The 144,179-nt window shown below is 46.4% G+C and overlaps 1 protein-coding gene and 2 long non-coding RNA genes across 4 annotated transcripts in view; 1 reads left to right on the top strand and 2 right to left on the bottom strand.

Annotated features, from left to right (window-relative positions):
* The window catches only part of LOC122441333, an 85,502-nt gene extending 77,175 nt beyond the window's left edge, over nucleotides 1–8,327 (bottom strand). The window contains exon 1 of one of the 2 annotated variants that reach the window (XR_006269333.1): nucleotides 7,931–8,327. This is a non-coding gene — a long non-coding RNA (uncharacterized LOC122441333). Of the gene's footprint in view, nucleotides 1–4,887; nucleotides 5,700–7,930 lie in introns of those variants that run through there. The other variant, XR_006269334.1, reaches the window with a different exon arrangement.
* A 20,668-nt stretch (nucleotides 8,328–28,995) lies between these two features.
* LOC122441331 (eukaryotic translation initiation factor 3 subunit H-like) lies at nucleotides 28,996–30,210 on the top strand. Its single transcript, XM_043467720.1, is given in 2 exon segments — nucleotides 28,996–29,270; nucleotides 29,272–30,210. Coding segments are annotated over 2 exon segments (1,065 nt in total). The 5' UTR covers nucleotides 28,996–29,003; the 3' UTR covers nucleotides 30,070–30,210.
* A 31,755-nt stretch (nucleotides 30,211–61,965) lies between these two features.
* On the bottom strand, nucleotides 61,966–123,014 carry LOC122441332. Its single transcript, XR_006269332.1, has 2 exons — nucleotides 122,790–123,014; nucleotides 61,966–62,242 (listed from the first exon to the last, which is right to left on the bottom strand). It is a non-coding gene; the product is annotated as an uncharacterized LOC122441332 (long non-coding RNA).
* Between the last annotated feature and the right edge of the window lie 21,165 nt (nucleotides 123,015–144,179).

Below are 144,179 nucleotides of genomic sequence, written 5' to 3'. Positions count from 1 at the left end.
GGTTCTAAAACTTAGATTTTTTATTTTACTTATGGAAATTGGCCCCACATCATAAGCCAGCCATCACTTTCCCTATTATTTTCCTTTTGTGCAACTCTAAAAAATGAACATTTGCTTTTTAACAGATTATTCAGATATGTAAAGTCTTAAATAAAACTGTCTGGCAGCATAAAAAAAAAAAAAACATGACTGAGTGAGTGAACACACAGCACATAACTATGAGGTCCCACTGTCATCCCACTATAGAGATGGGAAGACTGAGGCTTGCCATCAGGATGATTTGCCCAAGACCACCCTGGCAGGAGGGAGTGAGGTGTTCCAAAGGAAGAAAGGTTGTTCCTCCTGTCTAAATATCCCTTGGGGTGAGGCCACAATTCAGAGAACTATAGGGCTCAGCAGCTAAGAGGTGAGGGGTCCTGGGCAGCTAATAAGTGGCTTAAGTGGATTGATACAGACATTGTGAGCCCAGATCGTAGGGGTTTTTTTTTGTTTATCTTCTGGCTGTGATGTGCAACATGTAGGATCTTAGTTCCCTGACCAGGGATTGAACCCACATCCTTTGCAGGGACACACGGACTCTTAACCACCAGACCACCAGGGAAGTTCAGTCCCCAGACCCTTTGGTTTGGGGAAAGAACCAGAAGTCAGTAGGGCTTCCCAGGTGGCGCTAGTGGTAAAGAATCCACTTGCCATTGCGGGAGACTTCGGAGATGGGAGTTATATCCCTGGGTGGGGAAGATCCCTAGGGTAGGAAATGGCAACCCAGTCCAGTATTGATGTCTGGAGAATCCCATGGACAGAGGAGCCTGGTGGGCTGCAGTTCATACAGCCACAAAGAATTGGACACGACTGAAGTGCTTCACATACAGAAGTCACTAGATTTCTACATGTTGGTTCAGGAATTGAAAACAAACCCCCCAAACGAGGCCCTGCTGTGATCTGCAACCCCCGCTGTGGGTCTTTGGGGCTTTCGGCAGAGGCTGCCTTGGCTTGGCTTGCTCACCAGGTGGGACTCCGGGGGTCTGTCTCTGGTGCAGAAGGCCTTGGTCATGGGCAATGTGCCCCAGCTCAGCGCCCTGGTCCCCGACTCTCTTCTAAAGCCTTTTCCTGCTTCTTCACTGGCGTTCTCATCTCGATTCCAGCACACTGAACGTACATTCGTTTATCAACATTCATCTAATAATTTATCTCTTAAAAAGTGACATCAGTCTATAAAATGCACCACAGGAAACCCAAGCAGTCACATGTATTCAGAAACACTCAGTCCAAATTGACATCTGACAACATTCCCCACCCTTGGCATCTCGCAGGGGCTGGGCCGTGATTGGTAAGCTTCTCATTCCTGCTGGATCCCATGCTGCGAAAAGGCACCTATTTCTGTTCCTTGAAAATCATTTTTTTATTTTAAATAAGCAGGTCATTGGGAAACAATTGTGAATGGCAGCTTCATTACATGAGGATTTTTAGAACAAAGAGAATATTGCTCACACCCTATGACCTGCTTGATGATACTGAATTTTAATTAAAAAAATGTTCTTGTGTTAAATTGACAAGGAAGGTTTGACACTAGGGCTATAAAATAAATCAGGGACATAAAATATGGTTGACAGATGGCCTCAATGAACTAGTCAATGTTACTTCATGTTTGTCTTCTCTCTCTCTCTCTCTCTCTCTTTTTTCATTTGAAATTTTCGGTTTTGAACTAGAAGGCACAGAGATGGGGAAGCTGCTAAAACCAGCAGAGGGTAAGAGAAAGGGAACCTTATTTGCCCTGTTTGCATGCATGCATGCTTAGTTGTGCCCAACTCTTTGCAACCCTATGGACTGTAGGCCCTCAAGCTCCTCTGTTCATGGGATTTCCCAGGCAAGAATACTGGGGTGGGTTGCCATTTCCTCCTCCAGGGGATCTTCCCAACCCAGGGATTCAACCTGTGTTTCCTGTGTCTCCTGCATTGCAGGAGGATTCTTTTACCTGCTGAGCCATTGGGGAAGCCTCTATGAGGGCCTCAAATAGCATCTTGCACAAAGGATCACTTGTTGTCTCAAAGAATCTCCTCCAGGTGGCTACTGTCCCAGGCCACCCTAGAGTAGCCCTTTGAAAGGGCCAGTTTTTCTGAGCAACAAATACAGGACTGCTTCCAGGTGACTGGTGGATCTCAGGAGCCTGATAACTGGGAATGAATTATTTTGAAGCAATAGGGTCAGGAAGATCCCCTGGAGAAGGAAATGGCAACCCGCTCCAGTATTCTTGCTCAGCAAATCCCATGTGCAGAGGAGCCTGGCGGGACTATGGCCCATGGGGTCACAAAGAGTTGGACACAACTTAACAACTGAACAATAACAATAGATCAAATGGTGTGTGGGCAGGAGCAGGATGGCCAAGCCAGCCCAAGCTTCACTAGTTATAAGGGAGCTGTCTTCTGAGATGATGCAATAATTGAATAGGAAAAGCCAAGTGCAGAAAGCATGTCAGTGTGCTGGGTTTAAGTAAGGCCATCTAATGCAGGTAGAGGTGGTTCGCTTCCCCTCTGGATAGACCTGGAGGACATATGTGTCAGTTCACGTCCTAAAGCTCCATGAACGAGGAGCTATTTCACCCTAATTGCAGAGCCTCAGTTCTGGCCAAGGGGCCCAAGGTGGAAGAATCACGTCCATCACAACCTATGCAAGAAGGAAGCAAGTGACTTGACCCTTGGGAGCCTGTCTCAGCCTGGGACAAAGGAGCGGGCTCCAGGCTTCTGGGGAAGGCCTGCGTCTTGGGGATGGAGGTACCAGCCTCACAGTGTGGGAGCCTGAATGCCTGCTTCCTGCCCAAGAGAACAGATGTGCAAGTGGGGGCTGGAGGGCTAACCACAAGGAGAACAGGGCCTCAGCCCTTGCCGGAAGGAGACAGACGTGTGCTCAGAGTCCAGGGTCCACGCCAGGGACACACAACAGCAGGCGCAAAGGCCCTGAGGCTGGCCTGCCTGAGTAGAGGGGATGAGCCGCAGCCAAGACCATGCACAGGGAGGAGACAGGATCCCCTTCTAAGGGCAACAGGGAGCCACTACTGGGCCCTAAGGAGGAGAAGGGTACAGCTCAGAGTCTTTCCCAAAGATCAAGCTGGTTTGTGTGGAGAATGAGTCCAGTGGGGCGAGAGGCTGGACTGGGGGCCAAGTGGGTGATGTCACAGGAGAACAAGGGCTGCATGTCACAGGGAGGACCAGCAAGACCATGGTGGGGAGCTGGGCAAGGAGGGTGGGGGAACAGTCCATGACAAGGCATCTAACCCCTGGTTTCCTCGATGGGAAAATGGACGCAATAGTTCCCACCTCTCAGAGGGGTTGTGGAGATCAGAAATGGACGTGGCGCCCCAGCCCAGAACATGTGCCCAAGAACTGAGAGTGTCACTGTGTCCCCACTGCTTCCTTGCCCCCTCGAGCACGGGCAGCAGACGCTGCCTTCAGAGGTGCCACTTCTGACCCCTTGTCCCCAGTAAAGTGGAAATTCGTGGCTGGGTCAGTATCGGAGACAGGACGGGCCTGGGCCGCTCCTTCTGAGAAATCACGTGCAGCTCCGAAAGCAAAACAGTGATGCAATGAACTTCCAGGTTCTTAAAAACATTCTGATGGTTACGAAAAGTTAACAGGGCGCTGATGGGGACTGGCCCAACAATCACCACCATGAAGCTCTCTCTCCGTGGCTCTTGTTCTTGTTCAGTCGCTAAGTCGTGTCCCACTCTGCAACCCCATGAACATCAACACGCCAGGCTTCCCTCTCTTTCACTATCTCCCAGAGTTTGCTCAAACTCATGTCCATTGAGTCAGTGATGCTATCTAACCATCTTGTCCTCTGTTATCTCCGTCTCCTCTTGCCCCCAATCCTTCTCAGCATCGGGTCTTTTCTAAATGAGATGGCTCCTTGCATCAGGTGGCCAAAGTATTGAAGCTTCAGCTTCAGCACCTGTCCTTCCAATAAGGTTGATTTCCTTTAGCACTGACTGGTTTGATCTCCATGCTGTCCAAGGGACTCTCAGGAGTCTTAGGGTGACAATACTGCCCAGAGCACAACCGAGGGGCTGGACCCAGGACGGTCCTTAGATTTCCATGGCTCCACTCCCTGCCACGATGTCCCCAGCCTTCACACCTGCAGAAGCAGAAGTGGGCATTGGGGAAGGCCAAGGAATTCCCACCATCAGGTCAAATATCCCCTCTGAGCTCTGAGCTCACAGCCAGCCTTGCACACAGCCCTCCACAAGACCCTCATGGTGCTCACGAGAGGGGGATGCCTGTGAATATTCACAAGAGAAGCTGGGCCTTCCCCTGCGGGGTCTCCCTATAAGCTGGAGGGCTCCCTGGAGGAGGAAGCAGGTGGTAGGGCTGTGGGAAGGATGGGGAGGGCGGGTGATGGGGCAGGGCTCCCAGCTCAGCGTGAAGCCTGGAGAAGGGCACATGATCAGTTTTCTCTGAGCCAGCACATTTTCCATTCTAAATATAGCCCAGGATGACCCAAGACATCTTCTCCTCGCAAGGAGACCTACGGTTCTGTATTTTGCAGCACTTCTGTGATGGCTGGAAGAAATAAACAGAGAAACAGGCTCTTCACTCCTGTGCCCTGATCTCACAGGGCCTTGGGGCCTTAGGAGTGACGTCCGCCCCCCTTGAGTGCGGCGCTGGGTGAGGCACTATCTCTGGCCACCACTCTTTCGTCAATACTAAGTATTCTGCCAGCCTGGTATCTCCCTCCAGCAAAGCGAAGCAAGGCTCCTGTTCACCCAGAAAAGGCCATCCATCCATCATCCCAGGCTACAATGCGTGCCCCTTTCTACCATCCTCAGGTTGGTGCACCTTGGGCATCTTACATGTGAGGCCCGGCCTGATGGGTTTTCACTGGACAGCAGATTCCCACCTTTCCTCAGAATCCTGCTAGCGCATCAGGCTTCTCCAATACAGTCCTGGAAGGTGCAGGCTTTTCTGCAAAGGGGGTAACCACCGCAGGCCTGGGCACAGTGGTGACTCTTGGCTCCAAGACCCTGGGCTGCTTGTTCATTTATAACCGAGGGGACTTTTTTCTGCATCTGAGTGGGGCTCTGCTAATTGCTGCACAAGCACTTCTGGGGAAGTTCAAGTTTCCAGAGGCCCGCTGTTAACTCTGACAGTGCCAGGGCTTCCCAGACAGGGCGCCTGGAGGCGTCTGCACAGCGGCTTATAGCAGACAGAGAGCGCACTGGTCCTCCCCAAAGGTTAGGGATCGAGACACACAACAGTCGTGTCGGGTTATATACAGCAGAGTGAGCAATGCAGGCAGGGAAAAAGGAAGATGGATAGGAAAAAAACAAGGACACAGGGACATGCTCCCCTCTCCCTCCGATAACCCTCCCCCTTGCCCCCCGCCCCTGCAACAACCGGACAGATAGACACAGATGCGGCAGAGTTAAATCTGGCGCACTGTGTCCACAGCAACGAAAGAAAACATATCGAGTTACTCGGAGCCAGCTCAGATCGGGGCCTGGGCCTCCCGCGCGCAAAGCTCTGTGGAGGGGAACAGGCCTCCTCGGCCTGTTGTCAGACCCACACCCCTGAGCTTTGCTGCCTGCCGGTGTTTGCCGGCCCGGCCCCCGGCCAGCAGGCTAATTCCCTGTCCGGCAGGTGGAGACAGGTAAAACAAACCAAAATGGTATTGCAGGCCGCCGGAAACCTTCCTTTAAAACCTGATCCACCTCCAGGGCGAAAACAGGCAGGAACTTGACTCTGGACAGTCCTCTGTTTTCTTAGGGCTGCTGGGAGAGGCCTGGCGGCCAGCGTAAATAAGGCAACGGGCTTCAGGCAAAGACCACTTCCTACCCTCTGTTCCCCGCCCAGAGTCAGCTTTCAATCTTGCAGGATGGAAGCGATTTGGTGGGAAAAGGCTGGTGGAGAGACAGGGGGACCCCGAGGGAGAAACCTTGGCCACAGGTGCGGCCGGCTCACCTGGCCAGAGCACAGCCCCCGAGTCTGTGCTGCTCAGAGCGCAGTGCCCGAGGAGAGCAGGCTGGGGCTCCTGAAATGCAACCCAGGGGGGTTTCAGCCTCTGCTTTGAGCAGCGGGTCAGGCAGGCAGGCTGCCAATGGGGACTGGCTGAGCCTCTTGCTGTGAGTGAAGCGGAGCCGGGGAAGGCCAGGTACATCTTAGTCATCAGTCAGGGTCCCTGCCAGCCGGCGCAGAGGATGCCCCGAGGAGGTGAGACAACCAGCTGGCACAGGGCATCCACGGTCAGTATGCTTCCTGGGTCACCAGCTGTGAGGTGTTCTCAAAGCCAGTCCATCTAGTTTTCCTATTGGGCTTGGCCTGACCCTAGGGCTTCCCTGGTGGCCCAGACAGTAAAGAAGCTGCCTGCAATGTGGCAGACCTGGGTTCAAACCCTGGGTTGGGAAGATCCCCTGGAGAAGAAAATGGCAACCCACTCCAGTATTCTTGCCTGAGAAATCCCATGAACAGAGGAGCCTGGTGGGCACCATGGGGTCTCAAAGAGTCAAGACACGACTGTGTGACTACCACTTTGACCCTAGGCGGGCGGGGCAGGGCGTCACATCACCCCGTTTCACAGGGGGAAGTGTGAGCCAGAATCACGAATCCTCCTCTGCCTGCTCTCCTCTGGGTGGGCCTGAGAGTCCCGGCCCAGTCCCGGCCCCCAGCAGGGGCACTGATGTCAGCTCACACCGCACTCTGCCGGGGACCTGAGCTCAGTCTATGTTGTGATGCAGCAGTGACGGGGCCCAGGGGAAGGGGGAAGCAGAGAGCATCCAGAACTGCTTCAAACACGAGGGACCCGCCCACCACATCCCTTTCCCTGCCTGTGACTTGATGGGCCCTCCAACTTGACTCCCTGTGTGGAAAGGATGCTGCGATGGGTTGATTTGTTGTTCAGTCACTAAGTCATGTCCGACTATTTGCTATACCATGGGCTGTAAGCCACCAGGCTCCTCTGTCCATGGGATTTCAGGCAAGACTATTGGAGTGGGTTGCCAGTTCCTCCTCCAGGGGATCTTCTCAACCCAGGGACTGAACTTGAGTCTCCTGCATTGGCAGATGGATTCTTTACCATTGAGCCACCAGGGAAGCTTTATGTCCCCCTAAATTTACATTTTAAAGGCCTAGCCCCCAGAAACTCAGAATGTGGTCTTATTTGGAAAGAGGCCAATGTAATTAGTTAAGATGGGGTCCTACTGAATTAGGTTGGGTTCCTAAGCCAACATAACTGATGTCCTTATAAAAATTAAAAGGGGAAATCTGGACACAGAGATGTGCACACAAGGAGAACATCATGGAACTTCCCTGGTGGTCTGTGGCTTACACTCCACACTCCCAATGCAGGGGCCCAGGAACTAGATCCCATAGTTCAGTTCAGTTCAGTTCAGTTCAGTCACTTAGTTGTGGGGTCTGACTCTTTGCCACCCCATGGACTGCAGCACTCGAGGCTTCCCTGTCCATCACCAACTCCCGGAGCTTGCTCAAACTCATGTCCGTCGAGTCAGTGATGCCATCCAACCATCTCATCCTCTATCGTCCCCTTCTCCTCCTGCCTTGGACTTTCCCAGCATCAGGGTCTTTTCTAGTGAGATCCCACATGCGGTAACTAAGACCCGGCACAGCCAAAAAAAAAAAACAAAGGGAACATCATGTGAAGATGAAGGCAGAAATGGGGGTGATGCAGCTACAAGGTAGGGACCACCCAGAACAGCCAGCCAATGTCCAGGAGCCTGCAGGGGCCTGGAGCAGGCTCCCCCTCAAGCCTCGGAAGGGGCCAGCCTGGCCGACCCCTTGGTCTCGGGTTTCCAGTCTGCAGAACTGGCACGGTCAGCTTCTGTTCTAAGCCCCCGGCTTTGATACTTGGTTATGCTGCTCCCAGCAAACTGATACAGATGCTACTAGAAAGGCAAAGATGAGGGACTCAGGTGCTGTGGGTGGTTTACCTTTAAAATGAACTGTGAAGGCCCCTTGAGCTCTGTCCTACAGGCACCGAGCCTACTTTAAGTTGGAACAAATGGTGAAACCTGCAAGGCAAGCGTAGTTCAGGGGTTCTCAGCTCAGACCACCTCAGCTCAGACTTCCTTCTTGGAATCCTTACCCTGCCTTGTTCTCAGCAGAAATTACACTGTTTATTTCTCCCACAAGGTCTCCAAAGCAATGAAGGCATCTGATTCCCCTTCTGGGCACAGGGGGAACTCTCTGGAAACCACGGTGTAGAACAATCCCTCTTGTCTAAACAACTTACAGACCTGGCCTCTTGCGAATTTTCCAGTTATCCCAATTTGTTTCCAGGAGGAGACCTGAAAACTCTTTCACATGATGGACATTATGAATGATGCTTCTAGTGTTAGCCTACCCAGGTGAGGAATTAGGTCCCAATGAGTATCAATAAGGCTTCCCTGGTGGCTCAGTCGTAGAGAATGCACCTGCCAAGCAGGAGACTCGGGTTTGATTCCTGGGCCAGGAAGACCCCTTGGAGGAGGAAATGGCAGCTCAGTATTCCTGCCTGGAAAATTCCATGGGCAGAGAAGCATGGCAGGGCTAGAGTCCACTGGGCCATGAAGAGCTGGACACAACTGAGCGCTCATGCATGAACGCAACTTGGATCCTACAGAGAGGAGGAGGAGATGTGGCCAATTTTCCATTCGTTCGGAAACAAACGACCTCAGAGACTTCTGAGCATTGGAAGAGTCTTTAGAAAATATTCAGTCCACTTCTTTGATAAGAGGTCATGGGACCCATTCGGGGTGGAACAGCTGGTTCAGTGGCAGAAGGGAGCGTGGCAACCTGGAGTTCTGGTTTGAAGGCAGGCTGTCTATCACATGGAGAGAGATGTCGTCGGTAGAATTGGTGTGGGTGAGGGGGGTCATGCATACCCTGTTCTGGAAGGTCCCCTCTATGGGCTCCTGGACATTTCAGTTTAAGCTTTACAGGCCTCCAAGAAAGTCCAGGCACCTTCATCCTATCTTCTCCAAAGCTGTGGGAACCCCACCCCAGTACAGCCAGCCACACAGACTCTGTTCCCAGCTGCAGAGAGCCCAGTCCCTGCTCCCTGTCACAACTCCACGGGTATGATTGAGGTGGGGGGGATGGGTCACCCATTTATGGTCTCCTGCAGATCTCAGGAGGGTCTGTTTCCAACCGCTGAGGAAGCAAAAAGCAAAACAGACCTGTCGGCTCAGCCACATGCCTTATTGTTGTCAATCTGAGCACGTGTTTTACATCAAGAGAAGGGCTGTGGTCAGGGTAGAGGGAGCCGAAGGGAGATTCAAAGGTTCTTCAGCTCTCAAAGATCTCAACCTCTTCAAAGTTTCAACCCTCAGAGCACTTGCAGGGTTTCATTCTACTCAGCAGGCGCGTTTCTGCCCACACGCTCAGGTGCCACGTGCATGTGTGGGGAATCGGCTGCGGTCCAAAAGGACAGCTAAAGGAAACCAGAGGGGTGCCTCTCTGCAGATACTTTCCCAAGAGGATGTAACTTTGCCTTTGGGATTTGATAAACTCCTTGAGGGCTTCCCAGATGGTGCAGTGGTAAATAATCTGCCTGCAATGCAGGAGATGTGGGTTTGATCCCTGGGTTGGGAAGATCCCCTGGAGGAGGGAATGGCCACCCACTCCAGTATTCTTGCCTGGAGAATCCCATGGACAGAGGAGCCTGGTGTGCTACAGTCTATGGGGTCACAAAGAGTCGGACATGACTGAGTGACTAACACTTTAACACTTTATTCAGATTTCCTTAGTTTTGTCTCCATCTCCATCTTCTGTTCTCATCATATTACATGAAGTGGTCCTGTCTTCTTAACCTCCTCTTCATTGAGACATTGTCTCAGACTGTCCTTGCTTTTGACCTGGACATTTTTCAGGAGCACTGGTCAGGTATTTTGCAGAGTGTTCCTCAATCAGGATTCGCCTGGCATTTTCTCACAATTAGGTTGGGATTATGGGTTTCTGGGAGGAAAACCCAGAAGTCAAATGCCATTCTCATCACATTACAGCAAGGGTGCATACATTCAAGACGCCTCATTACTCTTGATGTTGACCTTGATCTTCTGGCCAAGGTAGTGTTTGTTGGGTTTCTCTAAAGCTTATTTTATTTACTTGGCTACTTTGGGTCTTAGTTGTGGCACGCAGGGTCTTTGTTGAAGCTCATGGACTCTCTAGCTATGGCGCATGGGCCCAGTAGCTGTGGAGCATGGACTTAGTTGCTCCGTGCATGTGGGATCTTTGTTAACCAACCAGGGGTCGAACCTGCGTCCCCTGCATTGCAAGATGGATTCTGTACCACTGGGCCACCTGAGAAGTCCTTCAAGGCTCTTCTTCTCCCTTTCTACACTGTATTCTTGAAAGGAAGTTTCTGTGTGCAGGAATTCCGCTCCACCTCCTTGGGGCCAGAGTATCTACATTAATTATCTGAAATTCCACTGTGTGGGAGATTTACCTATTCTCCATCTATTTATTCATACTGTCAGTATGAAATTGTCCATATTTATTTTATATTTGGATTATTTATAATCCAAGACTATTTTATTGCTTACATTGTTTCAGCTTTGGCCAATGGGAGCTCTTTCTCGCAGCGGCTGTGTTCCTTGGACACGCTTCCATCATTGCCTGTTGCTGTCTGCTTTTCTGAGCACTTACTCTCTGACCTCAGAAGATACTTCAGGCTCATCCTGCACATCCTAGAAACAGCCATTTCTCCAAGAAGTCCTACTCCCTTTTACTGGAGGATGGTCGTAAAGCCTAAGACCTGGGTACTAGGTGTGCTTACTTGCTACAGGGATGTCATTTCTTTCAGGACTTCTTAGCTGACAGAGCAAGTAAATATGGGGATTGGGACTTGCTTGGTGGTTCAGGGGCTAAGACTCCATGATCCCAATGCAGGGGGCCTAAGTTCAATCCCAGGTCAGGGAACATGGATTCCACATGCCACAACTAAAGATTCTGAATGCCGCAACTAAGACTCAGCACAGTAAAATAAATAAAAATTAAAAAATTAAAAAAACTTAAACATGGGTATTTATACTAACCCATATCTATAAATGGGCTTCCCTAGTGGCTCAGATGGTAAAGAATCTGCCTGCAATGCAGATGAGAGTTCACCTCCTGGGTCGGGAAGATCCCCTGGAGACGGGAATGGCTACCCAATCCAGTATTCTTGCCTGGAGAATCCCATGGACAGAGGAGCAGGCTACAGTCCATGGGATAGCAAAGAGTCAGACATGACTGAGTGACTAACAATTTCACTTTTGTATCTATAGATATGTTGTGTGTGTCCATCTGTATCGATATTAAGCTAAACATGAGTCCCTATGGAGGTCTACATCGCTAATCCACTGCTCCGCAGATCATTTCAGCCACTCCCCCTGGCCTGTCTGTAACATCCCACTCCAGTGATGAGAAACTTGGCTCCCAGGATCTGCCATCCATGTGTCTAACTCTTCAGCTTCAGATTTCATGACTTGGGGCTTCATTTCCCATACTCCCACGTGTAACAACTTTCTTATCTCAGTATTCCATTATAGGGACACGTCACTGTTCATCTGTTTACTCATTGCTATATTTGGGGATTGTTTCTAGTCTTGAGCTATTAAAAGCAAAGCTGCTAGGGCTCCCCTGGCGGTCCAGTCAAGTTTAGGACTTGGCCTTCCAATGCAGGGGGTGCAGGTTCGATCCCTGGTTGGGGAACTCAGATCCCACACGCCTCCTGGCCAAAGAACCAAAACATAAAACAAACAACATTGACTTTACAGAAATGGAAACAATGAAGACTTTAAAAATGGTCCACATCAAAAATTAAATATTTTTAAAAAGTAAAGCCGCTGTTAACATTCAGGTGAGCAGACATGTGCTTTCATTTCTCTTGGGCAAATACTAAGACTAGAGTTGCTGGGTCACAGGGCAACTGTATGCTTATTTTCCTAAGAAACTGCCCATCTGTTTTCCACAGTGGATGTGCTATGTTGCGTGCCCACTGGCAGTGTATAAGGTGCCAGCTCCTCCACATTTCAATCAGTATTTGAAATTTCATACATTCTAATGGGTGTGGAGTGTTATCTTGTCTTGTTGTCTACACTTCATTTCCTAATCCCCAATGATATTGTGCTTATTTGGCCTTCATACATCTTTGATGAAGTGTATGTTCAATTCTTTTTTCCATTTATAAAATTAGGTTGTTCTCTTATTACTGATTTTGAATTCCTTTTTTAATATTCTGGATGCAAATCTGTTGTTAGATATGTGACTTGCAAATATGTTCTAGTCTATGGCTTATCTTTTCGTCTTCTTAACAGTGTCTCTCACAGAGTAGAAATCCTTAAATTTTATGAGGTCCAATGAATTCAACTTTTCACATGTCGTGCTTCTGTTGTCAGATATCTAAAACCATTTTGCCTAACCCAGAATTTCAGTTTCAGAGGCTCTCTGACTTTCTCTTCTGCCTAGAATTTCCTTCTGTGTTTTCCTGTAGAACTTGCACAGCTGTAGGATTTTTTTCTTTTTTTAAGTGGAGGATAATTACTTTACAACATTGTGATGGCTTTTGCCATACATCAACATGAATCGGCCATGGGTATGCATGTGTGCGTCCCATCCTGAGCCCCGCCCCTCCTCCTCCCCACCCCATCCCTCTGGGTTGTGCCGCAGCCTCGGCTTTGCGTGCCCTGCTTCACGCATCGAACTTGCACTGGTCGTCTATTTTACACACAGTAATGCACATGTTTCAGTGCTATTCTCTTAAATCATCCCACCCAGCTGTAGGTTTTAAAAGTTGACCTATGTATGATTCATTTTGAGTCAATTTTTGTGTACAGTGTGAGATATTCATCAAAGTTCAACCTTTTGTGCATGTGGATATTCGATTGTTCCAGCATCACTTCACTTGTTTAAAGAGTATCTTTTTTCTACTGAACTGCCTTTGCATCCTGGTTGAAAGTCAACTGATCTTCTTCTAAAACACAGATTCTGTTCTGTTGATCCATCTGTCCATCTGCATGTCAATACCACATTGTTTCATTCTTATAACTTTACAATAAGATCTAAAATCAGGTAGTGTTAGTCCTCCAAATTTGTTCTTTGTTTTCAAAAATCCTTTAGCTATCCCAGGTCTATTATGTTTTCTTTTAAATTTTAGGATCAGTTTATCAATTTCTAAAAAAACAAACAAACAAACAAACAAAAAAACAAAAAAAAGTCTTTGAGGATTTTTGACCAGGATTGCATTGAATTGATATATCAACTTAGAGAAAAATCACCATCTTAAAAATATTGAGTGTTCTGACCCAGATCATGTATATCTTTCTATTTACTTGGGTTTTATTTCATTCTTCTCAGCAATATTTTGTAGTTTTCAGCACGTGCTGAAAACACGCTCAGTCGTGTCCAACTCTTTGCAACCAATTACTGTAGCCCACCAGGCTCCTCTGTCCATGGGAATTGTCTAGGCAAGATTACTGGCGCGTGTTGCCATTCTTTTCTCCAGGGGATCGTCCCAATCCAGGGATTGAACCCAGGTCTCCTGCATTGCAGGCAGATTCTTTATCGTCTGAGCCACCAGGGAAGCCAAGAATACTGGAGTGGGTAGCCTATCCCTTCTCCAGGAGAACTTCCCGAACAAGGAATCAAACTGGGGTCTCCTGCATTGCAGGCAGATTCTTTACCAGCTGAGCTACCAGGGAAACCCAGTTTTCAGCATATTTTCAAATCTATTGTCAGATTTATTTCTAAATATTTCCTATTTTTTAGATTACTATCAGTGGTATTTTTAATTTCAATTTCTGATTGTCCATTCCTAGTACATAAAAATGCAAGCGATTTTCTTATACAGATCATAGATCCTGCCCTTTTTTGAACTCAATTCTAGTAAGTTTTTGTAGATTCATATAGTTTTGCCATTTTTGTTTGTTTCATGCAAGAGGATAAATCTGGTCCGTGTTACTCCATTTGACTGGTTTGGAGGTTTGGAGACTCTGCTTTCTGAAAAGTGTGTCTACTAACATGTGGCAGGGCATGGGGAGAGAGGTTGTTTGAAGTCAGGGCACAGTGTCAGCGAGACCCAGCACACATCAGAAATCATGAGTTTAGTCTGCTCTGGCTGAGGCCCACGGATGCGGAGGGTATTTCTCAGAACCTTCTGCCCCGGTGAGTAAGAGTAAGATATGTGAGGTCTTGGTTTGGGAGTCTCTGCAAATGAATGTGTTAAACTCAAAGATGATTTAGTGTCCATCATTAAAGGACACTCACCAAAGTATGGGGCATCCATGTAATAGAATACTCTGTAGCCACCAATACATGTCAAATAAGCTCACTGGCATGGAAAATACTTGTGGTCTATGACAGGATTGGTTTTTAATGCTGCATAACCATTTACCACAAACCTGGGCAGTGTAAAGCAACACCCATTTATTATCTCACAGTTCTGTAGGTGTGGAGTCTGGGTAGGCTCACTGGGGTGTCTGGGGTGTCTGGGGTCTCACAAGCTGAAATCAGGGTGTCAGCTAGCTTATGCTCTTATCTTGAGGTTCAAGGGAAAGATCTGCTTACAGATGCCTTAAAGTTGGCAGAATTCGGTTTTCTGTGACTCTGGAGCTGAGATTTCCATCTCCCTGCTGGCTGCCAGCTAGGGTCTTTCTCAGCAACCAAATGCCTCCCCTGTTTCTTTGGCTTGTGGCCCCATCTTCAAAGACACCAATGGACATCAAATCCCTCCTATGCTTTGAGTCTCTCTGACTTCTCCTTCTGCCTTTAAGGGCACATGGGAGTCCCCCTGGAATCTTCTAGACAATCCAGGATCAACTGCTTATATTAAACTCAACTAACTAATAACCTTCTCATACTGTTCATGGGGTTCTCAAGGCAAGAATACTGAAGTGGTTTGCCATTCCCTTCTCCAGTGGACCACATTCTGTCAGACCTCTCCACCATGACCCTACCGTCTTGGGTGACCCCACACGGAATGGCAAAGGCTAATAGAGTTTTGCCAAGAGAACGTACTGGTCATAGCAAACACCCTCTTCCAACAACATAAGAGAAGGCTCTACACATGGACATCACCAGGTGGTCAACACCGAAATCAGATTGATTATATTCTTTGGAACCAAAGATGGAGAAGCTCTATACAGTCAGCAAAAACAAGACCAGGAGCTGACTATGGCTCAGATCATGAACTCCTTACTGCCAAATTCAGACTTAAACTGAAGAAAGTAGGGAAAACCACTAGACCATTCAGGTATGACCTAAATCAAATCCCTTATAACTACACAGTGGAAATGAGAAATAGATTTAAGGGACTAGATCTGATAGAGAGCTCGATGAACTATGGACTGAGGTTCATGACACTGTACAAGAGACAGGGATCAAGACCATCTCCAAGGAAAAGAAATGCAAAAAGGCAAAATGGTTGTCTGAGGAGGCCTTACAAATAGCTGTGAAAAGAAGAGAAGTGAAAAGCAAAGGAGAAAAGGAAAGATATTCTCATTTGAATGCAGAGTTCCAAAGAATAGCAAGGAGAGATAAGAAAGCCTTCCTCAGCGATCAATGCAAAGAAATAGAGGAAAACAACAGAATGGGAAAGACTAGAGATCTCTTCAAGAAAATTAGAGATATCAAGGGAAAATTTCAGGCAAAGATGGGCTCAATAAAGGACAGAAATGGTATGGACCTAACAGAAGCAGAAGATATTAAGAAGAGGTGGCAAGAATACACAGAAGAACTGTAAAAAAAAGATCTTCATGACCCAGATAATCACAATGGTGTGATCACTGACCTAGACCCAGACATCTTGGAAGGTGAAGTCAAGTGGGCCTTAGAAAGCATCACTATGAACAAAGCTAGTAGATGTGATGGAATTCCAGTTGAGCTATTTCAAATCCTGAAAGGTGATGCTGTTAAAGTGCTGCACCCAATATGCCAGCAAATTTGGAAAACTCAGCAGTGGCCACAGGACTGGAAAAGGTCAGTTTTCATTCCAATCCCTAAGAAAGGCAATGTCAAAGAATGCTCAAACTACCGCACAATTGCACTCATCTCACACCCTAATAAAGTAACACTCAAAATTCTCCAAGCCAGGCTTTAGCAATACCTGAACCGAGGACTTCCAGATGTTCAAGCTGGTTTTAGAAAAGGCAGAGGAACCAGAGATCAAATTGCCAATATCCTCTGGATCATCGAAAAAGCAAGAGAGTTCCAGACAAAACATCTATTTCTGCTTTATTGACTATGCCAAAGCCTTCGACTGTGTGGATCACAATAAACTGTGGAAAATTCTGAAAGAGATGGGAATACCAGACCACCTGACCTGCCTCTTGAGAAACCTGTATGCAGGTCAGGAAGCAACAGTTAGAACTGGACATGGAACAACAGACTGGTTCCCAATAGGAAAAGGAGTACATCAAGGCTGTATATTGTCACCCTACTTATTTAACTTATATGCAGAGTACATCATGAGAAACGCTGGGCTGGAAGAAGCACAAGCTGGAATCAAGATTGCCGGGCGAAATATCAATAACCTCAGATACGCAGATGACACCACCCTTATGGCAGAGAGTGAAGAGGAACTAAAAAGCCTCTTGATGAAAGTGAAAGAGGAGAGTGAAAAAGTTGGCTTAAAGCTTAACATTCAGAAAACTAAGATCATGGCATCTGGTCCCATCACCTCATGGGAAATAGATGGGGAGACAGTGGAAACAGTGTCAGACTTCATTTTTGGGGGCTCCAAAATCACTGCAGATGGTAACTGCAGCCATGAAATTAAAAGATGCTTATTCCTTGGAAGGAAAGTTATGACCAACCTAGATAGCATATTAGAAAGCAGAGACATTACCTTGCCAACAAAGGTCCGTCTAGTCAAGGCTATGGTTTTTCCAGTGGTAATGTATGGATATGAGAATTGGACTGTGAAGAAAGCTGAGCACAGAAGAATTGATGCTTATGAACTGTGGTGTTGGAGAAGACTCTTGAGAGTCCCTTGGACTGTAAGGAGATCCCACCAGTCCATCCTAAAGGAGATCAGTCCTAGGTGTTCATTGGAGGGACTGATGCTGAAGCTGAAACTCCAGTACTTTGGCCACCTCATGTGAAGAGTTGACTCATTGGAAAAGACCCTGATGCTGGGATGGATTGGGGGCAGGAGGAGAAGGGGACAACAGAGGATGAGATGGTTGGATGGCATCACTGACTCGATGGGCATGAGTTTGAGTAAACTCCAGGAGTTGGTGATGGACAGGGAGGCCTGGCGTGCTGCAATTCATGGGGTCACAAAGAGTCGGACACGATTGAGCGACTGAACTGAACTGAACTAATAACCTTAAATCTACCAAGTTCTTTTGTGCCAAGTAAGGTAATCTTTTCATGGGCATGGCAGCTCATGGTATTCATAGGTTCTGGGGTTTAGGCATAGAATCTTGGGGGGCCAATTTTACAATTCTGCATTATACAGTTACCAACTAAGGCCAGATGTGATATAGTATGTGCGATATGATAATGTTTTTGTAAGAAAAAAATTCAATAAAAAAACCATGGGTTATATTTACTTTCTTTTTTATCCTGATGATTTTTTTTTTTTTTACAATAAACACATATTGCTGGATAATGTGAAGAGTTTACACAACATTCAAACCCATAAAAATTCATTGGCAAAATGGAACTCAAGGTATATTTTCCAACAGAAAAAATGTTTTGGGGTGACTAGAGTCCTATGACATTCCACAAAAGACATAATTCTAAAACTCCATGCTCCATGTATTGTTTCTAGCAGGCACTAAATTCCAAGTTCTAATCAGGATGCCAAGAATAAACGACTCTTACTTCCTCACCCCCAACCCCCAAGAGGCATCAGTGGGCAAGGGGGCTGGTGATCAGAAGCTATTAATATATGAAAAGATCATTCTCTGATGTTTGCAAGAACATCTGCCTTAAGAGAGGAGGAGGCAGAGCCCCTGACAACATGGCAGCACTGAGGCTGGCCTCATTGTTGTTCAGTTGCTCAGCTGTGTCCCGATTCTGCAACTCCATGGACTGTAGCCTGCAAGGCTCCTCTGTCCATGGGATTTCCCAGGCAAGAATACTGGAGTGGGTTGCCATTTCCACCTCCAGAGGATCTTCCTGACCCAGGGATCGAACCCGAGTCTCCTGTGTCTCCTGCATTGGCAGGTGGATTCTTTACCGCTGAGCAACCAGGAAGTCCAGAAAGGCCTTGGACTTGTGTGCATGTGTGCAAAAGCGTGTGCATGTTAGCAAACAAGGGAGTGTGCGCATGAAGGGCTGGGTGCAGCAGGTGACCCGCAGTGACTTGGGCTGCCTCTTCCCAAGAGAAGGAACGTCTGCTATGCAAGTTCTTATATGAGAATACTGGTTTTACTGAAAATAAGGAACCTGCAGGGGCATGAGAATTTATTTTACAACTTTCCACTCTCTGTAGTTCTCTCTTCATCCCGGGCGGGCCCTCCTGGAGCAGCCACTTCCACCACCCCCAACCCCCACCCCCCAACCTCACTCACTGCACGGGCTTGCTTATTCTCTCTCTAGCTCATTTGGTTGGTCAGTTGGTTTGGTTTGGTGGAGACTCTTTCTCCATCCTCTCTTGGACCATTTTCTCCCTGATCTCCCTGCCCACAAACGAGAAAGAGCCTTTGATGTCCTTTGGTGATGAGTGGTTGAACACTACAAATCAAGGTACATCTATCACGGAATAGCCCTCAGCAATCCAGAGGGACGTTGGGTATCCATACACCCAACAATATGGATGTATTTCCAGAGAGTTACGCTGAGAAGACATATGGACCATGACCCCATTTATAAAATATTCTTGGAATGGTAAAATTATAAAAAGAGATCAGACCACTGGTTGCCAGGGTTGAGGAACAGGAGAGGGCAGACTGAGAGATCCTTCTGGTGAAACGTACCTTGACTGTGGTGATGGATATGCAAAGGCACTCACGGGATACAATTGAACAGAACTAACTGCGTGCATGTGCACCTGTGTGTGCACTCACATACCAATGAATATACACAAAAGTGCAGCGATGTCAGTATTCTGGTTGTGATATCTTACTATGGGTCTGTAAGATGTTACTTTTGGGGAAGCGGCATTAAGGGCACACAGGATTTCTCTGATTTGTTTCCTACAACACATGGGAATTTCCAATTACCTCACAATGAAAATTTAATTGGAAAAAAAAGTGAAGGATAAAGAAAGATTTTTCTCAGACAAACAAAACCAGAGGGCATTCATTGCCAGGAGATGTACCCCGCAAGGGATGTTAAAAGGAGTTTTTCAGGCAGAAGGAAAGTGATGGAGGTCAGACACGTGGAGCAGCAAAAGGCAGAGATGAGTGTGGAAGAAGGAGGAAACGGAGCTAAAAGAACATCTTTCACGTTTCTTATTCTCTATTGGTCTGAATTCCTAGCTGTGGCTTTGCAGCTTTCTTCTTAAACTGGGAAGCTGATTCTTTGGGCCAGTGTCAAGCATGTTTCTTGAAAGCTTGCAGGCTTCAGGCAGACTCTGTGTGGAAGACACAAGGGTCTCCCAAGGGTGCCCCAGCTTCTCCCAGGCATGATCCTCATTCTCCCTGAGGAACCATGACTATTTATGGGAGGGGGCCCACTGAGCCCTCAGCACGTGGATGCTCTCCAAGGCCACTCACAGCGTCAGTTCTGCCTTTCAGTGCTGTGTGACCTTCGGCAAGTTACTTGCCCTCTCTGGTTCCAGGTTTCATGGTTTTTGTAGTTGTTGTGCTGGGTCTTCACTGCTTTGCAGGGGCTTTCTCCAGTTGCGATGAGGGAGGGCTGCTTTCTGTGGGTTGTGCGCAGGCCTCTCCTTATGGTGACTTCTCATTGCAGGGCACACGCCCTAGGGTGCGTGGGCTCAGCAGTTGCGGCATACAAGCTTAGCCGCTCTGTGGCAGGTGGGGTCTTCCCGGACCAGGGACCAAACTCGTGTCACCTGCCCTGGAAGGTGGATTCCTACCCACTCTACCACCAAGGAAGGCCCAGATCTCACATTTAACAGTGCTTTTCCGGGCAGTGGTGGCAGTTATAAGACTTAACACACGGGATACAGCCTGCCACATAGGTGCTAAAACATGTTCCTTTCTTATTAAGATGTGTATGACCATTCCTCCTACTGGGTAGACACCAGGCACTCATGTAGGAGACTCCATTCCTTGACAAAATTCACAGGTGGGGCTGCAGTGCTTTGTCCTCTCCTGAAAGCCTGTACTTGGCGGGGAGGCAAACATGACTATCACTTCTCAGTCGTCCTCAAAACTCAGGCTGGGGACAAGCTTCAGAGGAGGCCCTGAAGTCTAAGGAAACAGTTCTAGACCCAAACCACCTAAAGAAACAGCCACCCTGACGTCTCCCTCCTCCCCAAACCCCTTGAGAGTGGAAGACTCATGCTGCCTTCTCAGAGCTCCAAAAACTTGGCATCTTGGTTTTAATAGAATTCTACAGTCCATTCTCTAGAGACCCAGCAGTCAAAACAGCATCTTGAAAATGAAAATCATTTTTCTAGGTTCCATATACACGTGTATATATGGGTTAATATACAATATTGTTTTTCTCTTTCTGACTTCACTCTTTATGACAGGCTCTAGGTTCATCCATGCGTGCTCTGTCGCTAAGTCATGTCCGACCCACCTCTCTACAAATGACCCCCTTTTGTTTCTTTTTATGGCTAGAAAAATGTCACTGATGAACTTACTTGCAGCGCAGGAATACAGACGCAGACATAGAGAAGAGACGTGCGGACACAGAGAGAGAAGGGGAAGGTGGGATGAACTGGGAAAGCAATGTTGACATATACACACGACCAAGTATAAAATGGAGAAGGAAATGGCAACCCACTCTAGTATTCTTGCCTGGAGAACTCCAAGGACAGAGGAGCCTGGTGGGCTACAGTCCGTGGGGTTGCAGAGAGTCAGCTATGACTGAGCGACTTCACTAACACTGTGTGTGTAAAATAGATAGTTAGTGGGAAGCTGCTATGTACCACAAGGAGTTCAGCTTGGGGCTCCGTGATGACACAGGGGGATGGGGGGTTGGGTGTGGTGGCAGGCTCAAGAAGGAGAGGATATATGTGTATTTATAGTGGATTCACTTCATTGTACAGCAGAAACTATCACAACATTATAAAGTAATTATGTTGTTGTTCAATCACCAAGTTGTGTCCGACTCTTCATGACCCCATGGACTGCAGCACGCCAGGCTTCCCTGTACCTCACCATCTCCCAGAGTTTGCCCAAGAAAGCAATTATACTCCAATTTTAAAAAATTAATAAATAAAATGAAAGTCAGGTTGTGTCAGGCTTCCACTCCCTAAATCCACACAGTGGCTCATGCTGTACTTGAAACAAGAGCTCTTCATCAGGAAGGCTTGTTTACAAAGCCCCAGACCTGACCCTCCTCCTCTGCTCCTCTGGGGGCTCACAGCATTCCAGCCACCCTCACTCTCTCTCTGGCTTTCAAACCCACGACTGCCTCAGGGCCTTTGCACTTGCTGACTCTGCTTGAACTGCTCTGTCCTTGACCTGAGCTGGTCCCCAGTGTCAGCAGGAAGGCTTCCCTGACTGTGGTCTAGAGCAGATGCCCTCCCTCCCCTGCAGCAGCCTTCTCGCCCCTCTCTGTTTGTCCCACGCACTCCCCACAATCTGAAAATGTCACATCATTTACATATTTACTTGATTTTTTTGGGGGGGCTTCTAATTTTTGCCTGTTTCCTCCTTCAAGAACATCAGCCCCGTGGGACAAGGGACCGTGACCGTGAAGTCCCCAGTGCCCAGATCTGGGCCAGGCATGTGGTGTGGGTGGTTTCTAATACTGATTTGTAAGTGGAGAACTGTTCCTCCCCTCCTGGCACAAGTAACTCATGCCTGCATAGGCTCCTGATCCCTAGAGAACCGTCAGTGGATCCCAAACCATCCCCAGACCACACTCTGGGAAGCTTGCCCAAGGGAAACAGCCCACGACCCCAGACAGTCGTGTCTGGTGTTAGGGCCCAAAGACAAAGACTCTTCAGGCCAGGCTGGGGGGCCCAAGGCAAGAGATGCTGAATAAGGGGGTCACTGAGCATGTCCCCCCCTGGCGTGTGGTGCATGTGCAGTCACGTAGCCGGGTTGTTTGGGATTAGGGAGCAATGCCAATGCAGCTGACACTGAGGCAAGGGGATTGTACCTGGGAAAGCTTTATTTCTCCTGCTCCATGCCCCATGTCACCCTCATGGCCCCTCCCCCGTCCCCCGCTAGCTGAGCTGCACACCTCTCCCTCTGCGGTCATGATACTTCAGCCAAGACCAGAGCGACTCCCCACCACCCCCTGCTCCCCACCAATATGTACAGATGTCTGGGTATCCAGGGAGGAACATTTGTCAGGAGGCTCCAGGAGACAGATGACTATTCCATAAAGATTTCATTTTTGTTGGAGTCCATCCACGTCTCTGTATTGTCATAAAAAGTCAATAGGAAACTTCCATTTAGAAAAAAAAAAAAAAAAAGAGGCACAATTAAAAAGAAATAGGGACAGCTCCAGGAGAGGTTGAAGATTAAAGACTGAGAGGCCCAGGGCAGGCAGGGGAATTTTATGAGCTACCAAAGAAAGAAAAACACACCACATAGAAAATGTGCCCAGCAGAAACTTGTCTTGGCAGCCTTAGCGGAGTTGAGCCGGCCAGTCTGCAGTGCTGATCTCTGCAGACCCTATCGTGGGGGCAGGAGCTTGGGGTCTGCTCAGGGTGTGGCTGTGTGCCTGGCCTCTAGCTGGAGATGGGCTCGGACCCCCAAGAAACACCGCAGCTGCTGCTGTCAGGAGGCATTGGGGCTAGACCTCTGAGACAGTAGAGACACACCCACCTCGGAGCCACAGAGGTCAGCAGCCCCAAGCAGATTAAACCTTCGTAGGTTCAGAATCTAGGACTTCTGAGATGCTCTTGAATTAGCCCTGTAGAATTTTCCAGATTCCAAGAATATGGAGTTAGACTTCCTCAAGTTTGAGAGATTGAATGCACAAACGGACAATGACCAGGCCAAATATAAAAACAGAACTCTGGGATTTCCCTGGTGGTCCAGTGGTTAGGACTCTGAGATTCCACTTCAGGGGGCACAGGTTCAATGTCTGGTTGGGGAACTAAGATCCCGCATGCTGTGGGCATAGCCAATTTTTTTTTTAAATTAAATAAAAGCAGAATTCTGCCCCAGAACCTACAGCAACCTACCCAGGAAACCAAGCCTTTATCCACAGCCAACAGCCCAGGAAACCAATGTGTTCTAAGTCAGACTTACAGGAACCTAGATTGCTGTTTTGCTTGACAATTCAGGAAGATAAACAGTCATTGCTGTAACCATCAGCCAAAATGACCAGGACTTGATGAATCACTGACAGCTTCTCTAATTTTTATCCCCACATTCAACTTAGGGCCAACACGAGAAAGCCCTAATCAATTACACAGGATGTCCGGTCCTCTGTAGCCTGCCTCCAGATCCAGTATGCCAACAGCCTCCAGATAGATCCACTGTGCCAATAGCCCCCAGATCCACTGTGCCAACAGCCTCCAGATCCACTACGCCAACAGCCTCTGATCCCTTCTCACCCCTCCCTCACTATAAAGCTTTCCTATCCCCCTGTCTTTGAGTCTCTGCTACATGCAAGTGATGGTGGCTGACCCCCTCTCTCTAGCAAGGGGAGAATAAATTAGCTCTGAATAATTAGCTGTGAATAAATTAGTTGATCTTCGAGTCTTCCCACAGGTTAAATGTCCATTTCCCTCTTGTTAGTGGTGCTGCCTTATCAGATCACTCCCAGTCTCTGAGCCTCTGTCTGGGCATATTGGTAATGAGTCAATGGCAGTGGCTGTCTCCATAGCTGGTTGCAAAGGATTCATGAGGTAACTCATATACGGCTCCTGACAGAATACCTGGCATATAGTTACTGCTCAGTGAATACTGACCACCATTTTTATTATGATGTCATTGCTAACCACCCTTCAAGAACCTTAGAGATGATCTTCTCCTAGAATTGTTCTGATGACCTATCTGGGAGGTATGAAATCTAAGTCAGCTGAGAGTCATTGGTTTCAAGCCTTAAGTTAAAGTGGAAGCTTGGAGCTTGGTGAGCAGCCAGGGTGCTTTGGAGAGGAAGCTGATGGGACCTGGAAATTCAATATCTCCACTGAGGTGGGCGGAAGTAAGCCAAAGGGATTTCTATCTACAGGGCAGGACTTAATACTAGGCTCTTAACCAACTCTGTGGATTATGCAGGTATTATCAGGCCCATTTTACAAATAAAGAAACTGAGGCTTATAAGAGGTTAAGTGAATCTCTCAGTCCCATGGGTAGGTCTTGAATCCTAAGGTGCTTGGGATTAGAATAAGCTAGGGAGAGGGAGTCTTCCCATAGAGTGTGGAGACCACAGAATCAGAGGCAGTGCAGGACAGGGACAGTGTCAGTAGGTTCCAGCAAGGGTCCTGGCAGAGAAAGCCCAGTGACCCAGACAGACCAGGGGGACCAGACATGAGGAATGGGCTGCGGCTGCAATGGGCAGCCTTGGTCTCTTGTGTGGGCTTCTGGGCAGGACTGGAGAGGACAGGGTGAGCTCCTGAGCAAACTCTCAGGTCAAAGAGCCAGGCTCAAGGGAAGAGGTTGGAGGGGTTCACGAACCAGACCAAAGGGAGAGGATGGGTTTTAGAACCTAGCTGCAAGATCAGCCAATGACCTAGATGACATTAAACTTACTAAACTGGCTCTTGAACTCCTCTGGACTAAGATAGGCCCAGCCCTGAGGTCTATGACCTTGGTGACCTGCAGGTGCAAACAGATGGCCTTGGCTGTGGGGAGCTGGGCAGGTGAGCCCAGAGGTCAACCTCACTCTAGTCTCTACACCCACACGCATTTACACACCTGCACCAATGGTGTTGATCAGTAAGCAGAGAAAACATAACAAATGAATGCTGTCCTAGAACCAGCCTGGAAGGATATTCAGGAAACTAACATATGCAGGAACTAACAGGAGAAGAAAATCAACCTTTGGATAAGAGTTAGGGGATTTTTGTGCTTGACTATTTTTACAATGTGTATATATTAATGTTCAAAAAATAATTATGACAAAAGACTACCCTCGTTAAATGAGGATCAAAAAATTTACAGAGTTGAAAAGGCAGTTGAAAGACAGTACAGGCACCCAAATCACAGTCTAGGAGGTACATCTGCTCTGTCTCAACACCCCTACCTCGGCATGGGCACAAGAATTGCGTGTCTTTGGCTCCAGCAAGAAAAGCCTGGATGGACAGCATGCACAGGCCAGGGCCAAGGGGGCAGGGGCTAGCTAGGCTTTCCTTTCGTCTTAATAAATGGAAGATTGGGATCTCTGTTTAGCAATTAGAAATGCATAATAAACACAGAGAAAGGAAGCAGAACAATAGTTGCAGAAACGATGACGGCTCACATGTACGTAGTGCTTTCTATATGAACTTAAACGTGTGTATGTGCTCAGTTGCTCAGTCATGTCTGACTCTGTGACCCCACAGGCTGTAGCCCACCAGATTCTTCTATCCGTGGGATTTTCCCAGAAAGAATACTGGAGTGGGTTGCTATTTCCTTCAGCATGGCAGGTCCTCTTTAAGAATTTCTTACACAATAGCTGGCACTCCCCTGATGGTCCAGTGGTGAAGACTTTGCACTTCCACTGCAGGGGGCATGGGTTTGATCCCTGGTCAGGGAACTAAGATCCTGCATGCCAGGGGGCAGAGAGGCAGAGAATTTTTCATACATAATAGCTAATGCAATCTTAATAATGATGACATAGGTACTATTATTGCCATATTCCACAGATGAGGAAACTGAGGACCAGACAAGTTAAGCAACTTACCTGAGATCACACAGCCAGTATGTATTGCAGCTGGGATTAAGCCAGGTATTCTGGCTTCAGGGCCCACACATTTTTTCATGTGTCCTGATAAAATAAGTGTTCACATACTGAGGTATGAGGAACTCTTTCTGCCTTATACATGAGTTAACCTGAATTTCATGCTGTCATAGCCTGTTTGGGGCCTATCAAACATACATTGTATATCTACTTTAATTATAAAAGAAAAAGGCTCATCGGCCAGAAGTAAAGCATGTTAAAAATAAAGATCAAATCCTTCTCCCTGTGATGCCCATGCTGGTCCTCCTTTGATGATATGACTCTCCTCCTAGGTGCCAAGGCCATATTGACTCACTTTATACATGCTGATCTATTTTTTTTAAACCTTGAAGGACTGTATCCATGACTCGTTTAAAGTTCTTTGTTCTGACAACATATTAAACTGATGAAAACCATGCTTCTTCCAAGCAGATCCTCTGAGAGGTTGTCTTCTGGGCTATACAGTCCTCAGTTTGGGTCAAATAAAACTCTTTTTGATTCTGATTATAGATTGTTCATCGATTATTTCTGTCGACAGTCCAAAGCATTCAGCTTCTCAAATCCTTTTATTTGAAGAGCTCAGATGAAAGTGGGGGGTGGGGAAACACACAATTCACAGATCCAAATGGACTGGCCTGAAGGCTAAGAGGTCCCCTGGCCCTGTTTTTACCCCACATATAATTCCTTAAGAGACGGTCCGAGCGGATCTGAAGCCCCAGCGGGAATCGCCTACCTGGCTCAGACGACTGCAGGGCCTAGATGGGGAACAGACCCCTTTCCCATCTTACCTGTGGATGCCCCACCCTCGGGCCTGGCATCCCACAACTGGAGGGCCTGCCAGCCTGGTCTGCCTCCAGCCTAGTTCTCTGGATGGATGAGCCAGGCTCCAGACTGCAAAGGGAAGATTTGACTGAGTTCACCAGACTCAAGGTGGAGAGGAGACAGGCTCCCAGGCCTCCTTTTGCTGGCATCCTGGACCTTTCATCAAAGACGGCTGAACTCCAAGCTTCCCCTGTGGTCCAGTGGTTACAGATCCGCCTTGCAATGCAAGGGACACCGGTTTTTTGATCTCTGGTCCAGAAGATGCCACAGAGCAAATGAGGACATGCACCACAACTACTGAACCTGTGCTTAGAGCCTGGGGGCCACAGCTACTGAAGCCTGCAGGCCCTCGAACCTGCGCTCCACAGCTAGAGAAGCCACCGCAAGGAGAGGCCAGCACGCTGCCCCCAGAGAGCAGCCCTCGCTCCTGGAGAAAGGCCCCACCCAGCATGGCCAAAGATAAGGTAGACAAATAAATAAAAATCTTAAAAAGAGCAAATGATACAATATTGTAAAGTAATTAGCCTCCAACTAATAAAAATAAATGAAAAGAAAAAAGAAAAAAAAAGAGCAAATGAAACTTTTTTTTTTTAAGTTGATCTAAATCCTTTTAAATCCAGAAGACTTTGACAAAGTCTCTGTGGCTTCATGATTGCTGCCTCCAATAGGTACACTGATTTTCCTGGAAAAAAGAAAGTGCTGAAATAGACCTAAGTTTAGCTACAGAAAATACATACTAAGGAATATGTACCAGTTGCCTGGATGTTGGAGGAGTGATAAAAGGAAAAACAAGCTGTGTGTTTACAAGACTCCAGTCATTTCCGGCGATTACAAAAGATGGGAAGTGTCTGCCTTTAGAAATCTAGGAAACAGGACTGAAGTGAATCCACACACACAAAACCAAATGCAGTGTCAAAATATAAGAAATGAACATTGCAGCAAAAAGAAAAGAAAAGAAAAGAAAACCTAGTAAGATACAATGGGTCTGCGAAAATCTGTTCATCTGGACTCCAGAGGCATTTTCTCGTTTTTTGAAAGTTAGTGACAAGGGAATCATGGGCACTGCAAAGAACATGGTGGCCCATCCTGCCATGAAAATGCTCCCAGGACAAGCACTTCTCCCAGTTCACTGTTTTTCTTTCTGAACCATGGCAGATAGGACAATCACTTCTTCACAGTTAAGATGTATGTCAGTGATGAGAATGAAGTCTGATGTGGGTTTTGATCTCTGCACCCACAGTGGGAGTAATTCTGTGGAACTCCAGGCAAGTTCTTTGATCTCTCTGTGTTGTTGCTGTTTAGTCCCTAAGTCGTGTCCAACTCTTTGTGACCCCATGAAATGCAGCCTACCGGGCTCCTCCATCCATGGGATTTCCCAGGCAAGCATACTGGAATGGGTTGCCATTCCCTTCTCCAGAAGATTTTCCTGACCCAAGGATCGAACCTGCATTTCCTGCATTGCAAGCAGATTCTTTACTGCTGAGCCACCATGGAAGCCCTTGATCTCTTTGGGCCTAAGTAAATAAAGATACTTAAGCCATGGCCGACAAAGTTATCCAGATAAAGAGACACTCAAAGATGAAGTCTAAATTCATCAGCAGGTAACGCCCATCACTGCTCAAAGGGTCCAGGGCCACCAGCAATTCCTTTGATTCACTTTCTTCTGAAGGTTCCTATTTCATAAAAGCCACACTTCACTTATCAGTAATAATGCATTTTGCCTGCTTTGGTTGGCCAAAAACATAACTAAACTAGTAAGCAGAAGTCCTGGTTGATTACTTCTGCAGAAAGTTATCAAAAGAAATCAATGTTTCCATGAAAAATAGGATGTCATTTTAACCAAAAGTGTTACTTGCTCAGTTGTGTCCTACTCTGAGATTCCATGGACTGCAGCCCGCCAGGCTCCTCTGTCCATGGGATTCCCCAGGCAAGAATACTGGGTAGCCATTCCCTTCTCCAAGGGGATCTTCCCCACCCAGGAATCAAACCTGGGTCTCCTGCACTGCAGGCAGACTCCGCTGTCTGAGCCACCAGGGAAAAGTTAACCAAAAGTAATGTCACTAAAAGGTTTAGTTAAGGGTTAACTATATATTTCATATTTGGAAACAGCGTTTATAACTTACAAAAATTGTCCTTCAACCATATACTACCTTCTGGAATCCTTTTGAAATCCGGGGACCTTGAACTTGGAATTACTGTATCTGGTGGTCTCTAAGATTCTAACATTCCATGATATTTAGCTTCACATATTCTGGCTGCCAAGGGGGAGGATATATATTAAGAACTCTCATCTACTGTCCGGCTGGAAAGATGGTGTCCCGCAAAGAAGGCACCGGCTCATCCGCCACCTCTTCCAGCTCTACCACCGGCGCTGCAGGCAAAGGCAAAGGCAAAGGCAAAGGAGGATCTGGAGATTCAGCCGTGAAGCAAGTGCAGATAGATGGCTTGGTGGTATTAAAGATTATCAAACATTACCAGGAAGAAGGACAAGGAACTGAGGTGGTTCAAGGAGTGCTTTTGGGCCTTGTTGTAGAAGATCAACTTGAGATTACCAACTGCTTTCCTTTCCCTCAGCACAACTGAAGATGATGCTGACTTTGATGAAGTCCAGTATCAGATGGAGATGATGCGGAGCCTTTGCCATGTGAACATCGACCACCTCCACGTGGGCTGGTACCAGTCCACGTACTACGGCTCATTCGTCACCTGGGCCCTTCTGGATTCTCAGTTCAGTTACCAGCATGCCATTGAAGAGTCTGTCGTTCTCATTTACGAGCCCATAAAAACTGCCCAAGGGTCTCTCTCACTAAAGGCATACAGACTGACTCCTAAATTGATGGAAGTTTGTAAAGAAAAGGATTTTTCTCCTGAAACATTGAAAAAGGGAAATATCACCTTTGAGCACATGTTTGAAGAAGTGCCGATTGTAATTAAAAATTCACATCTGATCAACGTTCTAATGTGGGAGCTAGAGAAGAAGTCAGCTGTAGCAGACAAACATGAATTGCTCAGTCTTGCTAGCAGCAATCACTTGGGGAAGACACTCCAGTTGCTGATGGACAGAGTGGATGAGATGAGCCAAGATATAGTTAAATATAACACACACATGAGGAACACAAGTAAACAGCAGCAGCAGAAACATCAGTACCAGCAGCGTCGCCAGCAGCAGAACATGCAGCGCCAGAGCCGAGGAGAACCCCCACTCCCTGAGGAGGATCTGTCCAAACTCTTCAAACCACACCAGCCCCCTGCCAGGATGGATTCTCTGCTCATTGCAAGCCAGATTAACACTTACTGCCAGAACATCAAGGAGTTCACTGCCCAGAACTTAGGCAAACTCTTTATGGCCCAGGCTCTTCAAGAATACAACAACTAAGAAGAAGACGTTTCCAGAAAAGGATGTTAACATAGACTCTTGAGATCACACTGGGGCAACTCTCAGAAGAAGCACATTTGAATATTGGAAAGTCTTTCTAGCAATTAATAAAATAAAAATAAACCAAAAAAAAAAAAAAAAGAACTCTCATCTACTACCAGTGAGAATATAATTTGGTACAATATTTGTGAAGACCAATTTTGCAATACATTTTAAAATCCTTAAATGGGTGAAGAAGTTCTAGTTCTGACAACGGTGGATGGAGTAGCTCCTTCCTACTAGACCAAACCTCCTGAAGATAACAAGTAAAAACTCGAAACAAAATATTTTAGAGAGGAACGATGTGAAAGCATTGGAGAGCAACCAGAAGCAGGCAGAAACCGAAGCGGACTTTAACCTTTGAAAAAAGGAACCACACAGGATGAGACCTATGTTTAGACAGTTTTCGGATGAGGGCACTCCTCAGCCTGCCAGACAGAAAGCTGCAATCTTAACTGTTTGAAGTGTCAGAGGACAGAGTTCATTCAGGGCTGTCAGAGTGGCCGAAAATCGATGAGTTAAATCCGGAAAGAAGATAAAAATTTTAAAAACTGAATTAGAGATTTCAAAAGCTGAGAGAGACAGAATGTGGAGTTTGAATCTTGCCAACTTTTCCAGGAGAGATTTCATAAACACCTTGAATATTTTATTGATATCCAGAGAAGAAGGAGGGGAGACGATCAAAGATTATGTCCCAAGACCGAAGATATTTCCCTCAGATTAAGCAAACTATCAAAAACAGACCCGTTTTAAAGATTAAAAATCAACCAACACAATACTGTAAAGCAATTATCCTTCAATTAAAAAAAAAAGTCAAAATCAAGTTTCCACAACTTCAAGTTGATAGCCATAATTACCTGCCTGCTATCGTCAAAGACAGACAAAAGATACAGAATCTCTAAACCCACTGTTCACAAAAAAATACAATAAAAAATTTCTAGATATGCAAAGATACAGAAAAATGTGACACACACTCAAGAAAAAAAATCAGAAACAGAACTCTAAGGTAACCTAGATGTTGGAATCAGCAGATAAGAAATTTACAGTAGCTATTCTAAATATATTTGAGGAATTAAAGGAAAACAGTGCCATGATGGGCTTCCCAGGTGGCTCAGTGGTTAAAAAAAAAAAAAATCTGTCAATGCAGGAGACTCGGGTTTGATCCCTGGGTTGGGAAGATTTCCTGAAGAAGGAAATGACAAGCCACTTCAGTATTCCTTCCTGGGAAATCCCATAGTTAGGGGAGCCTGGCAGGCCACAGTCCATGGGGTCACAAAGGTCAGATATGACTTAGTGACGAAACACCACCACCACTGCGGTAGAGAATCTCAGCAGAACAATGGAAACAATTCTTTAAAAAGACCCAAATGGAAGTTGCAGAACTGACAAGACTCAGAAATGAAAAATTCAGTGGATACCCCTAACAGAAAAATGGGTAAGTAAACTAGAAGACAGGCCAATACAAATAAGCCAATCTTTTTTTTTTTTTTTTTGTAGATGGGCTTTAATTGCCCTGTAAGCTGCCTTCAAAAAGATTATGCCATAGGAACCGAGCAATGTGATCTATGATAAATCTAAAGTAAAAAGAGCTCTTTTAGAAAGAAATTGAGAACTTCCCTGGCAGTCCCATGTTTAAGACACTGAACTCCTAAGATAGCGGTCATGGATTCGATTCCTGGTTGGGGAACTAAGATCCCACATGCTGCATGGTGTGGCTATGAAATAGAAGTGTGTGGTCAAAAAGCATTCTCTCATGGTTTAATTGATGATATCTTTACTCAAATAAGTCAATCTTAAAAACACAATACAAAACAAATTTTTTAAAATGAAAGAGCTTCAGTGACTTTTGGTACAGTATCAAGCTTTCTAATATAAGTGTAATTGGAATCTCAGAGAGGAAGAGAGGGAAAATGAGCAGGAAAAGTATTTGAAAAATATGGCTGAAAATGTCCTAAACCTGATGGAAAACTTCTAAACTCAAGAATCTTAATAAACTCCAGAGAAGATAAATATATACACTCACCACAGAAAGGTATGTCATAGTTAAACTGCTGAAAAATAAAAAGTCTTAACCAGCCAGAGAAGAAAATGACACATATACAAGGACCAATGACATGAATCACATCTGAGTTTTTATCAGAAGCAATGAAGCAAGAGATCATGAGATGATAAGATAATGAAATGACTAGCGCTAAAGTTCCACATCCAGTAAGATACGTTCTTCAAAAAATTCAGGAAACAGACATTTTTAGTTAGCTGAAGCTGAGCGACTTCTTCATCAGGAAATGTGAAAGGAAGTTATTCAGATTGATGAGAAATGACACTCATCAGGAGGAAACTTGGGTCTTCAACACGGGGAAAAGATACCAAAAATGGTAAATCTGTGAGCAAAATAAAAGACTACCTTTTTGTCCTTCTGCAGTTTATTTTAGAGACAGCCAGTAACTGTTTTTGCCATGATATCATACAGCATGAATCTCTGACCAATTGGAATTAGGCCTTATCAACAAGTCTAGAAAATCTTCAAATGAAAATTAAGCAACACATATTTAGGCTTACCATTTATAACTTAAAAGTAAAATTCTGAAGCTGTGAAACCCATGGAAGATCTTTGCAGTCTTGGGGAAGACAAAGATTTCTGAATGTGATAGGGCACACAGGTCCACTCTGGCACCTGGAGTGTGTCTTGGAAAAGAAACCTTGGGCAATGTCAAAACCTTAGAGCTCACTGTCTTAAGTTTTACAGTTAGTTTTTACTAACTGAGGACTCTTCAGGTAGTAAAATGAAATATTTGGTTTCTACCCGTATGAAAAGGGCTTGGAGTTCAAGATGAACTTAGATATTTAAAAAAATGAAAGTTAATTTTTTTTTTTTTTTTTGCCCTTCTGACATGCAATTGAGTTATCTGTGCAGTTCTAGAAGATTAAAATGTGAGGAGTAGCCCATGGAGAAGCAGCCTTAGGGAAGAAAGAAGAGGAAACAGTGGCCGGAGACCTCAAGGACTCCCAATCTAGATTCCAGGGTCCCTTTACACTACGGTGAGTCCTGGTAATGAGATGCGCCACACTAAGCTTCAGTGAGCTGTGCTGGCTCAAAGCAAGCTGCTCTCCCTTTGAAATTCACATAGAACCCCTGTGCAGTTTTACCTCTAGAGAAAGGACATTTTCTTATACATATGGCTTCCCTACTGTCTCAGGCAGTAAAGAATATGCCTGCAATGCGGGAGACTTGGGTTCGATCCCTGGGTTGGGAAGATCCCCTGGAGGAAGGTAAGGCCAACCCACTCCAGTGTTCTTGCCTGGAGAATCCCCATGGACAGAGGAGCCTGGGGGGCCACAGTCCACGGGGTCATAGAGAGTCGGACACAACTGAGCGACTAAGCATAGCACACACACACACGTGTGTGCATATGTATATTTATATATATATATATGTTTAAATATATATAAATTTTATATTTAAGTTTGAAAGTGAAAGTCGCTTAGCCGTGTTTGACTCTTTGTGACCCCATGGACTATACAGTCCCTGGAATTCTCCAGGCCAGAATATTGAAGTGGGTAGCCTTTCCCTTCTCCAGAGGATCTTCCCAACCCAGTAATTGAATCGGGGTCTCCTGCATTGCAGGCAGATTCTTTACCAATTGAGCTATCAGGGACACCTCATATTTAAGTTTATATATATTTAATATATAAATTTATGTGTGTCCATGCTAAGTTGCTTCACTGTCAATGTCATTGTCATTACGCATAAATAATATATAAAATGTATATAATATAAATTTTATACAATAAATTATATGTATTATATATATTTAATGTATAATTTTATTTGTTATATAAATATATTTTAATATGTAAATTCTACATTATTTATAAATGTATATTTAATTCAATATACTTATTTATAAATGCAGATTTAATATATAAATTATATATATTTAATTGAAGTGTAGTCCATTTACAATGTATATCAATCTCTACTGTACAGTCAAGTGATACAGCTAAACACATATAGATACTTTTTCATATTCTTTTCCATTATGGTTTATCACAGGCTGTTGAATATACTGTAGGGCATTGTTGTTTATCCATCCTATGTGTAACAGTTTATATCTGCTAACCCCATGTTCCCAGTCCTTCCCCGAGAAAGGATATTTTCTACACTGACTCAGTACCAACTCTGAGAAACTTGTCTGCATTTTTTTCAAATACTAAAATTTATTGTCATTAATAAATGAAATGCTTATCAGTCCCGTGGGACCCTAAAGGTTTTGAAGCATTCACCTTCCACAGAGTGCAAAACCCTGGAAAAGCTCTGACTTCTGCTTCAGGAGGGGATGATAGGGTCGTCCTTGTCCCTGTTCTCACCACCCATCCTGAGCATAACCAGTGGGCGACAGACACATCCCAGTGGCCCCAGGGGACCGAGGCTCTTTCATCACTACAGAATTCTAGAGACAGGCTGGAACTTGCTTGACCAGCCGTCCTGGCTGCCTTGCGACTGTCCCTGCTCCAGCTTTCAGAGCCCATATCTCAGGAGGTTTCTCAGTCACCCTGCCAGCAGGTCAAGAACTGTCAGTCGGAGGCTGTCCCCTCTCCCCAGGGCAGCAGCTTCCTGTCCTAGAGCCTCTGTTCAAAAGGCTTCTAGGTATGAATGCCCCCGCCCCCGCCTGCTTCGGCCTTTTCTCCTGGCTTTGAGTTCTGTTCAATGTCATCCATCCCATCCCATGCCTCCTTGGATCTCAGCTACAATCACTCTGTCTGGGCCCTTCTGGGTATCTCCAGCCTGAGGACACCAGGCTAGTTTCCCAGAAGACCCAGAATTTAAGAGTTACTAACCCAGATAATCACAATGGTGTGATCACTCACCTAGAGCCAGACATCCTGGAATGTGAAGTCAGGTGGGCCTTAGAACGCATCACTACGAACAAAGCTAGTGGAGGTGATGGAATTCCAGTTGAGCTATTTCAAATCCTGAAAGATGATGCTGTGAAAGTGCTGCACTCAATATGCCAGCAAATTTGGAAAACTCAGCAGTGGCCACAGGGCTGGAAAAGGTTAGTTTTCATTCCAATCCCTAAGAAAGGCAATGTCAAAGAATGCTCAAACTACCGCACAATTGCACTCATCTCACATGCTAGTAAAGTAATGCTCAAAATTCTCCAAGCCAGGCTTCAGCAATACGTGAACCGAGAACTTCCAGATGTTCAAGCTGGTTTTAGAAAAGGCAGAGGAACCAGAGATCAAATTGCCAATATCTGCTGGATCATCAAAAAAGCAAGAGAGTTCCAGAAAAACATCTATTTCTGCTTTATTGACTACGCCAAAGCCTTTGACTGTGTGGATCACAATAAACTGTGGAAAATTCTGAAAGAGATGGGAATACCAGACCACCTGACCCACCTCTTGAGAAACCTGTATGCAGGTCAGGAAGCAACAGTTAGAATTGGACATGGAACAACAGACTGGTTCCCAATAGGAAAAGGAGTACGTCAAGGCTGTATATTGTCACACTGCTTATTTAACTTATATACAGAGTGCATCATGAGAAATGCCAGGCTGGATGAAGCACAAGCTGGAATCAAGATTGCCGGGAGAAATATCAATAACCTCAGATACGCAGATGACACCACCCTTATGGCAGAAAGTGAAGAGGAACCTCTTGATGAAAGCCTCTTGATGAAAGTGAAAGAGGAGAGTGAAAAAGTTGGCTTAAAGCTTAACATTCAGAAAACTAAGATCATGGCATCTGGTCCCATCACTTCATGGGAAATAGATGGGGAGACAGTGGAAGCAGTGTCAGACTTTATTTTTTGGGGCTCCAAAATCACTTCAGGTGGTGATTGCAGCCATGAAATTAAAAGATGCTTATTCCTTGGAAGGAAAGTTATGACCAACCTAGAGAACATATTAAAAAGCAGAGACATTACCTTGCCAACAAAGATCTGTCTGGTCAAGGCTATGGTTTTTCCAGTGGACATGTATGGATGTGAGAGTTGGACTGTGAGGAAAGCTGAGCACCAAAAAATTGATGCTTTTGAACTGTGGTGTTGGAGAAGACTCTTGAGAGTCCCTTGGACTGCAAGGAGATCCAACCAGTCCATCCTAAAGGAGATCAGTCCCGGGTGTTCATTGGAAGGACTGATGCTGAAGCTGAAACTCCAGTACTTTGGCAACCATCATGTGAAGAGTTGACTCATTGGAAAAGATCCTAATGCTGGGAGGGATTGGGGGCAGGAGGAGAAGGGGACAACAGAGGATGAGATGGCTGGATGGCATCACCGACTCGATGGGCATGAGTTTGAGTAAACTCCGGGAGTTGGTGATGGACAGGGAGGCCTGGCATGCTGCGATTCATGGGGTCGCAAGGACTGAGCGACTGAACTGAACTGAACTGAAAAAACTAAGTTATGTGTAAATTTCACAGCTAACCAGTCTGATGACAAAGAACATTTACTTGCTCTTGTTGTCTTTAGATCTATGTCATTCAAAATGCTTTAAAGCTGTACAGCACTGGCATCCACTGCCCGCTTCTGAGCCCTCTTACCTGTGAGTAAAGGCCCGAGCCAGGGATTCGCGTCTCTGCTTTATTTCTGGTCCAGAGGAGTCCTAAAGCAATGAAACAGAAAGACAAAACCAAAAGGCCATGAGCAATGTTCGCTGCTCTCCAGCTGAGTCTGTGGGCTCACTGCTGAAGCTGTACCTGTAGCTCTAAGTGGACACGTCCGTCCACTGGCAGGAAGGCTGGTTTGGACTGCAACCTTCATTTACTCATTCATTCAGCAAATACGCATTGTGTGTCAAGGTGCTTTGGAGATGAAACTAAACAAAATCCCTGCCAGCGTTCATTAAGGTCCTGGCCTGTTGTTACTAACACTCGTGCCCACTTCTGTATCTTCTGTGTCTTTCACACAGCAGGGTAAGTGGGAGTCCAGTGAGCAAATTCAAGGCTGAAGGAGAAGCAGAAGTCTTTCTGACCATCACGGGGGACCCTGCCTGGGTCTGAAAATTAAACTGACAAAGATTTAACAGGAGAAAAGCATACACATTTATTTAGTATGCACATTTTACATGATCTGGAAGCCCTCCTAAGGAAATGAAGACCCAAAGCAAAAATTAGACCTGAGTATTTTGTGCTGGGTTTGATGAGGAGTGCCCAGGTGTGGAGCATATGACAGGTGAAGGAACAGAGGTGAGTGTAGTCAACTGGGGGAGAGTGAGCAAGCCCTGTTTGTTAGGACTCCTCCCTTTATCTTCTGAGATGAGGATGATCTCCCAGGTAAAGGGAGGGTGCCTCTCACAGGAGGATTTTACCATCTGTCTCAGGGAAGGAGTACAAGTGGAGGTAGAAAACGGCAGCTGCGATTTTCCCAAGTCCCTTCAGTTTAAAATACTCGATACGCCCAGGTACCATATATTTTTGGGTAGTATATTCTGAACCTCATCATGGCTCTGGCAATAATGATGTCATCCTAGATAATCAAAGAGCCTATTGTTGGGCAACAGGGAACTAGGGGCAAAAATGAGTCAAACCCATGCCATCCCTCATCACCACCCCTCCCCCAATGCACTCCCAGCACGCCCCTCGCTGACCAGCAGCCAGAGCCTTGATGCCAGGACTAGGTTTCCCAGATACATCAAGACATCTGTCAGATGGCACTAAAATGAATCCTCAAGTCCTCCATTTATTCAACACAGTAGACAATCCTTGTGGGCCTCCCTGCTGGCTCAGTGGTAAAGAATCCACCTGCCAATGCAGGAGACATGGGTTTGATCCCTGAATCAGGAAGATTCCCTGGAGAAGGGAATGGCAACCCACTCCAGTATTCTTGCCTGGGAAATCCCATGGACAGAGGAGCCTGGTGGGCTGCAGTTCATGGGGTGGCAAAGAGTCAGACACGACTGAGCGACTAAACAACAAAGACAATCCTTGTCTCACAGGTTTTGGGTACCAGTCACAGAATCTGCCTCTGTGAGCTCCATCACAAAGGGCCTGTGTGCTAAGAGGCTGCAGGTTCCGTGAATCATGCGGAAACCTGAGTCGCTAGGTTTGGGAATGGGCAGGGGAGAGAACAGGAGTGGCAAAAATAGGCATGAGGCAGGAGTAATGTGGTCCAGGAGGGCACTGCTGAGTTGAATAAGGTAAGCCCCAAAGTCTCAGACAACAGCATCCCAACGACAGAGCTTGGTGGCATATCTCCCACCCCCACCCCCCAGCAAACCCCCAGGCTATGCAGAGAGAGGACAGGAAGAACCAGCCTCTCACTCTGGTGTGGCATTCAGAGTCACCCGCTCCCCAAGATACCACACAATGGAAGGGAGGGGCACGGCCCCAGAGGGGACTGGGTGCAGCAGGCACGGGTAGCCCTGATACACTGCAGCTTTCTTGACAAGGCTTCGTTGCCTCTTTGTAACCAGGCTTCTCCAAGAACTGCTCAGGGGTACGGGCAGCCTCTAGAGGCTACAACAGTCAAGGAAGCTGAATCTCTTCTCTGTGTGTGCGCGCACTCAGTCATGTCTGCCTCTTTGTGACCCTATGGACTGTAGCCCTCCAGGCTCCTCTGTCCATGGGATTTTCCAGGCATGAATACTGGAGCAAGTTGCCATTTCTTTCTCCAGGGGATCTTCCTGACCCAGAGATTGAACTTGTGTCTCTTGCATCTCCTGCATTGACAGGCAGGTTCTTTACCAACTGAGCCATCTGGGAAGCCCTGTATCTCTAGAGTCTCCAAAAGAGAATGAGGGTTTGTCTGGAGCCCAGTGAGATGGATTTGGGGTGCCTGGCCTCCAACACTGTCAGAGAATACATTTGTGTTGTTTTAAGTCACCCAGGGTGTTTACAGCAGCCAGAGGAAACAAAAACATCTTACATGACAAGCAGGAAGATAGAGAGAGACCAAGGGGCTCACGTGTCACATCCCAGGAATCCAGACCTTGCCTCCTGCTGGGCAGCATCCTCCTGGAGTCCCAACCCAGGACAAGTCCCTAAGAGGGAGGGTGCCCTGGGGCTCAGCAGAGCCCTGGGAAAAGCAGTGGTCCTTCATCAGCTCCAAGAGGGCTGCTCACCAACCCTCAGCCTCCAGCACACGGGGCATTTTATGACTGTTCTGTACCCACTGATACGCCTGCCAGGGCACCAAGTGGAAACGGTCTAAGAGCTCTTGGGGCTGATCCAGGTGTCTCCACAGTCTCCATGAGCCTGAACTGGTGCATCCACTGCATGAACAAGTGCATACTGGAAACATCCAGATCGGATTAGGAGTTGCTGCAGACTCAGAAGGCAGAGGATGGTGAGGGTCCTCAGAGCAGCTGCTGTTGCTCAAGGCATTTTGATCACCTAGCATCAGGCATGCTGGCTTTCACGATATCCTCTGAAAGATGCACACACAAGTGCAGGTGGGAACGAAACGTTTCCTGCTGCTCATTTCATCCCAGCCTCAGCCCAAACGTATTTATATCTCAAGATTTCTCAGCACAATGGGGTGTGAAGCAGGGGGAGGGAGATGCTCTAGCCACAATGTGGGGGAGGGTGATTTGGTCCACGCTCCTGTTTACTGGAATGGTTTTCTACTAACACAGAAAAAAAAACTTCTGAAATAAAGGAGGACTGCAAATGTTTGTTTCCTTTTGCCTTTTTGGTTACAGCAGTAAAAACTGTCCTTCAAAATAGTCCCCAAAGACATCAGAGCTGGACAGTGACGAATGGGGAACAGATGTTTCTGGGCTGTCAGAATGGCAGCTTCCTCCTCGACACGTGGGCTCTGGGATGCAGGGAATGGGTCACTGTCCGGCCTTGGCGGCCAGACAGACCAGGCCTGGCAGGCCAGGGCTCCGGTTCCAAGGGTGAGCGGGACGGCGGGCCAGCCTTCCCCTGTCAAGTTGGGCAACTCGGGGCTTTTAACTGCCTTGGGGATGAGGGCGTGCGCCTTGAATGAGGAACTGGGACCGGCCCTGACTTCCCAGCAGGCGTGCAGCTCAGTTTACAAAGATCTGGTTCCCCAAGGCCTGGGAGGCAGGGGCCACAGGAGGATCTGCTTTTCTCAGGGACCTGGGAGCTAGCGCTGCAATTCTGTGCCACCCACTTTCCCACATCACTTCACTTGCCCACTTCCCTCTCCCCAGAAACCTCACACGGCCAGCGCCTGGGGATGGCAGATGGGAGTGGGCCCGGGGTAATGGCCAGGCAGCCTGTTCCTCTCAGAGGTCCCCACCCCATCCAGTCTCTGGTCTCCAGTGGCAGCAGCCTCCCAACAGGTCACCCCATGGTTCTCCTCCAACGACCTCAGTGCTTGCTCCGTGGGCTCCTACTGTCAGTGTCCACAGGGTGTTCAAAGGTCCTGAGGGGCTGGAGGGTCCAAAAGAATGCAGTGGAATGGACATAACCATGCCAAATCTGGTCCTGGAGACATGGGGGCCCTGCTACATGCCCTAAGGCTCCCTCACATGCAGAGCCCCTCCCCCGCCCAGCAGGAAGCAGAAGCAGGGGTTGAGGTCACCCCACATCCTTCTGTCCCGCCACACTCACAACATCACGTGCATTGCACACCAGGGCCGAACTTCCACTCCTGTAAGGAACCCCCGAGACCTACCATGGGGCAGGTTTTAGATGCCAGGGCTTAGGTGGGAGGCAGCGTCTGGAGTCCAGCTCCTAGGGTTCAAACCCCAGGTCCAGACTCATCATCCCCCAAGGGCCTGGGCATTTCATAACCTCTGCGTGCCTCAGTTTCCCCGTCCTTAAATGGTGAGTTTAATACTTTCCAGAGGAGCTGCTTGTGACTATTACATGTCAAGTACCGGTGCTGGCCTGATACGCGGGAACACTACTTATAAGAGGCTCAGAAAGCTGAGCACCTGGCCTCATGGATGGACCCAGGTGGTCGTGCGGCCTGTCTAGCCATGGACCACCCCCATCAGCTTTCAGTGAGTTCGCAGTGCGCATGCGCGGGTCCTGCGGGCCACGCTCTGCGCATGCGCACCGGCTGGAGCCCGGAGCGCTGCTGGGAACAGCATCATGGCACGGAGGATGCGGAGCAGAGGGCAGGGGTACGAGGGGGCAGCTGGAGCCCAGTTCACTCTTGCAAAGCACTTCCTGAACTGCACATTCAGTTACCACAAAATGAGTCAAGGTCCCTTTCAAGTGGCTTATTGAGCTTCCCTCTGATCTGGTGCAGCCTCCCCAGGATGGACGGGCCACAGGCTTTCCTGGTGAGCTGTCAGGCCCCGCTCGGAAACCCCTCGACTGGGCATACTGCTTCACTTCTCCCCCACATCAAACCCACAGTCTGGCCTGGTTCCCATTTTACAGATGAGGAAACTGAGGCTCAGAGAGGTTGGGATCACACAGCTAGTCAGGGTCAGGGCTGGGATTTGATCTTATGTCTGTCTGGCTCTTACCTGCTAGCTCTTTTGCCTGGCTCAGTGCAGTGAGCCAAGGCCGTGTTCACCTTACCTGCCTGGGTCAGATAGAGGTCTGGAAACTCTCACTGGTAAAATGGAGACACTGGGGAGGTGAGACTGTGGAAATGGAAGGATTAGAACCCCTTTTCTCACTTCCCAGGAGGAAATAGGGCCCCACTGATGGGGTGGTATCTCCTGTGGACAGATTTCTCATAAGAACGGAGTCAATTTGCCTATAAAATATCCGGGGGAATGCCCTATGAGTCAAGTACTTAGGATTCTGAACCTCCCCTGCAGGGGGCCTGGATTTGATCCCTGGTCCAAGAACTAAGATCCCACAAGCTGCCTGGTGTTACCAAAAAAAGTCTCCCCTGAAACACCAAGATTCCATGGTTGAGGGAGACAGCCACAAAAGCTTTCTCTGAAACCTGTCTTCAGGACCAGGCACCTGCCTGGGTGGAGGGGGCCTTAGCTGTGAAAGCCCTTCATCCTGGGGTGGGGAGTGCTGAGGGAGGGAGGATGGGCCCCAAGGCCAGTGTAGGTCCTGCCCCAGGGAGAGGTCCTTTTGGGTCTCTGGGAAAGAGGGAGGGCTTCTCAGTGGTAGTCAGGGGAATAAGAGAGAAAAAAGGAAGCAGGTGCATTTGAAACACAAAGACAGCCTGTGGAAAACCCACACCAGCCAAGAGGGTCTGAATTGTGCTGCTGCTGACTTGGTTGTTTGTTTTCGCTTTTGTACTTGTTTTGATTCAGTTTAGGAGTTTTCTTAGTAATCACCACTAGGAAAGTCAGGTGGCCACACAAATGGAAAAGAAAAAGAGAGAGAGAGAGAGAAACAAAACTGGGTGATAACAACAGACGACAAATCTAAGGACGTTTTCATGGACCTCGCCCATCTTTTTGAGATGGAAAAGAGCCTGAGCCGAAAGTCACACTTTTTTTTCCTGATTCCCTTTGTCTTTTTTAAAAAGCAACTTTCACTTACGGAAATTATTCACAGTACCCTTGTAAAATGTATACACTATAAATAAGGCTCAGGAACACCTTGACCACTGCCCTATGGATGGGACCTCCCAGTCGACCCCTGCACCCTGAATGCTGGAGGGCTCTGTGGACTGGATAAGGCCTTGTAGTCCCCTCATTATTTACTGCTTCGTTTGTAGGAGTAGGCTCAATGCTGGTGACTAAAGCACATGCTTAAAGAAGCATGGTTTTCTCTCTTTGCTTTGGAGATATTTGTATTCATAAAGCATGTTTTAAAAATACTGTCATTCATTATGGACTCTTAAACTGACCACTATATTTCATGTCTGGCAGTTAACATGCATCAAGGATCGAAATGGGAGCAAACATCAAATAAATTACTTAAACATGAAAAAAAAAAAAAGGCATGTTCTGTAAGTCAAATTGCAAAGTTTGCCACAGTGCCCTGCTCCTCAGAAGGACCTTGAAAGGTCTGAATTGCCCCTAAACTCTTCCTCCGAACAGTACCTAAGCCTTCTGTTTGAAGCTCTTTCAGATACCCCACCCCGCACCCCCCATGCTCCAAGCCTGCACTGGCCACCTTTCTCATATCTATTTCAGAGATCCCTGGGTCAGTAAGATCCCCTGGAGGAGTAAATGGCCACCCACTCCAGTATTCGTGCCTGGAATGTCACATGGACAGAGGAGCCTGGCAGACTACAGTCCACGGGGTCATGAAGAGTCGGACACGACCAAAGCAACTGAGCATGCATGCACACACCAAGATCATCTCAGAACTAAGAGTCTTGCCCCAAACTACCCTCCCTTGTTGGTTTCTCCAGAATAGCAGCAACTCCTGACCTCAACTCCTATCTTCTCACTGAGATTTCAGGAGATGATGACCTCCTGGGGGTGAATGTCCCGTACGCAGACTCCCATCAGAGTCCCTGGGTTTCCTGACTAAAGCTGCTCCTTCATGAAGCTCTGAGCCTGTGTTCTTATGGAGATTTTCCATCTAGTGTCTCAATGCAGGAGCGCAGGAGACTTGTGAGGCTCTGGAACATTCTAGAAGACCATACACACCAGATCTTCAAGCAGCTGGTTGTAGAAATGGAGGAAGGAGATGCACCAACTCTCACCCCTGTCCTCACATCCTCCAAGTTGAGCTCATCCACACGGGGTCATGAGGAGACACAGTATCCAGAGTCCCTGGTTGGACTCCACTGTTGCTCTGACAATAGAGCAGATATATTGTGTGAGTGGTAGCAGCTGAGGTGGGTACACAGCCTTCCCAGAGGATACTGTGTGGACATGCTGTCCGCATGGAGGGCTGTCCACAAGGGTCAGGACAGAATGCCAGACTTTAAGAACTGCTTTCCCTTCCATGATTTCTAGCACATTGAAGACCCTCAGAAGTCTTACGGTAGTGGAAATAGTTCAGTTCTGTAACTCAAGTTTTCCCAAACTTACTAGCTCAGAGAACTCGTTTCTGGCAAAATGCCTGTTGCTGTCTCCCAGCAGAACACACGCTGAGACCTGCTGGTCCAGGCATCTGGGGAGAGTAATGATGTTGGTCACAGGGCTTCTTAAGCAGTTGACAATTTGTGCTGCCGGACTGCAAGGGCCTTGACACCCAGCCTTTTTTCTGATAGTTTAGACGGACCCAGTGTCTGAAACCCTAGGGTGTTTTAATGATGGCTTGAGTTTAAAAGAATGGGATCTCAAACTGTGGCCCCTGTGATCCCTGGTCCAGGAAGATGCGGCAGAGCATCCAAGCTCATGTACCACAGTTACCAAGTCCAAGCTCTAGAGCCCGCAAGCTGCACTTCTGAGGCCTCGAGCCTGGAGCCCGGGCTCCATAAGAGAGGCCTCTGCAGTGAGAGGCCCACGCACTACAACTGCAGAAAGCCCGCATGCAGCAGTGAAGACCAAAATAAAGTAAAAAAAGACCCCGTGTGCGTAGACCCTCTGCCACCTCACAGAAAACTCAGCACATCCTGTTAAGTGTGCCCAGTGTGTATTAAAAGCTCAGCAACTATGGTTTCCACCCAGGGATCCTTCAGGGGACTTATTATACGTGGTGTGTTGGCGTTATCTGGGCAAGACAAAAGCCCCATTCTTCCCTGGTCGGATGTTAGGTGCTAATAATTCGGGTCACCTCCTGAGGGTGATCCTTAGCCTGGTTCTCAAATGTGGGCATCAATCATGTCACAGGTAAACAGGGCTCATGAGCTACTCCATGTATAAACCAAAAGACCACCTGGGAAGTGGATTGTCCTAGAAGTGTAACTGGAGATGAGTAGTGGGCAGAAGCACGGTGTGACCATCTTTGATGCTGGCATTCTTGATGGGACATCTCCGATTCTGGAGGGCAAATGAGCAGAGCTGCTCTCTGTCACCCAGTGAGGTCTGCCTGGAGACATGTTGGTGTTTACCTGCCACATCCTTTCATTTTTTTTTACACTCAATCGCCTTGTATATTTAATGCGGAAATTTGCTGAAGTGGTTACCAAGTCACGGGGAATAGGAAGGCACGAGGGAGCCACTTTCTGACCCTGAGGCTAGCAAAGTTGCCTTCTTAACCAAACCTGTGCTGGGTTACGACGTTATTTGCATTTAGAGCATTAAGCCTTGAAGCTAAAATTGTAGCAGGAGCTAATTGGAGTTACAGGCAGCCTGCTCTGCAACGAATTTAGGATGTTTACTCAACGATGGATGAGAACTTTCAGGGAAAGAAGGATTTTCCCCTCCATCTTTCCACAATACAATGTCAGTCCACAGTGATCAAGGTCCTGATCTGGGGGTGAGCGTGCAGAGCCTTTTTAAAAGTCTTCACGGGCAAGAAGAACAGATCCTGTATCTGAGCTTCATAATTTTGCTCTCGAATAGGCGGGAAAAAAGTAGAAATAGTGACAGATTTTATTTTCTTGGGCTCCAAAATCACTGTGGACAGTGATTTTCGCAGCCACGAAAATAAAAGACACTTGTTTCTTGGAAGGAAAGCTGAGACAAACCTAGACAGGATATTCAAAAGCAGAGACATCACTTTGCCAACAAAGGTCCATATAGCCAAAGCTATGGTTTTTCCAGTAGTCATATATGGATCTGAGAGTTGGACCATAAAAAAGGCTGAGCACCAAAGAACTGATGCTTTTGAATTGTGCTGGAGAAGACTCTTGAGAATCCCTTGGACAGCAAGATCAAACCATTCAACCTGCAAGGAAATCAACCCTGAATATTCATTGCAAGGACTGATGCTGAAGCTCCAATACTTTGGCCACCTGACGCAAAGAGCCAACTCACTGGAAAAGACCCTGATGCTGGGAAAGATTGAGAACAGGAGGAGAAGGGGACGACAGAGGATGAGATGGTTGGATGGCATCAGTGACTCAAGGGACATGAGTTTGAGCACACTCTGGGAGATGGTGAAGGATGGGGGAGCGGAGAAGCCTGACCCTGTCCTTGTACTACAGACCCTGGGTTCTCAAAGAGTCGACACACCTGAGTGACTGAAGAACAACAAGAACTAAGAAGCAATTGGATGAGACGTCAGCGGGGCTAGGGTTTACAGTGGGGCTGAAGGACCGCATTGCTGTGCCCGAGTTTGGGCAAAGCTGTATTAAGTGCCACTCACACATGTAGGAGACATGGGTTGGGTAGATCCCCTGGAGAAGGAAATGTAAACCCACTCCTGTATTCTTGCCTGGGAAATCTCGTGGACAGAGGAGCCTGGTGGGCTACAGTCCATGGGGTCACAGAAGAGTCAGACCTGACTGAACAACTAAAACAGCAACAGCATCACGGGCCTGATGTTGAATCAGGAGCATCTGGCTGCTGTGCCGCTGCATGAGGGACTCAGGATCCCCAGCAGAGGCCCCCACGCCCCTGCCAAGGGTTTGTCTTCAGGTTCTTGGAACTGATTCCTGATGACTCCGGAAAAGGGAGGCCTCCCATTTCCAAAGTTCCCACTCCTCCCTCCTGTGATAAGACAGAGAAAGAAGAGCCGCAGGTTTCTGTCAGTCCAGGCAGAACAAGACCTCTGATCCCACAGAGTAAGGGAAAGACATTGGTCCTCAGAGAGGAGCCTCTTTCCAGAAGGGGGTTCCTTACAATGCGGCTCTCGCAGCATCCATCCTACACTTGGACCCAGAGGCAAGGACAAGAGCAAACCCTAAAGTGGTCAGAAGCATTAATCTCCTGTGCTCTGGTCCGGTTGTGCGTGCACGTGTGAATGTTAAGTTGCGTCAGTCATGTCTGACTCTTTGCAACCTCATGGACTGTAGCCCACCGGGCTCCTCTGTCCATGGGGCAACCATGGGGTTGCCATGCCCTCTTCCAAGGGATCTTCCCCAACAGGGATGGAACCTGCATCTCTTACATCTCCTGCATTGGCAGGTGGGTTCTTTACCACTAGCGCCACCGGGGAAGCCCTTGGTCCTGCTGGTCTTTAGTGATGTGACTTTGCTTTGGGCCTGATGGTGGGTGAAAAGTTGGGGACAATAATACCAACCACATAAGGTTGTTTTCATAAATGAATTTCACGTTTTTAAACAGTTTGGTTAGAAACACCCACTCTGAGTATCAGCTTTGCTGCTTCCTAACTGGGTCATTGGGGACAAAGTCATTTGCCCACTCTGAGTCTTCATTTCTCTAGCCTAAAATGGGGAGAAATGGGCTATGAAAGAGTGGAGGGGTGTGCTTTTCAGAACAAGTATGTTTCATGGTTTTCAATAACTGTTAGATTCATGTCTCCATTTGATGGAAAGATGTGTTTCTCCTTGAATTTAGGGAGGAATCAGAGGAGATTGTGGTTTATGCTGAAGTTACAAACACTGGCCTAACTCCAGCTAAAAGTCTTTCTGTTTTTACAAGCACTGGAGGGGGATCCAAATGGCACCCCAAAATGTGACTCTTAAAGGATTTGAAACTTTTGCCCCATTTGAACCCTGTCATTTCACAACCTTTTCTTTGAGAGAGGCCTGACTTCCCAGTACTCATGTTTGTTTGTTTTGTCATCTAAACCAGTGTGGCACGACAGATGTAAAGTAGAACTATTTTTTCCCCCCAGTAAACTCTAGAATTTTCCTGTTTGAACTCAATATAAAAAAGAGTTAGCCTCCCCCCCTCAAGTTTGGGACATTCGGGAGCCCTTTTTCCTAACAGAGGTTTAGGAGAGGAGAGTCAGATGTGACCAGTAGTTGTAATGATGAATCGTTGGGGAAGATTTATTACCAGGGGAAGGAATAGTTTTGAATCTACTTTTCTTGGTGCACACAACAAGTATTTATGTAATTTTGCAAAGCACTTTTGAGATAGAAACACACATGTGCACATACACAGGAACTATATTTAGTAACACTACCCATGCAGTCTTGGCCTTAAAAACTCCTGTTTCATCATCTGGCTGGAGAGCCAGCAGCCTGCGCTTTACTAGGAGCCCAGAGACAAAGAGCCTTAAAAATACTAGAATCAACCAATCAGCCAGAACATGGACAGCAAGCACCATGACAACTAAATTAGTTTCAAGGTGATGCATCTTAAAGCAGCACACAGTTTTTTCCAATTTCAGTAGTTTGAAATGAAAACAGTGCAAATCAACTAATTTACAAAACCAAAACCAATTCACAAACATAGACAACAAACTTATGGTTACCAAGGGAGAAAGGGGAGGGAAAGGGGTAAATTAAGAGTATGGGACGGATAGATACATTAATACAATCCGGTATATAAATGACCGGGCTTCCCCGGTAGCTCAGTGGTAAAGAGTCTGCCTGCCAATGCAGGAGACAGGGCTTTGATCCCTGGGTCGGGAGAATCCCCTGGAGGAGGAAATGGTGACCCCCTACAGTGTTCTTCACTGGGAAATCCCATGGACAGAGGAGCCCGGCAGACTGCAGTCCATGGGGCTGCAAAAGAGTCAGACACGACTTGGTGACTGAGACAACACCAAAAATGAACAAAACAGATAAACCACAAGGACTTACTGTATAGCACATGGAATTATAGTCAATATCGTGTAATAACCTGTGATGGGAAAGAATCTGAAGCTGTCCATCTGAAACTAACACAGTATTAGAAATCAACTATAGTTTAATAAATTTTTAAAAATTTAAGAAAATAAATAAATAGTTTGAAATGAATCAAGGAAGGGGGAAGACAGTATTAACCACAGCAACTGAATTTCTGAAAAATATTTTATTTACAAATAAAGTCTTACACATGAATCTTCAGACTTACCAGTCCCAACAACATTGCACTGACTGATACCCCTGTCAACTAGAAAGATCAGAAAGGGAAGGAGAAGGTTCCATTCTGTAGTATTTACAGGTATCTGCCTTTGTTTTATTTGAGACAGTGGTGATTCACAGAGCTATTGCAGTGTGTGAAACAGTCTGCTGGTGATGCCAGCTCAGATCTTCCAGAACTAAACCTATGATGAATTCCAGGGGACCAAAACCTCTTTATGATTTCTGCAGAGCATACTCATATCTGTGTGTGTTCATGACATTTACAGATGTGAGGTGCCTGGGGAACAGGAAGGGGGTGCTTTATAAGGACAGATAAGCTCTGATTAGGAGTATGAAGTCATTCATCAGATAAAAATATAACACCTGGGCTTTAGCCCATTCCTTATGCTGAAAGAAAAGGAGTTGAGGATGAACCGAACCCAGAGCCTTAAGTATTGATTTTTCACAGGCTGCCTCTCTTAACACATTTTGTGGTTTGTTTCAACCCCATCTTTTAAATTGGTGGGAATGTAGATTGGTGCAGCCACTGTAGAAATCAGCATGCAGGTTTCTTAAAAAACAAATAAAACTAGAAGTAACATATGACTCAACAATTCTACTCCTAGGTATACATCAACAGAAACCCAAAACACTAACTCAGAAAGGTGCATGGACCCAACATTCATGGCAGCACTATTTCAATAGCCAAGATATGGAAACAATCTAAGTGCCCATCAGCAGATGAATAGATAAAAAAAATGGTACTTGTATACAGGGCAATACTACTCATTCTCTTTTTCTAAAAAACGAATAAAATTCTTCAAATTGCAATAACATGTATGGACCTAGAGGGCATTATGTTTAGTGAAATAAGGCAGAGAAAGACACTTTGTGATATCACTTACATGTGGAATCTAAAAATACAGATATATCATCAAATATGCAGATGACACCACTCTAATGGCAGAAAGTGAAGAGGGACTAAAAAGCCTCTAGATGAGGGTAAAAGAGGAGTGAAAAAATTGGCTTACAATTCAGTATTCAAAAAACTAAGATCATGACATCCAGTCCCTTTATTTCATGGGAAATAGAAGGGGAAAAAGTGGAAGCAGTGACAGATTTTATTTTCTTGGGTTCTGAAATCACTGTGGACAGTGACTCTAGCCATGAAATTAAAAGACACTTTCTCCTTGGAAGAAAAGCTATGACAAACCTAGACAGTATATTAAAAAGCAGAGACAACATTTTGCCCACAAAGGTCTGTATAGTCAAAGCCATGCGTGCTGCAGTCCATGGGGTCAGAAAGAGTCAGACAGGACTGAGCGACTGAAATAAACTGAACTGAACTGATAGTTTTTCGAGTAGTTGTGTACAAATGTGAGAGTTGGACCATAAAAAAGGCTGAGTGCTGAAGAATTGATGCCTTTGAACTGTGGTGTTGGAGAAGACTTGAAGAGTCCCCTGGACTACAAAGAGATCAAACCGGTCAATCCTAAAGGAAATCAACCCTGAATGTTCATTGGAAGGACTGATGCTGAAGTTGAAGCTCCCATACTTTGGCCACCTGATGGGAAGAGCCAGCTTCTTGGAAAAGACCCTGATGCTGGGAAAATCTGAAGGCAAAAGGAGAAGAGGGCAGCAGAGGATGAGGTGGTTAGATAGCATCACTGACTCAATGAACATGCATTTGAGCAAACTTTGGGAGATAGTGAAGGACAGGGAAGCCTGGTGTGCTACAGTTCATGGGGTCCCAGAGAGTCAGACATAACTTAGTGGCTAAACAACAACAACAAACTATAACAAATAAGAAACCAATTCACAGATATAGAGAACAAACTAGTGGTTAGCAATGAGAAGAGGGAGGGGAAAGGGGGCAAGATGGAGTAGGGGATTAAGTACAAACCACAACACATAAAATAAATAAGCTACAGGGATATATTGTACAACACAGGGAATATAGCCAGTATTTTACAATAGCTATACATGGAATATAATCTTTAAAAATTGTGAATCACTATGTTGTACACCTGAAATTTATATAATATTGTACATCAACTGTGTCAATAAAAATAAACAAAAGTTTTTAAGGCTTTGGCCATTTGTTTCATCTTCTCGGCTGCCTTCTCCTCTGTTTCTCCCCCTTTCTTCTAAGAGAGCAGAAACAACTTCCTTAGAGGTCCTCTTAACCCTGCTCTGTGTCATAGGGGATTGAAATAGTCCTCAGTTTCTCTTCCAGTGGGAGCATGGTTTGAAAGATAGACTCCACCAGCCTTCATCCGAAGAGACACAGTACAACTTGATACAGAAGGGGCTTCTCTTTTCCTCTGACTATTTCAAAGCAACTTCCAGATCTGGTGTTTTGAACACATCTCCCCGGGGCTTGAAAGCCCAAAGGTCCTATCTTCACTGAACAGTTAAGGAAATTATAGGGTAGAGGTTAAATGACAGTTTCAAGCGAAAAGCTCATGCTACAACCCAGGTCTTCCTTGTTCTGGTTAGTTCCTTGTCCTGGTTCTCCTTTATCACAAAATACTCTTGCACAATCCACCCTCTGGGACAGTGTTAGTAAACAAAGATGGCTGTCAGCCACCTGCCTGGAGAAATAAAGGCAATTACACATGTATCTTAAGGCTCAGTCTAAGCTGCCAAGACTTGAGACACCCTCTTGAAGTCCACTAACTTCTCAGATGCTCCAACCCTTTGGCCACCTTGATGCAAAGAGCCGACTCATTGGAAAAAGTCCTGATGCTGGCAGAGACTGAAGGCAGGAGGAGAAGGGGGTGGCAGAGGATGAGTGGTTGGATGGCATCACTGGAATTTCAGCAAACTCTTTGAGATGGTGAAGGACAGGGAAGCCTGGCGTGTCACAAAGAGTCAGACAGGACTGAGACACTGCACAACAACAATGTCTGAGAAGTTACAAGGGCTGGAAATGGACCGTGATGGCCACCAGGGCCCGAATCCACAGGGAAATGAAGGTCAGGGAGTTTCTAATTATAAACAACAAACCAGAGTTCAGACTGGCTGTTTTTCTTGTCTCAGAAAGCCTTCCACGGCGTGACTTGTCTCCCTTCATTGTGTGAGGTTTGTGCTTTTTTGAACCGCTCTGTTTACACAGTTTGAAAGTGTTTTTTCATTAATTTTTGCTGGCCAAGAGTCTCCAGAAGCCGAGTTAAGAAGCAGAATAATGAGGCTTTCAATCATACACGAGACTGACAATCAGCTAATAAAAAAAATTCCTTTTTTTTCCTTCCTATTTCCTCAAAAGGCAGTTCTCAGAAAAACAATTCATTTACTGTATGTACCCTGTTTACCAGCAAGGTTAAAAGTTCAGGAAAAAGAAAGACATCAAAATATTTACATTAAAGCAAATCAGAGTCCTCCTCCTGCATCTGGCGCTGTAGGTTTAGGATCGGCTGCTCGTCATGCCCCTGAGCAGGGAAAGCCATGCTCTGGCTGGCGGGCCCCACACTGCTCCAGCTCACACTCTCTACCACTGGTTTTTTCTTTTTTTCTTTTCCTGTATTGCCGTCTTTACTTCCCTCACTTTCTAGATCTTTTCTTCCTTTGGATATGATTTTATAGCTGGGGTCATTAAGACCCCATCCCAGTAATTTTGCTGATAGCCTGTTTCTACCACTTCCTTTATTATTTATAATTGTGACTTTTAAAAAATTCTCCATTCTCATGTATGAAAATAATGAAGATGATGGTCACCGTTTATTGATTCTGTACTCTGTGCCTCACGTTGGGCTAAGTGCTCTCACAAGGGGGCTTCCCAGGTGGCTCGGCAGGCGAACAATCTGTTCGCGCTGCAGGACACACAGGAGATGCAGGTTCCATGCCTGAGTCCAGAACTGCTTTCCTACATTGCAGCAAATACCCTTGTGTGCCAGCCTGGCGAGCATTTCTCTCCCCAGTTGATGATTTGGGAAATCAAGGCTCAAAGAGATCAAACTTGCAGACCAAGACCATGCAGACCAGACCTGGGACCCAACAGATCAATTGCTGGAATTTATGGCATCTCCATTTCTCTACTTTAGAGGAAGAGCCCCAGGACTGCAGCTTTTCAGGAGTACTTGCCTGGGTCCTTCTTGCCTCCGGAAGGAACGGCTCAAGGAGAGTCAGCTGTCCCTCTGCTAACACGAGCAATGATCTTCCAGAGGGTGTGGCGGGCGAGGGCCAGGCAGGGAGATATGCCAGCTGTGGGTCAGGCCAGCCATCCTCGCCTGTGGTCAGCAGCTCACAGCTGTGCTGATCACGGTGGGAACCTAGCCTTAACGAGGGAAGGGCCCCACCAGGCTGGGCTGCGTGGCCTCTGCAAGTCTGTCCAGGAGGCGGCAGTCCTGGGGCGCCAGGCAGAGACGCAGAGCTGGAGCGGGCCGCTCGGCTCTCCTCCGACAGACACTGGGCAGAGCCCTGGAGCCAGGAGTGCTTCCTGGGCAGAGAGAAGGGGCTTCCAGAGCGAGTCTGCTGTGGGCACATCCTTCTTGTGGCCCTACTGTGTGCCAGTCACCAGCCGGGCATGAACAGTGTGGCCGGGCCCGCCCCCCAGGCCCTGGGTGAGATGGCTCAGGCCTGTGCTCACCAGGCCCAGAGGGCGTCCGTCCCTATGCGTCCCATCATGTCACCTCTCAGAGTGGCTTCCTTGACGTGCCCCAAGAGGAGCGGGAGGGGCCGAGGCCTCCCCATCTGTGGCGTCCTGTGAGTCTGCAGGGAGGCTGCCAACAGCCCCCGAGGGGTCAAGCAGCACACCCATCCCACACACACCATGGACACACACACACTCCACAGATATCCTCCCCACCACACAATCCCCACACACAACACACACATGTACGCACACATCACAGACACTAGACGGCACACACACATCACAGACTGCCCCCCACACTCCCACGCCCACTTTGCACACGCAGTGTGCAGACATCCACACATGCACACGTACAGGTGCTCATGTGCCGCAGACGCCCACGTTCAGCTACTCACAAAGCACATGGGCCACACGCAAACACACTGAGCACACACACATGAGCCATAAACACCTACGCCCACACCACGCGTGTGCCATCCCCACAAGACTCACATGACCACACCGCATGTGTGCTCGCACACATGCACACACAAGTGTACACGCACACCTGCGCTCTCCCTTTTTGTTGACCCTCCTTATTCGGGGGCACCGGAAACAGGGGACGAGCTGCCAAACCCCCTTCCTTCTGGGTGTGTGAAGGAGAAGTGTTTGTAAAGCAACTTCTTGGGCTTTCCAGGTGGTGCTGTTGGTAAGGAAGCTGTTTGCCAATGCAGGAGACATAAGAGATGCGAGGTTGATCCCTGGGTCGGGAAGATCCCCTGGAGGAGAGCATGGAAACCCACTCCAGTATTCTTGCCTGGAGAATCCCATGGACAAAGGAGCCTGGTGGGCTACTGTCCATGGGGTCACAAAGAGTCAGACATAACTGAAACAACTTGGCACATATGCAAAGCAACTTCTTGGGAAAATGAAAAAGCAGCCCTAATGTGACCTAAAGAAAGAGTAACCACTATTTTACAGTCCAAACCAGGGCATGCTTCAGAGTGAAAGGCAGAGTGGAAAGGCATTACCAGGCACTAACTGATGTCTGACAGGCATGAATGGAGGTGTCCTGGGCAGACCCAAGTCTTCCTCCCCTAAAGGGACCAGGAACAGTCATTCCACAGTTGTGCTCTACTGCCTCTAGAGGCTTCAAAGATTAAAAAAAATAATAAAATTAATGGAAAAAGAATCAGTAAGAGCTGGAGACACAGCAGTATTTTTTTTTAACTTTTTATTTTATTTATTTTAATTAGAGGCTAATTACTTTACAATATTGTAGTGGTTTTGCCATACATTGACATGAATCATGTCAATGTATGGCAAAACTTTTTATTTTATACTGGAGCACAGCCAATTAGCAATATTGTGATAGTTTCAGGTCGATAGCAGAGGGACTCAGCTAATTACTTTACAATATTGTAGTGGTTTTGCCATACATTGACATGAATCATGTCAATGTATGGCAAAACTTTTTATTTTATACTGGAGCACAGCCAATTAGCAATATTGTGATAGTTTCAGGTCGATAGCAGAGGGACTCAGCCATATATGTATGGATATGTATGTATCCATATATGTATGTATCCATTCTCCCCCAAACCCCCATCCCATCCAGGCTGCCACATAACATTAAGCAGTGTTTCCTATGCTATACAGTAGGTCCCTACTGGTCATCCATCCTAAATACAGCAGTGTGTACATGTCCATCCCAAACTCCCCTTCCCCCCATCCTTCCCCTTCTGGCAGCCACACATTCAGAACACTAACGGTTTGGGATGGTACATTTCCCTCATTTTTGCTCATCCTCTTAAGGGCAGGGAGGACCGCTTCTCCTGGTGGAGCTCTTTTCACGGCTCCTTAACCCATCTCAGTGATTCTCTAACAGTGCTGCGCCACTAGCTGAGGGCTGGAGGGCTGCCTGGGGCCCCAGGAGCTTCTGTCTGATTTCCCCACGCCGCCCACCCCACAAGCTCCTCAGAAGAATAAAGACTGAATTCTCTTTACCAGAAGTTCGGTAGCACCTACGTCAGGCAGGCACATGTTGGGCTTTGGAGGTGAAAGGTGTGACCACAGAGCTCTGACCTCAAGGGGCCCAGAGAGCAGAGCGAACAGCTGTGCTCCCTGGTCTCCTGGGATCTTGTTGAAAAGCAGACTCTTGTGCCAAGGGGCCCGGGTGGGGCCTCTGCCTTGTCGACCTACCCTCCCTCCATGCTGTGAGAATTAGGCACTTGGCAGAGAACAGACCTGTCCACATCCTGGCCCTTTAGTGACTGAGCATCCTCACCTGCATCTGCCAGGAGGCAGGACCAACATCACTGTGTTAGGCCGGGGTCACTGAGTTGCCCTAGAAACGTCTGGGTGCTGCCACCCACCTGCAGGGAAGCTGCTGCACCCACAAGGGAATCAGGATCTCACAGGGGTCATCTGACTTCCGATCGCCCCATGTTCAAGGATGCCCTGTGGCCGTTGTTCAGTTGCTAAGTCGTGTCTGAGTGTTTTGCGGCCCTTTAACTGTAGCCTGCCAGGCCCCTCTGTCCACGGATTTTCCAGGCAAGAATACTGGTGTGGGTTGCCATTTTCTCCTTCAGAGGGTCTTCCTGATCCAGGGATCAAACCCGAGTCATCCTCACTGGCAGGCGGATTCTTTATTGAGGAGCCACCGGGGACCCCCTCAGTGGTGCTCTCGAATCTTCCAGCTGGTGCTTAGGGTTCATGGTCTTTCACAAGGAGAGAAATGGCATCTGCCGGCACATGTCCATAAAACACAAAGAGACGGAACAGCAGAGGACAGGTGAGGCCAGACTGCCCTGGATTTCAGTCAGGATGCACCATCACATTCCTAGCTTTGTGCTTTGGAGCAAAACGAGACTCAGTTTTCTTAACCGAAACAAAAGGATAATAATTCCACCTCTGTGGCCGGTGATGAGAACTGGAAATAATTTTGTGAATCCCCAAAGAGTGGGATTATTCTCAAGGTGCCCCTTTATTAATCTATTTGGACAGTTGTGGCTGAAAAGCCAGTACCTGGAGACCTGGGTAGAGTGGGACAGGGACCCCTGGCTGAAGGAGGGGCTGTGCCCCGTCCCAGCCACGGGGACTCAGATGGCTTCGAGATCCAGCTGAGTCCTGGGATTACAGTTGTGAGAGCATCACACACAGGCAGACCTTCCCGACGGACTCCAAGTCTCACATCTGGAGACAGCAGTGTTCCCCATGTACCTGTGAGTCAAGTCTAGACCTTCCCCCACGTAGATTCCCTTCCACGGGATCAAAGCAAACAAACGTGATTTGAAAGTACTTCAGTCTTAACAAAAAGACATTTAAATCTAGAAATTTCAAGTAGAGCTGTTTATCAGAAAGCCCCAGTCTCCATACGCCTGCTGCAGAGCGCCTAAAACTACGAAACCCTCACGGCTTTTGATAAACAGAGTCAGAACCCGATGTGGGGATTCACGGGAGTGAAGCCGAGCCCCGCTGTTTCAATCACGGTGCCTTTCTGAGCCAGATGCTCACGTGGGGAGCAGGGGAGAAACGTCGATTGCCGACACCAAGTTTTCATCTCCACTGGATTCATCCTCTCTTACTGGCATCTCTGACGGAAAGGGAACACCTGGACCAGCCAGCAGGAGGGGAGAGTCACCCGAAGCCCAGGACCCCAAGGGGTACACATCCGTCCTGGACGAGCACCTGGAGCCCTCAGCTTAGTCGTGTTTGTGCCAGGATTGTGTTTGTGCAGATCTAACTGCAGGGCAACTTGCGAACACCTGGCAGATACTGGAGCGAAAAGGAGAGGGTCTGGAAATTGGGGACAAGCAAATATCACCACCACTTCCTGCAAGAATGGGTTCTAGGACTTGCCAGAGGGAAGGATGGAGTGAAGGGATAGTTAAGAAGCTTGGGATGGACATGCACACATGGCAATACTTAATGCAGACAACCAACAGGACCCGCTGTGTGGCACAGGGCATTCTGGTCATTGTCATGTGGCAGCCTGGACAGGAGGGGGATTGGAGGAGAATGGATACATGTGTATGTGTGGCTGAGTTCCTCAGCTGTTCACCTGAAACTCTCACAGTGCTGGTGATCCTCTATACCCCAATACAAAAAAAAAAAAAAGAACCGGTTCTGAAAACTACAGAGGAGCAGACTTGCTCCAATTTCCAGGCAAGCCCAGAAGAGGCGTGAGGCATTGGGGAAGAAAGTGGTGGTCTCTAGAGGAGCTCTGCGAGTTCTCTAAGAGAAAGTCATTCCATGCTAACCTCGTTTCCTGTTTTGACGAGCTTCACCAGAACAGTCAATTAGGGGAATGCCCCAGAAAGTGTGTCTTGCTTTCAGTAAAGCATCTGAAAACCTCTCATCAGATCCTATGCACGTAAGATACAAAAGATGGCCCAAAGGATGGTGTGACCAGGAGAACTCACGCTTGACAGGAAGGGCACCCCGAAGGAATCCACTCACAGCATCATGGCAGTCCCCCTACCTCTCGTCCCACTGTGGCTGCCGGAGATGGCCAGGGTGGCCACCCTGGAGGTCTTAGTCGGACTATTCAGAGTTCTCTCCCTTGTGGCAAGTGTGGTTTGAAATGGTTCTCCGCAGCTCTACACCTAGAGAAGGCTAAAAACTCCAAGGGGACAAAGCTGGTGTGTGGCTGGTTTTGCACCAGTTCCAGCTACAGAGGGCTCTGCGCAGACACAATTCTACTTAAGAGAAGGGCCTACTGTAAAGCATGGGGAACGATCTCCAGTGACCTTGACAAACCATAAAGCAAAAGAAATGTGTGTGTGTGTGTGTGTGAGTGAATCACTTTCTGTACAACAGAAATTAACACACCACTGTACATTAACTATGGTGGTGGCGGGTTAGTTGCTAAGTCATGTCTGACTCTTGAGACCCCATGGACTCTAGCCCACCAGGTTCCTCTGTGGGATTTCCCAGGCAAGAACACTGCAGCAGATGGCCATCTCCTTCTCCAACATCAAGTATGCTTCAATTAAAAAAACTGGCTAATTAAAATACAGCTTGGAGGCAGACACTAAAAGCATATTTGTTGAATTTACAGACCACAGACCTCTGAGGAAAAATGGCTCACTCACACGAGCTGGAAGATGGGGATGAAACAAGACAGAACCCATGTGAAGCCCTACATTTCCTTTCAAATCACAGTCCACTGGAGGAGCACCAACTCAGGGTGCATTTGATCCCAGCTGTGCCACTACCTACTTGAGTGCGGCCAGAAATGACAAAAGGACACCTCAAAGGCTTCACCTTTACTTGTAAATTCTTTCCATAATATTAAAGCTCTTCAGTGTGTGAGACAAGTCCTAAAAATCCCTTCCCTGCTTACGGGGTGACCTTGTTGTAAGGACAAAATAAGTCAGAGGTGGTAAAGTGCTTTGAAAAAGGGAAAGCTCTGAAATTCAAAATAGTGTTATTATTTGTTATAAGGTGCTTTCCCTCCAAGAAAAGAAAGAAAAAATCTGACAGACTGCAAGTGATAAGCAGAAAATGATTCAGCGCTGAGTTCTGTTTCTCCAGCTCTAACCCCAAATTGGTAGAGCTTGCAAGCTGCCCCGCTGTTGTTCAGGAGCCCAGTCCGACTCTGTGACCCCATGGGCTGCAGCACGCAAGGCCTCCCTGTGTCTTACCATTTCCCGGAGTTCGCCCAAGCTCATACCCATTGAATTGGTGACACCATCCAACCATCTCATCCTCTGTTGCCCCCTTCTCTTGCCCTCAATCTTTCCCAGCATCAGAGTCTTTTCCAATGAGCCAGCTCTTCGAATCAGGGGGCCAAAGAATTGGAGCTTCAGCTTCAGCATTAGCTGAGCTCAGCTTCAAAAGCCTAAATGCCTCTCAGACTCCAAATCCCTCTTCTGGCCATCTGCTTTTCCAAGAGTTCTTTCTGGAAGGTCAGCTTTCCACTGATTAAATAAATAATCATTCAGAAATCTCCCTTTCCAGAGCTGGGTCTTTCAAAACGTAACTGGGTAAATGGCCAGAGTGGATGCCAAATGACTTCAGTTGGGGCCTTAGACTTTTGCAACGATTTTAAATTTTTTCTTGGTCTCACCACTCTTGCTGCTGAACAAGCCCTGGTTCAAAAGTTAGGTGAAAAATGCACTGCATTTAGTTGCTAGATGCAAGACAGGAGAGCAGGCCTTAGTCAAGGCAACAGACAGGGATAATGACCTGAAACTTCTTTCAAGAGGGCCAGTATAATTTTACTTGGTAGTTATAGGCCTCAGAGTGGTCCTAGACTGAGCGGCCTGATAGAACTTCCTGTGACAATATGAAGGTTCTATTATCTGCTATGTCCGATATAGCAGCCATAAGTCACAGGTGGCTATCTACATTTAAATTAATTAAGATAAAAATAAATTAAAATTTTAGCTCCTCAGTCACACCAGTCACATCTTAAGCTTTCAATGGGTTCTCATGGTCAGTGGCTGCCATTTTTATCCATACTTTCCTAAACCAATCATTCTGATCCTTGGCTACACTATGGACTTACCTGGGGAGTTTTAAAAGTACTGATGTCAGTCCCCCCACCCCAAATTCTAGTGTGATTAGTCCTGGTGGAGCCTGGGCATTTGAGCTTTTTTTTTTTTTTTTAACTCCTAGGTAATTCTAATATCTGGCCTGGGTTCAAAGCCATTACTCCAAACATCTACCCACAGGGCGTAGCCACAAACACGTGAATAGTCCTGGGCTCCTGGCACTCTCAGGGGCTGTGTTTCTGCTGCTCCATGATACTCTTCTGCATAGTCTCTCTCTCTTCTAGAATCCAGGGAAATGTAATGAGGGAGGTGGAAAAAATGAGGCCCCTCAGGATCAAGTGGGGCCTCAGGAATCTTTTCACCTGCGCTTCCTAGTGTTCTGTTAAGGAAATTGGTGTCCCAAGTTCCAGGACTTGCCCAAGGCAAAGGCTGGCAGAACAAGGATGGGAGCTGTGTCCTCCAGACACCCAGCACATCCCTCTCCTGGGATGTGGAGGTCATCGTCACCTTCTGGAATGTGAGTGAACACAGTGTAACTTTAGGATATTCATAAGCAGTGGAGGAGGAGAAGGGAACGACAGAGGATGAGCTGGTTGGATGGCATCAGTGACTCCATGGACATGAGTCTGAGCAGACTCATGGAGATGGTGAAGGACAGAGGAGCCTGGTGTGCTGCAGCCCATGGGGTTGCAAAGTACCGGACATGGCTTAGAGAATGAACAACAACAACAAAACAAGAAATGCAAAGGTTGGTTTCAGATGAGGGTCTGAGTACCCAGAGGGCAGATGGCTTGTGATCAACCTTTCCTGCTGGGCAGTGACCTTGCAGGAAGATTGGGTCCTGTCTGTGGTTACTCTGTTTATCTCCTTAGCTCATCAGAATAAAGGGATTGGCAGTTTCCTCACCCAGCAGACAGTGGTTAGAATACAAGTACTCAGCCTCACAGGGTCGCTCAGAGAAGCAGTGTCATGATGGAGCCAGTCAATACCTTGTCCCTGAGCAGAGTGTCAAGCCCTGGGGACAGCCTGAGGGGTGGGACAAATCAGAGCCCGCCTTTAGAGAGCTGAAATCCGGAGGGGCTGGTGAGAGTGATGGCTAACTAATAAGTGAACAAGCAGCGTAACTGTAGAGGGAATGGGGTCTCTCAGGACAGGTGGTCAGAGAGGGCCCCCTGACTTGGGGACGTTTGGGCTGAGACCTAGATATTCATCTTGTATATACTGTTCAGTAGGGGGGGTTTGATATGATCGTCATGGTCTACTGATAAATTAATTCTGAAATGTGTGAAACAGTAGGACACAGTCATTTTAAATTATTCTTGTGTGTCTGCTAAGCTTAAACACAAAGACAGATGGGAATTTCTGGAAGGCAACTCCTAATGGCCTCTTTGGCCAGGTCCCCAGGAGCATGGAAATGTCCTACCAAGAGCTGGAGAGGAGAGTGCGATCCAGCAGAAGGGACATGCTGATGCTTACTCATTTTAAGGAATATTTATCTGCCAATTCCAGGGGCTCCAACGTGAAGGGTGGGTTTAAAAAATCTGGGCATCTATGGTCTGTAATGAACTACCCAGCACCCACTACACTTAGTGAGTGAAGCCTAGGGAGGCTCAGGCAGAAGCAGACTGGAGGTGTTGGGAAGGCCAAGCAGACTGACCCCATCCTTACCCTTGTCTTCAGAACCTGGCACAGAGAAGCCCAAAAAACCCTTGTGGCATGAGACAGTGAATGGGAGACTGATGTGCAGAGGGAGGGAGAGGGGCAGCTGAGAAGACAGACGTCTGCAGGAGCAAGCTCAAGGTTGGTGATGATTCGGGGCCACCATCTCCAGGCCACGACCAGAGAGGGTGTGGGAAGAGGCTTCCAAACATCTCCCAGTATTTTTCTCAGGTGTCAACTTGCCAGTACTGATTCGAGAGATGGCTTCCAGAGAGAGAAGAAAAGGCAGGGCAGACCAGACTGAGTAATAAGTGATTCAAGTTCAACACACTTCTTCTAGAAGCTGTCATAATGAGCTGTGTGGTTATGACATGGTTTCTCTGTGGTCCTAGAGAAATGAATCTCAAACGTTATTTGGTCTCCTTTACATTGAGATTTAAACAGAACTATTGAGATCATGGAAGACAGAGGACAGTCCATGGGGTCTCAAAGAGTCAGACACAGCTTAGCAGATGAACAGCAACAATAAGCAAACAATCCATTTTTCTTTAGTTATGCTTTTAATGAAGGGAAAGGGACAAAGATACACTGAGACTGGCCAGCTACATAGGAAAGCGACCAGACTAGACCATGAGCACCACATGGCAGGCATCTCGCACTGAAAGCCGAGTCCACGGCAGTTGGAATCAGGTCCCAGGGCCAGCCCTGCCCCTGCACTCGGCCGTGGGCAGCAGGTAGAGGTGTTGCAGAGGGGCTGAGTCCTGTGTCATTTTCAAGCAACTGTGTCATAAAGTTTCCTGTTTCATCTCCCAGTTATTCTGAAACAAAAACATGCACGAAAAACACAGGTCACTGCCAACCGCATTGAGACACAGTCACTCCAGTACATGGAAACCGAAAAGGGAAAGACAGATCGTAAATGCCACAGTAAGATGGGGAATCAAATTTATCAGCGTCTATTCAAATAGTGATAATCAACAAAAACTGCGGTGGGGATGGCGGTGGGCGGGGCATCTGTTCAAAAATAATTCAGAATGAGACTGTAAAGGCAGATGTTCCCAGAAGCCCACTGCCTGTTTACTGAAAAGTTGAAGTCAATTCTGCCCCCTCTGGGTCCAGGTCTAAGTCTGGGGCACACCATGGCACTTCCCCTACGTGCCCTTGTTGGTCTAGCTGAAGTCAGATAGGACTCCCTGGACAAACCTGGCATTGACCCAGGTGATACTTTGACAGCCTCTCTTCAAGGGTCCAAAGAGACTTAAAAGAGGTCACCATGGAATTATAGTTGGATGCAGGTGGATGGGGAGGGTGGTGTATGAACTTCTGGTCCCCTCTCCTCTTCCCATTCAAGAGAGCTAGTCTCCCAGGGACCTCACAGCATTATGCACACACAAGCTTGTCCCGAGCAGCCTCAGCGAGGTAGAGGGAAGGAGAGATGGTAAGAGGGGAGATCTTGTCCAAGCAAAGACCCTGAAGGACAGCACAGGGCTGAAGATAACTCCAGAGACTATGATTCTATTGAAAACTGCTTTGTCCACTTGAGGCTGTTATGGTTTGGCTCCCAAGCCCCACATTGTTTGTGGAAACTCACCCTTAATTTTCCCAAACAAGTGAAGGGACAGGTACAGAGACAGAGAGAGGGATGGCTTGATTCATGAATACAAACGGTCCACCTCTCCCCAAAAATGGGCTTTGCACTTAAATCTGCAGCTCAGACCTTGGAGGAGGAAGAGAGAACTGGAGACAGCACTGTCATGGGAGCAAAGTCAAATCCACACCTGCCCACTCTTCCCCATCGCGTTCTCTGACCAGCCACCACTGATGGTCAGAGAAGGGATGCACTCTGCCCAGGACTGTTCAGAACTTTCTTGCGCACCCTGTCATCCCTTCCACATGCCATCTTTGCTGGATGCGACCCTGAGTTCACTCGGAAAGCCAGCTGCCTGGGCCCCTTTCCCTTTCCTGACTTTTGTTAATGGCACAAAACTTTCTGCAAAAAAGGCTGGGAGCAGGGGGTGCTGCATAATTTTGGAAAAGCTCCATCCTTCTGGAAGAGATTCATTCACAATGCACAGTAACATGCAGAAGACCCTGAGAAATTAGGAAATAAAGAAAGCCATTTAAATTAATTCCTTGTGTGCTTCCCAAACATATCTGGAGTGGAACCCCTCTTACACTGGAACCTCTGCAGACAAGGTTCCACCGGGCAACAGAGAGCAGAGCTTCCCTTAGACTGAGTCCTTGCGGTCCTGACACTCACAGGGCAGTTGTGACAGTCTGTTTATTTCTTGGAACTCTGTATTGTTTTTCCTCAATATTTTCCCTCTAAGTTCCCCCACATATGAGTTTGCTGAATCACAAAACTCCTGCAGCCTTTTTTTCTTTTTCTCTCATAAGCCTCCTATACTAGTGACCTTTCTGAGTGATGATGAACCTGGCTGTGTGCTTGCTAACATCTGGGGAGAACGCTGCCCACCTGAGCCTGTTGGGAATACCAGTTTCCTAGTGTGTGTTCAATGAGCTAGCATTTTCTAATGTGACTTAATATCAGAATCTGGGCCCAAGATTTTATATGCAGTGCCTTCCTGGGTGGGCAAAGAGAAACAGGAACTAAGACACGCATCAGTGGCTGACATGGGTGGAAGGGGCGACCTGGTTCCTCTAGTTTGAAATAGAGAGGCAGCTAAGGAACCTATGCTCCTCTCCAGTTCTGAGTGGGAAGGAAAAACCAAAGTGCAAGAGCCCAGGCAGGATTTGGTATGCATCACTTGACCATGTGGAGTTGGACCAAAATAACAACCGGGGGAGGTGTCATCTGGTCAACCTACATTTTACAGATACACAGAATGAGGAAGTTGGCAGTCTTTTTAGGGTCCCTCTGGAAAAGATATTGCTGGGAATGAGATCTGGATCTCTCCTACCATCATCCTTAGATTCTGAATTCTAGCTTTCCACTGTAAACCTGATCTAGCTGGTGTGGAAGTTTTTGCATGCATAAGTCAAACCCTGAGTGGCGCCACATTGACCGGGCAGTCCAGTTATCATTGAAGAAACTCAAGATTTTACACCCAGGGGCTCTAAAATGTTTGCCGCTAATTCAGAGCTGACCACATAAATGGCTTCCCATGTGCCAGCATACACTGGCATGGGGCAGAGACCACCAGCACTTCTTTTGCACTGCGATATTCCTAGAGAAACTTCTGGTCACACGTTACTCCCATATTCTTACTCCCAGCTTGACTGAGCTGTGTTCTTCCTGCAGGTCTCTAGCATTCAGGGGACCCCCAAGTGCTCTCCCCACTGTGGGTACCCAGCTCCACTTTCCCTCAATCTGTACACCACACTGTGAATATGAGTCCTTATCAGGGGCCTGAGATGCAGCCCTGGCGATTCCCTGGATACTCCCCAAGCCAGGCCCCAGATCACACCCTCTCATCTCCTGTGGCAGAGGAGGGTCCTCAGCCTGGAAAACAGACGTGGAGAGGGACAGCGCTCAGACATCCACCCCTGACTGGATGGGTCACAGGTCAGGGCATTTCCCCTCTATTCCATCCAAGCTTCTACTTCCCAGGTGGTAGGAATAGAGCAGGAATACTGGAGTGGGTTGCCATTTTCTCCCCCAGGGGATCTTCTCAACCTAGGGATCAAACCCGCATCTCCTGAGACTCATTCATTGGCAAGCCAATTCATTACTTTTGAGCCAGCAGAGACAGTGGGATAGGACTTAGCGACTAAACAACAAGTACCCGGGCAGGGGAATGGGGAAGCAAAGAGCACACACTTCAACTTGTTGTAACATCCTCGACAGTGCCGAAACCCCAGTGCCAAAACACCGGACCTGAGCCCCCAGCCACCCACGTGCAAAACACACTCGTCGAGGGCTCCATCAGCTACTGGGAAAATGATGGGCCAGGTACTCACATCCTGTTCGTGTTGATTCATATCGGATTTGGATGGGGTTGGAAGCCAACTTTTTTGAGCTTTTGAAACTTGTCAGGAGGGTGTGGCAAGCTTGGCAATGCCAAGGTGCACACTCTCAGAAAATGAAAACCTAGAGGACACGCTCAGCAGACATCGTTGTTTCTTGCAGACTAATTTTAAGGATAAGTGATGTGGATCCCCTGTGCCAATGATTCAGCTTTTGTGCTATGAGAGATGTCAGGGCAGGGGAAAGAGGAGCCGCCCTTGAGAGGCCCCCTCCCCTTGTTTCTGGGGAGGGCCCCGTTTTTAGAACAAAAGCCACATAACTCCGAGCAGACATAGAAGCTTTTCTGAGGGGACCTCCCCGAGAAGCAGTTTTTGCGAAGTGTTCCATGCATCATTACAGACTACCCATGGTTCAGGAAGTCTCAGCCTTTAACAAAGCCAGCAGCAGAGTGCGAGCCTGTCCCAGGACTGCCCCAAACACAAGCAGCATCCCGTAGTCCATTGTTTGCTGATCCCATCCCATCCCATCCCAGATACTAGTCTGGATGCGTGCTTTCTGTGAGCATCTGCCCTCTCAGATTGCTGCTGCAGGAACATCTTTCTCACCTGGGAGGCAGGGGAAGTTCAGCCACTAGCTGGTACCTGGTAGCACTCAGCCTCCAGTCCAGCATCCTGATCATGATGCTCTTCCACCTTTTAGGATGAACAGGAGTTCATGGGTGATTCACCCTGACCCCCAAGGATCTTGGAAATTTGCGCACCTTTGGGTACCAAAAGGAACCCACAAAATACTTCCCTCTGTTAATACTAAAGGTTTCCACAAATGGAAACAGCGGTGGGCAACCCAAGGACTGGGCCTCACTCAATTATTTCCTGGTCTAGTCAATACCACCCCCCTCCCCTTGGTCACCTTCTCTATCCATAAAAAAAAAAAAAAAAAAAATCCTCTTTTCAAAGAATTAAACCTCAAAAACATTATAGCAGATCTATAGTCTGGTTGACATTGTAAAAGGTCAAAGTTAGGTAACCTTGCTATACTGTTACTATGGGATGCAAAGGTCTTTCTGAAAGGCTGGTTTTACCTCCACAGTTGGAGTTTTACCTCTAAAGATTCCCTTCAAAACACATGAAGGGAAACTCAGCATTAAAGGGAAAAATAGAAACAATCTTTAGGCCTTTAGGTTTTCCAATCACCCTTGACGCATGGCCCTAACTAACAGTCCTCAACATGGACCTCTGGACCAACAGTATCATCTGAGAATTTTCATAAATGCAGATTTTCAGGGTGTGCCCTAGACCTTCTAAATTGGAAACTCTGGCAATGGGACCCAAGGATGTCTCTTTTCACAAGTGCCCGAGTGATTGTGACACACACCCGAGTTTCACCAGCGGGGAGTGATACCCGGGCCGTGGGCTCATGACCATGACCATGGCAGGTCGGCTGTCTACTGATGCTGTCTGTTTGGTCAGCTGTCCCCAGGCTCCTCACTGGATGGCTCTGCCCTGAGATGCGGCAGCGGGAGGGAAGGACCGGCAGGCCGGGAGCCCCCTGAGACTGGCAGCACGGTCTGGGCTGACCTGGGATGAAAGGCCGGCTATGGCTCATTCCCTAGTGCTCTTTCCCAGACGCTGAGCATCTGCAGGGCGTGGGAGTGACACCGTGGGATTCTACACCTGTACCCGGGAATCCCCCACCACACCACGTCTTTCCTGGCCAAGCCCTCTCCTCCCACACGTAGCCTTCCTCTCCCCCACGCGCTCTGCCTGGGGAGAATCCTTGAGCCATGATGTCTGTTGGTATTTCTCTCGAACAGGAGACTAGAGAATGCCTCTACCTGACTGCCCCTCTGGGAGGAGAGGGGAGCACAGACCCCCTCTGCTTCGGAGCCTCGCTCACACCCGGTAGTGCACAGGTAGGAGCTGACGGCTGAAGGCTCACAGCCGGATAGGTAGCTGGCAACACATGACCAGGTCAAAAAAAACGTTTAAAAAAATAGTTTGTTTATCATTTAAAAAAACTAACCTCATACAGGAAGTATGAGAAGAAGAAGAAGAAAAACACAGCCCCAGGCTACGACACCGAAAGTGGCAGCCTTGGATACCAACCAAGGGAAGGCCCTGCAGTTCCCATTCCCACTTTGCAGGGGTGGCGGGAACAGGTAGGGTAGGGCACTGGGCCAGCCCGGGGACTCTCAAAGAGGGGCTGCAGGAGAGAAAGGGACCGTGAGTCCCGAGGCACAGCCCTGCCACACACGGGGGAGGACGGCGCCCCGTCCAGGGCCCTCCAGGCGGGGCTGGCTGTCCCAGCCAGACGTGGAGAAGAAGACACCAGAATGGAAACTGCCCTCCGAGAACATCCCCCGTGTCCGCCCCTGCTGGCCCACGTTCTGCCCTTTCTGGGTTTCAGGTCAAGACCAGATCATGCTCACCGTACCCCACGCTCCTTCCAAAGCTGACAGCAGTCAGCTAGGCAGACCCCACCATCCCAGGCCTTCCATCCAAGCTGGTGGCTGGGCACCCCTTCAGGACCACAAACCCAAACTGGCCAGCCTTGTTTTGGTTTGAAGGGCATGGACACGAGGCCACCCAAGGCAGATAGGAGTCAAGTAGGACCCCTAAACCAGGGCCATCTGCCCCCTCTGAAATGTGGCTCAAATGGATTTTTTTTTTAATGGGGGCCAGGAACTCACAATGTCCACCCAAGAATTCAAATGAGGAAAAACAATGAGACTCAAGAACATTTCCTCTTTCATAGCACGAAATAGTAAGAGGATAGGAAACAGGAATCTTCCCTCCTCATCATAAAAAAAAAAAAACACAAATGCTCTCAATGTGCCCACACTGGAAAGACACCAACGAAATGACTCCAAGTCATGACTATCGCTGTCAAAGAAAGCCATTTAAAAAAGAAAGAAAGAAAGAAAGAAAAAGAAAAAAAAACTCTGCACACCCAAAAATCTCAAAATAGAACCAAAACCTGCAAATCATACTCAGGAGTCTATTGTGAACTTATGTTTTAGCATGCTCTTGAAAAGGTTAATAATTTTCCTACCGAAACTGAATGTGGGTTGTGAAAGAACATTAAAATGAAGAAAATTTCCCCGTGGCTGCTATTTTATTATCACCAAAGCCATCAAGTTTCAGTTTGAGTTATTTGTATTTATTTGTGAAAACAAAGATTAGATAAGTAGAAACATAAACCTCATCCTAATTATTGCCCTGGAGTATCTGATTTTTCAGACAAAAAAAAGAAAAAAGAAAGAGCATCAGACACACACTCAAGGCATGAGAATTCAAAACAACAGAGAGGAGAGAGACGGTCCTGTTATCTCATCCTATCACTTGAAAAAATGTATTGTCTCATGTCAAACATTAATATTTGTTTACAGTCTGTAACAACCACACGAGAGGCAATGGGTACTCTGAGTCGTTAAAACTTTGGTCCACTGCAGGCTCAGGTAAAGAACTTTTTTTTTAAGCTGCAAACTTTCATGTTTTTGTTTTACACTTGCAGAAATGCAGTCCCAGCCATATATTTCCAAGTCTTGAAAAAAGGGAAATTGAAGAGTTGCTTGAAAACATCCAATTCTGAGCCTTGAGATACCTTCCAAGCAGTTGAGCTGGGATGAAACCTGGGGTTGAGATGCAAAGCTGGATTTTAACTCAAATGGGTCTCAGATGCCAGGTAAGCAGCTTGTTTTCTGAAGTTTTCAAAGAAATCCTCTGGATGAAATGGTTAATCAAAATCAGGGGTGAGCAAAAATCTCTCTCAACGTTCTGCCGGCACAACATAAACAGCAGAATGAAAAAAATAACATGCAAAAAGACCTGCAGTGGTCTCACATCACCGAACAAACTGTTTTTCTACCTATTTTGTGTTGCTGGCTTTTGTTATCAGCCCAATCGGCAAATTGTGGCCAATTTTGTCATGGTTGAAGCAGACATTTTGTTCCCAAACTGCTTTCAACATTTTAGCTACCAAATAGTTTATGAGAAATTGAAGAAGCCACAATACAAACAGAAAAGGTACCTAATCTTGCTACATTAACCCCTTTTAAGGTTAAAGTGACACACACACATAAAAGATTAAAAACAAGAATTCTAGCAAATTCAAATTCTGAAATAACCTAAGCAGAATTTCCTGGAAAAAAGAATAATTAATGATTAACCTACTGATTGGATTTTGAAACCAACTACACAACATTCCCCGATTCTGACCACAGGACACCACGAAAAGAGCTTTTAATGACACAAGAGGTAATTTTTATTTTACATCCACACACATCAAATACTGCATGAACCTGCACAGCCAAATTCTAAAGGAGTCAATTAAATTCTGCTAAAGGCAAAGAATCGGTTAAGCACTTATTTACTACTGAAAATAAATGACACCCACGTAGTTCATCTTATATATTAATATTGAAACCAAAGAGCAGTCTTCTACCACAAATCATTTCATTAAAAAAAAATAATGAACTAGTTAAAATGAAAACACAGGGTTTTACTTGATGAAACAGTCAGTATTCAGATCAAAATGAGAGAAAGCTGACCTGGCTTTTCAAAATTTGTTTTTGCTTAATTCCAACAACAAATTGAAGATGAAACAAGGATGAAAGACTCCTTGTTAAAAATCCAAGAAGTATTAGTTGGAAGAAAAGCAGAATTTCTGACAGAAGACTTAAGAAAACTCTTCTCTCTTTGCAATCCTATCTCATATTTGAAGGCACAGCATTATGTACATTTTTAGCCTTTTAAAATATCAGCATGCCCACACACTATCTCAGATTAAACCAAGGAGAAAATGACACATTCTGAAACCATTTTCTAAAGCTCCTTTTCCTGATAACACTCAGGCACTCACAATCAATTTAATGAGTTTCTAAAAAGCCCAAACAACTCTCCATAAAGAGACAGAATTGTTCACAACAGCCTGCAGATATTTCTAGATTTTGCAAGCAATACTAAGAGCCCTTGCTATTTACATTTAGAAAAGCTAATGTGTTTTCAACATCTATATCAGAAAGAAATACTACTCAGGGCTTTGGCTAATTAAATTGAGGAACAATTTGAAAAACCCCAGAAGATCCAGTCCAGCAGTCCCCTGATTTCAAACAATTTAAAAATTAGTTCATTTTCCCCTCACCAAGTTCTTTGCACAAATATATATTCTCCTAATCTATTCCTACTTGAAAATTCTTAAGATAATAAAGAAAGTAAACACCCACAGAGAGTAAGAAGTCATTTCTTCCTAAAACATAGAGCAGCAAGATAAACAGTGAAAAGAACTAAAAACAAATAGCACAACTCAGGAAGAACACAGAACACAAACTGATGGATAGAAAACTTAACAGGAGGAATTTTCAGTCCTTAAGGATGAACTCATTTGTGGTGAGTTTCAGGCATTCTCGGGGAGTGATCAGCATAGCTTTGGGGAAACTTGAAGCGAACACAGTATCAGTGTAATAACATTTTCTGGTTAGGCTGTTTGACATCAGACCTAAAACATGTGATTCAGAATTTACACACTTTATGATTTTATGATCCAGCTCTTTCAGTATTATGGGACTGCTCTGATACTTGAGAGCAAGCAGCCTGACTTGCGTAAGGCACCAGCATTTTAGAACAAACCAAAAAACCTTGAATGAACCCTACGATGAAAGATGACAGGGAATAAGAAGGCTATGGTAATCACCTGAATTTGTTACTTTCAGACATTTTCTGTATGAGTCTCTTACCCTAGAATATCTGCCCTCACCCTTAACCAGCATAATCGAATATTCACATTCAGAAAAACCCTGACCTTAGCCAATACTTGCTACTCTTAAACCACATATCTCCCCTTCCCCCGACATAAGACTTGGGAAATGAGGGTGATTTTAGTCATCTGGAAAGAGTGAAACATGACATTGGTCTTTAAGCACTTTCTTCAGAACCGTTGTCATTTAAACTCTTTTACCACAAGTAAAAAAGGCCGTGCTCACGGAACAAATTCAAGTTCACCCTCAGTTGTATCTGTAACCTGGGAATTTCTCATGAGCAGGGTGGCACAGGACAGAAGCTTTCATGGAAGAAAGAGTCAAAGCACTTTAAAAAAAAACAACTCCCACTTTTTTGGCAAGTGTAAAAATCAAAAGGTAAACTCTACCATATGAAAATTTCGTGTTCTCAGCACAGTTACTTCACCTACAACTAGCTAACTTCTTCTTCTTCTTCTTTTTTTTTTTCACAAAAATGCATGTGTTAACACCAAGGTTTTGAAATACCATTGTTATATTTGGAGGCATTCCTAGGTGTAAGTAAGGGTTTTCTCCCCCATTTTTTAGATACACATTTTTACTGGGAGTTAATCTGTTGTGTATGAAATGACAATAATTTTGTTAGAGCAATCTGGCTTTAAAAGTTAGTACAGGTTCTACTGTAAAATTAAAATTGGAAACCAAACCTTTTTTTTTCTTGAAAGCAAGAAATAATTTTCCAGAATCTAGAAATAATTGCCTCTGGAAAAAAGAAAATAAAAATGCCAGACAGACAAGGGTAAAAAAAAAGCTCAGAATCTTTGCCCTGAAAACAAAGGTCTCTCACATTGCATTTTCTATTTTTCACAAGGAAAAAACCAAATAGCTCTCTAGTCCCCAAATGAAATATGTAACAAGAACTGGAAACATGCAATATGTTAAATATTAATAAATCTAAAGGAACACAGGTATTGCAATTTTTTTTTTCTTGTTAGTATGAATTCAACCTACTGTGTTGGTGAATTGACAGAGATCAGACCCTGTGTCTATAGCATCAGAAATAGGATGATGTGTTTGGAAACTCAGGTTTGAGCTAAATAATTCTCCTTCTGACAGGGTCTGTTAGCATCATTAAAAGCATCATGAATAACCCTGGATCATGAATAGCATAGTATATTTTTGAGTCTAAAAATCCTTCATTGATGTTGGCTTGAAAGCTGTTTAATTAGCTGTAAGATGCCAACCAATCTCTTTATCAAAGCCAGCTGAAAACAAAACTGAGAGAAATAGCTTGTGGTTTCACAAAAAATGTATTTACATGAAGTATATTTTAAAGGGAGTTCGATCATTAGGTACAATGTCATCTATGCCGTGCGGTGGATTTGACATTTAAAGATGTCAGAGGTTGTCAGATTTATCTCCAGCCTATACTTAGTTTAGAAGTAACCACTTCTGTGAGCAGATCTTGTTTTGTTGATTTCCAGCCTAGAAATCTGCAAAGATTTAACTCTTATTTACTGAACACAGATCTTTCCATGTCCTCTCACTTTCTTACTTAAGACTAACTAAAAAGAAAGTGGGGCCAAGGGTGACAAAGTGGAATTGAAGCCCACTTTCACACTGGGTCACAGGGACTGTGGCAGAGAGAGCAAACCACGGTGAACTGAGCACAGAGGAACAGGGTTATTGACAAGCATGATGTTTACTAAAACAGAGAGGGCTCCAAACCCTGACCCACTACTTCACGCAGCATGTCTTGGAAACAACATTCTGATGAGACCTGTTCTTCACTTAACACTCAACATTGTCCACTTGGAGGAAAACCCAGAGTGAGACGAGAAGCTTTACCACGATGAAAACTGCCTCAGCAAAGTCCCCTCAAAAGAGCAGGAAGATACCCCAGAAAAACACCAGCCTTTAGACATCTTCACATCAGGAACATTGTTTGATAGTTTTGTCAGTCTATTTAGTGACCATGTATCCATGCTTTACATTTTATTGAGATGGTTTAGTGAATCACCACCATTGCACTATCACAAGAAATGGGTTTAAAGAATGTATTAGTCACTCATTCACTCTTTACCAAAGATAACTTTTCATCTTGTCTAATTTGTTGAAAATGAAAATTAAGGTCAAAGACAAATTCAGCTTGAGAGAAGCCGGAGCAGACCCAAGTGAAATTTGCAGCCAACAGCACCCTTGAACCACACAACCTCATGCCTGGGACCACACACATCTTTCAAAATGAAAGGGAAATGGTCGTTGATGTTACAGGACCAAAATGTACATTCTAAATAAGAACTCTGTTCCTCAGGACCTTAATTCACATTGTAGAGGTCAAAGGGTACCAGCCTCAGGATATTGATTCAGGAATTCACACGCAGTTAGAAACAGAATTTGTAAAGGGGTACAGAAAAAATGTTCTCAGAGACTGCCACTACTCATCAATTACTTTTCATAGTTTGTTTTACAAAGGGCTTCTCCCCAAACCCAAGTCTTTCGTTGTTAATCATTTTTTTTTAAGATGTAGCGCAAAATCCGTCCATATAGGTAGGAGAGCCAGCCCAGAGGAAGTCCCCACCAGGGTCTGACACAGCAGCTAGAAAAGGAAGCATAACAGGGGCCCAAGGAACAGCAGAGGACAAGAATGTGTGCTGTCTATCTTCTGCTCTGTGACTGTCTAAGTGAGAAGCAGCCATTTGATTCATTTTCTAAACTCAAAAACAACTGGGCTTCATTTATTAAGAGTTCTCTTCTTGCCCGTGTGGTGGCTTTCCTTTGGGAAGTTACCAAAACCAGTGCCTGAGTAACCCGGAAGGCTGGAATCTGGGGAGGGGTGGGGGAGAGGGGCTCCCCTGTCCCCCAAACCCAGGGGCCTCCAATTCTAGATTCTGAGAGAGCTCATCCTGCCTGTTCCTTTGACATCCTGACGAAGTTCAAAGTCGGTGCACAAAGGTCCCAGGGACAGCTAATCAGCCATTTCCTTTAGGGATTGGTTTTGAGAAGGACAGATAAAGAAAAAAGGACTTATGAGACACCACTAAAGCACTTTTGATGGGATGATTCTAGAACGGGCAGGCGAGCCTGCAGAACCCGATGTGAAATCTTCCAAGCATTTCAGCACATCAGAGGGATTCCCGCATTGGCAAGACCCTTCCCACCGGCCTGTGGCCTTTGTCACAGACCAAAAGGCCAGGAGGTGACAGGCCCTGCCGCGTGTGCCTCCCTTCTGGGCTGCCTCTGTCCTTGCCGCTGTTCCCACTATGTTGATTATGTGACACTCCCACCAGGCTTGCTTTCTGGGGTCGCCTGCTTCTAGGGAAGGAGCCCTAATCACTTCAAAGGAACGAGGGCAGCCGCTGTCCACACTTGGCAGTGAGCAATGTCTCCTTTTGGTGACGAGGCAGAAGCAATCCTTCAGAACAGCCTCGTTGGCACTTGCCCACCGCAGGCTGGCAATACTTGCCCCTGCTGAGAGGCATCTTCTCCTCCACACTGGGGTTGGCGCCTTTGCGACCGATCTCGGATCCGTACCAGCTGTCCTTGTCCCCCGCCGCCCTGCCCAGGTGACGGCGGACGATGAGCAGAGCTCAGCTGCAACTCTGACTCCCCTGTCAGCCTTTATTGACTGTTTTTTTTTTCTTTTTGTTCTTGGAGAGAAGCAAACCACATCGTCAAAGCATTTAAAAACACAAACCAAAGGAAGCTGGGTTTCCAGGCTTTAAGTAGATGCTATTTACCCACAGTTTATTTCCAGGAGTTGCTTGGAAACCATTGTCATTTTTCACTCGGATTCGGTGAGAAGCCTAGCATTTGGAGTGGTACCGGTGATCTATATTTGCCTCTTGCCAAAGGGGAGCAAAGCCCAGTCCCTGTCCTCAAACCCAGACTCACCTCAGTTCCCTGGACGTGGCTTCCCCAGCCCTCTTCCGTGCCTGCTGTGCCGGTCGCCAGAGTCCAGGCCCTGCTGGTGGCCGTGGCCCTGGAAACTGGTGGAGATGGAGTGAGCCTTCCTTTCTTTAGATGCTACCACCCTACACTTGAATGGAAGTCCAAATGTCATTTTGTGGTTTGAAAGTCACCTCCTGTCGCCTCTGCCTGGGACATGTTGTCACCTCCGAGTAGTTGGCTGACCAGTGTCGAGACAGGCTCGGTCCGGCTCGATTGTGTCTTATCCTCTCGCAGCGTGGTGTTTGGTCCGAGTTGGCTCTGGGTGAGAATCTGATAGATGGGCCCACAGGTGACAGATGGATGCAGCTTTTCAGGTAGCAGGAGCTGGGACTCACCACAGTTCCAGGGAGGCACAGATGGGCCCCACGAGCTGACAAAGACCGACAGCTGCCGTTCACTGAGGCCCCGTTCTAGGTGCTTTGTGCTCATGATCGACTTGCTGCAAACTTCTGAGGCCGATAGTCTTGTCACCCTCACTGAGGGAGAAGGGAGCCATGGGGTGGAGAGGGGGAGTCGGTGAGCTGGCTGCAGATGACAGCAAGTGAGGAGTCGGGAAGGATGGCTGACCTCTGTTGCCCCAACCCACATCGCTGCCTTCTTACCACCTTGTCACCGTGTAAATCAGCAGCCCCCACCCACAGCCCATGCAGCCCCTTCCACAGAGGTTGTTGGTCCACAGATCCGTGTGTCTGGCCGGACTGTAAGCTCTGCAGGACGCCTGCAGCGGGCTGACCCTGCCTTCCCTCCCTGAGCATCATGGACACCCCATCTGTGCTCAAGAAGTGAGTTGCCATCTCCTGCCCATGGAGCCTTTCAAAGCCAAGAGGGCTCTGTCTTCAGTATTGGATGTTTGGGCTTACATGAAGGAAGAAATTCGAACCACAGGTTCATCACTCCCACCTGGAGAAGGCGCCTCTCTCCCAGCACGCCCTTTGGGGAGCCTGGGTCTCCCTCCTTTAGCTTTCCTTTGTCCCTGAGCGTCCCCCAGGGATCCCTCCAGGCCTGTTGCGAGTCCGAACATCTGCAGTGCACTTCCTGTCTTCCATGCTCCCACTCTCGACCCTTCTCTGGAAAGACTGGGGAGGTGGCCTGTGGGCATCAGACCCCTGGGCTCAGCCTCCCAGACCAGTGGTGAACACCCCTGGAGGAGGCTTATGTGTTCATAAAAGTCTCAGAGCAGGATTTCAGGCCTCTTTTCAGAGCAAACTGTGGGAGTTGGGAGTAGAGAAGGTGGGGTTTTGAGACAAGCCCGTCGCTACAGCAGGCAGCTTATAAGATTTCTCCCAGGGGAGCCTGAGGACCATTTCTCCTTAGCCAGTCTTCTCCTGCTTGGCCCGCGGTCTTGCCTTGGGAAGCAGACAGTCATGGACCACCCGGGGCACCATGGCTTTTTTCTTCCTTCCCTTCGTTTGAGCTCTGACCCATCTCTTTCCCCAGGACCACCCAACACAGACCACACATGGCCCGCTTGGTGGGAGGGACATCCTCTCTGAGTCACTCCATCATTGGAAAAAATAATAAAATAATTGTGTTTCTGCTATTTGCTGCTTCCCTTGGCCTTCTCTTCCTGTAAATGAATATATCCAGGGTGGTTTCACTATTTAATTTGTGTCTTTTTCTTTTTTTAAGCAAAAACACACAAATATTTTTCTTATATTTTTTAAGCAAGTTATATACATTGTCTACAAAAGAAAAAAGTTCAGAAAAAAGAGAAGATGAGGACTCAGGAAAAAAAGCAAGAGGACAAAGAGGAAGAGGAAGGGGAGATATCTGGGAAGAAAGGAAGGAAGGAGGGGGGATGGAGGAAAAATCCACCCAGACACTGACGCTCCTGCCTAGAGAATCTGAAGGAAGCCCGGGCCTCCCCTCTGGTTCAGATACTTATTCCACGCAGTTCTTAAAAAGCAATTGTAGGTACTTCTCTGGTGGCCCAGTAGTTAAGAATCTGCCTGCCAGTGCAGGGGATGGAGGTTCGATCCCTGGTCCAGGAAGATCCCATCTGCTGTGAGGCAGCTGAGCCCGCATGCCGCAACTACTGAGCCCGCAGTCTAGGACCCGAGAGCCACAGCCAGAGAAAGCCCACACGAAGACCCAGCACAGCCAAAACCAGGAGTGATTCACAGGGTCCTTTCAAGCTGGGAAAAGGTGATCTTCCCTTGTGATAGAAACATGACTTTGCTACCTAGCATGTGACAGGACTGTTTTAAAAGCCAGTCAGTACATGAAGCCAGGCAGAATGGTCTCAAGACTGTCAACACTGGAAACCCCTGCTATGGGAATAAATCTCCTTGCCTGCTGGGGAAAAACAAATCCAGCCAGAAGACGCCAGGAGCCAGCAGGGGCATCTCCGGGCACTTTTAATAAACTACTGTTATCGTGGAAAATGTATAGATATTAATGACAATTCTGCAACTTATTTGAAAAGTCCAAAGATGTAAAAACAGAAAAAGTGCACCGTTATGACTATCCATGTCAGTCCTGGTTGTGACCTCCATAACATGATATAACAGTCATAAAGAGGCTTTCGGAGGAATACCGGTGGTCACGTTTGGGACGACGGGTGTTAAGGTGACAAAAAGCTCAGTTTTAGAAACAGCTCCTGATTCACAGGCAGAGGTGCATGTGTAAACCTGGCTTCCCTAATATTTTTTGGCTTGGAGGGGTGTCTGCAAAAAAGCCATATAGTTTCTTGGGCCCGCACCTGGCCCAGCGCTCCACCAACGCACCCCTTATTTGCTAGTTCATCCTGTTCATCAGCTTTTCCTTCTAACCTTCTGGGCAGCGTCACCAGAATCCATCTCCAGCTCTTTTTCTGATAAGTCCATTTCACACTCTGACAGATACACCCCTGTCAGGAAGGTAATTTCTAATATGAAATTCCAGGACGTCCTTTCTTGGTTTCACCCCATTACCCTGGTCACCCTTCCTACCACGCTAAATTCTTTTTTAGTGACTAGACATCAGTCACTTTCATGTAGAAAAGTGCTATTCCTTTTCCTGCCCAAGCTCCATTCAGACAAGATCAACACATTTAATTCTCAAGAGCCTTGGACCACCAGGCTGACCTCCGTGACTTTCCTCCAGCCACTCAGCTCCTTGGCCTTCCTTCTCCTCCATGAGGTTTTTTCTTTTTTTCCCACCCTAATGTCTGTGTGGTCCACTTCTGAAGGAACTCAGACCCAGAGACACTCCTCAGATTAAGAGAAATGTACTTTCGCCTAAGATTCCCAGTGGGGCTTCCCAGGTGGTTCAGCAGTAAAGAATCTGCCTGTCAGTGCAGGAGACACAGGTTTGATCCCTAGTCCAGGAAGATCCACTGGAGTAGGAAATGGCAACCTGCTCCAATATTCTCACCTGGAAAATATGGACAGAGGAGCCTGGCGGGCTATAGTCCATGAAGTCGCAGAGAGTCAGACATTACTGAGGGCCTAAACAACAACAAGAGTCCCAATGAGCTGAATTACAAGACTAACCACAGCTTGGAACAATCCTGATGTTGAAGGTGGTAGATATTTCTGGCTCCACATTGGGACGGTGTGGGAGGGCCACTTATAAATCCATCAGAGGTGCTGTCATTTGTGCTAGACTTTTCCGAATGGCATCTCCGCGGGCGAAGGATGCGATGAAGCAATCGCTGTCTCCAGCAAGATGTATTTTAGAAAGCGAAAGGCAAGCTGGCTTTTTAGTTGTAGTGCTGCCTCATTTGGAAAGAAAAAGTATGTCATGCACTTGTTTCACTGAGATGCCTGTCTCACACTTTAGGCATTTGTGGTCCCTAGCTCAGGCAATTTCTTCATTTCATTGCGGCCTCTACCCAGAATTATTAATGCTGACACTGGGCACAAATGTGTTACAATTAAACCTTGCAGGGGTGTGGCATTTACTCTCAGGAAGTAGGTAAATTGTCTACAAGTGGGACTTCAGCTCGTGTGAAATTAAATATAATGTGTTAGTTCCAACAAAGTGGACTTTTTAAAAAATCAAACATGGCTCAAGAACTTGTTTGATGATAGGGAATACACATGATAGGAATAAAAGATAAGATAAAAGAATATCATAGAAAAGGAGATTCTATGATAGAATGATATGGTAGAATTCTGCGATAGAATCTCTTGAGAGATTCTATTCCAAGGCCATAGAATGTTTATTGACATTCATTTTATGAGGGTTTACCTCCCAAGCTGACTTAAACCACTTACAAACATCACGTGACTAATTCTCACATACATACTTCCCTTGGCAAGATGGTACACTTGACTTAGCAGATGTAAACTAAATATGAATGAAGGTTCAAAAGCATGGGTAGATCCCATCAAATGCAAACACACATCAAGGGACACTGTCTGTGCCCTGGGAGAGCCAGGGGGCTGCAAACTGCCACCAGGAACCACTTCAGTTTCAAACACAATTTTCCCATGAAATGAAAGCCCATCACAAGGTTGGGAAATCGGCCGCAGGTCTAGGGGCCTTCCCTTAGTGACGTATCCTTCTGACTCATGGACTGTCTGGATTCAAGACTGCAGGATGAAAAGGTCCCAGTGACAGGGCTTTAGCACAAAGCTAATCTAACCAATGGCATGCTACTCTGAACAAGAAGGAAAGGTTGTTCCAGGGAGAGGCAGCCATGTGTCATCTCAGCGCTCTGGACTAAGCTTCCCCGATCCCTAGGGTGAGGCACGCTCCCTCCCGGCCTCAGCTCTCAGACCTGTGCAACCAGAGGTCTGGACTCGATGGTGGCTCTTGAGATACTCTTCCCCCCTCCATAATTTCTATAATTCATTGCAAATAACATCCAGCATCTAACTTTATTATACACAGTGATTCAGATGCCTTATTTCCATGCATGTATTTTTTGTTGTTTTTTTTTTTTTTACTGTGGCTAAATATACATAACATAAAATTCACTATTTTAACTAGTTTTAAGCTTCCAATTTGGTAGCATGAAGCACATTCATTGTGTTGTATGACTCTCACCACTATCCATCTCCAGAAATTAGCCTCATCCCAAACAGAAATCTGGTACCCATTTTAAGCAATAACTCTCCATTCCTCTTTGTCCCCAGCCCCTGGTAACCCCTCTTATACTTTCTTTCTCTTTGGATTTGACAGCCCTAGGTATTTTATATAAGTACAATCATACCACATTTTTATATTCACAAATATTCTCAGCATGATAAGGATTAAATAGGACTATAGTTTATCTGGTACACTGTTCTTTTCCTGTCCTGCAACATGTAAGATATATTAAAACAAAGTGGCCTTCTTTAGGGTCACTGATGTGAGCAATTTTTCCACAGATTTGAAAAATGGAAGTGAAGTCCAGACATCTAATTGCATAGAAAGCCTGTATACAGGGAGAGGATTCAGTGGTAAACATTGCTGTTTTGGTTTGATGAAAGACACACTTTAAAAACTGCTCCTTTAGAAGTCATTTCAGAGGTAAAATTCGTCAGGCTGCTATCTCGTATCCATCACAAGTCCTCTGCATGCGAGCGCGCTCTCACCACTGTGAAACAACAGGAAACTCATCATGGATCCCAACAGAAAACGCAGTGAGTGATTCCCCTGAAGAAGGGACAGCTGAGGTGGATGATTTAGTGGTTAAAAAAACGAAAAAGAACCAACAAAAAAAAAAGGAGGGAGGAGAGAAAAAGAAAAAGATTTTCTTGTGGCTAGAAAAGGCAAGTTTTATTTTTCAAATTCATTTGTTATCATCAAAAAGTGTAGATAGGGTCAGCATGTGTCATTCATTTTGTGTAGGGAACCACACTCATCTCGCTAATTTTCTTGACTTGTGTAGTAAAAAGATGAGCTGTAGTGTCACAGAAAACAATTGCATAGGCAAGCTAATATGAAATATGAATTTCATAGGCAAGTTTATATAAAATACTAATTCAATAAATAAGCAACTGTGAAATATTGATGCCATGCAATATGGGTGAATATGAAGATAAGAATCACTGAATTCTTATCTTCATATATAAATAATTCATATGTGAATTTTGATTAAAGACCACTGTTTACTACTTTATAGCAACAGTAAAATATGTGAGTGACCATATGACAGTTCTAATTTGAAATATAATTCTAAATCATATTTTACCTTAGATCTGAAAAGGCCTGATGGTGTGTAAAAGGCTTAATAGAGGGGGAAAAAAAAGGAAAGCTAAAGTTTCCCTTTTTAATGCAGAACTCAGCAAATATCAACTTGTTTCAATTTCTGAACCCTCTCCTGTTGGGATTATTATAACAATGTCCTTTTTGATAGTGACAAGAAATGGAGGTGAATCAACTGATATTATTTTTCTCTTTTAAAAGGATTCAGCTCATTGGTATATATACATTAACTACATAAAATATACAATATTTAAGTATAGATGAAATATTATTAATACAATAACCAAGCAGATATATGAATAGGTTTCCTAGGAAAACAGGAAATTTTTCTAGAAAAGCAAATTTCTGATTTGGCACAATTAACTGAAGGCTCTCTGAGTTATCTGGAGGGAGAGATTACAGAGTGTATATATTTACATATATTTAGAGAAGAGAAGGGATCTTTCAGACCAACAACCAAACACCAAAATCTAGAATTACACCATCAAGGTCCTCTACCATTTCTTTCTTTTGGACAAAATCTAATTGCTGGTCATACACTGTTTGGTGCAAAGTCCGGACAATCGATGGGCCAAGTGAGCCACCTGGCCCCACCAGACCCTAAGACCAAGCTTTATCACACCGTAGGGTTTTGAAATCATCAAGTCACCAGACCACACAGTCCACAGAAAGAAAATACCGTTATTTAAAACGAAAGCTTTATCGACTTTGGTCTAAAGCTGGTAAAATGACCTTCAGGAAATTTCAAAGTGAAACTGATCAAATTCATTTTCAATCCCTCCTAAAATATAAAATGTCAAAAGTATAAATAGGCTGATCAGACTCAGGGTGCCGATGTTTGAAAATGACTCAAACAGCATCGTCAGGGAAAGTCCTACAATTTCATAACAGGGCCCTTACAAACTGGTTGTTTCATCAGGTTGCATTTGAGCGATGATCATGCCCAAACTTTCGTGTCTGGATGCCAGAATCTGGAGAGGGCGGTGACCTTCACAGGACTCTGGGGTGGATATTTTATGTCACACACCTCCTTCCACCACCAAATATTGTGACAGAGAGGGAACGAGTGCTTCAAAAATACCTCTGGCTCACAAATGACTGCCAGTCAACTCACATTTGACTGTGAAAGCCACAGCGGGGGAGAAGAGGTCTAAACCGGCTACAGGGGGAGGCAGAGGGGTTCTGCTCTAGAACCCTTGGCATCTGTGGGTGAGTAGATTATTTTCTAGTGAGTAAGACTGAGATCAGTGAAAATGCTCAGCGTTGCAGAGACGAATTACTTATCTGCTGTCTAACCTCCAAGCCATCTAAGAAAAGACTCAATAAATCAGGAGCCCAGAGAAACAAAAGCACCCTGATAGGTCCTGCAGAGTGTCTTCACCTGACTGCTTCTGAACTAAATTCTAATTGTTTCTGTTCACAGACACTACAGGGGTCTGGTCCGAGAAGCATTTAGACACTTCATTGCTGGGACATTCTATCTGCTGACAGGGGCTAACCTAGGTGGATACAGTTCTTGACTCTGAACAGAAAATAAAATGTTAAAAATAGCCATGAAACCTGCCGTACAGTACAGGGAACTCTGCTCAATGTTCTATGGCAGTCTGGATGGGAGGGGAGTGTGGGCGAGAATGGAGACATGGATATGTGACCGAGTTCCTTCACTATTCACCTGAAGCTATCACAACCTTGTCAATTGGCTATATCCCACCAGAAAATTAAAAGTTTTAAAAAAATAACCATAAGAGAGCCGAATACCTATGTATTCAACGTAAAATGTGCAATGTCTTAAGGAAATCCACTAACCACCATATCCAGGAACCGTGATCACTGCCCTCCAAGAAACTGGTTAATCCTGTCAAAATCAGGCTTCTTTGCCCTAAAACATCCTTCAAACATCAAACTCCACAAAAAGACATTTGTCTCTCTAGAATCTTTCTCCAGAACCAAAGAGAATGTCTCTCTCTCTCTCTCTCTCTCACACACACACACAGACCCTAACTTTTCTCCCAAGAGGGCTAAGCCCAGAAAAGACTTCATGGGATGACTAACTGGTGAAATCCTACCAGGTTCAGGGTAAGAGAAGGGATTTATTTCCTCTCTCCCATTTTTAAAATTAAATTTATTTTTTAATTGGAGGAAAATTGCTCTACAATGTTGTACTGGCTTCTGCCATACAACAACACAAGTCAACCACAGTTACACCTCCCTCTTGAGCCTCTCTCCCTTTCCCCTCATCCCATCCCTCCAGGTCATCACAGAGGGCCAGGCTGGGCTCCCTGTGCCATGCGGCAACTTCTCACCAGCTATCTCTTTAGCATATGATGGTGTATATATGGCAATGCCACTTTCTCCATTTGTCCCACCCTCTCCTTCCCCTGCTGTATCTACAAGTCCATTCTCTACATCTGCATCTCCATTCCATTTTTCTAGATTCCACATTTATGCATTGATATACGATATTTGCTTTTCTCTTCCTGACTTACTTCACTCTGCATACCAGGCTCTTCCGTCCACCTCACTGCCTCTGACTCATCACCACTCCTCTCCCCCATTTTTTGGCGTTCACAGCAATAAGCACTTATTCAAATGGCCTCAGAGCTCCAGCTGCTGGGATCCCGGGGTGGGGTCTGGGCACTTGGCACTCCCCCCCCTTACCCTGCCCTGGCTCAGGTTCCTGTGACAGCATGCCTGTCTTTTCCTTCTAGTTTTTAGCAGTGAGTTTCACTTAACACGGAGTGCAGAAACAGACAAGACAGAGGGGCAGGTCTAGGACAGGCAGTGTCTGAGCGCTGCAGCACCAGCCATGGTCCAGGCCTGACGATGAGAGCAGGCACTGGGGAGTTCAGAAGGAGACCCGGGCAGCTGAGGATCAAAGCCCAAGTGATGGCAGGGGTCCTCTGTGGGAGGGTTCCCCTGGGCAGGGGTTGGGACCGTGAACACACTCGGGACAGCCCGGCCTGTCCCCTCGTCGGCATTCTGATTTCCTCAGGTCCCCCTTCCTGCAGCTCTGCAGCTCTGTTCCTGCTGGCACCCCCACTATGGGACATCCAAGCAGGTGACACCATGGTGGGGGCAAATTGAAAGGCCAGAGAGTCTAAAACTCCAGGTTCTGCAAACCCTCACACAGCATGAGGAAGCCCTGAAAGGCAGAGTAACAAGTGCAGGATTATCAGAAGCAAGGTGACATTACACTGTGACTGATAACTGTCCCCCCAACACCAGAACATCTCCACAGCTCCCCTGTCTAGCTTCTGTGTGCCCGAGGGGCAGGAGCTCCCAGACCCCAGTTCACACAGTGCCAGGAATTGCTAAGGGCACAGGACCTAGGGAGGTGAGGGTTCCATTCAGGAGAATTCATTCTCAGATCCTGAAACTAGCTATTGCTGTGATTATTCAAGTCCCCCTTTGAGAAAAGGAGAACAAGATTCAGGTTTTTCTTGACAACTTGTTCCAATGGCAACAGACCAAGGAGCTGTCTTAAAGACAAACAAAGTTTGCACATTCCTATTAAATTGTTTGCTCTTGGTTCTTTAAAACACACACACGCACACACACACATCAGACTCTTTCTCTGTCTCTCTCAGAGACACACACAAACGAATATTCAGGGGAAATGAAAAAGCCTCACGTACTCAGGATGATGAGCAAAGAAAAAAAATTTTTTTTCCATAGGAATGGCCTTACTTTCACATCCTTAAAATTCTACAACTGGGTTCAGGGCAAATAAAGAGGAAACCGCTGAAAAGTCTGAGTGGGCCCCACTGATCTTGAAGGCTGAGGCCTCACTGGGAGGCAGGCAGATGCAGAGCCGGTTCCAGCAGCCCAACTGGTTCATTTCTTTTTTAACACCACCACCTACAGGGGCTGCTTTGAATAGGATGGTGCGGTATGGTCCGTAAAGCCTTACAAGAAAAACAACATTCAGAACAATTGCACCACATTTTTTTGAACTTCCTGTTTATTAGTATTTTATCTAAGAGCAGAACAAAAGTCTGTATAAATGGGGGAAAAGAAAACAAAAGCACTCAGTCTAACATCTTACAATGCACACACACACACACAATATCTTTTCCAAGGCTATTTCATGTGGATTTTTTTCATGGAACCCACTTCAGGTCTTCAAATGCCTTTGGTGGCAGAGGTTAAGAGGAAATGTACCATCTTATAAAAGTTATAAAAGTTACATGTTATTAAACAGTTTTAAGTGGGCTTGTTTTCCGTACCTCTGGATGACGGCATTCATTTCTACACCGGAAGAATTCAGGTGTTATCAGCAAGATTTTGTATTTTGGCAGACATACCCACGAACACAGTGAAAATACAAATGCCACCCACAACATTTATTGCAAAGGTGGGTTGTGTAAGAGAAGGCTGAAGGTGTGGGATCGAGACAAAGGGTGTCCTGGTTCCCAGGCTCAGAGGAGGCCAAAAGGCTGAGACGCCTGTGTTTCTCCTTACAGGAATAGGGGGCCCTGAGAAGATCACTTCAGCGAAGACATGAGGTCATCACTGAACTGTCAGTGACTTCTCTGAAGCCTTTCTTCCTTAATTTAACTACCATGTCCTTCTTTGGGCTCCTACCCTGCCCACATTTTGAACAGGATTCAGGGCCAATAAGATTGAGGGAACAGAGAACAAATGGCCACAGAGCTAAAAACATACATCTGGTTGGGCATCTTTTCTCTTCGAAACATCCTGAGTGGACTTCCCTGGTGGTATAGTGGATAGAAATCTTCCTGCGCATGCAGGGGACATGGGTTCCATCCCTGGTCTGGGAAGGTTCCACGTGCCACAGGGAAACTAAGTCTATGCCCCACACCACTGAGCCTGTGTGCTGCAGCTACTGAGCCTAAAGCCGGTGCTTCGCAACAAAAGAAGCCGCCACAAGGAGAAGCAAGGCACCACAGCTAGAGAAAGTCCCCTGAAGCGAAGCAGACCCAGCACAGCCAAAGATAAGTAATTAATTAAACAAATTTTTTAAGTGTACAGTCTATCTTTGTGGACATGCATTCATCAAAAACCTTGGCCCAGTTCCATGGAACCCTTTTTGAACAGTTCTAATACCTTTGTCTTCTCTTCTCAAGAAGGATACCTAAGCATTTGGAATTATCAGCTCAAGAAATTACTAAAGTTTTCTTCTATGCACCAGTAATCTGGAATTTTATATAGTATCTCTGTGTCTTATTCTTTTATAATATTAGTCTACTTAGCTTCGCCTAGGTAGTTCTCATACCAAATTACTTTGTTCACATGAAAATGAGAAGGAATAAATAAGAGATCTTCTGTTGTATGGGGTAACAAGCAACATATCCCAGCAGATAGGGAAGACATAAATTAAAGCTGAAATGTGAACTTAGCCCTGGTCAAGACCATTGTAACTAATCAGAAACAGACTGTGAATGCTCAAGTAGAACAAATATGTGTCTTTCTAAATGAATGAAAATGAAGTGAGCATCTAAAAGTGAACTGGACAACCACAGTAAACAATGAAGTTCCCGATTTATACAGCAACCATCCTTTGCTCACTGGCTGTAATCACTGAGAAGTCACTAGATATGCCTTAAACCTAGAAGACAAAGAAAGGTGAGGTTGGGATATATGTATGTGCATGGCTGAGTCCCTTCGCTGTTTACCTGAAACTATCACAGTATAGCCTGTTAATTGGCTAGATCCCACTACAGAGTAAAAGGCTTTAAAACAAAAAAAGAAATGTGAGGTTGGTTTTTTTGTTGTTGTTGTTTTGCTAAGTGACCTTGGTCACCCTGCCAGTGGTCAAAACTGAGAAAGGGATTCTTATTAGAGACAGTATTCCTGTGGCATTTGACTGGCAAAATAGATGAATCTTTGGGAGGTACTTTCTGCTAAGGAAAGACTTGCTTCTTGGGCATAAGAGATGACAAAACATTTTATCAGAATCAGAGAATATTTTTGAAACAAATCACTGGTTCTAGCTAAATGACATGGAGAAACTCAGAGAGACAAAGCTCCTGGGTTTGCTTCACATAAGGAAAATGTGGATGCATGAAATGAGAAAATCCTTCTCAAATACAAAAGACAATGCCATGGGCCAATAAGGAAGGAGTCAGACAGCTGGCACCAGGAGCTGGGGTTGCTACGAGGGAGGTGGAAGAAATGACCGACAATCTGTGAATAGGGATTGTTCTGTCACCAACTGCACACCAGGCTGAAGAATAATGCACACAAAACTCATTTCATAAGGACTACCTTGCAAGCTGGGATTCCCTGGTGGCTCAATGGTAAATAACCCGCCTGCCAATGCAGGAGACATGGGTTCGACCCCTGGGTTGGGAAGATCCCCTGGAGAAAGAAATGGCAATCCACTCCAGTATTCTTGCCTGGAGAATCCCATGGACAGAGGAACCTGGTGGGCTACAGTCCATGGAGTCACAAAGAGTCGGACACGACTTAGCGACTCAACAGCAAGAACAACCTTGTAAGCTACTGAGGTCCCTCTTCCAGCCAGCCAAACAAAAGGCATAGGAAGTGTGAGAAGTAAATGACAGGTGGCTACTTGGAAGTCAAGAAATGGCTCCTTTGCACACCAGTAAGCATCCATTTGTATCACTGAGTAAAATCTAGTGGATATCAATGGTTTGCTGCCCTAGTTACCCATTCTCAGTCTTCATAACTCCATCCCCCCCGCCCCCCAGGAGAAGAGTGAAGATAAGGTCAGGTAAATCAATGAGTACATCACAGTCCACCCACTGTGATTGGTTCAGGGATAGGTACTTGACCTCAGCTGGTCCAATCAGAGTGAATCTCAGCACTTTCGCAAGGAATGCTGGGACAAAAGCTCTTTGCTGCTGGATTTGGACCCAGAAGGACAAATGGCAGCTACTTGAGGGCATAAAAGTTGAGTCTGTTTGAGAAGGCAGTCAGCACATTAGAAACCAAGCCAAGAGGAGAAAAAAGCTGAAAAGTCTTAACTTCATCTGAGAGGTATCTGTGAAAATCCTATTCTGAGACTGCTTACTGACATGAGATGGTAAGTTCTAGAATTTGTTTAAGCCAGTTTGAGTTGGATTTTCTGTCATCCTTAACCTGGAAAGATTCTTAATTAAATCTGAAGCTCATCTGCAATTATATACTATCCATTCCTAAAGGAAAGGGTCTACAAGTGTAAATTCCTCGTTTTTCTCTAAAATATTCAACATTACTCAACAGTCAATCCCATTTAACTACAAACATGGGAATATATATCAAAAGATAAAATTAAACAGAAAACAGTTCTCTCAGTCCCTTCAAGCCTTAGCATGATGAGAAATCCTAGAGACCTTACCCCAGGTTTCCCAGGTGGGCTCCTCTGAGACTCCTTTAAAATTTTACAATTATAAAGGAAGTTAAAAATAATTTAAGCTAAAACATACAGAAAATAACAGAAAGCCAGACAAAACTGTTGAAACACAGAAGACTAAGTCACATGCTACGATCATTAGACTTCCTTCTATTTTCAACATTATTTCTCATCCAGTCATTTTTAAAAATCCCAATTCCCTCTACCCCAGGAATTTGATTTTCTTTGGGGATCAATAGTCTGCTCTGGAATCTGACCAAATAGGATAGAATAATTCTTGAAGAGTTTAAAATATAAAGATTTTTCATTTTCATTCAGTTTATAATAAATAATGCTCACAGGTTTCTTGGCATTATTGGTTTCAGAATAGCTCCATATAATAAGGGATTTTAAAAGGTGTTCACACATTCAAACTTCAAAATAATAAGAAACATGGATCCAACTTTGATCAAAGTTCCCTTTCAAAAATAATCTTCCTATCATATGTTTTGGTTTGCTTCATAGAAACAACTCTAATCATAAGGGCATCTGCTGAGATTTGACATTTGATCTGCCCTAATCTTTCATTCACTCATCACTGTGCAGCCCTGAGGACAAATAAAAGCACCAAGATACTGAACTTGAGCTTAATGTGTAACCAAGATCCACCGAAGCAAGGAGCAGAGAAAGCATCCCAGCTAGCCTCCAACCGGCAATGGCTGAGATGCGGAAGAAAGAAAGTGGGGGCACTGAAGTGCTAGTGGCCGAGTCAGCCCTGGAGCCCATCAGGCCATCCATGGACCTCACCTTTCATGGCCTCTCTGGTCCTCCTGACGCACCATCACTCTCAGCTTTAACTGGCCCATGCACTGCCCTCAAAGGGTCTGATGCAAGGCTGGGCACGGTGGCACCAAACAAGTATTTAGTTTTCTAACTAAAAGCCACCCAAGGGCAGGAGAGGCATCTTGCTCCTCCATGGCCCAGCTTGGCATCTTTCAGGTGCATATCACCTTCATTTGTTGTTGTTGTTATTTAGCGGTTCAGTCACGTCTGACTCTATGTGACCCCATGGACTGTAGCCCGCCAGGCTCCTCTGTCCATGGCATTTCCCAGGCAAGAACACTGGAGTTGGTTGCCATTTCCTCCTCCAGGAGATCTTCCCAACCCAGGAATCAAACCTGCATCTCCTGCATGGCAGGCAGATTCTTTACCACTGGGCCACCAGAAAAGCCATCACCTATATCAGAACATTTCAAAATCTCTTTTTCTCATGACTTACTGGGAAGCTTTCTAGTACCAATAAGTGAAATCCCCGGGCAGCATATCTTGATAAAATATTCTCTTTAGTGTTATATTTTTTACTCACTTTATGCCCCAAATGACGTGTATGAGGAGTGACATCTTGCTTTGAGGGACAGGAATGTCATCCTCACCAACATTAACCATGCAGCCCTGAACTGAGATCTACCAGGATGAAAAGTAACCAGGGTCCTGTAAAATGTGATGCATCTCTAAGTGTGAACAAATGGCCTTGTGACACTTTTCTTCTACTGTCATTAGCAGGAGAAGCCTCCTCACATATTTGTCCAACATAGGTGCCCCAACCCTTCCTGGCTGAGCTAAACATCAACTTTTCTTTGAACACACTCTGGATGCCCACAGACAGAAGCCTCAGAGTTCTTCTCTGTGCTCCCAGAAGGCTTCATTTATAGTTTGGTTTAGTACCATGGCAGTTGAGAATATAGCACTCTGGGATCCAACTGTTGGCTTCAAATCCAGGCCCTGCTTACCTGCTGTGTGACCCTGCACAAGTTACTTAACCTCTCTGTGCCTCAACAGCCTCATCTGCAAAACAGAGGTCATAATAGGATCCTTGGACTCTTGGACTGCGTGAAGAAGAAATGAGATCATTCATAGGATGAACCTGGTCCAGAGTCTGGCATGCATTTGGCCCTTAGGAAAGAGTATTGATATCACATTACCTTTCACAACTGTCTGCCCTTCTATGCTATGAACTTCCCAAGGACAAAGCATTATTCCTTAGGGTGGCTTGGTGCCTAGGACATAATATCATTTATGGAATATGTGTGAAAATAAACACATGTGATAACCCATTCCTGGTTTTAAAGCTGTTTTTAAAAAAAAAAAAACAAAAACTGTCTTTTTTCCTTCTTCTTCCAAAATGAAACAATAAAAGCAACACAGATCAGTTAAAATGTCTAGGTTAATTAAATAGAGACCCCGCTCCTGTCTTTTGGCCTCAATCACAGGTTTTCAGTGCAAACACAAAGGCCTAATAAAATCACACACATATAAATTACCTTCTTTTCAATGTTCCATAAAATAAATACTTTTAAATAAGAAGCTGATGGTGAGAAGCTATGCCTATTATGGAAGGATGAAAAGTAGTTCCATGATGCTCATCTTAGGAACAAATGAACAGTGACCAAAGTTTATAAATGAAAACTCTTGGAGGACACAATTCCTGGCCCTGCACTGCCATCTCCTTGGGGTTCTGCCCACCACCAAACCTTGTGTCAGCACTGTGATGCTCGTCTCCTGAGCCCCGGTCACTGCCCCCTCACGCACATGGTACTAGTTATACACTGGCCCAGCAGTGAAGAACCCACCTGCCAATGCAGGGGACATGGGTTCGATCCCTGGTCTAGGAAGATCCCCTGGAGAAGGGAATGGCAACTCACTGCAATATTCTTGCCTGAGAAATCCCATGGACAGAGGAGCCTGGCGGGCTACAGTCCATGGGGTTGCAAAGAGTCAGACACAACTTAGCAACTGAATATCAACAATTTTTTTTTTAATGATATGATTTTAACTAGGCATATAAAAGAATTTGTATCATATATCAATACATTAAAAAAAAAACAAAAAGCCTCTGTGTCATAAAACACATAAATGCCAGAGCCATTAGTTAGTTATTTACAATGGCTGACATGCAAGTGGATTTCAGAGGCCCTGAGAACATCCCAGGGGGCATGAGACCTCCAGGGTGGGGCCACTCCTCTAGAAAAACATCTCCCACTGTCAACCAGCAAGGGTACAAGCCAACTGCTGGCTGAAGACAGAGCAGAAAGAAACATCGCTACGAAAGGCTCTTATTTTCACAACTCCTATAAGGAGTATATATTTTACAGCAGAAAACCTAGTACTGAGAGCAAATCTGAACTGTATGAAAAAACATTCTGGTGTTATTTCCCCCCAACCCCCTCCCAAACTCACCCCACTGCTTGGAGAGATTAGCTAGCCAAACATGACAGAAAATATAAGATCATATAGTTTTCAAACTACTACAAGCCCAAACTGCTTTTCCGTACTTCGGGGTACACACCAAGTGGGTGGAAGATGCTGGTTTAACATAGGGAGCTACGTTTATAACACCCCAAGGGTTAAACTGTTCTCTAGGAGATAGAAGGCCACGGCAACCCTGACCTCTGTTATTGGGCTCTGGGAAACTTAAGTCAACTCAGACATGACTCTCAGGACAGGGAAAAAAAGAGAATGAAAAGGAGGAAGAGAAGCAGCAGAAGAAATTCTTTTAAAAAATGACTTTTCCCTGTTTTTCAAGACTTGCCCTATCACACAAGATGAGACCCCGTTTGAAAGAGGGTCACACAAGCATCAGGAGAAAAAGATGATGTATGTTTCTTCAGGAGTGAGACCAAGAAGCCCAAAGCCCGCCCAGCTCCAGGTGTTGATTCTGGTTTCACACTTTGCGGTCCATCCCCCCCTCCCCGGTGTCCCACGCCCGCCATCCCCCTGCCTCGGGGGCTGCCACCGGGCATCATGTGTCGGTGGGGGCGGTCGTGGGCGACGGCGCTGACGTAAGGAAACAGGGCCCCACCCACACAGCCGGGGTTTCAGTTTCACCCCGCAGCAAACACCATTATGCAAATGACTTCCCCGCCCACCCCACCCCACCCCCGTTCTGTCTTACATATTCATTATTCAGTCTGAAGTTAAGTACATACAAGGCCAGCTAAATATTTGCATCCTATTTACTTTAAAATGCCCAGATGCAATTTGGAGACAAGATTCTCCTTTCCGAAGGGCAATCTAGACTATAAAGTAATGAATTAGGTGCAGCGGCAGGAAAAAAGCCCCGAGGCTAAGAGCAAACTTTTAACAGAAATGGACCCGTTGAAAGGCACGTGCCAGGAATGACACTGAGTCCCAGGCAGGAGACAACTGCGGCTGTGTTCTGACTCCTTCTAGAATCCCGGAATCTCCCGGGGTTTAGGAAGGCGAACGTCCAGTTCACATTCAAGTCGCTCGAAATTGGGAAGTGCAGTCATTTTTGTTTGCATAATGTGTGACTTTATTTGCAGTTTAACTCAAGTAGTTTAAGGTGTCATCCATGCTCACCAAAAAAATTCCCAAGCAGAAACAGTGTCGGTAAAATGGGGGGTGGGGCAGGATATGCAGGGGAGGGCAGAAAGGCATGCCTTCCAGCACTTTTACAGCTAAGTAAATCATTTAAGGATATTTTAATACAAGCTTTAGACCAGAATGATTCTTTTTTAACTTGTAATCCTTATTGTTTCATTTATGAGATTCACATAAATCTTGGTGAATGATTTAGGATTTTTTTTTTTTCTTAAAAATGTCAAGAGTTTTTATCAGCAGATACACAGGAGCAACCATTTGTTGGACAGTTGTTTCTGCTTCCCTCAAAGGCATGCTTCCTGGCTCCCACTTACATGCAGTTTCATTTTCAAGGTGCGTTTGCACGGTTGGTGTGAAGCTCCCAGCTGCACTGAAGTGACTGATGACTCTGTAAATTATCCTGAGTGCAAAGGAAATCTAGTTCATTTATAAAAAGCTCTGAAGTAATTATAAACTCCACTGCAGGTGGGAAACTTTTATAAGACAAAAACTACCCAAGCACAGACACTTCTCGGAAAGCCCCAAGTAGTAAAGAAATCCTCTAGTGACTTGTGACTCAGTGTAAAGCTGATCCACGTTGAGAGCGATGCCTTTCAGCCCTCACGGTGAGACCCGTCGTATGTAAGGCACAACCAAGCCCACCTGGCCTTGCAAGGGATTCTGAGCAAATTTAGAGGCTGTTTCTGCTTCCATGGCAGGTGCTGGGCACAAGGCCAGGTTGAGGAGAGCTGTATTTACACAGGTGGAATCCTCCCAGGCTGTCCACAAATCCCCACCCGTTACTGAGTTGAGCGTGACCCCTGCCTTAGGTGGGAACCACGTGATGAGTGCTGTCTCTATTAGAGGCGGTAAAAACAAGACTTAGAAGAGATTAACTTGCCCAAGATTCTGGAAAATCTAGAAATCAAGGCATTTTTCAAATATATATATATTTTGTATATTTATTTTTGTCTATTTATGTGGCTGCACTGGGTATTCTTGCCTGGAGAGTCCCGTGAACAGAAGAGCCTGGCAGGCTACAGCCCGTAGAATCATAAAGAATTGGACACAACTGAAGCGACTTAGCACACACTCACTGGGTCTAAGTTTCGACATGTGGAATCTTTTGTTGTGGCATGTGGGATCTAGTTTCCTGACCAGGGATGGAACCCAGACCCCCTGTACTGGGAGCTTGGAGTCTTAGCCACTGGACCATCAGGGGAGCCCCAAATGTTTGTTTTTTTGTTGTAGTTTTTTTTTTTTTTTTTAATCACCACACACTATCCCTCTAAGGGGGAACAGAACAACCAGATGTACAAATTCTGTCCAACTTCTGGACACCATTTACTCAAGAATGGCCTTCCTCTCCCTGGTCAGTGTGGACACATCTGGTTAGTTCTGGGTTGTGACATCAAGGATCTCATTGTTTCCACGTAAGAAAACCATGTTCACCACCAACTCTGTCAGTGAAAATAGTTGGTATCTGGGAGGGAAAGCTGATCTTGGTTCAGGACACTCCCCAGTGTCCTGACATGCAGGGAACCATGTCCCTTCTTTACCCATGAATGGAATCTGAGAATCTGAGCTCCCTTTGCACTCTGCAGCGGACGTTTGTCATCTTCCTTCCCTGCCTTCTTCCCTGAGGAGCTTTGAGTTTGCCACTCTACAGCTGTAGGCTGATGTGGGGAAGAGATGAGGGGCCCTGCATCCCACAGGGATCACAGATGTGTCTTTACATAAACTTGTAAGGAATGTAGGGACTTCCCTGATGGTTCATTGCTTAAGACTCTGAGCTTCAATGCAAGGGTCCCGGTTTGATCCCCAGTCAGGGAATTAAGATCCCACATGCTTCCCGAGCATGGCCAAAAAAAAAAATAAAGGAACATAGCATCTTGGTGTTCAGTTATGGGACTGTCAGATGCCCCTGAATATTTGTTGGAAGGACTGATGCTGAAGCTGAAACTCTAATACTTCAGCCACCTGATATGAAGAGCCAACTCATTGGAAAAGACCTTGATGCTGGGAAAGATTGAAGCCAGGAGGAGAAGGGGACCCCAGAGGATGACACGGTTGGATGGCATCACCAACTCAATGGACATGAGTTTGAGCAAACTCCAGCAGATGATGGACAGGGAAGCCTGGCATGCTGCAGTCCATGGAGTCGCAGAGTCAGAGATGACTTAGCGACTGAACAACAGATGCTCTGCTCTGAGTCACCCCAGGGAGGACAGACAAGCTCCCAGATACCCAGCGAGCTTCCCTGGGACCTGCCTTCCTAGAATAAGCGTGTCTGAGGTCCCACCTGTAACAGTTCATCCCGGATTCGGCCAGTAACCTGTACCCTAGGTGGGAAACAACTTTTTAGGGACTCACATGAACTCACTTGGTCAGGGTAATCTGGGGCCAAGGTTTGAAACCACCAAATAGCTCAGGTATAGCTGGGGAATCACTCAGATCCTTTGGGACATTGTTGTTATTGATCCTACAGAGGAAGATTGAACCCCATCACATACATGGGACTTCATTCTTTAAGACAGGAAAGGTGTTTCAGAATCTAACATCAATGATTTCCTGAAAGAACTTCATCATTGAAGACATTAGATTTTCAACTGGGTTCTATAAAATCTGCATCATCATCCCTTCCAAGGAAGATGACTTCTGGAGGTGTGGACAGTGAGCACTGATAGGTTTAAAGGTTTCAAGGGTGAAGAAGAGATAAAAATTGGAGCAAACCAAAGATGCCACTACCAGCTGACTATGGAAGAGGAGCGAGGCTCAGAGTTGGGGTGAAGGGGAAAGAAGACATGGAGGGTAAATCAAAGAGGAACTGAGAAGGAATGGGCTGGGAGAGGTAGGAAGAGATCTGGCTGCTTCAGGGGATGAGGTGCAGGAGAAGAGAAGTACACCCACCCGTCTTCAGTTGGGTCTTGAATTATCTTGGAGGGCCATGAGAGAGGCCTGGGAACAGACAGGCTGAACTGCTCTGTACAAGGGGCTGAATGTAGATCAGAATTTGGCAGATTTTCCAATAAACAGCCTGGCTTACTGAAGACCCCACTTTACTAGCCATTAGAAGATGTCCTTGGCATCTGGTCATTAGAGGAGATGTTAGAGAGTAGAGAGGTACAGATGGGGTTATATGAGATGGTCACTGGGTCCTCTTGAATTTTGAGATGATTCTAGGGAATGAATAATAACTTGGTGAGATGTCACAGCCAAGTGAGAGTAAATATTACGATGTAGCTGTCATTTTCCAAGCACCTACTCAGTATTGAACTCTGTGTTAAGAGATTTACATTTGACACTGGCAGCAGCCTCAGAAATAGGTATTACACTGCTATATTTAAAATGGATAACCAACAAGGACCTACATGATAACCAACAAGAGTTCCATGTATAGCACATAGAACTCTGCTCAATGTTATATGGCAACCTGAATGGGAGGGGCGTATGGAGGAGAATGGACACATGTTTTAATAAAAGTATGGTTGAATCCTTTCCCTATTCACCTGAAACTATCACAACATTGTCAATTGGCTGTGCCCCCAATACAAAATTAAAAGTTTAAAAAAAATTTAAAACAGAAATAAGTGTTATCATTTACCGCCATCTTATGGATGAGGATGTTGGGACTTGGGAATACAAACTGAGTTAATCTAACTTATGTAACTAGTATGTGGTGGGTTCAAAATCCAAGCCTTCGTCTGTGGGAATCCAGTGATAAAAGAACCAAAGCTGCCAAAAGAAGGTCAAGTGAATTGTATATTTTTATTTTCCAATTTTTGGCCACACTGCGCAGCATGCAAGATCTTAATTCCCCAACAAAGTATCGAACCTGTGCCCCCTGCAGTGGGAGCACAGAGTCTTAACCTCTAGACCGCCAGGGAAGTCCCAGGTGAATTGTCTTTGGGAACATGCTGTGCTGTGTTCAGTCATGTCTGACTCTTTGCGACCCCATAGACTGTAGCCTGCCAGGCTCCTCTGTCCATGGGATTTCCCAGGCAAGAATACTGGAGTGGGTTGCCATTTCCTCCTCCAGAGAATCTTCCCAACCCAGGGATCAAACCCACATCTCTTGCGTCTCCTGCATTGGCAGGTAGATTCTTTACCACTAGTGCCACCATTAAACAGATTCAAAGTCTGAGAGAGAGACCTAAGTTACTCACTCAGGCATTCCTTGACTCCATCTGGTCATCACCATAGTGACTTCCTAGGTGACTAGAACATGTGGGAGAAATTAATATCAAAAATTGCCAAGTAAAAGAAATAAAACCCAAAAATCTAGGGCAGAAAAGCACCAAAAATAGTCAACCTCTTCCAACCTCCAACCTCCTCCTTCAAAGGAGGAGTCTATACAATTTGAACTTGAAACATGCATGGAGAAGAAGAGTGGAAGGTGGACCAGATGGAAGCCTCTCTGCGACGGGAGAAACCTGCCTGGGGCAGGAAGTTCAAGTCTGAGAGGGGAGTCAGCAGTTCCCAGGGGGTGGAGCTGATCCAGTCATTGGTCTGCCTGACCACTAGAGTTGCTCTCTGCCAGGGGGACCAAGTAGGTCAAGGCATTTGGCAGGTGGTGTGACATCTTATCACAGGAATAAAGGGTCCTCTTCTGAAGATCAGGAGCCCCTATGCTCCCATGAGCATGAAAATCATATCCCACCTATTTGCAGTTGTCCATGGATCACAATATAGCTTCCCTGGTGGCTCAGTGGTAAAGAATCCACCTGCAACACAGGAGATGCAAAAGACATGGGTTTGATCCCTGGGTCCCCTGGAGAAAGGAATGGTAACCCACTCCAGTATTCTTGTTTGGGAAATCCCATGGACAGAGGAGCCTGGCAGGCTACAGTCCATGGGGTTGCAAAATAGACACAACCTAGTAACTGAACCGCAACAAGAACATGGGTCAAAATATGTACAGATAAAAGTATACTGTTTGATCAAAGATTTGACACTCTAGCTAGCAAAATTCTGAATTTGCTATTTAAAGCATGGAAGCCAGAATGAAGAATGCAAAGGTGAACGTATTTTATCTTTATAATCAAGAGAAATTATGTCAACTGGCCAAACATTTCATCCAGTCACTGGCTGCATAATTCATCCATTGGCATGGATTCGAGTCTTTTAAATGCATCATCCAAAAATGGGCTGAATTGTGTTTCCCTAAAATCTACATGTTGAGGTTCTAACCCCCACTCAGTCCCACAGAGTAAGACTGCATTTGGAGGTAGGGTCTTTAAAGAGTTGAATTAAGCAAAATGAAATCATATGGGTGAGCCCTAATCCAAGATGACAGTCCTTATAAGAAGAAGGGGGATTTCATTGGTGGCACAGTAGATCAGAATCCGCCTGCCAATGCAGGAGACACAGGTTCAATCCCTGCTCCTGGAAGATTCCACATGCCTTGGAGCATCTAGGCCCGTATGCCACAACTACTGAGCCCACACTCTAGAGTCTTCGAGCCCCATCTATAAAGCCGGCGTGCTGCACCTACTGAAGCCCTCCAGCCTAGAGCCTGTGCAAGAGAGGCCACCACGAAGAGAAGCCTGTGCACCCAAACGAAGAGTAGCCCCTTCTCGTGGCAACTAGAGAAAACCTTCGCAAAGGAGACCCAGCGAAGACCCAGTGCAGGCAAGAGTAAATTTTAAAAAAGAGGGAGAGGAGACACAGAGAGTCATCAGGTATGCACGAGCAGAGGCGGGGCCATGTGAGGACACAGCGAGAAGGTGGCCAAGGAGAAAGGCCTCAGAAGAAACCAAACCTGCCAACACCTTGTTCATGGACTTCTGGCCTCCAGAGCTGAGAGCAGATACATTTCTGTTGTTTAAGCCACTCAGTCTAAGATATTTTGTTATGGCAGCCCCAGTAAATCAATTACACATTTCGAAATCACTTTGGTTTGTCTACTTCCTTACAAACAGTGGCAAGGTGTCCAGGGTTTGTATCTCCTGGGCCACCAGAAACAACAGAGGCCACACCAGCCTGCAAGTGCTCAGAGAACCCTCATCTCACATGGTCCCAGCCAATTTTTGAACTGTGATTTCATAAAACTTAGTGTGGAACCCTGAATAACAAGGACTACGATGTGGAGCCAAGACCACCACATGGACAACATGGGATCACACAGGTAACACCTCCCCTGGTAGAGTCAGCGAGAGAGAGTTGTGGGGAGAAGCAGTTGCATCCAGGCTGAGCACTGTGACACTCTAAGATGGTAGGAAAAAGAGAGACCAAATACATAATGTGGAGTCATCTTCATAAAGAATATTCTTAAAGGTATCTGGTTCTTAAAACTCAGGGCTTTTTCATGCTATTTGGAACCAGCAAAATCCACTGTTCACTGAACTGCTGGTCCTGGACTCTCACAAATTTGCACACTGAGGCTGTTCTTAAAGGACTAAGTGAATAATTCAGACAAACCTTGTGGTTTGCCAGTCACGGTTCGGGCTGCTTCAGGTTCAGTTTTCAAGCTCTTCTGGAAAAGCTTTTGGGGTCCACCATTGCTTTTCTGGATGCGTAACAGAGTGACAAATCCCATGGGAGGGAGTTTAGAAACTGCCAGGTGGAGTGAGCTTGGTGGGGGCCCGGCTGAGCCAGAGCTCGGGGGCAAGAGCGCTTCCCACTGTGGTTCTCCAGGGCTCTGAGAGGCGTGCTCCAGAAGGAGCTCCAGCCCTCTTCTGAGCAATCTTAACCTGGGCGGAATGGATGTCCTGAGGGTCTGGGGGTGAGGGGTAATACTCATTTGCATATTCATGTCACAGCAGGTCTGATCAGGACACACTCCCGTGTCTGCTGAGTTCCTTCTCTACCTCTGTTCACTCTTTCACCAGCCAGATGACACCCAGCACTCGTCTCGGGCACAGTCTGGACTCGGCCACCTCTGTGATCTCACACCTGCAGGCACCCACACCTGGACAGCCTTCTCTTCTCACCACTGTCCGTCCCTGTCTACCTGCCTCCCAAGATCTGGTCCAGATCCCACCTCCTCGGCAGACACCACGGTCCCAGAGTAAGTCATTCACTCCCGTGGTCCAAATCCCCCTTCAGTGTAGCTTTATATCCCTCACTGTCATTTCCACCAGAATTCTTTTCTAATGGATGGCTGCATCCTCATCAGAACCTATGGTGCTTAAATAAAATATCTGTGGGTTTTCACTTCATTTGGATCTCAGTACTTCCTCATTGTGTGTGTGTGTGTGTGCTCAGTTGGGTCCAACTCTTTGGGGACCCCCTGGACTGTAGCTCAGCAGGCTCCTCTGTCCATGGAATTTTCCAGGCAAGAACCCTGGATTGGGTTGTCGTTTCCTTCTCCAGGGTTTCTTCCCAACCCAGGGATCAAATCCACGTCTCCTGCATAGGTAGGTGGATTCTTTACCACTGTGCCACCTGGAAAGCCCACTTCCTCATTGCGCATGGTATATTTTGGTGCTCTTTATAATGTACGATGACTGTCAGGTCTGCCCTTCTAAGTACTAAAAACCTTCCCTCAGTCTGTCCCGGTTATACACCTTAATTAAGGAGGGGTTAAAACTTCATGGTCCCAGTGTCTGCATCCCACACGTGAGCGCGCACTCACACATATACGTGTGCCTGGGTGGGAACAGACCTAGAGCAGAGGCCGGGGGAACTTCTCTGGGAACGGTCTGAATGTGCAGCATTTGACCCAGACATGGTGTGGTTCTAGGAGATGCTGTTCCTCAACCTTGTCTCCTGAATGTCTCAGTACTCAGCCCCAGAACCTGTGACTTCCAAACCACAGGGCTTGTTTGAATTATCTACTTAGTCCTTTATTAAGAACTTCAATGTGCAAATTTGTGAGATTCCAAGACAGGCAGCTCAGAGGATAGTGGATTTTGCTGGTTCCAAATAACAAGAAATTCCTCTGCTTTTTTTTTTTTTAAGGCAGTGGCCACAGCTGTGGGCTGGCTGTTGCTTCTTTATCTTTTTAAAAAAAATAATTATTTATTTATCTGCACTAGCTCTTCGTTGCTGCACATGGGCTTTCTCCAGCTGTGGTGCACGGGCTTCTCGCCGCAGTGGCTTCTCTTGTTGCGGAGCATGGGCTCTAGGGCACACAGGCCTCAGTAGTTGTGCCTTCCCAGCTCTGGAGTGTGGGCTCAGTAGTTGTGGCACACAGGCTTAGTTGCCTGGCAGCATGAGGAGTCTTCCTGGACCAAGGATTGAACCCCTGCTCCCTGCATTGGCAGGTGAATACTTAACCCCTGGACCACCAGGGAAGTCCAATTCCTATGCTTTAAAAGAGCCAGATGCAATTGGAATATGACTTATGAAATACATGTCTGGGACCGCAGTTACCGCCTGGCAGTGCTTAGCCGTCCATCACTGAAACGGCCTGTCTATGCCTCCAACTTCCTCCGGTCACCACGCAGTTTCTGCGCAGACAGCTGGCCGAAGGAGCTGGCCGTGCCTCGGTGGCCGGCAGGGCCCCCACCACGGCGCACGCCTGACATGCAGGTGTTCCCGTTTGTCACTGGTGCTGCTCAGCCACCGCACCTGAGGGAAATGGGGAATCCCTCTGTAATCTTGGGCGAGAGAAATGACTTCCACCCCATGCCCACCCCTCACGTGGTAGCAGCTATCTTCCTTGCCCATCTGTATAGACTGGCCCAGGTGTTACCATCTGCTCTGAGGTCTCAAATGTCAAGGGTGGCGTGGGCGACCTGGAGTTTCGCAACTCAGCCAGTTCTCCCAGTCGCCGCTTCTGTCTTGATTATGGCTCTCATGTATCCATCTGCCACCTTGCCATGGGCCAGGTCACTCCTTCCTGGCCATGCACACCAGGCTTCCGTGACAAGTGCCTTCCAAGCGAGCTCCAAATCTCCAGTAGGTCTTTGAAAAGTGAAAGTGAAAGTGAAGTCATTCAACCATGTCCGACTCTTTGCGACCCCATGGACCACCAGTCTCCTCCATCCATGGGACTTTCCAGGCAAGAATACTGCAATGGGTTGCCATTTCCTTCTCCAGGAGATCTTCCTGAACCAGGGATTGAACCCGGGTCTCCAGCACTGTAGGCAGACGCTTTACCGTCTGAGCCACCAGGGAAGACCAGTAGGTCTTTAGTGCTTCCCATAAAGTCATTTTTCTAAAGCTTCAGCATCCTGTCCCAGGTTTTACAAAACCGTTAAGTATTGCACATGCGCACACACACTGATCACACAGTGACCAGGCAATTGAGATTCTAACAGAACACCCAGGCTCCTCCCCGCCAGCCAGCTCTACAGGCTGTGTTTGCCTCTGGCCATGCCACTCCTCCCATTAAGTGATGTCATGTCCAAATCTTTGTGACCCCACAGACTGTAGCCTGCCAGGCTCCCCTGTCCATGGAATTCTCCAGGCCAGAATACTGGGGTGGGCAGCCACTCCCTTCTCCAGGGGATCTTCCCAAACCAGGGATCAAACCTGAGTCTCCTGCATTGCAGGTGGATTCTTTACCATCTGAACCACCAGGGAAGTCCACCCCTCCCATTTAAGGATCTTTTCCCACTTTTAAGTTTCAATCCAAATGTCACCTTTCAGCCCAAACAAAAATATTCATTCTAATTTTCTATAATATTGCACTGTGTGTCCAAAATTGTATTCACTGGAACACTGGTTCTATAAAATTCTCCAAGAAATAAATGAGAAGAGGTTTCCCCCATCATCTGCCACCAACCGCTTATTTTACGCTGTTTCAGGTATTCACAAAGCATGGCCAAAGGCTCTGAGAAGTTCTGCAGTTTATAAAAAATCTTGAATTACCTCGAACTTTCCCACTCTATCCTTGGGTGTAGGCTCTTTGGGGAGCATAGCCTTTATTATGGTCTACACCCTCACTTACATGGCTATATAATGAACATCTTGACCTACAACTAGCCTGAACATGAAAGCAACAGAGAAGGTTTTTTGAAGCCTCTGCTTCCTAGGGCTGGCAACTGCAGTCAGAAGCCCTGGATGTTTCATTTCAGCAGCGATCAGATTGGTTGAGCTACCAGCTTCAAAGAACCCCGCAGTGGGCTGAGCTCAGTGGGCGCTCGTGGTCAGAAGCTGATCTGTGAAATCCAGAAGGAGAACTCATCTGAGTCCCGGGTTTAGGAGAACTGGGGCAGGAAGGTAGGCTGTCATCAGGCCCCTTTGTGTGTGTGGATGTGTGTGTTAGTCACTCAGTCGTGTCTGACTCTTTGCACCCCATGGACGGTAGCCCGCCAGGCTCCTCTGTCCATGGGATTTCCCAGGCAAGAATACTGGAGTGGGCTGCCATTTCCTCCTCCAGGGGATCTTCCCCACCCAGGGATGAAACCCACTCCCACATTTCGGGCAGATTCTTTACTGCCCAAGCCACCAGGGGAGTCCTTGTGCTTCCTTTATAGCTTGACAGCAAGCTTCCCCCAGTTGGAGGGTGCCTGAGCCTCATGTCCAGAAACACCCCTCAGGGGCTACCTCACTCCCGGGTGCTGAAGCCACAGTGGCGCCTCCTGCACGGGGAGGCCACTCCTCACCAGAAGACGCTTCTCTCAGTCTTCAGGGCTCCCCAGAGACAGGTCCATTGGAACATAGTCCAACAGCTCCACCCCCTGGAGGATGGCTTTGATCAAGCTACAATCCCTTAGGCCCCTGGCCTCTCTTCTAAAACATTGTTGTTTTTATTTACTTTTAATTCAAGGATAATTGCTTTACAATGTTGTGCTGACTTCTGCTGGACAACAGCATGAATCAGACATAAGTATGCATCTCTCCCCTTCCTCTTGAGCCTCCCTCTCAGCCACCACCCTCCCCACCCCTCTAGGTCATCACAGAGCACCAAGCTGAGCTCCTGTGCTAGACAGCAGCCTCCCACTCCCCCAGCTGCTTAGTTCTAGAAGGGAACCAGTTTAGAAGATGTGCGCGGACGGCTGCACCCTCCATTCAGCGGAGTACCTGGGCCTCTGCCGGCAGGCTCCCTTTTCTGTGGGTCCTTGCAATGCAGAGAACACAGCCCAACTGCAGGGACTCACAGGACTGGGGGTACTTTCAAGGGGGCAGAATTTCACTGCAAACTCCCCCCTACACACACACTCTTCCCCTTCATTTCCGTCAGCTGCTCTCAGGCCACCTTTCATAAATCAGGATCTGCTGTTACATGAAGCAGCCGTGGAGAGTCCAAGTCACCCAGGACCAGTCTTTTTGCCTCTTGAGGGCCCCACCTTCCTTCGGGCAGTGGCTCCCTGGAGCCCAGTGAGCAGGAAGACATGGGACGGCTCCCAGGACAGGGGCAGGACCTGTTCCCCACCTTTAGGCCTGGATGCAGAACACCGGGGGCCCATGGGACCTGCAGAGTCCCTTGTTTAAACACTTTGAAGAATTTCAGGATGGTGACAGCGGGCATTAAACCAAGCGCCGACCTTCTGGGCACGGGACCTGTGTGATGCATAGAGCCCATACCTCCGAGGTTGGTCCATCTCTGCCATGGATGCTGGGGACTTAATGGTCTCACCCTAAGTCTTCACAGTGGGAAGACAGACATCACAGCCTCTCAGGAAGCCTTCTTTCAAAGGAGGCTCTCAGACTGGCCCTCTGGATGCCCGCCCCAGATTTCCACCCGCCTCAAGCCCTTAGCAGATCTGGCAGCCCCTCTAATCATCTGGCTTGATTCCACCTCCACATGGTGAGGTCAGGCTCTTTCTTAAAGATTGTGTCCATACCTGATCTTGAGGTTATCTTCATTGATCTGTTTGTTTTTGGCTCCAGAAAACTCAGGCTTCTTTTCTCTCTGGATGGCATGTCTACTTTTCCAGGTTTAGGTCAGATTTTCTCCATGTGAAGACATTCATCCAAACCCAGTTCTCCCAGCACCCACGAGTCTCCCAGCACCCGGCCCAGTATGCCTGCATGCACTGAGTGTCTGTGTTCTATGAACCGGCTGCCCATAGGACCTGTTTATTCCAAGCTTCCCCTTCGCCCTCTGCTGACGTCTTCTCTCCCCTGCCGAGGCGCTTCTGTCCCCCTGACTGCGCCCACTGTCTGCATACTCCCATTTATCTGCCGCTGCCCCTTCCTCTTTCTATCTCACATTCTCTGAAAGCTCCGAGCATCCCTCAGCCCTGAGGTCACAGGATGTTTGAAAGGCAGAGGTGTTGTGTCAAAGCCCTCAACCCCATCTTCCACCCAGAATCATTTATGCCACGCCCTCCATCTCCCCCAACCTAAAACGTATAAATGCACAATATATTTTCAGCAGGAAAGAGTGAACTGCTTAAAAAATAATACTGGGGAAAAAATGCTGGCCATTTAAAGACTGATTAGGCATCCCCCCACAACTTCAAATCATAAACAAAAATAAATCCCCATGGACTTGGAATTTTAAAGCTCAAAAATAAATTTATAAAACATCAGACCAAAAAAATATGTGAGAATACTTTTGTAATCTAGAGGTGGGAGCAGATTTTCTAAGCAAGCTAAAACCTGGGGGTCAGGGAAATAAAAACAGATTGTACTACATAAAATTACATGTTTCTATAAAAGGAATAAGACACAAGAAACAAAGTAAAATGTCAGACAACAGGCTGGGAAAAGAATATCTGCAAGGTATATATATCAAAGGTTTAAAATTCAGAATAGTTGAAGAGCTCTTACAGAACCAACAACAAAAGAGAAAACTAGGGAGGAAAGGAGATAGGAAGGGAGGGAGGAAAGAAGGGGGAGAAATGAAGGAAAGAAAGAAAGAGAGGAGGGAAGGAAGAAGGAAGGGAAGGGGAAAATAGGGAAAGAATATGAGTGGACAATTTTTAAAAGAATAATTGATGTCACACCCTTTAAACCAACTTCTCCTTTAAACCAACTCTCCCCAGAACAATCTGCAGTTTATATATTTGTTTTTAAAAATCAGTGTTTCTGGAGGCTGGGTTTACTCCTTCACTTTTTTTTAAGAGTATAGCTATACCTTTTAAGGTTTATGCCAAGAAACTCTTCAGCAGAGAAGGCAAATTCTGAAGACATCCCTAAATGCAGAGTCTTCTGCAGACTAGTTGTGCGTGACTGCAAGGTAAGCTGAACCCAAAAATGAAGGCCAGAGTGCTCTGCATAGAAACACACATGACCACATGTGAAGTAGATGGCCAACGGGAATTTGCTGCAGGACTCCGGGAACTCAGACCAGGGCTCTGTAACAACCTAGAGGGGTGGGATGGGGAGTGAGGCGGGAGGGATATCAAGTAGGAGGGGACTCGGGCAAACCCATGGCTGATTCATTGCTGTTTGGTAGAAACCAACACAACACTGTCAAGCAATTATCCTTCAGTTAAAAAGAAATATATATATACATACTTTTTGTTTTTTAAAGGGTGCTCCATGAAGTGTGCTAGTCTAAATTTTAAAGATTATATTACAGATTACTTAAGCAATTACTAAATCCATACGAGGGGAAAGCCTAGAAGGAAACACTGTGATGGGAACAGCAGAAAGCTCTAGCAGTGAGAATGCAGGCGGGCATCACGCTCTTCCCAATCTCTGTCTCTAAAGCCTGCACCTGGCGACATGACAGGCGTCCAGGTGTTGCGGGTCCCAGCAGGGCTCCTTTTCTGCCCTGGGACAGTCATACAGTGCCTCCATCCTCAGGCCGCTGCCACCTGGGGCTTTTATATTTTCTTCAGATATTACCTTAAGGGAATAAGCCATTCACATCCCACGGGCATTGTATTTTTTTACACCCAGTTTTTGCTTTGCTTTAAATCATGCCCTCAATTTTCTAAGAACTATTTAAAAATTTAAAGTCTGGCCCTTGTAGCAAACGGTGGCAAGCAGGGGGCCCCGGCAGCTGGTGTCTCCACTGCCTGGTCACAAGGGCAGCACACAGTGCCCGAGGCAGGGGCTGTGCACGTGGGCGCCCACCCTGCCAGTCGCCTTGTGTTCTGAGTCTGGGCTCCTCTGTCTACTGACTTTGAACTCAAGGTTTCACTTGACGACTACTCATTGCTGAAGGCTCCCCTTGCTACTAAAATAACTTTCCATGAAATACTCTGAAAGAAGCTTCTTGACTGTAAATGCTCTTATGTGATAAGAAATGCCTGTGTTTGTGTGTGGTTACATCTTGTGTAACTGATTCCACCAGGTTTTCGAGGTGAAAATTGCTCACTTTTGTCATTTCCCAAACCTGACTTTCTTTCACTATAATGTGGCAACTTCTCGGTTCTTTAAACTATTTTTTTCTTTAAGTTCTCATGAATTGATGGTTCCTGTTTTTCTGAACTGCTTGTCAAACCCATGTTTATGTTAGGCTCACAGACACCCGTGTTCAGTAACTAGGAAATGTGGAAAAAGTCCCCCCAGAAAATGTGACTTCCCGGCCCCTAGGGAACCGCTGCCCCACTCTACAAATGTGGAGTGATGAGCGTGAGCATGGGTGGAAGGGAAAGAAGCTGGAAAACAACAATGACCGCGAAAGCTCCGATTGTTCTCGTGTGCGGTTCCCTGCTTACATGGAGCCCTTCGTTCAGGTGAAGGCCCTGGGGGGTGACTGACCCAAACAGCTGCCTGCCTGTGGACACGCCCCACAGCCTACTTCCAGCATGGAGCATCAGACCCGTCACTTGAAAGGATAAAGCACACTTTGCCTTGTCTTCCCTTTGTAAATTTTTCTTTCAGCAAATGTAGAGACCACATTCCGTTTTTGAGCCATTGCCTTTCGGCAGTTCAGGAAAAGTGAAAACATCTTATGTGCTTAAATAAAACCTGATGGCCTGCCTCAGTCATTCACTCATAGACTGCTGGAGATGCTTCTTAAGGGTTAATCCACCCAGAGCTGGGCGCGGGTGGAGAGCTGCTCAGAGGCGCCTCCTGCAGCATCTTTTAGGATGGCCACTGTTTTGTAGTCATTTCTTAGACCTGCCATCACCAAATGCCTCAAAGGAAACCAGGGGACTCAAACCACAGAAACATATCATCTCACAGTTCCGAGGGCTGCAAGTCCGCGATCAAGGCGTTCCAGGGCCAGGCTACCTCTGAAGCCTCCAGGGCTGTTTCCAGCCACCCTGCTCGCTCCTGGCGGTCCTTTGTCACCCTCACCTGACACCCTCTCTCAGCGCCTGTCCCAGAGGTCCCCTTCCTGGGAGGACAGCAGCCATCATGCACTAGGGGCCCACCCGACTCCAGGAGGACCCCATCTTCACTAACTACATCTGATGCTATTTCCTAATAAGGCCTCCTTCTGAGATACGCGGGGGTGGGACTTCAACAGGTGAATGTGGGGGTGACACAACCCAACCCGAACACACCCAGGGGCCCCTGATGGTGACTCACAGAGCCAGACTCCTACTCACTTTCATTGTCACCGACTCTGCCTGTCTCCTCCCTCAAACTCATTCCCCCCAAAGATATTCCCTTCTTAAGAAGCACCTGTCATTTGCTTCCTCTTCCATCAGAGTTGACGTCTGCACTGAGATGGAGTCAAATTAAAGGTGTTACCCAGCTCAAAATCCTGCTGCTGATTACCATGGTCCTCAGGAGGAAGGGCTTCGAAGCCCAGCCTCCCTGGCCAGCCCAGTGTCTAAAAAGAACAGGGTTGGATAGGAGGGCTGGGCTATTGTCTCTTATCAAAACTGACACCCAGCCTGGGTCTTTGTGGTGCCTTCTGCCGCCTAAGTTCCTGGGTGCTCTAAAGGTAAAACCTAGGAAACCTCAGAGACCTCAGCTGTCCATCGAGAAGCCGGTGTGGCCTTGGGACCAGCTGGCTTGGGACTTTGGCTCCTCCACTTGTCAGCTGTGTGACTCAGCTGCTGCTTCCTCTCCAAGGAATGGGGACCATCCTTAAGAGGTATCTGGGGAGTGAGGGTGTGTGAGACACTGGCCCAGACAAGGCGCTCACTGAAAGCCAGCCAAGGCTTCTTGAGACGCCTTTCACCACTGAAAACCCAATGACTTTCAATAGGCAGGGACATTTGCTCAGAAGAATTTTGAGATAATTCTTTTGAACCTGCAGTCTCCATTTCCTCATCTGTCTGCTTTATAAATACAATTTGGGGTCAAACTGACTTTGGGGGCCTGTGACCCTCAGGAAGCAGCGCCCGTCAGAGTCGAGTCTCTCCTTCCTGGCCCTCAGCTGCTTTCCGAACCATCACCTTGGGGGATGCAGACACAGCCCTGGGAATGCATCTTAGAACCGCCTGCTCCTGATGATAACAACTCACCCCTCTGCCTCTTGGGGCTTCACTGGGGACCGGGGCCCATGCACACATGATTTCCTAGACTGTGAGGGCCTGTCCATCTGTCACCTGGATGCCTGGACAAGCCCACAGCCCTACCAGCAGGACACTAGGAGAAAGGGATGCTGGGCCAGTTGCCCCTGAACCCTGAGATTTGATCGCGTTAACCTCGGGACCACTGAGCTTGGCACCCACAAGCCGATCCTCTTCACACACAAAGTGGTTTCACAGTCAAAAATTACTGTGATAGATTTTGCGGAAAATAGGAAAGAAAAGAAAAAGACTCATTCAACTACGTGCTTATATTTGCATAAAGAAAGTCTTGGCAGATACATAAGAAACTAAGAATAGGGTGATGGAGGGGGCGTCAGAGGGAACCGGATCAGAGACCATGGTGGGAATGAGCTTTCCACTGAACACTTTTTAATACAGTTTTATTTTTGAAACTTCTTCAAACAAATTAAAGCCGGAAACCCTATTCCTTATTTCCCACATTTGTAGATTAAAAGAGACATTCTATATGGTCGTCTCAGAGGCTTCCCTGGTGACTCAGTGGTAAAGAATCTGCCTGCCAATGCAGGAGACACATTGTTCAATCACTGGGTCAGGAAGATCCCCTGGAAAAGGGAATGGCAACTCATTCCAGTATTCTTTCCTGAGAAATCCCATGGACAGAGGAGCCTGGTGGGCTCCAGTCCATGGGGTTGCAAAGAGTTGGACACTTGTGGAAATCTCAAGAGATGCTGTGAAGTCAGGGCCCCCTAAGGAGCCCTTTGCAGGAGCCAGCCTCTGGGTGCCCGTGATTGGAGGATGCCCCCACCACTCACCGACCACAGAGCACCCAGCGAAACTCCCTGCGCACAGGAGAGTTGCTCCGGAAGAGGTTACAAAAGAGTTGTCTTCTCTTGGAAACAATGTACTTGAGTGATCCTGAAAGACTTTCATCTGGATGTGCCCTTGGAAAATAAAATCCCCTCTCTAGTGACTTTCCTGTTCCACCGAGCTACTGGCTGGTGATGGGCTTAGCCGGCGAGCACAGGGCCAGCAGGCAGAGCCTGGGAGACTCACTTTCTCGGGGGGAAGCTCAGGGTTTGCAGTCACCGTTGGTGCTGCTGGGTGGCAGTCTGTACTCATTCCACGTCTCACCTCTCCCTCCGCAGACCTTCACCCTGAGCAGGCACTTCTGGGGACTTCAAAGGGACCGCACACAGACAGCCTCCCGTCTGTCAGACCGGGCTCAGTGGCTCCAGCTTGAAAGGTAAATCTGAGCGGATCAGATGCATCCAGCCCACAAACTCTGAGGATATCTATGTAGAACAACTAAAACTGGGACCATTGAACAAGAGTTCAAATGTTCTAGGAATTTAAGGTAACTTACTGCTAGTATTTAATTTTGTGCTCAGTCATGTCCAACTCTTTGTGACCCCGTTGACTGTAGCCTGTCAGGCTCCTCTGTCCATGGGCTTTCCCAGGCAAGAGTACTGGAGTGGGTTGCCATTTCCTCCTCCAGGGGATTTTCCTGACCCAGGGATCGAACCTGCATTTCTTGCACCTCCTGCTTTGGCAGGCAGATTCTTTACCACTAGTGCCACCTGGGAAGCCCCAGTATCTAATTAACAGCTACCCAAGAGTTAGCTAGCCTTCCCAAAAGCTTCTCATGCCTAAGGATGGGGGAAAGAAAGAAGAGAACAGGAGAGAAAGAGGGTGACTACCCATCTACCCATCAGAAGTCTGGTTGAGTGTCTAAATTATTGCCATGCCCCCTACCTGTCTATAAGATCACATCGCACATCTGATGGCATGTTACTCATCCTTTCATCCACATCACTGAAGCTTGTGTTGCAAGGTGAGTTATTTGTGTTGAGTGAAGGGCCCAGAGCGGTAGATGCTGGTAGCCTCAAAGACAATCACTAGTGGAGCACCACAGGTCTCTGCTCTGGGTCTCCACTGAGTCAAAAGATCTTCCGGCCAATTTATAAAATGGACACCCCTCCAACTGGCCAATGATGTGGAGCTTTACATTTAACAATTTTTTTTTCATTGGAGGAAAATTGCTTTACAATGTCATGTTTGTTTCTGCCATATAACAATGCAGATCAGCCATAATTATACATATATTGCCTCCCTCTTGAGCCTCCCTCCCCCACCCCTCTAGGTCATCACAGAGCACCAGACCGGGCTCCCTGTAATCTAAAAAAAAAAAAATGGTATTGATCAACCTATTTGCAGGGAAGGAATGGAGCCAGAGATACAGAGAACAGACCTGTGGACACCAGGGGAAGGAAAGAGTGGGACGAAAGGAGAAATCAGCTTCGACATATGTACACCACCGTGTGTAAGAGATAGCTGGTGAGCTGTAAGAGATAGTTACATTTTAACTAGAGGATATACGGATCAAGTCTAGAAGATCAAACGAAGGAAAATGTAAAATTTTACTTCTGTTTAAAAAAGTCAAAAACAAGTCGCCATCAAAAATGCAAAATGAGAGAGATGTGGCTTTAAACGGATCCCCACAAAGAGGCAGGGTCCAGCTGATGAGTGTGTTGGCCTAAACCTTCAGCCTAGCAGGGAGGGTATGGGGCTTCGGTGAAGAGGGACATCAGAGAACTGCAGTCCATGCCATGAAGGGGCATGGGGTCAAGGTTGCTGCATGTTTCAGGAACCACGGGAAGAAGAAAGAGCTTGGACACAAATGGTGATGTCCATGACATTGGAAGGGCTCTGGCGTGGAAGAAGCCGGGGCTCGTGTTATAATTCAGCAGTTTGGGGGACAAAATAATTGATCAATGGATGCTAAGGCATGTGTTGAATTATGACCATAATTACTATCCTGGCTATGACAGGGTGGCTTCAGGGGCAGAGATAGGTCCAAAATGTGTGAATGCCAGGAAGGAGGCTCTGGATTAATCTAGTCTGGACGGAGAGAAGGGGTTTAAGGACAGATCAGTATTCTGTAATAACTTAAATGGGAAGAGAATAGATACATGTACATATATAACTCAATCACTTTGCTGTATGTCTGAAACTAATAACACTGTTAATCAACTATGGTCCAATGCAAAATAAAAAAATTTTTTATAAAGATATGGGGCTCGCGCAGAGGGACTACGGGGGAACCCAGGGAACTCCCAGTGGGAAGTGAAACATGTTTTCATAATGAAGATGACTCCAGGTGGAACTTTTGAGCACTGGCCACTGTGTGTCTCCATGCCTGTGTGTACGGAGGGTCAGAGAGGTTCAGTGACTGGCTCTGGCCACGCGGCTGGCAAGGGCAGCCGGAGCTCCACTCCAGCTGCCAGACCGGCACAGGGAAAACAAGCAACACACACACTCACTCACACACATACTCACACACCTACGCTCAGATCTCCACTCAGATGTCTTCTCATTAGAGAGACCACCCTTTACACGTGAGGCCCCCTCGCTGGGCACCGCTGTGCCCCCTCCTCCAGAAGCCCTCCTCACAGCCACATTTGCCCTGGAACATTGATCCCATAGGTCTCCACGGGTCTCAAGAAACACGTGTCAAATATTGAGTAAATGCAAAAGATATTGATATATTCACACTTTTCTATTTAAAATGGATAACCAAGGACCTACTGTATAGCACAGGGAACTCTGCTCAATAATCTGTAACAACCTAAATGGGAAAAGAATTTGAAAAAGAATAGATGCGTATACACGTATAACTCAATCACTGCTGTACCCACATGCATGCTAAGTCATTTCAGTCATGTCTAATAACATCATTAATCAAGTATCTGTTGTTCTGTTTCTAAGTCCTGTCTGAGTATTTGTGACCCCATGAACTGCAGCACGCCAGGCTTAATCAGCTATAGCCCAATATAAAATAAAAATTAAAACAAAAAAGATAGGATGGACAGTTGAATCTCCATCTCCTGGTGGTCTAGGGTTCCAGAAGCCACACTGACCCTTGGGCCTGGACAGGCCCCACACCTGGGGTCGCTTGGGGGTTTATCCCCCAGAGATGGGGACATTGAGGCTCATGGCCACTGGGGACCAAGGCCCAGGATCTCCATCTGCCTGGCCCACCCTCCTGGTGGAAGGTATCTCCACCTGGGAGAGGCACACACTCTTCTGGGGACCCCAGTAGACAAGGTGCCCCATTCTGAACCTTCACCCCAGGGCCACATCCTTTCTCGGGGTGATGGCCCAACCCTCAACCCAGATTAGGACAACAAGCTCTCCATCTGTGCTGTCCAATAGGGTAACCACTAGCCACACACAGCTACACACACTCACTTTTAAATTAATTGATGAGGTAAAAAAAAAAATTAATTCAGCTCTTCAGTCACACTAGCTACATGTGGCTATGGTTACATATAGGATGGCATGCTCTGGAGGGTTTGGGAAGCCACAGAGGACACCACGCGACTCCCATGGGTGGCCCAAGTGTGTCCTGTTTTGCCTCCACTGTTAACATTGCTTTTCTAGCCCCCCAGGCCAAGATAGAGGCCCAGGTCAGAAGTGGTCCAGCAGCAGGCATTGGGCAGGACCGATCAGGCAGACGGCACTCCCATCGGACACGGCCAAGGGCAGCTGTGGAGGCTTAGGGGCCCACGCCAGGCTGCTGGAGAAGTAGCATACCTCCAACGAGGGGGCCTCTGGTCACAGGACAGATCACCAGGTCATGCGGCACCTGATTGGCAGAGCAGGATGCAGAGGAACTCTGGAGCCTCACGCCTGCCATGCCTTCAGTGTTAAAGCAGCAGCTGTGGCGGCCGCCTCACTCACTGGACTACCGCCCCCGCCCCATCTTCTGGTGCCACAAGACCCCAAGATTGTTTGATGACCCAGGATCAACAAGGATAATGAAAGAATCTGAATTCCCCAGCAGCCGGGTTGAGGGAATACAGTAGGGGCAGGGTAAGCTTGGAAAGACTCTGGTGTAATTTAGAGAATAAAAGAATGTTCTAGCTTTAGACAGGCTAAAGAAGGCTCAGACGGTAAAGAATCTGCCTGTAACACAATGGTACAATAAAGGACAGAAATAGTATGGACCTAACAGAAGGAGAAGGTATTAAGAAGAGGTGGCAAGAATGCAGAGAAGAACTATACAAAAAGGTCTTCATGACCCAGATAACCATGATGGTGTGATTACTCATCTAGAGCCAGACATCCTGGAATGTGAAGTCAAGTGGGCCTTAGGAAGCATCACTACAAACAAAGCCAGTGGAGGTGATGGAATTCCAGTTGAACTATTTCAAATCCTAAAAGATAATGCTGTGAAAGTGCTGCACTCAATATGCCAGCAAATTTGGAAAACTCAGCAGTGGCCACAGGACTGGAAAAAGTCAGTTTTCATTCTAATCCCAAAGGAAAGCAATACCAAAGAATGTTCAAACTACTGCGTAATTGCACTCATCTCACACGCTAGCAAAATAACACACAAAATTCTCCAAGTGAAGCTCCAACAACATGTGAACCAAGAACTTCCAGATGATCAAGCTGGATTTAGAAAAGGCCAAGGAGCTACAGATCAAATTGCAAATGGGTTCATCGAAAAAGCAAGAGAGTTCCGGAAAACATCTACTTCTGCTTGCTTGACTATGCATTTGGCTGTGTGGATCACCATAAACTGTGGAAAATTCTTAAAGAAATGGGAATACCAGACCACCTTAACTGCCTCCTGAGAAATCTGTATGCAAATCAAGAAGCAACAGTTAGAACCGGACGTGGAACAATAGACTGGTTCCAAATTGGGAAGGGAGTACGTCAAGAGTGTATATTGTCACCCTGCTTGTTTAACTTATATGCAGAGTACATCATGTGAAATGCCAGGCTGGATGATGTACAAGCTGGAATCAAGATTGCTGGGAGAAACATCAATAACCTCAGATACTGCAGATGACACCACTCTTATGGCAGAAAGCGAAGAACTAAAGAGCCTCTTGATGAAAGTGAAAGAGGAGAGTGAAAAAATTGGCTTAAAACTCAACATTCAGAAAACGAAGATCATGGCATCCAGTCCATCACTTCATGGCAAACAGATGGAGAAATAATGGAGATGGTGAGAGACTTTATTTTGAGGGGCTCCAAAATCACTGCAGATGGTGACTGCAGCCATGAAATTAAAAGACACTTGTTCCATGGAAGAAAAGCTATGACCAACCTAGATGGCATATTAAAAAGCAGAGACATTACTTTGCCGACACAAAGTTTTTCCAGTATGGTTTTTCCAGTAGTCATGTATGGATTTGAGAGTTGGACTATAAAGAAAGCTGAGTGCCAAAGAATTGATGCTTTTGAACTGTGGTGTTGGAGAAGACTCTTGAGAGTCCCTTAGACTGCAAGATCAAACCAGTCAATGATAAAGGAAACCAGTCCTGAATATACATTGGAAGGACTGATGCTGAATTTTCAATACTTTGGCCACCTGATTCGAAGAGCTGACTCATTGGAAAAGACCTTGGTGCTGGGAAAGATTGAAGGCAGGAGGAGAAGGGGACGACAGAGGATGAGATGGTTGGATGGCATCACTGACTCAATGGACATGAGTTTGAGCAAGCTCTGGGATTTGGTGATGGACAGGGAAGCCTGGGGTGCTGCAGTCCACAGGGTTGCAAAGAGTTGGACACAACTGAGCAACTGAACTGAACTGTAATGCAGGAGAACCAGGTTTGATCCCTGGGTCAGGAAGATCCCCTGAAGAAGATAATGGCAACCCACTTCAGTATTCTTGCCTGGAGAATTCCATTGACAGAGGAGCCTGGCAGGCTACAGTCCATGGTGTGGCAAAGAGTCAGACACGACTGAGCAACGGACACACGCACACACACACACTAGCTTTGATACCTTAGCCTTAGAGACTGAAACCCATACCCACTGGACAAATCCTCTGCACAAGTGGAGCAGTTACAGGGAGAATAAGGAATGGGGAAGTAAAAAGAAGCACAAGCATATGACTCTGCTCTGAGAATCCGTATCTGAAAACCCACAAGGTCACTTCCAAAACTGAAGTGAGCCTCACCAACCACACACAATAGGCCAGACCCACTGGCCAACCTCAGAGGCACTGCTATGTGTGTGTGTGTGTGTGTGTGTGTGTGTGTGTATTGGTCACGCATAGTCAAGAGGACAACTCGCAGAGGGCCACCCCTAGTGCAGAGGGCCACTCATCGTTCAGGAGACCACCCACAGTCTAGAGGACCACCTGCAGTCCAGCGGGTCTCCCACAGTCCAGGGCATGACCCACAGTCCAGGGATCATCCACAGTCCAAAGGACCACCTACAATTTAGAGGGCCACTCACAATCCAGGGGATCACCCCCAGTTCAGAAACCATTCCCCCAATCAGGACCGGCCTACAGTCTCCATGACAAGACCCTCCCAGGACCTTCCTCTGCATTGCACACACAGAAAATACGGCCATGGGCTTACAAACTATGCCTTCCACTGGCCACCTTGTCTGTCAGGAACTGAAAGAGGAAGACCCTGGGACGGTGTGGAAAGCACAGGAGGGGCCTTAGGTCCAAGGTGTGTGTTAGTGGCTTCAGCTGTGTCCCACTCTCTACGACTCCATGAACTATATAGCCCACCAGGCTCCTCTGTCCAGGGGATCTTACCGGCCCAGGGAAGGTCCAAGGTGTGCTAACAGCAAATACTCCCCCCCCCACCTGCCCCCAGGCATCCCATCCCCGACTGTGTCCCTAGGTATCAGGAGGCATGTGGGGCAAAGGCCAGGGTGAGCGGTGTGAAGAAACTGCAGGCCCTCGGAGCCCCGCCTCTTCTCCTTAAGTCACTCTTCTCTTCCCTGGACCCCCGCCCAGCCTTTGAAGCCGGATCTGGGCAGTTTCCTTGCTACAGCTCGGAGTTGGAAGGGCGTGGTCCTGACTCGGGAGCCCATCCAAGTTGGGAAGAGCTGGCTGCAAGGAAGAGGGTGAGTCATGAGCCCGGACCTAGCTGAGATTCTTGGTGCATCCCCTGGGGGAGGCGGGCTGCAGAAGGCTCAGCTCGGACCTGATTCTACAGTGTGTCTTCTCCAGGCATGAGGTACTGCCGGAGATGAGAGCTCCCCATCTCTCTGGGCCGGTCTCCTAGGGCACCTGCAACCTCCTGATGTTCCTGGATCTATTTATGTCTGTTTCACCAGAAAGATACGATAGGTGAGAGCTTGTCTGCCTGTTCACATCTCTGGGTCCAAGAACCAGATGGTGGGTTTCAAAGCCAAGCTCAGTGTGGCGTTACTCATCTTCCTAAACCCCTCTGGATCCCAGGTTCCTCATCTGGACAATAGGGACGATACGTGATGGACTCTGCACACACTTCTGTGAGGACTAAGTGAGATCATATGTACAACACATCCAGAACTGGGCCTGCTGCCAAGTAAATACTCCATAAACAAAACAGCACTCAGATTTCCATTATCTTACTGGATAAAAAGAAATATCTGCTAAATGCATGAATGAAAAGAAGTTCTATTTAGATATAACACAAAAAGCAAAGGGATTTCAGTCCCTCTGAATGTCTCCTCCAGTTGTTCAGAGCTCTGGAAACCAATCTCTTTGTACTCCCCTCCTGATACCTCCAGTGAGAGCTATGTCAGGGTCAGCAATGTGCCCAGTTTAAAAAAAAAAAAATTCCCAGGATCCTCTCCAGATAGGAGGCCAGTGAAAGCTTTAGGCAGAAAGGGTTAGTTGGGGGTTCTAGGAAGGCTCTTTAAAGGAGCTTGACATCTAGGGTTGTTAGCTTTTTCCCCTCATTGTCCCTTCTTCCTCCTGTATGGGACGAAGAGGTGATGGCTGGAGATCCAGCAACCTTCATAAAACCATAAGGTAATTTCAAGGAAAAGCCAATGCTGAGGATGGCAGAGAAGAAAGATGAATGAACTGTCTTGGCCTTCATCCTGGACAGACAACCTGCTTTATCTTTTCCTAAGAGAAAGTAAACCTAACACTTGCTAGACACACTGCTATTTGATAGTTTCCCTTTATATCTAGCTGAACTAATAGAAACTCTCCCTCTCACACTCTATGAAGGATTTGTCCAATGAGAACATTTCAGCCATTATTAAAAATTCCAAAATTTAAATATGATACTTTTTTGAAAGGACAGGGTGGCTAGAAGGGCTAAAAGCACCTGCAGTAGAAGCCTTCCCTTGCAGAATAACCAATCCCGAAAGCAAAAGATAAGCAAGAAAACTGCAGTGGATGAGACTGGCCATCGCCATTAGCCTTTTTGATTACACAAGAGGCAATAAAACCAGTTGTTTGGGTTTTTTTTAAATCAGAGGAATCCTCTGAGACCAGTCAAGCCTCCCACCCACCCCTCCTTCCTGTGGCCCCGACTTCCTTCTGATCTGCTGTTGGCTCCTCCTTGCCTGAGCTCTGTGGTCTCACCAGAACTGTCCTCTTGAGTCTGGTGGGAGCCCCGCAGCGCTGAGCCAAGCACAGCGCTGCCCCACCCCAAGGCGCTGGCAGAGGGTCCTCTGGATTATGGCAGAAGCGGCTGCAGGGGGACAAGTGTCCCCAGAGCGGCACCACCTAAGACTGACTGACACCTGGAGCCAGAGCCCGGGATGCAGAGCCTAAGCTCAGACAGGAGGTGAACAAAGGCCCTGGCGCCCCGCTTTGACGGGGCAGCTCCCAGCAGGTCACACAGCACAAGGACACACTGGGCACTTCTGCTCCCCTGCAGAACGAGTGCAAAGATGTGACTTCTGAGACCCTGTCTGATCTTGAATGTCTCCAGAATCGACAAGGCAAGGCCATATTATGTTCCCCTGTGTTTTAGTTTTAAGTGTATCTTACTTAATATTTTCAATATGAGTCAGCTCCATATACTATGATGATTTTCAAACAACCAGAAGTTGACTGTAGCCGACTTTAAGACAGGAAGCATGGGTACAGAATCCAGCTGCTTCCACCCTGGGGGCAGGTCTGGGTTCAGTGGTGCTGAGTTTTCTGGCTTGTGGCCTGAGTCTGGTTGGATGATGCTCAGAATCCTCCTGGTCCCCTGCTTTTCCCGACTCTCCTCTCCTGGTGGGGGCGAGCGGCTCTCCCATCACCGGTGCACTCCTTGAAGGAAACTGCTCTGCCTGATACACTTGCCTGGGAATCCTGGATCTCCAGTGAGTATAGGAAACCGACCCTCCTTCCTGTCTTCTAGGGTGGGTACGTGTGGGGTTTGGGAGAAGGGGGCCAAAGGTAATATACAGACAGTTACTATTATTACCACGTGGTTGGGCAGAATGAAATGAGAGCTGCTCTCTCTGTGATAATGTTAAGGACAAGGATGATGGTGATGGTGATGGCCATGACATCTAGAACCCCAGTGTTCCTGGAGAGAACCAAGAAGACTTTCCCACTCACCTAATGGATAAATGTCCTGCAAATACAGAACATGTCATATTATGGAAGACACAGGCAGGATCTCACTTCAGGGGCATCAGAGCCAGTTCTTTATGGATTCACAGGGTTCAGGGCCCAGGGAGAGATGGAAAGGTGTATGAATACATTTCTGAGTCAGTGAATGTGTACGTGATGGCTACTGAGTCTCCTTGTAACTTGTGTGCTAATTATCACTGATCTTTACAAGTCCCCATGAGACTGGTGCTATGATATTTGCATTTCATGGTGATGAAGGTAGGACACGAGTAAGTTAAAAAACCAGCTCAGATTGCCAAACATTGAGGGCTTGGGAGGCCACCTCTCAGGTGCCATGGACACCTCACGGCAAAGGATAATGAGAACCCTGGTTGGGGTGTTGACTAGGAGCAGAGAGAGGGGGACCTAGCCAGCAAGCCATAGGCCAGCCCTCAGACTGAGGGCGCCATGACCGCAGGGCACAGGGCGACTTGCCAAATGTCATCAAACTCTCAGTGTTTTCTTTTTGCCAGAGATGTGCTTTTAAAACATCTGAAGTTTCTATTATAGAATGTTTCTCTCTCTTCACTCCCTACCCACATTCACTCTTAGACTCGGAACTTTGGGTAGTTAGAAAAAGATGTTGTCGTTACTGTTCAGTCACTCAGTTGTGTCTGACTCTCTGCGACTCCCCGGCCTGTAGCCCACCAGGATCCTCTGTCCGTGGGATCTCCCAGGCAAGAATACTAGAGTGGGTTGCCATTCCCTTCTCCAGGGTATTTTCCTGACCCAGGATTGAACCCGGGTCTCCTGTATTGACAGGTGGGTTCTTTACCACTGAGCCACCAGGGAAGCCCTAGAAAAAGGTGATAAAGCAGCAAATCACATTCAGAAATGCTCTATTTTCAGACCTATCCATGGCTTTATTTCAGACTTTCTTAAGTGACTCTTTCTTCTGATTACAGAAGTGATAACAGCAGTTCACCACAGGCTTCTGTCTCATGGGGGAGAGACCCATGGACCTCCAGCATCCATACAACTGCCTGACTTCCACATGACAGAACATAATCAATGTCTAGGATAAAATCAGCCACCCCAAAGCCAGGAGGATTTAAAGACACAGGACCCAGGGATAAACACATGGCCGATGCCTGGTGCAGTCTCTGAAATGTGGACAAGAGAGAGGACTGGTGGACACGGAACACAGAGGCACCGCCTAAGGCATTTGCGACTTTTATGGGCTCTTCTCTCCACAAAGATGGCATTTCTCTGAGCACTTACAAAGATTACCAAGAAAGAGATGCTGGGCAAATCTCCCACCTTAGAAACCCCTGCCGCCTGCCTGGCTGAGCCCCTGAGTTGACACTTGTATGGCTGTGACTCAGCCTTGGAACAAGGCTCATTCCACTGGAATCACAGGATCTTGCTTGAAAAAGTCAAGGCACTAAACTCAGGAACTGTAAGCCCAGATCCCTTCAGAGTCCAGGTAAGAGGAGAAGGCAGTAGAGCTAACGTTGAGGGGGTCCCTGCCAAGTCCAAGGGTTTCTCAGGTGGTTCAGTGATAAAGAATCTGCCTGCCAATGGGGGAGAGGCAGGAGACTCGAGTTTGATCCGTGGGTTGGGAAGATCCCCTGGAGGAGGAAATGGCAAGCCACCCCAGTATTCTTGCCTGGAGAATCCCATGCACAGAGAAGCCTGGCGGGCTACAGTCCATGGGGTCACAAAGAGTCGGACACGACTTAACGACTCAGCACACAGGCACTGCTGAGTCCAGACCCTCTTGTGCGCACTTGGTTCTCTGAGTCCTCCCGACCATCCGCTGAAACCAGTGGAGTCACACATGGTCTGGAAGCCCAAGAGCCTTGCTATGTTGAGGTTATATAGGGCCTGTGATCCAAAGAATATGGGCCTGCCACCTATAGTCATTGGAACACCAGAAACCAGCCCTGGGCGGCCAACAGACCTTAGTGCAGGATGGGGTCAAAAGGGCCTGCACTGGGGCCTTGAGCAGCTAGCCTGCAACCCAGTGATTATTGTTTAAAATTTTAATATTTTTCTCATGTTGTAGATAAGAAGAGGAAAGTTGGAGGAAGATTTTCTTCCTTGGACTCTCGCTCTTGGCTTTTAAGCGGATACACGTAGTCTTCCCATGCTACCTGTCGCCTGCACGATGTGGGTTTTGAAGCTCACGCGGTGACCGCCTCTCCCCCGGGTCCCTCAGCCAGTGCGACGTCACAGGACACGAGATGCAGCTTCAGCCCTGGGCCACCACTACCCTTCATAAACTCTGGATTTTTAATTGCACCACCTGTACACTCAACCAGTCCCATGATGGCAGACCCTCAAAACCCTCAGCATCAGCCAGAAGAGCTGACCCTGCACAGAAACCCCTCAGCACAGGGGTCGCCCAGCCGCTCGGAGCAGAGCTGGGACTGCAGCCGGACGGGCCACCCAAACAGCGGAGACCAAACAGCCACACCCTCCGGGAGGGGCCCGCCAGCCCCTGGGCTGTGCTGGGGGCAAACAGAAGGTTCTCTCAGCCACTCCAATTTGAGAAATCAGGTGCTGACTCATTATTAACCCAGGAAGCCCACGCACTCAAATGACTGTACTGAAAAAGCTCTGTCATACCCTGCTTACTGATGTGCAGATTTTTAAGCAAATTTGAAAAATGTTTATCATAAGGTATTTATGACATTTTAACCGTTTCATTTACAGTAAGCAGACATTTGAAAAAAAAAAAAGTTTCCTGTATTTTACTTGACAGTAAAGCGAAGCTTTATCAGAATAGTAACAGCTTGAGAAACACATATCAAGGTCAAGTCAAGCCTCAACGACTCAGCTCCCCCATCCTCACACCCCCGCCCCCGCTGCCCCCAGCCCCCTGAATATTTTCTTTCTGATTTTACTACCGTTTGTGACTTTCAGTGCCAAGGAAAGGCAAAAGACATCCAATAAGCTCCTGGAATCATTCACATGCTTTTAGAGAGAAAAGTCGAAATTCTGTCTCTTTATTGTAATTCTTGCACCAAAAGTGGGCAGCTCAGACCACGAGGCCAGAAATTGCTCAGAAGCTGTCTTGCCTCCACCCCTGAGAAGCGGAAGCCAGCCCAACCTCAGCACCCCAGGGTTAACACGGTCACCCACCTCCATCTCTGAATTTCCCTTTGGCTCTAGAGAGGAGTCTCAAAACAGCTTCTTTTAAACCGGCCAAGTATCACTGGCTTCTCCGTAATACACACGCTCACAATTAACAGGCTAAGAAATTTCTCCAAACCATCAGGCTCACAGACAGTAGCTGCGGGGGTGAGGGTGCTGGGAAGCCAACTTCTAAAGTCAGAGATCTTCAAAGTCTGAACAAAAAACAGCATCCACTCCAAGACCCCTCAGCCAAGCTCCTGGAGCTGAGATTCTTGAGACAAACTGCAGAAATGAGCAAGAAAGTGACAGAAACATACTCACCAGGGAGAAGCTGAGAGCTCTACCTCCTCAGGACCAGGCTGTGAAGGTCTGAAAGCCCGAAGCTGGCTCAGGCACAACCCGCCTGGAATGTCAGTTTGAAACTTAAAAAGCACCGACCATTCATTCAGTCAGTTATTTCCCTCCATTCCCAGTGATGTCCACACGATTGAGACTCAAAAAAATAAAAAAAATTTAAAAAGTGAGAGAGAGAGAAAAAAAAAAGGCGCACACCTCAGTCTTCATTCTCATTGGAACGAGATGACTCATGCTGACTCACAGCCACCACTTCCTCTCCCGACATTCTCTTCATACTTGTGAGCAGCCCAGTCCTGTTCCCAGGGTCTCTGCAGCCCTTCCTGGAAGACCAGCCTTCCTGACCCCCGGCAAGCAGACTTAGCCACTGCCCTGACATGCTGCCCTGGGAGCCTACTCTAGGGAAAAATGCCTTATTTAGAAGGCCTAGGAACAGCCAAAAAAAAAAAAGAAGAAAGAAAAGAAAAATGCAGGAGTCTTCCATGCATTTGAACCTTCAATAGACACTGACATTTTGTAACGGATTGCAAAGCTCCTGCACCAAATGCTTGCTTTTTCAGGGCATTTCAGGGACATAGAGAAAAATGAGAATTGTCTTATTCTTTAAGGACATTACTTTGCCCTCATCATGCTTATTTCAGTGTGTGTTTATTCCTGCACATCTTCCTCTGTCAAACTAATCACAGGATCTACAACCACAATTTCTTCAAAGTTATTTATTAAGAAGGGGTGTGCCCTGTTTTTAGGATCAGGTGACTTATAAAATCTCTTCTAAATCCATCTCTCAGGCTTCAAGAATATGCCAGATTTGAATATTCAAGTCCCAAGGAATGAAATGAAAGCAGAAGCCTGGAAACTGTAAAAACCGTTGACGGATGTCTGCATGCAAGGACTGAGGCGAGCCTACCTCCCAGTTTTCTTTGGAATGATCCCCAGGGGTGGGGCAGCCTTCCACAGCTTCCCACATTTTTAAATTATGAGAAGCAACGGAAGAGCAAAATCCATGTGATGTTAAGCAGACTGAGCCACCAAGAAGTGTGGCTGTGGTTGCATCAGGCCCATCCTGGTTTCTGGAGCGTGACCCACACAAGGCCACGGGTGAACACTGGGGCCCTTCACCCTTTCTGACTTAGTACCTGCTGCTGTGCACCCCACAATGTGATACCCCTGAAGCATAGAGAGCAGATGAGGAAATACCGTTTTGGAAGGGACAGAAGACTTGAGCAAGCTTCACTGTTGTGTGGTGGTCCTCACCCTGGAGGGGTCAGGAGACCCAGTCTCCATTTAGAGCCAGATTCATCTTAGGGCAATAATTGTTATTGTTATTGTCTAGTTGCTAAGTTGTCTGACCCTTTGCAACCCCAGTAGCCTGCCAGGCTCCTCTGTCCATGAGACTTCCCAGGCAAGAATACTGGAGTGGGCTGCCATTTCCTTCTCCAGGGTATCTTCCCACCCAAGGGATTGAAACTGCATCTTCTGAATTGGCAGAATTACCACTGAACCACCACAGAAGTAATACTTGTTTATTATTCTAGATCTCAGTTCTTTTAACAGAACCACCAAGGGTGTTAAAATTTTTCTATCAGACAACCCCAAGTGCTTTGAAGTCCCTGTGAAACTTGCAGGATATTAGTGAATTGACCAAATATTCTTATTTCTGACAGTTTTTTGGGGGTTGGTTTTCGTTTTTTTCCAGGAGAGTGGAAAGCCTGTTGGTTTTCCGGAATTTCGAGCAGCTTTATTGTGCAATGCAGTGCATGCGATGCATTTAGGGGGAGAGTGGAAACACGGGTGGGGGTGGGGGGCTCATGAGCTGCCTGTCCTAAAGGGACACACCTCAAGTCATGAGGGGCCAGCAGCCCTCAGACGCAGGCTGTGATCCCAGGGGTCTGTGGGGCTACTGAAGCGGGGACTGTGGGTTGTTATTTTTGTCCTGTGTGAAGAAAGCCAGTCTTCCATTATGAAGACTGAAAGTGAAAGTGAAAGTGAAGTCACTCAGTCATCTCTGACTCTTTGCGACCCCATGGACTGTAGCCTATCAGGCTCCTCTGTCCATGGGATTTTCCAGGCAAGAGTACTAGAGTGCGTTGCCATTTCCTTCTCCAGGAGATCTTCCTGACCCAGGGATTGAACCCAGATCTCCCGCATTGCAGGCAGACGCTTTACCTTCTGAGCCACCAGGGAAGTCCATTATGAAGATTGTATTAGGGCAACTCATTAATCCCTGGGGGAAGTGAGAAATTGTTAATTGGGAAAAAACTGCCAGAAATGAATTAAAGAAATCTAAAATAGTTGAGAAATGTAGGCTCTGAGGGGCAGCCACACCCTCCTGCCAGAAGTGCATCGTCATTTTACCAGTGGTTTCTTCCTTAGCAATGCTGTTTCAGGGAGTCTTCTGGAAACTTCCAGGGCAAGACTTCCTCCCATAGCAGCCATTTAAGGTGCCACAAGGCAAGGTCAGTAGAACTGTGTCCTCCACATGGTGTTGCAACAGATAACCCCAGGAATGCTGTGTCAGTTCCTGATTGCCCCTCCTTCCAAAGCTCTTCTCATCCAGGCCAGGAAGTGGGAAAGGCCATCAGTGCGAGCAGGGACTGCCATCAATATATTGGTAAATAAATCACTCATTGAGGCAAACCAGCACCACCTTCTATGACTGCTAATATGGAAAGCTCTGGGATGGATTTTCTTTAAGGTAGCTGACCTCTGCCCAGTTCATCAGAAAGGAGACAATGATGTCATTTTAAACATGGCTATGTGGAAACACTTTTTCTCTCTCTCTCTTTTTTTTTTCTGTTTGTGGGCGGGGCAGGATCCTAGTTGCCCAAGCGGGCATGGAACCCATGCCCCCTGCGGTAGATGCACAGTGCCCTAACCACTGGACCGCCAGGGAAAGCCCTGGAAACACTTTTGAAACATCTGCATGATCCTTTCCCCAATGAAAATAGCACTGGAAAAATTTAGGTTTCTGTGAATTAGGAAAATAAACAAGATTCACTCCTAAAGACAGGGCACAGTCTGAAAACAGTGCATACTAACTCATCACAAGATTCTTACAAGCCCTGAGGGCTCACCTTTAAGAGTATTTAATATGTGCCAGTCAGTCTCCTCAACACATAGGTATTGTGACCTCTGATCCTCAAAATAGCCCTACGAGGAAGGCAACCACACATATCATCTTCATTTTCTAGCAGACTCTGAGAGGGCCAGGAGCCTGCCCCGGGTAGCACTGCCCAGTGGTGAACCCAGGACATCTGGTGTCAGAACTCATGTTCCCAGCCACCAGGCCAAACGGATTTCTACAAAGAACTTTTTAAAAAACCTGGGCACGCACATCCCCTAACCCCATGATGAATTCTCCCTAATTCTGCATATTTGTAAGCAGAGGTACTTTCTGTTCATTTGAGAGGTAAATAAAAATCCTAACCTTGAAGTGCCCCACACCTTAAGGCAGCAGTTCTCATTAAGGGGAACGTCATTTAGAATTAAACACTGTGCAGGCATGCTAAGGCGTTTCAGTCGTGTCCAACTCTGTGAGACCCCATGGACTGCAGCCCACCAGGCTCCTCTGTCCATGGATTCTCCAGGCAAGAATACTGGAGTGGGTTGCCATTTCCTCCTCCAGGGGATCTTCTTGACCCAGGGATCAAACCTGCGTCTCTTACATTTCCTGCACTGGCAGGCGGGTTCTTTACCACTAGTGCCACTGGGGAAGTTACTCACCAGTACTTCCCAAAGAGACCCATGAAGCTGCACATGCCAGGACACTGCTCACCCCACATGTACACGAGGGCATCAAGGAATATTCCCAGCGGTCTTCCCTTCACTTGCCTCACAGATCTCATTGCCGCTCTCCTTCCTGGGAGAAGATGCAGTCCCTCATTTCAAATCTAGTCCCTCCTCCCCTCTCCACTTCACTTCTTCTCTAGGATTTTACTCCTAATCATACATAGGTCCTCTCCCTCCATCATCCTTAACCTTTTCCTGTCCTTGGGCCTGAACACAGGCCAAAGTCTCTTCCACCTGCAAAAAAGCTCTCTCTTTGACCCCGTGAAACAGACCCCAAGGACGTTCCCCATATTCATTCCATCCCTCCCCATTGGCAGCAGCTTTGACATTTGGTTGGAATTGACTCCACCCCCATACCCAGGGGAGAATTTTGATTGGGCGAAGCAAAACAAGGGAACGCCCATGTTACTGGTTCTAGGGTGGGACCCCAAGCCTAGATCAGTTAGTGTGTGGCTTCTTTTGGCCAAGCTGATGGGCTCAGGGGTAGGGCCACTGCCTCAAGGATGGCAGGGAAGAATGCACAGAACTAAAGAAAAAAAAGCAAATCCATCTCAATGTCTGTTCCTCGAGGAAGCAGGAAGGGAGATTCCATGCTGTCTAAAATGTTTAAACAAAAAGCACAGCCAGAGCCTGGGTGAAATCTCACTCAGGTTTGCATCCTGTCACTAACTGCATGATCAAAATCAAGTGGTGGTCCACCTGCCTCCACCCTCCCATCTGTGAGATGGAAGGAGAGTCATGCATGATTCAGAGGAGTATCATTTCAACGCTCATACTAAAGCTTGCGTATATATGGCAAGTGTTCCATAATATTAACTGCCATTCAAGCTCCTAGTTATCCCACCTTCTTCTCAAGGGCAAGAATTGTTGTTGTTGCTATTCACTCACTCAGTCGTGTCCGACTCTTTGCGACCCATGGACTGCAGCACACCTGTCCTTCACCATCTCCCTGAGTTTGCTCAAACTCATGTCCATTCGGTCCATGATGCCGTCCAATCATCTCATCCTCTGTCGTCCCCTTCTCCTCCTGCCTTCAATCTTTCCCAGCATCAGGGTATTCTCCAATGAGTTGGCTGTTCACATCAGGTGGCCAAAGTATTGGAGCTTCAGCTTCAGCATCAGTCCTTCCAGTGAATATTCAGGACTGATTTCCTTTAGGATTGACTGGTTTGATCTCCTTGCAGTCGAAGAAACCCTCAAGAGTCTTCTCCTTGCTTTGAAAGCATCATTTCTTTGGTGCTCAGCCTTCTTTATGGTCCAACTGTCACATCCGTACATGACCACTGGAAAAACTATAGCTTTAACTCTACAGACTTTTGTGACCTGTGATGTCTCTGTTTTTTAATAAGCTGTCTAGGTTTTTCATAGCTTTTCTTCCAAGGAGCAGTCATCTTAGGGGTGGTTTTAAGCCACTGGGTTTATAATAATTTGTAACACAGAACTGGTACACAGTAATTTGTTACACAGAATAAACCCAGCACATTTGCAAAATGGAGGCTCCAGACTCACAAGGGTATATGAGAATTGAAAGTTTACATATGCGAAATGAATGGAATAATAAAGACTATCTCTAAGTATCGTCTGTTAGTCATAGATGCCACTGACTTGGTAAAACGGCTGACTACTTGAAAGTTTTCCCATCACTACAGTATCTGAGTCACAGGATACAGTCAAAAGTCTAGAATTTTAATGAATGAATCACATACGAAATATGCATCATCTTTGAAGACTCAGTACCTATGAATGAGCTGCATAGTTACAAGTTATTATGTAACAAAGCAGACTGTAATAAAGAAGATGTCAGGGTATATGGAGCCAAATACAAGAAATCTGGAAACTCAAACATTCAATGAATATTCAGGGAAGGCTGCCAGAGGCCAAGCACTGATGCAGGTCCTGGGGGCACAGCAGGAAAGACACAGGGTCTCTGGTCTCATGAAGTTTTCCTTCTGGTAAGATGAGACAAAAAGCAAGTGCACGAGAAAAATCTGAGCTAGTAATAGGAAATGTGCAAGAACTTAACAAAGGGTGGAAGAATGCTACTTGAGATGAGTGGACCATCTAGAAAGGCCATTCTGTTTGGGGTGCCATTTAAACTGAGTTCTGAACAATGGCCAGGAGTCAACCTGCTGCATTCAGGAACAGGGACCAGCTAAAGCAAAGCCCCTAAAGCAAAAAGGAGTGTGACCTGTCTCAGGACCAGCAAGGCTGATACTTACAAGCAGCAGGGAAGGAACAATGGGCTTGGCGAGAGGGCAAAGAAGGAGCTCAGATTTTATGCCAAGGTCAGTGAGGAGGCTCTGGAGGGTTTTAAATATAAGAGTGACATGGTCTGATTTGGACTTTCTGGAGGCTAACTCTGAATCCTAGTGCAGCTCCCAGTGGCTCTGTGATCCTGTATTCCCTTTCTGATCTGGAAACTCTCTGAGAACAAGGATTTTGTCTCGTTCACCACTGGACTTTCAGAGCCTAGACTAGTGCCTGCCATTTACATCTCTACACTACTTCAAGTTAACTGCAGGCACTGTAAGGAATGGAAATGGAATGACTTCAGAATTCACAGGAGCAGGACTGACAGAGGAACCCACCCACCCCACCCCCACCCCCGCTAAAGACCTCACAGCAAGCCTAGGTTGAGGAAGCAGAGATTCAGAGATTTGCCTCCTTTTCCATGACCAGTGAGGGGCTGAGCTAGGACTTGAACCCATGTCTAAGTCCTGTTCAGAGATTAGTCTTGATGTTGGAGTAGAAGGACCCAGAGCTCACCATCTCTGACAGGCACACCAATATTAACAATTTATAGAACTCCTTTTCCAATAAAAAGGCTGAAACCTGCCAGAAAAGATCTTCTACAGCTAAAGATATAAAGAAGGATTCATAATGAGATATGTGGCACAGTGATAAAGAATCCACCTGCTCATGCAGGAGACATGGGTTCAATCCCTGGTTCAGGAAGATGCCCTGGAGAAGGGAAAGGCAACCCACTCTAATATTGTTGCCCGGAGAAACCCATGGACAGAAGAGCCCATGGGGTCATAAAGAGTTGGACACGACTGAAGTGACTTAGCACACACGCCCTAGACATGGAATTAAAGATCTAGTTTGGTGACAGAGAGAGAGAATGTGTTAAAACAGAAATGGTGCTCAGCACCCTGGCCAGTGTGGTTGGAGGGAAACCAAAACAAATACTGCTCGAATGGAGACAATGTCATAGCAGGGGATTCCGTGGACACTAGTGAGCATGGTGTGATATCAGCAGGTCCTGGAAACACATTATCGGTCACTGTTTGCATCTGCTGTCTCTGATTTGCTAAAGACAGACTCTACTTTTGAAATGTTAACAAGAAAAACACAAAGCAGACTATTGTGAAGAGCCAAGGCAGTGAAAATCCTCCATTCTTGGCAAACGGGAAGAACTTATGAATGGGTCCTTCCCCTTGAAAATAGCGGCACATGATGGTCGTCTTCATTTTGCAGGATTTGGTGTGACTGGGAGGTTTCTTAGGCTTACATTGGTGAAACGAAATAAAACCAAACTTTTAATGTGTAAATAGTTCTTTAGTCTGATGCTAACTAACAAAAGATCAGATGGAGACTGTTCCTCTGAGGTACCATCTTGATTTACAGCTGAGGGATTTTTTTTTCTTCAAGAGCAGCATTAGCTTCTTAATTTTCATTTCATTCACATGGACACATACACCCCCAAACAATTTGAATCTGCCCCTTGAAAAGCTCATAATTAAAAACTTTACTGAATAAAAGGAAAAAAGCCAGCATATTTCCTGATAGCCAGTAATGGATTATTTGTTTGTTGTTGACTTGCTAAGTCGTGTCTGACTCTTTGCAACCCCATGCAGCACGCCAGGGGCCTCTGTCCTCCATTATCTCCCAGAGTTTGCTCAAATCCATGTCTGCTGCATCATTAAGTGTCATCAAGCCTGAACTTGAGATAGTTCATGCATCTCTAGTGGCTCTTAGCGGAAACTTATGAGTGAAATCACATGTCTGATAGGGACCAGCCCCACCAAGCCCTTGAGAAGGAGTAACCGGTGAAAGCATGCCCATCCCAGGGCCACTCAGCCCAGCCTCACTGGCATTGGCTGTCACCATCCAGCCCGAGCCACGGCAGGCTCCGCTGTGTCTTCCTGCCTCTGGTCTGCCAGCACCACTGCCTCCTCTGAACTGTCTCTTTCACTTCTGTGCTGTGACAAAGCCACAGAGCTGACCGGGCCCGGCTCCTGCTGTCACTTCTGCCCAGCTTCGTGGGGTCTGCCTAGGGTTCCAGGGTTTGTCCTCAAGTCAAACACATCCAGTTTGGAACCTGGCTCCCAACTGAGTGGCCTTGTAAAGCACACTTCCTGAGTCTTTGCTCTCTCGCTTGTGCCTTGAGAATACCCATGGTGGCAGGAGAGTCTTGTCCATCTTGGGGTGGATTAAATCATGGTGCACGCACAGGACCTGATAGAGGGCTGAGGCCTTGGTGAGCACCCAGCAAGTGACAGGTCCCTGAGGCGTGAGCTGCCTTTCTGTCTAAGAGGGCTCTTGCCTGGTGCACCCTCCCCTGCCCACTGTATGGGTCCCGATGCTTCTAGCATCCTAGCGTACCCCCCACTGAGTGTATCAACCAGCATTCGACATGGATGCGTATTTCCAGGAAAAAGAAACAAGGGTTTAAATTAGGATGTTGTTTCCCACTATGTAAAAGCAGTCTGGCGTATCAGGAGCTGATGTGGCAGCCCCAAAGTATCACTAAGACCTTGGCCTCTTATCTTTCTGATATACCATCCTGGGGCATGGCTTTCAACATCAAAGCAAACTCATGGTCTAAGACGCCTGCTAGAACTCCAGCCAGCAAACCTATATTCTCCATCTTGACATTAGGAGACAGGAAGGGAAGACAAACAGCTTCCCAGGCAGTGCTAGTGGTAAAAAACCCACCTGTCAATGCAGGAGATGTAAGAGACACAAGTTTGATCCTTGCATCGGATAGGTCCTCTGGAGGAGGGCATGGCGACCTCCTCCAGTATTCTTGCCTGGAGAATCCTATAGACAGAGGAGCCTGGTGGGTTACTGTGCATAGGGTCTCAAAGTGTCAGACATGACTGAAGGGGCTTAGCACACATGCAAGGGAAAGTGTTAGTCTCTCAGTCATGTCTGACTCTGCGATCCCATGGACTGTAGCCCTCCAGGCCCCTCTGTCCACGGAATTCTCCAGGCAAGAATACTGGAATGGGTTGCCATTCCCTTCTCCAGGGGATCTTCCCAACCCAGGGATTGAACCTGGGTCTCCTGCACTGCAGGCAGATTCTTTACATCTGAGCCACCAGGGAAAGTCATGCAATATATATACATATAGTCCTCCTCCAGGCCCCCCTTTATGGAATCTTACTGAAAGTTCTAAATAGTAGTTCTGCATATAGAACTAAATCACATGGCCTCTCCTAGCTGCAAGCTAGTCTTAGAAATGGAGTTGTTTCATTGGACACATTGCTATCAGAAGTATAATGTGATTTTGAATTAAATAAGAAGGGAAGAAGGGATATCAGTTGTCTGATATGCCCACGGCATGGCCAGTCTGAGTCATCAATGCCCTTCTGTGAGATCTGGTCTAAGACAGCGGGAGAGAGGGGGATCCTTATTCCCTGTGGACCACGGGCTGGAGGGACTACAGTCCCACACACAGTAGCACCGAGAGGAACATGAGCCAGGGAAGGGACAGTATGAGCCCGAGGGAGGCTGCCCATGGAGATCTCTCTCCACGTCTCATTTTCCTGTTTTACTGTAACCCTTTCCCCTCCCTCAAGATGGAAAGGTCCTAGAGGGAAGCTCCCCTCCAACCCATCCGCCTGCTCCTACAGGTGACCATCAGTGTTGGTCACTGAGTGGCTGAATGCACAGCAAGTCTACTCGGGTTTGGCAAATGCAAAATGTATCTCAACAGGATGTGATCAAGAGCTGTGGAGGCAGGCTGCTGGACTTGACTGCTCCCCCTGCATCCATTGCTCCATTGTGTGAAAGGAATAATAACAATGAGAGTTCTCTTCAGGGAAAATCCACAATGCCTGACACCTCATAAGACCTCAAAAGATGTTGGTCATTCATGTTATCATTGGTATTACTGCATGCCAGTGACTCTGAGATGCACTTTTTCTTTAACATTATAACAGCATTTGTACTATATGACATGTCATAATTAATTAGCAGAGGTTTTTTTTTCCCCCCCTTAGTGGAAATCAGTGCTGTCTGAGAGTCAATGGAATTGTTATCATCAGGAAAGGAACAGAGAGAGTTTAGAGATTCAGGGCCTTACAAGGTAAAAAAAAAAAGTCAACAGCTTATAAGATGCCAAATAGTGAGAGCTGAGCTTGGGTTGGTCATTGAGTGACCAAGCCTGGAAACAGCTCAGAAAAAAGAGGAAGACAAAGCCCTGGTCTTTGCCACACCGTGTTTCAGAAAGACTCGAGGTAGCCACCATTTGATCAAAAGACAGGGAAGTTAGAGGCAAGAAAGGAAGGAAATGAAGCAGGTCTGAGACCAATGTCTTGGCAAGAACTCTGGGTGAGATTGTAGCCATGTGGAACAGGCTAGAAGCAAATAGATCAGAAGCTAACTGTGGATTTTTGTTAACCTGGACTGTCAAAGAAACCATGAACTTAAAAAAAAAAAAAAAAGTTAAAATGGCATATAATTCAGCCATGAAAAGGAAAGGATTACTGATTCCTGCTATCATATGGATGAGCTCTGGAGACATGAACTCAGTGAAAGAAGCCAGACCCAAAAGATCACACACTCTGTGGTCCCATTCATGTGAAAACCCAGAACAGGCAGACCCACAGAGACAGGAGGCAGGTGGTGGTCGCCAGGGGCTGGAGGAGGCAGAGCAGGGCCAAGTGTTGCGTGGAGAGCGCGTTTCCTTTTGGGGTGATGGCCATGTTTTGGAACTAGAAGTGATGGTGGGACAATGTTGTGGTTGGACTAAATGCTACTAAATTATGCATTTTTATGTGGCTACTTTTATGTTATTTAAATTTCACCTCAATTTTTTAAAAAGCTTTTACTGTTCAACTATGGATCTCCAACTTGTCAGCAACAGGAAGTGGACTGAAAATACTCTGTATCACCCACTGAGGGCAGGTTCCCAACCCAGGGAGCTGCCAGGGGCTCCAGGAAACAGTGGATGGAGAGGTCCTGCAAAGATGGTCCCATAGATGATGGGAGCCCAAAACCCGGGGAGAAGTCTCACTCTGTCTGCCTGGAAGGCTTCAGAGTTTCTGGACTGGAAACCCCTGGATGCCTCCCATCATCCCTTCTTAGAATGGCAGTGCTGCTGTCATTCTTCTATCCCTGTTCCATTGAGGGAACCTGGGCTATGCGAAGCAGCTCATTTATCTTATTGTTTTATTTTGTGTTTATAGTCCATGAGGACACTGCTAAGAGATTGCCTTGCCTCACCTGAAGATCCAGGGACATACTACCAAATGCAGCTTAAATTGTGGCCATGGCAGTGACTGCTGGCTGCCTAACCCCATTTCTTCTCTCCTTTTGTCCCCAGTAGTGGAGATCTTGATTTTCAGTTGGGCACAGGAAAATTCTTCTTCCTAAAACAATCCTGCATTTGTTAGCTTCCCCACTTGCAACTGGTAGGCCACCACCTGAGGAGGGCAGGATGATGAGCTGGAAGGGGTCTGAGTTAGTCAAGATGGGCAGCTGCCATGTAACTATAGACTGCCTGCCTCTGGGTTTCTTTTACATGAGAGAATGAAACTTGTATTTGAGCCTCTATTGTTGGCGGTTTCTATAATATACAACCAACTCTAATCATAACTGATATGTCGGCCTTCATTCTGATCAACCGATGAGTCATTTGGGTACCAAAATGAATGAGTCTGCAAAGCAGCCTCAGTTCCATCATCAGTTGGGATTTTATTTGCCTCTTCAGTCTCATAACTTCCAAAACTGACCAAGCACACTGGTGTACAGCAGATCTCTAGAAGGTATCCATTCTGTACAACGGAAACTTTATACCCACTGAAGAGTAACTTCTCATTTTGCCCTGTTCCCAACCCCTGCAAGCACCATTCCACTCTTTTCCATGAGTTTGACTCTGTTAGGGACCTCCCCTGGTGTCTCAGATGATAAGGAAACTGCCAGCAATGCAGGCGACCCAGGGTCAATCCCTGGGTCGGGAAGATCCCCTGGAGAAGGTAAGGGCAACCATTCCAGTCTTCTTGCCTGGAGAATCCCACGGACAGAGGAGCCTGATGGGCTACAGTCCACTGGGTCCCAAAGAGTTGGACACGACTTGAGTAGCTAACACTTCACTTCATATAAGTTGAATCATGCAGTATTTGTCCTGTGACCAGCTTATTTCATTCAGCATAGGGTTCTGCAGGTTCACCCTTGTTATCACAAATGGCAGAATTTTTTCTTTTTTTAAGTTCAGCGACACCCCACGGCATGAATACAGGACATCTTCTTCACCCTTCCATCTATGGATGGACACTCAGGTTGTTGCCACGCCTTGGCTGTTGTGGGCAATGTTGTATGAATGCAGGAGTGCAAATATCTCTTTGAAATCCTGATTTCAATTATTTTGGATAAATGTCTAAAAGTAGGAGTGCTGGATCATACGGTAGTGCTTTTTTTTTCAATTTTAAGAGAATAGATCTCATGATAAATATTCTTATCAAAAAAGGAAGAAAGAGAGGAAAGAAGATCCTATTGTCTGCAACAAACAATACATAAATTAAATATGTTTTTTAAAAGTTGATCGGGGCACTAACAGTTTTCAGCAAAATGATCTCTTAATTCCATACTAGAAATTTCAAAAAAGAACTTGTCCAGTGTAGGCAAGATGGTCATCCCTGACCTCCCTGGACTGTAGAGTTTCTAGACAGATCTACAAAGCAGTGAAGGAAAAAAGCATTGGTTACCGCATCTTTCTGTTCAACATGTGCTTGGAAAAAGATTGAAAAATATCTTAATTTTACTCAGAGCATTTCTTAACATGTCTCTAAGAGGAAATTCACTTCTAACACAGCTCCATGGGATTTTGATTTTGTTTTCATATTATTTTCCTTTCATGGATGATTTTATCTACTGATTACCCAACTGACTAGAGCTCCTACCAGTTTCTGTTCAGCATTTATCTTGTTAATGGTGAGAGAATACTGTCAAAAAAACAAAATCCAACCAAGTAAATGTGGAGATCTGATTGGCTTTCATAGGCAATTCCTAAATTGAGCAGCATCCCTTCTGCTGCCACTGCTGCTGCTAAGTCACTTCAGTCGTGTCTGACTCTGTGCGACCCCATGGACTGTAGCCCACCAGGCTTCCCTGTCCCTGGGATTCTCCAGGCAAGAATACTGGAGTGGGTTGCCATTTTCTTTTCCCAGCATCCCTTCTAGCAACCTTTTAAAAGGATGCTTGGAGGAGTTGCACAAAATAGAAGGTTTTTATAGAAAAAAGGGTGGGGCAAGAAGGTTATTAGCAAAACAAAATAAAGAGTTATTTGAGGCCAGTACTTCTACTTTGGGAACTGCAAGGGGATGGCAAGGGTCTTTATTATGCAGATTTCCTCACTAATGTTGATTGAGAAATTTCAGACTGACTGTTTTGAAGGTCATTTCTGGGAGGAGTTGAAGCTGTAACTAAGTCTTGGTTGGGGGGTGAATGACTCCATTTTGGGTTTTAATTTTTTTAGCAATATAAGATTCAAGATAGCAGCTGCTGCTTTGAGAAACAGAACTTTCTTTTACCAGATGTTCTTTACGTTGGAGGGAAAGTAATAAGTCTTGAAACCATGTATATTTTAATATAACGTTTATTGTTTAATGATTGTAGAAATTATAAATGCTGCTTGGAGATAATCCAGAAAATAAAGAGAAGTAGAAACGATTAATCCCACCTCCCAAAGCCAAGGTACTACTAATATTTTGCTCTATTTCCTTCTGCTTGCTCACATTCTCTCTCTCTCCTCTGATCTGTTTACATAGTTGTATTCACACTGTATACATAACTTTGTACCCTGCTTTATTTCACTTACCATGACAGCATAAACATTTTTCTCTATATTAAAACCCTTAGTGTGCAGAGTGGAGACCTCTTTTCATGGTGAAACTTCAACAGTACTCAAAGAGATCATCACACCCAGTCTTTGTCACACACAGGCAAGTTCCCTCCAAAGTTTCGGGCTACTCCTGGTTAAAGAACCCACCTGCAAATACAGGAGACATAAGAGACCAGGGTTCCATCCCTGGGTCAGGAAGATCCCCTGGAGAAGGGAATGGCAACCCACTCCAGTATTCTTGCCTGGAGAATCCCAGGGACAGAGGAGCCTGTTGGGCTACAGTCCATTAGGTTGCAAAAAGTTGGACATGACTAAAGCGACTTAGCATGCCTGGTCTGCTGAATAGGACCCAGAACTAGGACAGTCTTGGGCAGGAAGAACATGACCAGACTTGTTCATTTGCCCACTACCAGGGCCAGTTTGTGGCCTGCAAAGCAACCCCATTAATCTAGAAGTTCTTTCCTGTAGAAACACATACTTGTTTTGAACCAAGCAGGAAGGTTCATGGACACAGCCGCCCCAGGGGGATAAAATCCAGATACCACAAGAGAAAAGAAACTATGCCATTGATCCTGTGGTAAGATAGTCAGAAGAGAAGAAATTCGTCCTAATACACAGTCCTGGTGTGGCGAGGCCTGGCCAACAACCACATACCTGCCTGTGACACGTGACAAGCATGTGGTAAGCACACTCGAGGCTGCAGAGAGCCTGTGGACCTGGACGAGGGGAGATAGCAGGCACGATGCACTGACCCCAGCAGAAGAGACCCCAGCCGGAATCCCTGGTGTCCGATTTGACTTCTCTGAAATAAACAAGGGAAGCCAGTGTGGAAATGGAGCTGGCAGCTGTGTGAGAGGCAATGAGGGCTCACTCCTTGCCATCCAGTGCAGACCAGGCTCTCAGGTGAGTTCGTCCAGTTTTTCGTTTTATTATCCAAGATGTTTAAGTGGTGGCTTGTGGCAAAGTGTGAAACTCAGAGTGTGCTCTAGTCTAGAGCAAGTCTGTGCATTGGGATTAACATATGCACACTACTATATGCAAAACCGATAGCTAATGAGGACCTGCTATATAGCACAGGGAATTCTATTTATTACTCTCGAGTGACCTATATGCAAAAAGAACCTAAAAAAGAGTGGATAAAGATTTCCCAGGGACCAAGACTCTGCATTTCCAATGCAGAGGGGCCTGGGTTCTTTCCCTTTTCAAGGAACTAGATTCCACATGTCACAACTACATGTAGCCACATGAAAATCATGCCACAATAAAGATCAAAGACCCCATGTACCACAACTAAGACCCAGGCAGCCATATAAATAATAAATATTTAAATAAACAAATAAAAGTTTGAAAGAGTAGCTATATGCATATGATGCATAACTGACTCCCTTTGCTGTCCACCTGAAGGTAACACGATCCTGTAAATCATCTGTGCTCCAAAATAGGTAAATAAATAAAATAAAATAAACCAAGTTCATGTAAATCTTTGTGCCAACATGTGATTGTTTGCAAAATGCTTCTTTTATGTTACGGGGGCCAGGGGGGAGGATTTTGCAAAACAGAGATGGTGTGTTGGTTGCTGGGTGGCTCTGGGCCCAGGAGAAGATGAGCAGGAAGCAGGCTGCATAGCAGAGGCAGGGGGCAGGCGCTGGTTCCACGGCTGGCTCCCACCCCCCTCTCCAAGAAAGACATACTGGATGCCCATGATCAGGATCCGCAGCACTTCTGTACCGTGGGGACATCATTCCCTAAAAAGCTATTCACATGGCAAGGACAGTATTTCTTAGTCTGCACTTTGAATCCAGTTTTCAATTCAGAGGAAAATCTCTCTAGGCTTTTCACTGATGCTGCTGTTTGGTCGCTCAGTCAGGTCCAACTCTTTTGCGACCCCAGGGACTGTAGCCCTCCAGCCTCCTCTATCCATGGGATTTCCAGACCAGAATACTAGAGTGGGTTGCCATTTCCTTCTCCAAGGAAATTTTTTAATATGATTTGCTAAAATGTGTTAAGTAAGTGGATGGTTGTCTCTGGGGCTTGCAGAGAGCTCATAGGACATTCTATACAGCAAGGATCCTGGAGGCTTTTTACTGGTATTTATTTTGGCAGCAATTTGTGTCCCTCCACCCACAATGCCCTCTTCATTCTCTCCATGCCTGTGCCTCCCTGCCCCCAAACCTCTGCAAATAGGTCCTTATTGGTCTGTAGCACAGGGCTTTCATGCCTGGCACAGCAACATCCCCCTGAATTTCTTTGAAAGAATTTGATCTTAAGCAGCGACATCCTGGAGACATAACTGGATTTTACTACTAACCTCAGAAGAGAAATGCAGTTGACCAAATTACTCAAGGAAATAGTTAACACTGAGAGATAATCTCTTACATTAACCTTCTGGTGGAAGACAGAAATATTCTGGGAGAGCCAGGCTTGCTTTTCCATCATCACTCTACCAATCCCCTTACAGTCCCGAAAGACAAAAGGAACACTCAATCCCACAGTGACCTAGTTTCTGGCAGCTCTTATCATGGTACATTCCCATCCTCATCCTCCTGGAGCCATAAGCAGAGAGGCCCCACCAGCCAGAAGGACAGTCCCTCTCCGCAGGTCTATTAGCCTGTTTACATGACAGTGTCATTCCCCAGCCAGCAAAAGGAAATCTTCCCACGCTCCCCACACATCAAGGTTCTTCCACTGCAAAAGCCAAATGCTTCCTTCAAAAGCCGTGCATCCGTTCTCACGGCTCCTCCAGGCCAAGATGGTGTGCCTGGGAAAATGGCCATCCCCATAGCTAGAGGGAGGTGGGGGAAAGCCCATGGGAGAACCAGCCATAAAAAGAAAATATGGTTAAAACACACACACATATATTGGTTATTTGAGAGTGTGTTTTTTAATTTTCACATATTTTAAAAATTTTCCTGTTCTTCTATTGATTTGTAGTTTCATTCCATTGTGATCAGAAATGATACTTTCTATAATGACAATCTTCTAAAATTTGTTAAGACTTGTTTTGTTGCCTACCATGTGGTCTGTCGTAGAGGATGTTTCATGTGCACTTGGGAGAAATGTGTGTTCTGCTGTTTTAGGTGGACTGTTATGTACATGTCTATGGGGTCCAATTGATCTATAGTGCTATTCAAATCCTTTCTGTCCTTGTTAATATTCATTCTGGTTGTTCATTTATTATGGAAAGTGGGGTATTAAAATCACTTTCTATTATATTTAACACACACACACAAAAGCCAGAAAATAGTAAGTGTTGACAAGGATATGGAGAAATTGGAACCCTTGTGCTCTGTTAGTAGGCATGTAAACTGCTGCAATGACTATGGAGAAAAAAATTAAAAATAAAGTTATCTTATAATCCAGACATTCTACTTCTAGATGTCAATGTATGGCAAAAACCACTACAATATTGTACAGTAATTAGCCTCCAACTAATAAAAATAAATGGAAAAAAATAAAAATAAAAAAGGAAAATAAATAAATAAATAAAAATTTTAAAAGGCATGTAGCTCAAAATTTTAAATGAATAAAATTGTTTTAATAGAAAAAAAAAGAATTGAAAGTAGGGTTCAAACAGATCTTTGTACTCACATATTTGCAGTCAATTCACAATAGCTAAAAAGAAACAGAAGCATCCAATGTCCATGACAGATGAATGGATAAACAAATATATATATATATATATACACACACAATGGAATATCATTCAGCCTCAAAAAGGAAACAAAATTCCGACCCATGCTACAATGTGGATGAACCTTGAGGACATTATGCTAAGTGAAAGAAGCATAGCATTATGCTATGCTAAGTGAAATAAACAAGACACAAAAAGATAAATCCTGTATGATTCCATTTGTATAAAGCACGTAGACTAATCAAAATCATAGAGGTAGAACATACAACCATGATTGGGAATGAGGAGATATTGCTCAGTAGGTATAGAGTTTCAATTTGGGATGACGCAAAGAGCTAGAGACAGATAATGCTGCTGGTAGCACAATGTTAAGAGTGTATTTAATACCACTGAGCTAATACACTTAAAAATGATTAAGATGGTAAATTTTCTATTATATGTGTTTGTGTGTGTGTTGGTGTGTGTGTATACTCAATCATGTCCAACTCTTTGCAATGCCATGGACTATAGCCCGCCAGGCTCCTCTGTCCATGGGAGTCTCCAGGTAAGAATACTGGAGTGGGTTGCCGTTTCCACCTCCAGAGGATCTTCCTGACCCACGGATCGAACCCACATCTTCCATGTCTCCTGTATTGCAGACTGATTCTTTACCACTGCACCACCTGGGAAGTCCTTTATATGTATTTTTACCACAATTTAAAATTTTTTCATAAAAAAAAATTTTTCTAATACAGATAAGCAACAAGGATTTACTGTATAGCACAGGAGACTATAGTCAATTTCCTCTAATAACTTACAATAGAAAAAGTTACATATATGTATATAAATATATATATATAGTGTTTCAGTGTATATCCTGCACCGTGGACTAAGGGTTTGCAGAAAAGCCATCCTCCAGGGCAGGAGCTAGGTGTCTTTACCCAAGACCAAGGAGTTTCATTCCCACATGGACACCCTTTTCTGTCTCTCCCATTTCCTTCTCTTAATATCTTTGTCACTTAGCAATCCTCTCTGTGGTAACCAAACCTCCACTCCAGCATCTCTTTCTCTAAGGCCAGGTTAGTTTGCATTGATAGAATGGGTACCATGAAGGGTGTCTACAAATCTAGAAAATGACATCCCCACCACGGCCACCATCCACAGGGCTGCATCCCCATCTGTTATGCTTTTACTTGGTCCTCCTGCCCCAGGGGACCAGGACTGACATGGACTGATGGTCTCCCTACCCCTTCCCATGCCTCCTCCTTCAAATTTCTCTCTGAGTTACAAGATTCTCCTGAATCTTCCCATAAACACTCTCTCTTTCTTATGTGACCACCAATTTTCTGCATTTCCTCTTTTTTTTGCTACTAAAAAAGCCTAACAATATCTGACCACCCTCCCCCCCACCCTTCACCTTTCTGCAGGTAAAGGTACCCATCTTGCCAAATGACAGCACTTCATGTGATTTTTACAACTTCACAAGCTGAACATTTTCTCATGGCTGCAGCGAATGACCAAGGCTATAACCCCAAGGGCCAACATTACGATGACATTTTACGATCTGAGTCTCTCTCATTTGGGGATTATGAATTAGTGTTTCTATCGTTAAAAGCCACCTTGAGGGTATGGGGATAAGAGCAAATCCATTAGTTTTATGTGAGCAGCTAAACTAGAGCTGCAAGCATCACCAACATGGGTACGGCTGACACACCAGTCCCACTCTTGGCATCCTGGTCTGTGTGGTCCTGAGCAAGTCACGCCCCCATCTGACCCTCCCTCCCAGGATATGAACATTCAGCAAGATGACAATGATTTATTACCTGCCTGTAACAGGGTAGGTACATTCCTCCCCATGAGGGGTGGGGAGGGCATGTGAGTCTCAGAAAATCCACTGCAGTTTCAAAGGCATGTGATTTCTGACGGGCAAGTGCAATAGGTCTTAAACTAGCCCAGAGAAGACACGGACCCCCATCCTGCCAGGACCCACGTCCTTGCTGGTGTTTGGAGTGTAAACCCAGAGATAGAGAGTCTGCGAGAGATGGAGAACCCTCTCCATGTCATTTTAACAATCACTGAGAGTTTGGGGCTTATCCAACAAGAAAAGTAGGAGCAGAACAGACTCCCTTCCACAGAAACCGTGTGTGAAATTGGAGTCTCTGACAGTTGATAGGAGGGGGTGAATCTCTGACGAGAGGCCAGTGGAGAGTCATTAAAGTCAGATGAGGGGGGATGAAGAAGAAAACCAGAAATACAAACGCAGCCAACGGCAGAGTCAAAGGGACCAAGAACTGGGCTATATATAACCTTTGATGTAAGGGCAGAAGTCAGAGGGACCTCTCTGGGTAAGTAGTGGCATCTTTGCGAATAAAAACATTGCTGGGAAAACTCAGATCCTGCATCTTAGCTCCAGATGGATGGAGCTGGTGGGTCCTTGAGATGGAAATTCTAACCTGTTCAGTCTGGGCAATTGATGCAAGTGTGTTTCAACACAAAAGCTCAGAATTAAGCAGAGAAATGAGAAAGTATTAATAAATAAAACTCCTAAGTGAACCACACTAATTTTAAGCAGTGAGTTCTTCAGCCTTAAAAGGCTTGTCCTATTTCATAAATTTTAACAAATCCAACAGATTAGCCATAGAAGATATAATTATTTGATTTTTTAAAATCTAGATATAAGTTAAAAGGTGGAAAGTGATTTGTCTTAGGTTGTACATGAATTGAATACACATGATAAGTTGAATTCATCAGAGTTACAGAAATTGTTTTAAGTGCTTGGAAAGTTTTGTTTATTATGGACAGTGGGAATTCTTAAGGGGACAATAAACGGGGCTTCCCTGGTGACTCAGAGGGTAAAGCGTCTGCCTGCAATGTGGGAAAACTGGGCTCTATCCCTGGGTCGGAAAGATCCCCTGGAAAAGGAAATGGCAACCCACTCCAGTAATTTCGCCTGGAGAATCCCATGGACAGAGGAGCCTGGTAGGCTACAGTCCATGGGGTCACAAAGAGTCGGACACGACTGAGTGACTTCACTTTCAAACAGGGCTTCGCTGGTAGCTCAGCTGGTAAAGAATCTGCCTGCAATGCAGGAGACATCCCCCCTGCCCAGTTTGATTCCTGGGTTGGGAAGATCCCCTGGAGAAGGGAATGGCTACCCACTCCAGTATTCTTGCCTGGAGAATTGCATGGACAGAGGAGCCTGGCAGGCTACAGTCCATGGGGTCACAAAGAGTCGGACACGACTGAGTGACTTTCTTTTCACTAAATGCAGTTTAACATATTTAGTGGGGATGGGGGTGGACTTCCCTGCAGTCCAGCAGTTGAGGCTTCGCCTTCCAATGTAGGGGAAGCAGGCTCAGGCATTAAGATCCTACTTGCCTTGCAGTCCAAAAACCATAACATAAAACAGAAACAATATTGTAAAAAATTCAATAACAACTAAAAAAATCTTTAAAAAGTATTTAGGGGGTGTAATTATTGGTTGTGAAGCTATACTAGTAAGATAGAATAATAAAATTTATAAGGAATTTGTAAATAATAGAATTTGGGATGTGTAAAATTCTATAATTCATTTTGAAATCCCATGCTATTGTACCTGGCTTCTCTAGGAATACTTGCCCTCTTCAAAACAGCATCTTCACCCACACTGTGACCACCAGTGGCTGAGAGTCTATAAGCAAAAGTTGGGGTGGGGTAGAAATAACAAATGAAAGAAGGAGGAATGAAGAATGTATTCTAGGCAAGGGGAGTCCAAGAATGAGGAAGATGGGCCCAGAAAGCAGAGTAGGGGGACAGAGTCAGACTCCTCTCATGAATGTCAGTGGCTTCAATGAACCAGCCTTCAGTTCAGTCAGATTGAACTGCAATGATTTCAACTCGGGAGGAGTTG

Source organism: Cervus canadensis, chromosome 5 (genome assembly GCF_019320065.1).
Source record: "Cervus canadensis isolate Bull #8, Minnesota chromosome 5, ASM1932006v1, whole genome shotgun sequence".
In the NCBI taxonomy this organism is placed as follows: Eukaryota; Metazoa; Chordata; class Mammalia; order Artiodactyla; family Cervidae; genus Cervus; species Cervus canadensis.
The sequence above is the reverse complement of the archived record's forward strand: the minus strand, read 5'-3'. Positions and strand labels throughout refer to the sequence as shown.